This window comes from Mastacembelus armatus, chromosome 12 (assembly GCF_900324485.2).
Source record: "Mastacembelus armatus chromosome 12, fMasArm1.2, whole genome shotgun sequence".
In the NCBI taxonomy this organism is placed as follows: domain Eukaryota; kingdom Metazoa; phylum Chordata; class Actinopteri; order Synbranchiformes; family Mastacembelidae; genus Mastacembelus; species Mastacembelus armatus.
Window position 1 is genome coordinate 7,715,781 of NC_046644.1, and position 124,010 is coordinate 7,839,790.

General features: G+C 38.5%; 5 protein-coding genes across 11 annotated transcripts; 3 read left to right on the forward strand and 2 right to left on the reverse strand.

Moving 5' to 3' along the window:
* Positions 1-1,993: 1,993 nt before the first annotated feature.
* Positions 1,994-31,740, forward strand: lpar1 (lysophosphatidic acid receptor 1). 2 transcript variants are annotated; one of them, XM_026297590.1, is made up of 4 exons: positions 1,994-2,079; positions 2,307-2,784; positions 15,372-16,127; positions 27,186-27,514. In XM_026297590.1, exons 3-4 carry the CDS (start codon positions 15,389-15,391, stop codon positions 27,512-27,514), a joined length of 1,068 nt encoding a protein of 355 aa, XP_026153375.1. In that variant the 5' UTR covers positions 1,994-2,079; positions 2,307-2,784; positions 15,372-15,388. The 2 variants fall into 2 exon arrangements, with proteins under 2 accessions (XP_026153375.1, XP_026153376.1); XM_026297591.1 differs by lacking the exons at positions 1,994-2,079; positions 2,307-2,784 and having other exon boundaries at positions 15,389-16,127; positions 27,186-31,740.
* A 3,700-nt stretch (positions 31,741-35,440) lies between these two features.
* musk (muscle, skeletal, receptor tyrosine kinase) lies at positions 35,441-59,802 on the reverse strand. The gene is made up of 17 exons (XM_026297114.2): positions 59,487-59,802; positions 55,258-55,384; positions 54,877-55,028; positions 54,575-54,702; positions 54,277-54,418; positions 54,023-54,147; positions 50,815-50,974; positions 50,304-50,310; positions 48,776-49,039; positions 48,471-48,664; positions 47,942-47,965; positions 47,751-47,839; positions 42,819-42,993; positions 42,501-42,687; positions 42,224-42,415; positions 40,067-40,215; positions 35,441-37,385 (listed from the first exon to the last, which is right to left on the reverse strand). Exons 1-17 carry the CDS (start codon positions 59,554-59,556, stop codon positions 36,685-36,687), a joined length of 2,886 nt encoding a protein of 961 aa, XP_026152899.1. The 5' UTR covers positions 59,557-59,802; the 3' UTR covers positions 35,441-36,684.
* rassf6 (Ras association domain family member 6) lies at positions 58,446-68,692 on the forward strand. Of its 3 annotated transcripts, XM_026297116.1 has the most exons (12): positions 58,446-58,591; positions 59,100-59,175; positions 65,009-65,085; positions 65,532-65,610; positions 65,924-66,084; positions 66,393-66,487; positions 66,741-66,937; positions 67,071-67,172; positions 67,329-67,380; positions 67,475-67,593; positions 67,922-68,019; positions 68,303-68,692. In XM_026297116.1, exons 3-12 carry the CDS (start codon positions 65,015-65,017, stop codon positions 68,376-68,378), a joined length of 1,050 nt encoding a protein of 349 aa, XP_026152901.1. In that variant the 5' UTR covers positions 58,446-58,591; positions 59,100-59,175; positions 65,009-65,014; the 3' UTR covers positions 68,379-68,692. The 3 variants fall into 3 exon arrangements, with proteins under 3 accessions (XP_026152901.1, XP_026152900.1, XP_026152902.1); XM_026297115.1 differs by lacking the exons at positions 58,446-58,591; positions 59,100-59,175 and adding an exon at positions 61,845-62,002; XM_026297117.1 differs by lacking the exons at positions 58,446-58,591; positions 59,100-59,175 and adding an exon at positions 62,023-64,699.
* Positions 68,693-70,023: 1,331 nt separating this feature from the next.
* On the reverse strand, positions 70,024-74,155 carry LOC113124678 (cystatin-C). 2 transcript variants are annotated; one of them, XM_026297726.1, is made up of 5 exons: positions 74,024-74,155; positions 73,671-73,831; positions 70,980-71,131; positions 70,765-70,866; positions 70,024-70,544 (listed from the first exon to the last, which is right to left on the reverse strand). In XM_026297726.1, the coding sequence occupies exons 2-5, from the start codon at positions 73,777-73,779 to the stop codon at positions 70,452-70,454; spliced, it is 456 nt and encodes a 151-aa protein (XP_026153511.1). In that variant the 5' UTR covers positions 73,780-73,831; positions 74,024-74,155; the 3' UTR covers positions 70,024-70,451. The 2 variants fall into 2 exon arrangements, with proteins under 2 accessions (XP_026153511.1, XP_026153512.1); XM_026297727.1 differs by having other exon boundaries at positions 73,671-73,878; positions 74,024-74,151.
* A 6,755-nt stretch (positions 74,156-80,910) lies between these two features.
* On the forward strand, positions 80,911-121,197 carry il11ra (interleukin 11 receptor subunit alpha). Of its 3 annotated transcripts, XM_026296594.1 has the most exons (12): positions 80,911-81,042; positions 110,356-110,452; positions 114,005-114,071; positions 114,525-114,691; positions 115,348-115,462; positions 115,735-115,898; positions 116,915-117,078; positions 117,399-117,543; positions 117,967-118,059; positions 119,560-119,662; positions 119,804-119,883; positions 120,479-120,548. In XM_026296594.1, the coding sequence occupies exons 2-11, from the start codon at positions 110,356-110,358 to the stop codon at positions 119,880-119,882; spliced, it is 1,194 nt and encodes a 397-aa protein (XP_026152379.1). In that variant the 5' UTR covers positions 80,911-81,042; the 3' UTR covers position 119,883; positions 120,479-120,548. The 3 variants fall into 3 exon arrangements, with proteins under 3 accessions (XP_026152379.1, XP_026152377.1, XP_026152378.1); XM_026296592.1 differs by lacking the exon at positions 119,804-119,883 and having other exon boundaries at positions 120,479-121,197; XM_026296593.1 differs by lacking the exons at positions 80,911-81,042; positions 119,804-119,883 and adding an exon at positions 98,703-98,825 and having other exon boundaries at positions 120,479-121,197.
* Positions 121,198-124,010: the final 2,813 nt, after the last annotated feature.

Here is a 124,010-nt window from a genome sequence, read left to right on the forward strand (position 1 = left end):
GGTTTTTAGTTTTAGTTTTTGTAAAGTGCCTTGAGATGATTTGTATTGTGATTTGGCGCTATACAAATAAAATTGAATTGAATTGAATTGAATCTAAAACATCTAAAGTGCCTAAAACCTTTGCAGAGTACTGTATATACAGTATAAAATGAGCACACAGACAGCTAAGTTTAAGTCTCCTTGTACAGTAGCTGGGATTCTCCTTTGGCTGACTGGTAAATGTTTGCTTTCCACTGTGGGACACCATGGTTTTAATTTGGTCTGTTAGATTTGTGTGAACTGGCTTATATCACAACAAGAGAGTAAATGTAGCATAGAGGTCATGCAAATGTTTTGATGAATAACTCAAAGCAAACAGATGTTCCCCACGTCTACGTTCTGTGGGACTTCACAACATACCTTTCTATTTCAGATCTTGCTAAGATCATGAAAAGTACATTTGCAGTGGTCCTGCTTTTCCTCTATATTATTTTGCTGTGCTTTCTAATGTGCAAGGAAGAACCACTGGGATGAGTAGGACCCAATGCCTGAGATGAAAACCAATTTGGGTAGCAGAGCAACTCAATACAAAATACTGAGATTGTACTGAATTTTATATGTTTTATAGGATATGTGAGATTTTTAAATAAATGCTACCATCAAACTATGTGACATTTGTATTTTTACATTAGTCTGTCACTGATCATGGAGCCTTCATTTCTGCTGTGACTTTAACGAGACATGTTAGACTGTATGTTGGACAAGGGCTTTTATTCATAAAGTCTTTTTGAGACCCTTCTTACGCAAACATAAACTTGGCCATTTGTCTCAATGCCTAAAACAACCTATTCTACGTTTATGTTTTCCTTATAAGTGACTAAGTGAATTATTATGCTTGTCTGTCAGGAGCAAAAAGCGAAGTTGTGTTATGCAATAGAAGCCCTTAGAGAGTAAGACGAGGTGGTTGGGTTGTGTGTGTTCAGCCTGGGAGGCGACTGTTTGTAGCCTGTGCTCTGCCGACAGTCAGCTTACCTTTAACCATTAACATCATCTTTCTCCTGTATTTACCAGGTTGTGTGCCTGAACGTGACCAATGTTAGTTGGAATGATCTGCATGGTGTACCAAGATGACCAGCCAAGCATAGCCACTTCCAGGATCAGAAACACCAGTCACCATGGCATCACAGATATTGTCAACGGGTGAAATAAGGTAAAAAAAATCCCAACATGCTGGTCTTTGGAAGACATTTTTCATTTTCATTTGTGCAGACTCCTGCGTGTTATTTAGTTTTGTAAACCTGTTGCACACCTGCAAAGCTCAGGATTCTAACTGGTCACTTATTTGCAACTATCTTTTAATCACCTGACCTGTTCTCTCTGCCTGACACTTCAATACCTCAACACCTGAACTGGTAAACTAACCAAATAACCAAACCAAAGCTGCTGCTGCTGCAATTCATGACAAGACTGTAGGGGCACAAGCAAACAACTACATAAATGTTTCAAATTCAGTTAAATAAAAGTAGATAAAACCCCCCAGCACCATCCCAAATTTTCTTCTTTGGTCCTGATATATTTTGGAGGACGGGTATCCAGACTCATCTTCCTCTGAACTGGCTCTAAATATAATTAAGTGTAAATAAGATATTAACCTTCATGAGACAAATGAGAAAAGGTTCATATTGTAACAGTCCATTTCATCCCACAGCGGCATATTTTACTAAGAACACCTCCTTAAGTGTTCACAGATGGTGAAGCGCTGGCAGACATAACTGTCCCTACCAAATACTTTCTCACAACCTGAGAACTTCATATGAGAAGGTTGTAACTTCACTCGGACAGACGCGCCGGCAGACAGGAGGAAATATTTCCCAAAATGTGGAAGGTTAATTGGTAAACAATACAATGTGTCTTTGAGTCATTCGGTGTAGGCCTCACGTTGTCTTTTTTTTCTCTCCGCTTCACTCCACCCCTTCCTGAGTCTTTCTTAACAAGTTACTGAAAAAAAAAATGTGTTTCCAATTAGGCGCGGAGGGAAAAGGAGCAGCTCTCGACTGCGATCACTACAAGAGATGTCTTCTCTAACATGTACATCCTAATGTATGTTATCTTTTCAATGAGCTCATTGGGGAAATGTCAGACGGGGTAATTTAACGCACTTGTTGCCAGTGAAGTCTCACCTGTCTTCGGTCATATTGTTTAAAATTCCTACAGCAGTCTGGAGTTCAGCTTGTTACACAACAACGCGTAAAATAAGATGTTCATTCACTCTCGATGTCACGCTTTATTTCATTTGCTCCTTTTTTTTTTTTTTTTTTTTTTTGCAGTGTGCGTGTGTGAGAGAGTGACGTCATGTGCAGACAAAAGTCCTTTCCAGTGGAGTGTGTGTGGCAGTCGATCGGTCAGGAGGAGAGAGAGAAAGAGACGGAGCTTTGGCGGAGCCACCGCGCCAGCGCAGAGAGGAACGGAGACGCAGCCCTGCGCATCCAAGGTTCTTCATCTGGGAAAACAGAAATACAACTTTGAAAAGCAGCGACAAACTGGTGGGGGAAAAAAAATCGAGGAGGAGATGTTGATTATCTGCACGGACATAAAATGAAAGGGTTACCTGGTTGTGTCTTGGATCTGGAGTCTTATATTACGCCGCTGCGGCTTTGACAAGAGAGTTGCGCAGGCAGAGCTATAGGAGTTGTCTGCTGGAGGAATTTCAAGCAGCACGAAACTACTTGAGTCGCATATCCACAAACCAGTCAGGGAGTAAGCTAAACTACCTACCTTCTGCTCTCACTGGAAAAAGGAGACGTCGTAAGTATTTATTTATTTTTATCCTGGTTATTGAATGAACTCAACATAAATTCAGATTTGTTCCACAAAAAAAAAAGTTTGTTTTCCCCTCTTCCAACTTTAGCGCGTCCACTTATACATGTCTGATGCGTGCATCTTTGCATAATCAAAGTATACCTGCCACGTAGACGTGGCGAGAAAGCTTTCGGTTCAGATAAAGACTTTGATGGCATTAGCAGATGCCTGAATCCGCTGTGCGCACCATTATTTCAACTGGAGACGCTCAGTTGTGCGCCTACAGAGGTTGAGAACGGGGACGCGGCTGGAATGAAGGGATTGTTGCACCAGAGCTGGGATCGTTACCAAATTTTGGGATTGGAGCAATATTTGAGGAAAGGAGAGAGTTGGGAATCCAGCGGGCGTTGGGTCCTGGAGTAAAAATTTGACATCTGTCTTTATTTTTGCACGCTGATCTAAAAATTCTAGACAATTTCTTTGGGATTTTTTTCTTTTTTGATACTTGATGCTATCTACTGTCAACACGTTGTAGTGAGCCCCGTTTACAAGACCTGAAACTCAGCAATTTCATGAACTAACCCAAACTCCCCGCTGAGGTTTGTTAAAGATGTGGGTCAGGTCTGGGTGTGGTTTTATCATCCCACCAAAACGCTCAGAATTTCTATGTACACGATTCTCATTCTGGAGATTTTTGATAATATACAAGTAACCAACCAAACTACTGCATCACCAGTCATCTTATAGCTAATTAATGCTGATCAGATGCTCAAATGGTGAGCTTTGAGGGGTGGGTGTGTGTTGATGAGTGAGTGTGTTTGTGTATTCACTAGACAGCGAGAACTCTGTTTACCTCCCACCCACTGCCATGAACCTCAGGGGGTCTTTGAAGATGTAGAGTCACACAGATTAGGTCAGTGGCTTTCAAGCTGTTAATTGCGGAATCCACATTATCAAAGTATTGTGTCCTTACAGTTTAAACCGAGCAATTCACACTGAGGCACATTTATAAAGTATATGTTTTTAACTAAGTTAAGACCCATCCAGCAGCTGTGCCTGGAGGTGGAAAAGCATATGGTGTTCAGCTTTGGGCTGAAAATAAAACAACAAGCAAATAACAACAGTAATAATAATAATGGTAATGATAATAATAAGAAGATGGACATGGACATGAAGAAATACTTCTTGTTTTGAAAGTCCTCAGAAAAATGATCTCAAGCCTTTTGGTGTCCTGACATGTGGTTTATTGAATCAAGACCAGTTTTGTTGGTTATTGATATTTCTTCACATAGTCCTTCTTACTAATTTGTATGTAAGTGTCAGATGAGATTGGACTAATTCCAAATTGACCTTTTTTGAAAAAAAAAACATTACTTTTTTTTTTTACTCATATCCTAATATTGGAAAACAGTAACTGTTTTATGTCAATAACCCCCAAAACTTTCAGTTGGAATTATCTCATCCTTCAGTCTCCTTAGTGCCAAATCCTGCATCTAAATGAATATGCAATATTTTAGCACCTGTGTGCCTACTCTGAATTGTTATGAAATGAGGAGACAAACTGGAGAGCGAGAGAGTAATTGACAGGCAGACATGAAAACAGAAAAGTGTTTCCTTATGCCTGAGGTGCCTACAAAGGAATCCGTGTGAGCTCATGTTTTTAAGTGATACAGGTTGGGCTTCAGTTTGATTTAATGATTTATGATTTGATTTTCCAAAACACTTCACAGCTGATTTTCAATTCATTAGTCTTCTAAGTGCTCATGTATCTTGAGATTTATCCAGTGGATAATCATACTGTGATGAGACCAGGATAATTCTCAGGAGCACAGTGGTTTCCTCAGTAACCGAGGAAGCGGCACAGTCTATTACTCCTCAAAGTTTGACAGAAGTACCAAAAACATCCAAAAGTTATTCCACAGCTTGTGAGGTGCAGAGAAGTGAAGCAAAATTGGGGGGAAAAAATACACTGATGCTTCTGACTTTTGACCTTATTATTCAAACTAAGAGAACTCCCTCTGGTTAGACTGACCGCCTCCACTGAAGATGACTGTTTTATGTTTTCCTACATGAGTTCTGACATCCGTCAAAAGACGGAGTCCTTGAAGCGTCTGTCTTGTGATTACTCCATCCAAGAATTCTCCCCCACCTCCCTCATCTAAAGACCTGCATTCCACCCATTCTTACTCCCTACGTCCAGATTGTTTCCACATTCATGCAGGTAACAGAGTCACAGTTTTGTTCAAGGCCTTGTGAACACGGAAATGACCCAAGACTTCTACTTGTATATTAAGGACGATAAATAATTACCAAGTGTTGCATTATGGGTATTAATTTGTGGAGGTTGCCAGTATATTTATTGCCTTCTGAGAAACAGTTTTGTTTTTTTGTTTTTTGTTTTTTTTGTCAGTTGTCATTTGAGCTTCTGTGCAATTCTGTGGTTAGACCACAACTACTTCTTGAACTGCTGACCATGGTTAGGCTGGCAATCACAATGCTGCACCATGTGCCACGGTTTCGCTGCACAGCGACACTACTGTGGGGGTTTTACTATTTTTAGTTAACACATTGATCTGTCGCCTGTGTAGTAGGAAGCTAAAGTCAGTAAGCTGAAGTCGAAACCTGTAAAGGACAAATCTAAAAACCTACTGTTTTGTGACTGTCCCAATAATGCTTGGTGTATTTTTGTAGACGTCATATTCTGTTAAATCAGAAACCTTTGGGTGGTTGGTACTAACCGCAGAGAGGCTGCCCTCATTTTTGTTTTTTAAATTGGGTTTTGCACTCTTTAGATTGGATGGAGGAGGGGAGGAGGGTAATTTAAACTTTTCTACTCAGATTTGCACTTTTTGATAAAATTGCATTTAATGTGCTCACTGCTTTGCAAGACCAGAGCACACACTGATGAAAAACCTAAATGCTTGTACTGGTGAAGGGCTGTGACAGAGGTTGGTTGGTTGACTGAGTTTAATTCATGGTCAAGGCAGATGCACACATATTGTAGCATTTAGAGTTTTACATACAATAGCTTTACGTTCTGCTTAGGCAGAATCTGATCTACTTTTAGCAGAAGTTCTCTTGAACTTAGCTCAATTAATTCAGCTAATCTATAATTAAACTGTGGTTTTTACAGGAAACTGTTCTTGTGAGTTTTATGACACTGGTGCTATTAAGCCGTTAAGTGTCATAATGCAGTTTAGGATATTACATTTTTGACATTATCTTTAGAAACTGGTTGCTATACCCAGTTTGTGGGGAAATAATGCAGTCAGACTTTTTTTTTTTTAATCATATGTTCCAGTGGTTCTCTAACCTTTCTGCTCACAACATCCCCTATCACAGGATACATCTGGTGTTTTAATAATTTCCCTTTTCACGTTGCTTCACTTCATTAATCCTTCCTTGTGCAGGAAAATTGTTGTAGAGCTAGAACAACTAGTAACTACCATCTAAGTACCTAGTAGGTATGTACACTGAAAAATGTGTGACTTTAAGTAATTTTAGATTTTCATCCCCAGCCAGAACTACATCTCAAATCCAGTGGGCGGTTTTTTTCAGGTGGCTCAGAGAAATGCAGGTAGACATAAAGAAAATATAGCAATGATTAGAAAGAAATAGCGCAGAAGAGTAGCAGTCATATATAATGCTGATCATTTTGCGCATGTAAAATGAATGAACCAGAATTCACTGCAGATTGTCTTTAGTGTGACGTGAATGTGACAGTATCTTGAGAGCATGTGCTGGGACTTCTAGAGGAGGAGGAGGAGCTCCAAATTGTCACCTCCTGTAAAGGTTATAAAGCAATGCATGTTAGACAAAAAGTGCTGAGACTGACAGTCCTCAGTCACACTGTGTTTTAAGTCAATTATGATCATCTTCAGAGTGACAGTGATGTTTAAAATTTTTATGCACAAGCCACAGTGCTTGATCATAGGAAAGCCAGAAAGCAGAAGCAAAATATGCAAAAATGAGGAAATCATTTTTAAACCCAGCAAAAACCTACTGCTGAAGCTACTCATATACATCATGCAGGGCAGATTTGCAGAACGACACTTATTGCAAAATAAAGATAATAATTCCAATTTAACCACACGCTAAAACTTTAAACTAAAGCTTACTATGCCTAAATAAATGTATCAGTGTATGCAGACAATTTCAGTACTTTCTCTTTGTCAGATGCATGTCACAGCATCTGTTATCCTTTTAGACTTGCCTATGTCAAGTGTGCACTGAAGTCTGCAGGTATTCTGTGGTCCATAAGTAGGATAAAACAGTAATACAGTTAACCACTTTTCTTTTACAATGACAGTGAGATTGCATTGCTGACTCACCCATAACAGTGTTTATATCAGGGGAGCCTGCTACAGTTTGTCCAGTGTAGGCTATGGAAAGCAGGGAAATGTATGCTCTGATGCCGTGCTGTTCTCTGCTGCTGAAATTGTATCTTGTGTTGATTAAGTGCAATGATGGTTTGTTGTTGAGTTCTGTCAAATAAATATTTAATTAGTTGCTTTAGTCGCACTAAACTTCACTGGTCCTTATTTGAGCCATTTAAAAGTAGGAAAAATCCATTGACATAGAGAAACAGAGAGGTGAATAACAGGAAATTATTATTGTGGTGCAGAATGGAGAGATGATGTAAAGTGGTATGCACCTTAAAATTTCTATACTGCTGTAGTAGTAAATAGGAACACTTTTAAAAGCTTAAGACATGAGGCAACTTTTAGCTGTTATTGTTTTTTTTCACCACACGTTACCAGAGCAAAACATCAGTCTAATGAATGTGATTTAACAGTTTGCTGCCTAGTGCAGGACTATCTGTCTTAAGGAAAAACTCTTTTGCCTTAATTGTGTTACAGATATCAATCATTGTGGGCAGCATGGTGCCTGAGTGGTTAGCACCATTATCTCACAGCATGAAGGTTCCTGGTTTGAAACCCATCAGGGGCCTTTCTGTGTGGAGTTTGCATGTTCTCCCTGTGCTTGTGTGGGTTTTCTCCAGGTACTCTGGTTTCCAAAAACCACAGTTTCCTCCCACAGTCCAAAAACATGTATGTCAGGTTGATTGGTGACTCTAAATTGCCCATAGGAGTGAGTGTGAGTGTGTGAGGTTGTTTGTCTCTATGTGGCCCTGTGATGGACTGGTGACCTGTCCAGGGTGGACCCCTGCCTTTCACCCAAAGAGAGCTGGGATAGGCTCCAGCTGATCCCTGTGACTCTAAATAGGAACAAGCGGCTATAGATGATGGATGGATGGATGAATATCAGTCATTATTGGAAAGCCAAAATTGATGTGGCAAAAAAAAATGTTTTAGAAATGTTTCTGTGGATGAAGATCTTTCTTTACGTAAGTATTCAAATAGATTCTTTTCTTTGATCAAATACTCCAGTCGATTAAATCCTCAGACAGCCTTGAAGAAAACCTGCTCCAGAGTGCATACAAGCTCAGACTAGGGCAAAGGTTCACCTTTCAGCATGACAACAAGACAAGGCTTGAATGGTTTGGAGCCCGTTACTGAATGTCCTTGAATGGCTCTATCAAAGCCTGGACTTGAACCCAGGAGAATATTTGTTAAGAGACCTGAGGAGGCAATTCAGAGACCAGTCAAGCTGACAGAGGGGACCAGAAAGAGTAGGAGGAACTGTCTAAATGCAGAAAGCCTGCAGAAAGCTTTTTCTGAGACTAAAAACCGCAATTAAGGTTCTACAAAGAATTAAGTGTGGGATTTAATAGCTTTCTGAAACAATCATATATCTTTTATCACCTCTTCTTTTCTTCCTTTGAAAGGCACTTTGTAGCTGCGGTTTCTTTGTAAACGAAAAGTGTACACTTGCTTTTTGCCTTCAATCTATTCAGCAAGTGAAACATGCTCAGTTGGACGGTGGTCAGGTGACTGGGTTGGCCAGACAAGAACATTCCACTGGTTGGCCATAAAAACTCCTTGGTTGTCCTGTCTGTGTTTAAAAATATTGTCCTGCTGCATTGCTCTAAAATTGACAACTGGGGGGGACAATGCAAAGAAAAGCCAACCAGTATACTGACGCCACTGTTTGAATTTTCAAGGATTTTAGATTAGATGCAAGATGTTTTCTTCCTGCAGTTTTAAACGCCCTTGTATTGGAAGATCATAATTTTTAATGCATATTGTAACCAAAACTTGATGAATTTGGTCAGATGCATTTGTTATCAGTGGAAGCTTTCAGGATTTTGACATTAAACAGTCCACAGCCTCCAGTGATGAAATTGAAGAGTCAACCTCTGAAGACTTAGTAGACCGCACTGACGCAATCCCATGTGGCATCTAAGCTACAGTGATGTAATCTGTGGAATCTGTCTCCAATAGTGTGATTTCATTAGAGGATGAGTGAACACACCCAACAATAAACTTAAGCAAAACATATGGTAGTGGCTGTTCATCTGGATCCAGTTGTTAAATAGTTGTAGAAGTTTGGTTGTCATCATAGAACTGTGAACTGTAAAGTTAACTTTCTACTGTATCTTTCTGTGTCAGAAAAGCATCAGCATCTCCCAGTTTGTCCTCTTTGACATTACGCTCTGGTTGGGGAAGCTTGTCTTTCTAAAACAACCACATTTGAAGCAGGTACTTTTAATGTTATGATTTTCAGTTCCTGGGTTTCAGGTTTTCCCCTGCTTTATCACTTCAAGTGCAATACTGTGTATTTGTATGTTAGCCTAAGCGAGCATGCTCATGTGTGAAAGTAAAAATTAGTTCAACTGTTGTAAACAGTTGTAAATCTATCTTTATTTATTCCATGTCCAACCAACATATGAATTTCTAGACTCTGGAAATACCTTAAACTCATGTTTGATTGGCTCATGTATTCCCATGCATCGGAGCACAAAGTAGAAAAAGAAGTGAAACACCCTGTGCCACTTACTAGTTGTCAGAATTTCCACTAAATTTAAGTGTGAAACATTTGACACATACCTGTACACACTATGGGTTTGTATCATACAGCTTCTGCTGGTCTATGCTGTGAGATTTAGGAAATATTTATTGTCTGGTCAAGTCCAATATGGTCCGTATGGGAAAAAATGTTTCTTGATCTTACTCTATTCTATTCTTCAGTCTGGTCCAGTAACCATGTAGAATGAATTAATTAATTAATTTGATGTAAACATTCAACAATAAAATCATTGACAACAATTACAAATAATACTTACAGTGGTGAGGTACATGGCCTAGATGAGTTTGCTTCATAATGTGAACAAGGTTATACATTACTGACTTTCCAAGGCCACTTTGAATATGTTTCCTGTTCTGTTATAGCTGAGTTTGGAAGATGAATCACAGTTTTTTCTATTCTAGTCACCAGATTTAATGACTGAACAGGTTAGTTTGAGGCTTTTTGTGCTGAGATGGAAGTGAATAAGTGCTGAGAGGAGTATCATCCACTGATGAGCCATGAATCAGCCTGTCACGGCTGCAGTCACACATGACTCAACACCAGCCCTCAATCCAACCGTTGTCCTGACCAGCAACTGAGAGTATGTGTGAGAGGTTTGTGTGTGTGTGTGCGCAGTGATGTTAAAGAGAAAGTTAGAGAATGACAGCCTATGTGTGAGCGCTGGTGTGTATTCTGCGTTGCAGAAGTTCTGCTTCTCTGCTTTCTGGGGTGTGAGTGTGGAAACAATGGGCACATTGTGTGGAGAGCTGGCAGAGAGGAGACGGGGTAGGTCGGGGAGGCAGAGGAGCGAAGAGGAGAGGAGGTGACAGGAGAGGAAAGCTGAGGAAAATAAAAATGACAGAATGGGAGAGAAGAGAGACACTAAAGGGAAAGGGGCGGAGAGGTGAGAAAAGAATGATGGGTGGCAAAGCAAGAGAAAGACAAGGGAAGGATAGGGCTGTGTGAGAAAGAGTTAAGGAGAGAAGAAAAAGTGGTAGCAAACTGAAAAGGGTGAGCAACTTCAGAAAGAGCAGAATGTAAGAGGAGAGATCAGATAAAAAGGTAATAGTAAGAAAAGAAGGGAATGAAGAAATTGTGGAACAGCTTTTGGATGTAAATGACTGCAGGATGTAAGGAAAGACAAAAACAAATCAGGAGAAAGTGAACTAAAAGAAGACAAGAACATGGCTTGGGAAGAAAGACATGTTAAGGCATTTTCGCCTATATGAGAGCAGATGGAAGAAGAATGGAACACTGACATGGAGTGTGTATAAAGTGAGAAACAGAGGTCTCTTCCTTTAAAGTAATTAGCAAAGAAACTAATTGTGAAGTCACAAACCTGGCTGACAGAGGCAGCACGAGTGTCACTCTAATGCTGTCGTCTTCTTTTCAGAAAGACACTTTCAGATGTTTCCTCTGTAACTCATTCACATCAAACTCTTGTTTATGCAGTGCACAGTTGGAGCTCCACAGTCTGGGTGATTTATTTTGTATCCTAAAAATAGTTTTAGTCCTAAAGAATCATGATCATACCCCCAGATGTGTATAACATGATCATGCAGTATGATAATTTATGCATCTTTCAAAGCTCCAAACCACAGAGCCAAGAATTTAGTCTGAGATGCTATTCTGATGAACTCCAGGACTGTTTTTTGGATAATAAAACATTACCGATTTTTGTTTGAACTTTACTACCAAGTGAGATTTATATAATTACATTTTAACCAAAGCCAGAAGGTGTATTGTTTGATAATTTCTTGCAAAACTACAAATCACTTTAATAGCGTTCAGGTCTTTTGTTTAGCAGAGAATGGATTCATATGCAGACAATTTCACACAACTGTGTTTTGGTAAATTGGTGTGTAAACTGTGTACGATTCAGTCAAACTCATTTTTTAAACTTGTCTTTTTTTTTTTTAACTATGAATCTTTTTTTATGAATTGCTTGGGATATAAATCAGTATGGACTCCCAGATCAGAGAACAGCCAGACATACTGCTCACTAACACAGACTAAACTTTGTCTCAGTGTAGAAATAACATGTCATACCTGAAATCCTGTGGTGTCCCTCTTTAAGCTTTAATCTAATGTTATGTTTTAACAATAACAACCAGAAGGATTGATGATGAATTCAGAGACACACCTGGCTCATCGTCATCAAGACAATCACCATAACTGACCACAGTATTAATATTTTTGGGCCCTTTTTTACATCACTGTTAAAATAGATGGTACTGCAAGAAGGGGGGCTTGAATGTTTGGTTGTATTGGAGTATTAGTACCTTCCAAAAAGAAGGAGTTGTAGAAATAGCTTGTTCAGGTGTGTAATTTAATGTTTTTTCGTACTCACTTGCAAAACATTCAAAGTGTGAATATGTTTGATAGTGAGAGAGAAGGTAAAATTATTAGTGTGTGTGTTCATTTGTTGTACATTGCTCAATACGTATGCAAAATATGTGAATGTAGCTTTGGTGCTCATACTTGAGTTATGACCTCACTTGGGTGGATTCCAGGGTGGTCTTATCACGGCCTGTTAGACACTTAGACCCGCACAAAACACACTTTCTTCTCTCTCCACACAGCCAGATTTGATCACACATTACTAACAAGCATGAAGAGAGTGTGCCGACACACACTAAAGCACAGTGACCATTTTGTTCTCCATCTTTAACACCCGGCTCTCAACACATTGTACACACAGACCCCAACTTTTCTCTCTCGCTCTCACACATGCACTAAAATGCTTCAATAACGCAGTCATTCGAGCTTTCTCTTTTATAGTGTGCATATCCACACCCAGGTGCGGGACCATAGAAAGCTAAAATCCCCTTTTTCTGTGTCCTTTTTCTTGCTCAATCTTTCGCTTTAACAAGACCCACCCACCATCTGTTGCAAGCAAACAGACACACACCAGCACATACACACAAGCACACACAATGACAGGATCTCCCGCTGCAGGCTCCAAGGGTCTGATGAAAGTGTTGGGAATGTGTACTCAGAGGCCATTGACACTTCCTCCACTTTCTAGTACTGATGACTCGCCTCAGGCATATAATGCCTCTGTAACTGCTCCCTCCAGACGTTTAATGGCCACAAACCACGGATGACAGGCAGAATAGATGGACTTTCATCTGCTGTGGTACTTGTCAAACTCACTGTGGATTTGTCCTACATTGGTTTTGCTGCTGTCACTCAGCTGCTCCTTGCACTGCTTCTCTTACTGCTTTCTCTAAAGATTAAAAACCTAATAATTACATGATGGTTCAGTATTGTCCTTTCTAAAGCAATTAAAAATCCCCCAGATGGTTAAAGGAAAGAAAAAAAGATAAATAAATAACAGGAAAAGGCTGCTGTCTGTGCATCATCACAGAGTTTAACTTTGACCTCGGCCACAGACCTTTCAGGAGCCATGGTGTCTGCATGAAGATAAACTCTGTCTGTTTGCTTTTATGTATTACCTGATAACCAAAGTTCATTTCCCTAAACGTGAGGTTCACACTTCTTAAATTTTGCTTACTTGCATCCCCAAATGTGCGTGTATGTAAATTCTTGCTTGCTGGTGATTGAAGTTAATATAAGTTTACGTTAATCAGTCTTGAGTCAGGAATTAATTATTGCCAAAAACAAGAATTGTTGATTTTGTGCCCACATCTTTTACACTGAAAGTGTTATAAAGGGACCAAGCAATGGGCAGTACAAAGAGTAGGACTGCAGCAAATAAGACATGTTTCAATGTATATATGTGCCCTATCATTAGAAGACAGAAATATTGGGAACATATTAGTTTTGTCTTTAACATTAGTTTAAAAAAAAAATTCTAATCCACTGGTAACTTCATTAATTGTAAATAAACAGTAAATAATAAGTAAATAATGAAGAAATGTGTCCTTCTTATACCCATTGCTGCCCTTGGACATCTCTCAGCAAAAGCCAATGTGGAGAAATTAAGCACATACATCCGGCCCATTTGGAGCAGCACAGAATTAGCAATAATTGAATACAGCTAATAGAATGTTTCATAGCGATTTTAACGAATCTGATAACATTTTAAAGCCACTCCAAGCAAACATGGGTGCAGATGGACAGCCAATCAGCTTGCCACAGGAAATTGGAGCTGTAAGAGTCCAGAAAACCGTTTATTTAATAGATTAGGACTTCCTTTATACTGTTTTTGGCACACCGCCATGGCTAATACACAACCACTGTGGCTAAGCAATGATGGAGCACACTGCCAAAATTCTGAGCCAGTCTGCTGTAATAGGAAGAATTTGGATTAGGAGTGCAACATTCATAAACCTAAAGTTTCTAGAGACGGGATATAAATTATGGGTTAAAGCTTCCAACAGAACTCTCCCACTGTTTTGTGCAACATGTTTTGTATATGACAGTCAATATTTCCCAGTAGTATCTCTCATGTGAAGTTTTGAGAAGGGAAGTTTGTGATCATTTTTAGTAGAAGAGGGGAAAAAACATCATTTTTGAATTAGCTGCGACTTTGCTGTGTCACCGCAGAGCTACAAAAGGATTGGAGTGGTCCTATTAGCAGGTAAATCAAAAGATTTCCACAAAGACACTGGCCCAAAGTGTCTCATACATGTTCTTTCATTCTCTGTCCCTTCTTGTTTCTTAAGTTGCTCAACCCCTCTCTGTTTTTGGCTCACTTAAAAACACACACACACAGCTTCACACAAATACAGTCTACTCTACCCCTGAGGTCCTGTTTCCGGTCTGGGGTGTATGGATGAGAATTTGTGTTGTTCTGCAGCACACACACAGAGACACAAAGTGACGCACACACATTTTTCACATGTGCATCATTTTTGTTTTTTGTGTCTTGGACTCTTTATGTCATGTTGCTGTTTCATTTTCCATGTTTTTTTGTAAAGCAGGAACACTTCTGAAGCTTAACCAGATGAGAAAACAGTTTTATTAATATAGTGTTTGCTCTTATAAATCAGCTGTCTGCATGATGACTGCTTTCTGTCTGTGCATTAGTCAGGGCTACACACACACACACACAGAGAAATGACTACCAGTCAGGTCCTGTCTAAATCCAAAGGGGATTGTTGTTTCCATGTTTTCAGGAAAAGGCTTTCCTAAAGCACTGCATTCTATTGAGCATTATGAAAGTAGACTATAGGCATTTTCTGAAAAAGATTCATTCAGGCATGAAAATAAGAAATGCTCAGACATGAGCACAGAGGCCTGTCTGTTTCATATAAATGGATTTGTTTATTCTATAATGTCACTGATATCTGTACAGTTCCTAGGCAAAATTCAGTAAGCTTGATTGTTTATCTCTTGGGCTTTAGGTTTCATTTACACAATAATACAATCAAATTGAAAAATCCATGTAGTGTCTTGCAATATCTTTGATTGAACTACCTGGTTTTGTACTTTTCCATTGCTTGTTTAGTCTGAATTCTGTGATCTTGTAAACATCTCTAACCCACCGAATTCAAGAGAACTGGATGGTGTGATCTGCTGATGTAATCTAGCAGTTCCATGGTATTTTTCTATTTGTTAATATTGTTTTGAGAAGATGAGCAGTGTTTCAGATCAGTGCATATGAAAAATGCACTGCTTTTTAAGATAAAATAACTGCTCTGGTGAAAGCATCACCTTGTTTCATTAACATACTTCACATAAATAACAATTTAATGTTAAATATTTTCTCCTTTCAGGAAGCTCCACTGCCACCATGGATGAGGAACAGTGCTACTACAATGAGACTATCGCCTTCTTCTACAACCGCAGCGGGAAGTACCTGGCTACTGACTGGAACACCGTCAGCAGGCTGGTGATGGGCCTGGGCATCACCGTGTGCATCTTCATCATGCTCGCCAACCTTCTGGTGATGATCGCCATCTACGTCAACAGGAGATTCCATTTTCCCATCTACTACCTGATGGCCAACCTGGCAGCTGCTGACTTCTTTGCTGGACTGGCTTACTTCTACCTGATGTTCAACACAGGACCAAACACGAGGCGTCTGACAGTTTCGACATGGCTGCTACGCCAGGGTCTGATTGACACCAGCCTGACGGCATCTGTGGCCAATCTTCTAGCTATTGCCATCGAGCGGCACATCACCGTGTTCCGCATGCAACTACACACGCGCATGAGCAACCGACGTGTAGTGGTGGTGATTGTCATAATCTGGACCATGTCTATAGTCATGGGGGCCATTCCCAGTGTGGGATGGAACTGCATCTGTAGTATCAGGTCTTGCTCCAACATGGCGCCGCTTTACAGCAACTCCTACCTAGTCTTCTGGGCAGTGTTTAACCTGGTGACTTTTGTTGTCATGGTGACACTGTATGCCCACATCTTTATGTATGTGCGACAAAGGACCATGAGGATGTCAAGGCACAGTTCTGGACCACGGCGCAACCGAGATACCATGATGTCTCTGCTGAAAACTGTGGCAATTGTGCTGGGTAAGAAATCTATTGTCCTATCTATTCATAGCTATTAATTATTTAACCACTGCATTTACAGTGGTGTGAAAAAGTGTTGGCCCCCTTCCTTCCTTTTTTTTTTGCATGTTTGTCACACTTTGTTTCAGATCATCAAACAAATTTAAATATTAGTCAAAGATAACAAAAGTAAACACATCATGCAGTAGTTAAATGAAGGTTTTTATTATTTGCTGCTAAGGGTGGCCCAACCAGTTATTAGGTTTAGGGGGCCGACACTTTTTCACACCACTGTATATGTATCTATCTCTACCAAGCTTTAAGATGGGCAACATCATTAGTGAGATGTGCATTCACAAAGGGGGTATAAAGTAAACAGGAATGGCTGGGAGCTAGAGAGAAGATCACAGTGCAATGTTTTTGTGCCTTAAATTGCATGAATCCCTGCATCAGTGGCATCAGTCAGTGACTGAATGAATTGATGAGTGCATCATATGGTTATAGGGGACAAAACATCATTATTCAAAATCTGTTTTCAGGGATTTGTGTGGCTGATAATTAACACTTAAATTCAGTATTTGACAGTATCTGTGAATGAGGGTTTTTACACAAATAGATATATTTTCTAATAAATATATTCACCATGACTCTATGCTCCTCTTGTACAACAGTCAAACAGCTGGAATGTTGCTTACCAAATCCTTTGACACTGGTGCTGTGTGAAGGAGGCTTCTCAGCCTTTGTTCTGGGACACGTATGCTTTGTTTATTATTGTCTATAGAGCAAACTTTCTGCAGTCTACTGGCTCTTATTTGTCACTAAAATATGTATCACTCTTGCTAGCGAAAGCTGACAGAGATCTATCAAAGGTTATATATGGAAACCGAAAGTGTTTGAAATGCCAAGATGAGTGCTGCATGCACATTTTATTATAAATAGTAATTTTACTTGTGCCTCGCTTTCTAAATATGGAATATAAGCTACATATAAGCTATCTTGTTCCTATGAGCTTTCTACTCCCCTGTGCATGTATGCTTGTTTGTTAACTCGTCTGTGCAGCAGAGTGCAATATCTGAAGTCATCAGCAGCAACAGAACAATGAATCTGTTGATGGGTCACTGAGTTCAAGCACCGTGTCTGCCTGGCACTACTGCAAGCCAGTATACATGAACTCTTATAGTGCAGTGCGGTTCAGTGCAATACTAATATGTTCTGATATACTTATGAATCAAGACACCGTTGCATTTTATTTAGTTTATTTTTATTTTAATGTTAATGCTAAGAATAGAAGACGCAGAGCGATTGCTGCCATTGTGCTCTGATAGATGTAACTTTTGTGTGGGAGACCATAAAACTCCAAACCAGACTCAGACACTTCGTGTTTGGGGGAGGTTTACATTACTCTTATCAAAGCTTGTTGAATGCAATATTAAATCTGCGGAGATAAAATATTACTGCAGGTTTTCACTCTTAACAATGACCTAATATTGTAGAAAATCACCTATAAAGGAGTTTTCAAGAAATGTTTACAGGAAGGTAAGAAAGTAGTCTGCAGATTATCTTCATGACAAGCACTATACATGCTCTTTAGCCTCCCAACTACCTGCATTATTTATGATGTAAGAATTTTTACGAGCCCCAGCACACCACTTTTTATTGCCAAATCCATAAGTAATAATCCAGAATTATCCCTCAGTGTCATATTGTTGTCTTGTTTTCTTGTCAGTCCATAACTGCAGTGGCGAGGCTGTCCTCTAATGAAATGGTGCTTGCTTTCTCTTCAAGCTAAGCTGTGTGTGCTGTGTCTGACAGGTTTATGTCCACGTGTTCAGTTGTGATACATTTCACACTTTGCAAGTCTCCAGGCCTCTTCAGTGGTTTGTAATAAATAGAGGCATAGCAGTCTTTTTTTAATGCGTGGACTGACTGATTATATGAAACAGTAGCAGACTAACCTAACTCTGTGTAAAGTGCCATGTAAAGTGCCATGAAACAGGATGTGTTGGTCTTAGACAAAACATACCCAAGGATTTCCATGTTATTTATCTCCTGTGTGCTGTGTTATCTCATCCTGTTGCCTCTGTTGTCTTTACGCAACACTTAATTCACTGCAGTGGACAGCAGAAAGTCCTCTGTAGCTTGCAGAATGTATAATGAAGAAGATACATTTCCTGCTGCTTAGAGATGCTGTGTGTGTGTATTTGACTGAATGAGCAGAGCCACATAGTCTCAACGTTGTCGATTTAACTGTACTTTCATTTGGAGTTAAGAGAAAGTTTGGAAAGTCCAGTTCTGTCATTGCAGCTGTTCCTGCTTTCTTGCACTAAGTAGTCTACAGAGAAAAGTAATCCAATAACACTCGTTTCTATCGAAAATGAAAATCTATTAATAAATGCAGACATGTTCCAGATGGTGATAAGTAACTACATCCTGAAACAGCCGTGGATTCTTCAAACCAGCCTCCACGCCCCATTTCAAGAGCTTCTTAATATCAGGCTCTGCAAGTTAAGCCTTGGCTTGGGGTCAGTGATATAACAGTATGAATTTATAAACAATTTACCAAAGGAAAGTTCAATAAATTTGCATGTGTTTGCATTACATTATACTTGCTTTGTTAGGATTTGTTGCATCTAGTTACAACTAGTCTGAACTACACAGACAAGCTGATTTAAACAATTAATCAAATCAAGTTTTATTATCTATTAGAATAAAAAATTTTGGAATCTCTGAAGAAAACATCCTGGTTTCTTTTTACTGATGCCAAGCCCATACTGGGAAAGTAAGTTTTGAGCAAGGGTGTGATGTGTTTTGGTTTAGTCTGGAATCCACTGCTTTTTCTGAGTGAGGTCATTTTTAAGCACTGAGGAGGATTAATATGATACCACATATTTTTTGTTGCACCGATAGAAGGGAGGTACATGCCTGTTTTCAGTTGAAAGTACAATCACAGTACAGTACACACACGCACAGTCACTGGTTCACATCTCTTGGTTACTTCTGTCCTGTTTCATTTAGAAAAATGCCTTTTTGGCTGTTCTTGTTACTCAAAGTGTACAACAAAAAAGGTCAAAAGGCATTCAGTCTCTAGTGAGGTTAAAGTTGTCGCTGGGTTGTGTGTTTTGATTATGTTCGACTTCCTATGGGAAGGTTACGATGAGTTCAGCCTTTGCTGCTTGACCAGAAAGTAAACCCCACAGCAATTCTATGTCCAGCTTCTCCCATCTGCTGACCAGATGATAATACAGTTACTGTTCCCCTGCTGCCTGCTGCCCTCTCCACTTGCCTCTCTTAGGATGCTGTAAAACCAGCCACGGTGGTTTCTTTTCAGAAGGATGGGATAAGAGGGGGGTTGGAAAAAAAAATGACAAAGTTGGTTACACACACTTGCACACATGCATAACCACAGGAACATTTCACAGTTTTTCTCACATTCACATGAACCCTTGGCCTCAATAAAGAACAGTGGGACATAAGGTTGGCTCCACTCACATAAACTGTGACGTACTTAGTCAAACGATGGGGAAATGAATTACTTTGCCAAAGACATCTTTCTATGATTTTTAATATATCTTGTAAAGATATACACTGCTTACACTCCACTCTGCTTTTGCTGGTGCACAAATGCAGAGTCAGAATTGGTGTTGATGTCCAGGAAGCATTGACAAGTTAATTTTTCATCTTTGATATGTCCTGCTAAGTACTGTATTTTTGTTTAAGAGATCCATACCAGGTGGTATGGCTGTGGCTCAGGAATTACAGCAGGTAGAGCATGAACCAAATGGTTGGTGGTTCAATCTGTGGCTTCACTAGTCCACATGCCAAAGTATCCTTAGGCAAGACACAGCTCCGAGTTGCCCCTGGTGGCTGTTCCATTGGTGTATGAGTGTGCGAGTGATTGTGTGCATGAATGGGTGAATAGTGTAAAAGCATTTTGAGTGCACTTGAGTGTAGCAAAGCACTCTACAAGTGCAAGACCATTTGACACCATGATCTCCAGGACAGAACTGCACACAGCCTCATCCCTAAAGCATCAAGAATGGAGGATAATATTTATATTGCTTCAGACTTAAAGTGAGTGCACTATGTTTTGTTCTTAAAAGGGTGCCAAAATCTGTGAAGCTGAAACTTTATTTCATAGAATAGTCAACTGAACCTGATTTAGTGCAAAAAGCTGACACCTGAGGTCACAGACAGTTTTGCAGGCTTTCGGCTACTATGTTTCTCTGTGGGGGGGGGAATAAAACGTTTGAATGACACCAACAGAAATTCTCCTCATCACGCTTCACTGTGTGTGTGTCTGTGTGTCAGGTGGTAGCTCAAGTATGAGGTTTCTGTGAATGATTTGATTATGTTAAAGCCCACGCTGTTGCATGCGGTTGCATCGTCAGACAGTGCGGAGCGCCAAGACATACCATCGCTCAAACACATGCACATAGATGCCATTAGACTGACTTACACTTGTTTCAGAATCACAGTCTATAGCCAATTAATTTTAAACTAAAGACGCACAGATGATCATATCTAGATTTCAAAGAAAAGACAGATAATGCCAGTTATGTGCTCACACACACAAACCTCCACATTCACACACATCTGTCACTGTAACATTACAGTATATGTACGTCTTCTGGCTGAGCAGAACCAATCAGGGCTAACTATGAGCCAAACCCTCCAGTCCACTGTCAGGGTGGAAACATATCTGGTATGCATCTCACTGTCAGCTGTTTTCTTTGTGTTTAGTTGTGCATGCATGTGTGTGTGTGTATGTATAAAGGGCGTAATGCAAGAAATTACTGGTCACAGTGCAGCTTTCCTAATCACTCAATGGCAGCATCTGTCCTTATGAATCTTGTGTCAGCAGCATCAGTTGTTAATTTCTGGCAAACTCCCACCTCTCCTTAAACATATCATTGTATCACTGAATGCCTCTATGTTGTGCATCTAAAACATATTTTACTTCTCAGTGCAGCAGCTTTTCTTTCCATGTAGAAACACAGTCAGCTTGCTTTTGTAAGCCTAAAGTGGAATTAAGGGTTACCCAGTTAAACTTGCTTTTTCTGCCAAGTACCAGGAGAAACTGTGTGCAGGTCAAACCAGAGAGAACTGTTGCTGGTTTAAGGCCAAAAGGGCAGAGCTGCAAATACTGATTAGATTTAGGTTTGGTTCCCTTTACTGCACTTGAAGTTAATTGATGAATGAAAAACGATTTAATATTCAAACCATCCCCTGTGTATTTTAGTGCCTGAAACGTTTGCATGGTCCTGTATGTGACCAGGTGATTGTTTTTAGTGTATTCTGGGACAGAACTGCAAAGTGATTTCTAATCAAAATGAAGCTGAGTTCAAAATTCACAGAATCTGGTGATACCAAACAAGCAAAAGAGAAAGAAAAGCATATGCAGAAAAATTCATCAAAAGAATGGCTACAGGACAGAACTGAACTGGCAGTACAGTATCAATGCTTTTCCTGTTGTTTTTTTGTCCTTTTTATTATAATACTGAGGAAAGAAAGTTTAAAAACTAGAAATTTCAGCAGAGATGTCAGTCACTGCTTCTGCATATACTGTCAGGTTTTTGTGTGTTAATCGAGAAGAAAAAAATAGAAGACATCATCATTGCTATTTCAAAGAACTCACTGTACTTCCAGTCAGAAGGGTTATTCTCTAACCATTAGATCAGTGTGACTTCACCACCAGACTCCATCACTGTGTACACCACAAGCATCTTTATCAGTATCTGTAAACATTCAGCTACTGAATGTGAACTGATATCTAATCTCCAGTGTGTGTGTGTGTGTAAGTAAGTACTGATGTGGGAAGTAGGGAAGAAGAAATCAATCCATGTGCAGACAACTATAAAACTAGTGGGCCATTTGAGAAATGTACATAATGGCTTGTATATGTCTTTAATGGGCTGACCACAGATAATGTTTGGGTTAGGTGAGGAAGAGAGGAAGATATGTTACAGAAATGAATACGTGAGTATGGTCAGATGAAGGAAATACAGATAAACCACAAAGAAAAGACAGGAAAAATTTAAAATAGCCCATAACAGATAAAAGTATGGGGAAGGAGTGAAGGGGATGGAGGCAGGAAACTAGATAGAGTAATTAATGGGAAGAAAGGGAGTAAACCACAGCAGTAATTTAACATTGATGTTTATTCATTTTTAAGGACCCGAGAGGATCTCACATTAGTGTAAACCTAAACCAGCATGAAGACATATAAGAAATAATAGTATATGCATGGAAACCCAAGATACCCCATAGAGTTAAGTATGTTACTACATGTGGAAAGCATCAGCATGTTGTAGAGTGTCAGAGGTGTGAGACACAGCTCTGTATTGCTTCATTCACACCATAATGTCTGCAGAGGAGGAAGAACAGGAAAAAAAAACAGCCCTGACACTTGACTTGAGAGTTTCACCACATTATTTCAAAGTGGTTATCTGCTCTGTTGCTAACATTGCACCATACCAGATGCTGCATTACTGTATGTATTTGTAGCAAATTGTTTTCAAGTTAAACCAGATACAGGACAATACTGTAGATCATTTTAAATGAGTAGAATTGAATATTAGTCCCAGCAGTGGTGTGTTTATAGCTAACAGTTTGTTGCCATATCTGTAGTTCACCCTGGACAGATCACCGGTCTGTCACATCCACACACACACAGGCAGTTTCAGAGTCACCAATTAGCCTAGCCTCAACCTGCATGTGTTTGGACTGTGGGAGGAAGAAAACCCACACATGCACATGTAGATAAAGCAAACTCCACACATAAAAACTCCCAGGATCAGACGAGATTCAAACCGGAACCTTCTTGCTGTGAGGAGACAGTGCTAACCACTGCACAGCCTTCCTTAATGTTAACTAAGCACCATATCAGCATTTTCATATGTTATGGGATGAAAATCATCTTTTGGTGCAATAATTACCTGTTTTTCTATATGTGGAAGACCATTACAGCAGCATCTGAGATGAGACTAGTATGTTTTCTTTTATGCGTAACCACTAATCTAACTTTGACAATTTAAAAATGGATAATAAAATGCTCATTATCTCTCATGGGCATGTTTCAAATCTCTGCAAGTTGTTTTTCAAAGCATAGCAAAATAAGTGAAAACTGATGGCAGCGTAAAATGCAGGCAATCAAAAAAACATGCCATTTCTAGTTAAAGGGCTAAACATGCAAAACCTTTAGCTTGATCCTTTAAGCCAATCAGCCTCATATTTGTGTGATTCTTCATCATAATACTCATCGCAGAGGGCAACAGAACACATTGCTGTCGCTGAATAAGAACAGACTGTGTCATTTACAGTAAAAAGCAATGTCATAAGCATCTTAAATACGACAAATGCATGAAACACGACACCGGGCATTAGCACAAAGACTTCTTACTGAGACGAGGTTAGATTAGAAGAGAGAATCACATTTCCTAATTTGGAGGAGGAGGTGCAGAGCCAGACAAAACCTCTAAATCATTTCAACAATAATAATTGTAATGTTGGCCATAAGGTTAAGCAGGCTGGGGTTCAACTGGCACTTTTCTTAGGCGCTTTCTCCAAATGTTTCACATCGCATTTGAGTGCTCCATCTGTCTTTGTGCCATGTATAATTATGTAAGTGAGTATTTGCGTGTGTTTGTGTCTGCACATGTGAGTGTTTATCCGAGTCTACCCTCATTTTTACACAAGTGGATGTGTGTTTGTGGGACTGTGGGGTTAATTTCCACAATCTGGTCTCTATTAATTCCTTATTTTTGTTCCCAGAGCCCTCTGTTCCCATTCTTTTGGAAGCTCATTTCTGATAGGAAAAGGGGAAAAAGAATGAAAGTTAGCAATGAAAATAATGACTTTTGATAAACTGTAATATTGAGGCAGGGTCAAAATCTACATGTTTTCAGTCTAAATTTGACTTTCATAATATTTGCCATGCCAACTCATAATACTGATATATTATTCTCATGATTTTGACTTGGAAAGTCATGTTGGTTTAATCAGTTATCACCACATAGTATCCCACTATTATGACTTAGTAAATCAAAAATTTGAATCATTTAATAAAAGTATTTACTTATTTTCAACCTCACAGTAATTGCTTACTGTAAGTATTTTTACATTTTGTACTAACACCCACATATGCCTGTGGCTTCTATGTAAGTTCCACTCTACCAAGACCTGGAAAGTGGTAGTCGTAGTTTTCCATATATTTCCAAATTTTCCTGGCCTGTTTTTGAAACTGTGTTTATTTACTCTCCTCCACTGACTTTCCAGTTCTCCAGTCTCTTTTCCCTCCATGTGGCATTTTCAAGTAGTGACAAGGCCAAATGATTTACTCAAATCATCCACAAAAAATTTGTTTTTTCCATTAACAAAAACAAAAACTGGTTTACCCTCCATGAGCATCGTGTGGCAGTGATGCTGGATCTACAGTATGGGGTGGTGGCGGTAATCCAGGCAAAGTTTTGGACAATGTAAAGAGGCAATTTCGAAATGAAAGTGATAACACAAGCAGCCGCATACCCCAGGAATCATAGAGGAAATTAAAGAAGCTGAGGTGAAATCTCTGAGGTCATTGCTTGATTTAAAAAAAAAAAAAAAAAATCATTCTCATTCTGAGAGAAAATCAAGACAAAAATCCTGCAATGGTACATATTTTTGCACGCCATTTATGTAGAAAGGAATGAATCTAATGGAAGTGGCAGATCGCACCGTTTCCTCAAAATAAAAATATAGACATTTTAGTACTGAGCCTTGTCCTGTTCAGAATAAAATATTTCACTGACAGACAAATTGTTCAGATAGTTTCTCTGATGGGCTGCAAAACATTTGAGAAATCTATCTAACTTTGGAGAGTCTGCATGCATAACTGGGAAATGAGGTCACCCCCTCGATGCAGCTGCTGCCTGCAAACCCATAACAGATAACAGGCCTGCCTGTCAATTTTATCTCTGTCTCTCACCTACAGAGTGCAATGTCCTAAAGTTGTCTTTTAGTTATGACAAATGGCATCTGAGGACTAAATTCAGAACACTTGAACCTGCTAGTCATGAGAAATGAGTCAATGATCCTCCCTCCTGAGTGCTAACACAATTCATCACATCAGGAAAATGAAGAATCACTGTACGCACGCAGGTTAAAAGGTTGTAGATAGGATGATGGACTAGTAAAGATGTGGCAGAGGTCATGTCTGTTTCTGTAGATGGGAGAGATAATGGAGGATGATGGAATTTTTATGGCTTGCTAAACCTAAAGTCATATGGTGTGTTTTAAAATGAAATGAAGTGAAGTTAGGATTTGTTTGATTTTCTAGGGAAAAAAAAATGTGGTTGACAGTTACCATGGAATTTTTGTTTTATCTGAAGTTTTTTAGTAATGTTGTTTAGACTGATTTCTATAAAATGTGTCTTATTGTGAACATTTTACATTTTATTTGGTTTTTGGAGCCCCTAAAATGACAATATACTACAGAAGCTATTCAGAGTGCTTAATCTGTAGTAGATTTTATTTTGAATTGATGAAGCTGTCACTTCCCCACCAATCAATAACAAAAACTCATCACAACTAAATCAAAATCTGATATCTGTTGGTCTGGGAGGGGAACCATCAACCCAGTGGTCATTCACATGGTCAGAGATTTTTTTAAATCCTCTGCAGCGATGGATGAAATCGCTGGAAGGACATAACAACTCAGCAGCTCAGACTATGAATCGCCAGATTGAGGCCTTTTTGAGTAGAAGGAACATGACAGCCCTACTTGGAGTTTACCAAATAGCATTTAAAGGACTGAGAACATGAGGCAAAAGATTTATTTGTCTCAGAAGACAAAAATTTAAACTCTCTGGGCAGAACTCTAAGCACTACGTCAGGTCAACACAAGGCCCTGCCTATCATCTGTCTAATACCATCCCTACGGTGACACATGGTGATGGGAGCATCATGCTGTGGGAGCGCTTCTCAGCAGCCACAGTCACTGTGCCAAAATTTATAAAAATATGTTTTCACTTTGTTATTGCTGAGTATACACTGATGGACAGTTTTATCAGTTTCACATCAAATGAAAAACTGAAGTGATCTGAATACCTTCTGAACCCACAGTTTATAAATATATAAAAAATGTAATATTAGATGATGTAATTTTTTTTAATTTTTGTGTATTACAGGTAAAAGCATCACTTTCAACCATTTCTTTTGTTGCGCTTATTGTTGCTTTTAAGTTTATTTTCTGATGAAACATGCCTTTTAATGGGATTTTTGTCTTCTGGGGTTTCATAACTGGTAAGCTAATGTACCAACAATAACAAAGTACTCAAAAACACTGTACAATTAAAGTACTTTGTATCCACAACATGTCATTTATAAGTTTTACATGTGGTCATGAAGTGATGTGGCTGCTTTTGTTCTGTAGATAAATGGCAGTGTGGTTGTTAAGTGATGGAATTGTGGTTGTACAGTGATTTTTGTTTTTCAAACTAGATCCGAAACAACCAATGCTGGGTGTAACACACTAGCACTTTTATGTTATGCTCTCCTATCAGTGGTTCTACCGTATCTGGGTGCAAATCTTAAACCCATTCTGTTTTAGTACTTGTTCCTGCATTTTTGTGCGTCCAAGGAGGGAGACAAAAGACAAATATGTGCCTTATATGTGTTCAAACTGGCCAGGATCTCATATTAACAAAATTAAGAGTGGAGTCGGTCAGCTGCATTCCATTATCAAATATATTTACCAGGAATTCAGGAGTGTCACAATCACCTCACATTTTTGTGTTAGTACTGTAATGTGTAAATAGTTTAGTCAGGTTTGTGAAAAGGGCAAAAACTGTATTTTTGTATTACTTTTATTTATGTGCCTGTCAGAGTCATCTTTCATTAGCTTCAAATATTAATGTGCATTTTACTGAAAGAAACTATGATGTTAGATTAGCATCACACAATAAAAACACAGGCCACTTCTGAAGGAGTTATGTATGTAGAGCCATAATTTTACGTGCTATAAGAAGCAACAATAGTTTGTGAAGCCATCGTTTTTAAAATATTTCTTAAAATATTTTAAACTCTTCTCTATTGTCTCCTAAGGGGCGTTTATCATCTGTTGGACCCCTGGCCTGGTCATCCTTCTCCTTGACGTCTTCTGCGCCAACTGCAATGTCCTCACATATGAAAAGTTCTTCTTACTTCTTGCTGAGTTTAACTCAGCCATGAATCCCATCATCTACTCCTACCGTGACAAGGAGATGAGCGCCACGTTTAGGCAGATCCTCTGCTGTCAGCGGCAGGAGAACATCAACGGGACAACGGCGGAGGGTTCCGATCGGTCGGCGTCATCCATCAACCACACGGTGCTGAGTGGTAGCGGTATGCACCACCACCACCACCACCATCACAATGAACACTCAGTAGTATAAACAAGGGCTGGATGTTGTAGTGATTTATCTAACTGCTTGAAGGGCTTAATCTCTGTTGGAGATTTTGACTGACAAAAGGTGAATGACGGGATGGGTAGGTCAGGAAGGACTGTGAAGATGATGTGAAGTGAAGACAGTAATGTAATAAATTTGGATGAATGAAGATAGAGTGGAGTGGATTAATAAGATGGATCACAATGTAGAGGAGGATGGCAACTATGAAGAAAAATGAAGACTGTCTCTGTGTGGAGAAAGAACACGAGGAGTCTGATCTTTAAGCACTCTGATAGGCTGTTAGTGTTTTTGTTTAGGTGTTTATTTTCTATTTGTGCTAAATATGTTTTTACAGGCAACAAATGAACTATTTAAAAATAATCTGTGAAATGAAGATAATGCCAGTATAGCCTGTCCTCTTTCTCTAGTCTTCTCGATCCCTTCTTGATCTCCATCATAAAAGAGCATTTCATGTGTAACAACATATTACATACATGTTGCATACAAACAGCATGACACTACCGCTGGAGGTCAGCTCACATCCATTTATGGATGAATGATTTACCACTGGTGGTCAGCTCACATCCATTTATGGATGAATGATTTAAAACACTACTCTTTGGTTTTCATTTATTATGTCAAATCTGTGGAAAGTCAAATTAAATTTGTGTACATGACTGAATGTTAAAGGTGCAATGTGTAAAGTGTGAAACCTTTAGTGACGTCTAGTGGTGAGATTGCACATTGCGACCTTCTGAGCTCCCCTCACTCCCCAGCCCACGCATTTCCAGGAGCAGGAGAGGGTAGGTTGCCTGTCAGCTTTAAAACAAAACATGATTTCCTGTCTAGAGCCAGTGTTTAATTTGTCCTTCCTGGGCTACTGTAGAAACATGGTAGCGCAACATGGCTGCCTCTTGAAAGGAGACCCGCTCCCTATGTTGTTTTAACAGGCTCATTCTAAGATTTTTTTAAAAATGCAAGGATTGGTGTATTCTGGTGATTACACACTGACAACATATTTATGAATTCTTTATTCTATGTCAGCTAATAGATCGCTGTAAATATTACACATTGAAACTTTAATACAAGCTATCTCTACTAGATTTAACACAACTCAAGGTCAGTTTTCTTAACAGTATTTGGACCTATTTTAATGTTTTCAGACTGTAGACTCCAAAGTTACAAACTAATTATCCCACAGATGCCTATAAAAATGAGTTAATAATAAAATATGTTAATATTAGCATGTTGAGAGACTTACCTAAAGTGTTAATGGATTCAACCCTTCATGTACAGTAAGTAACCAGAGCCACTATCCATTTTTGCAGTGTATGAATCACTTATCTTAATAACTAGTGAATACGTTAATACCAGGGCTTGCTTTTGTGAATTTCTCCTTTTCATTCAACTTAAATACATGGAGACGCAAAGATCTGCAGGGAATCATAAGTTGCCTATTCCCTGTAAGGAATTAGAGACAATTCATTGCAGCAATCTGTCTAACATTAAAAAAAGAAAAGGAGGTGGATGTTGCTGTTTCAGAGCAGGTTCTGTGACACGGTTTTGTGTGGAGACAAAGTGAAGGTCATATCTGGTGAGCGTTAAAGTACTTCATATCATGCGATGTGCTGAGCTGTGTCCCTCTTGTAGTTTTACCAAGCGTGTGTGTCACGAGCGTGTGCTGAGAAAAGTGGGGGTTGGGAGAGTTGAATGTTGACTGTGAAGCAGTGACTGTATTGTTGGTCTGTACATAGGTACAGCAGTGTTTTTGAGCTGAAGGGTAGTGTGATGTATAGCATGTTCACTATCTTGGTTCAGCATGTTAGTTCACTGATATTTGCTAGTTAGCACTAAACACAAAGTACAGGTCATTTGGATGACCATACACTTTACGAGCATTTGGTCATAAAAAAAATATTGGACAAATAAAAAAAAAAAAAAAGAATGTTAAAGGTGCAATGTGTAAACTGTGAAACATTTAATGGCATCTAGTGGTGAGATTGCACATTGCAACCTTCTGAGCTCCCCTCACTCCCCAGCCCACGCATTTCCAGGAGCAGGAGAGGGTAGGTTACCTGTCAGCTTTAAAACAAAACATGATTTTCTGTCTAGAGCCAGTGTTTAATTTGTCCTTTCTGGGCTACTGTAGAAACATGGCAGTGCAACATGGCTGCCTCGTGAAAGGAGACCCGCTCCCTATGTAGTTTTAACAGGCTCATTCTAAGATTTAAAAAAAAAAAAGCAAGGATTGCTATATTTCTTGCATTTTTGATTTGAGACAGATATTGATCATTTATCATAACAACATTATGGAAAATTTACCACACCTCAACTTTAAGCATTTTTGGTAGTCTGTTTTTTCACATGTCCATGGACAGCAGTGACATTTGAAATTCTTCAGATAATACTCGAATCATTTAGGATGTTTATCTTAATGTACTCAGTGAAAGCTGTGGATATTGTATTATTTCCACAAGTGCACTTCCTCACATCTGCCAGGATTCGTTGCTGAAAGTCAGCATGTCGACTTTGTGACGTACACTGTTAATAACTGCCAGCTGGGCATTTTGAGCTGACTTGAATCAAAACACTTTTTGGCCCAAGTGTATAGACAAAGCTCCAGGCAGCTGACAGCAAAGTGAGAATCATAGTCGAATGTTTTCCAAGAAACAAGATGTTTGTCAGGGACTTAAGCTGCAGCGCTAAGCTGACGTCAACCGGCATTCACGACTGTTGACATTGCTCAAACTGTTCTTAGACAACAATGTTCAATCAAATGTTTGTTTGTTTGTTTTATTTTGCTTACCCTTTGCATTTGTCTAGCTTTGTGTTGATTTCACAAGAGGCCACACTAGAGTAGTGACAGCAGAAGTGCCGCTCATTGTTTCATTGACCAAATTTGTCATTCAACAACTCTAGTGTCAAACCACCATATTTGACATTCACCATAAGCATTTTTCAGTATTGATTCAGGTTATACAGCAAACCAACTAAACCTGTCTTTTATGTCTTTGTCCTCATTGTGTATTATTGTAAGTATAAGTGTAAAGTATGTTATGTACATAAAAAATATTATTCAAAGTTAATCACCAAAGGGAAAGTGTTTTTGTGTTTGTAAATTTAGCTGTTTCATACTCTCTCCAAATGTACTGTAAGATTTTGTTCTTGGTTTTTATGTGATGAGCTCTTTTGTATTGTGACCATAATTAATGCATTGCTTTCTACGCTATTACAGTTATTAACTTGTTGTTGACCCAGAACTAGATATCTGTGTGTGCAGTGCCTTCTTCCTTAAAGAATGACTCAACACGAGGCCGAAAAGCTGCATTTTATCATCCTCTCTGGTTTAATGTTTGATGATTGTTTCAACTGTAACCACAGCCAGCAGTGATGTCATAGCACCCTAGACTACACTGGTACATCATTACAAGAAGGTGAGAAATTCAAAAATACAACACAGTCTTCACAATGTGTTAATTTACTCTACAAGCTTGTGTGTTGCTAACATGTACTATAAATGCCTTAAAGTGGACGGGTCAGCTTTACAGTGAGGCTTCATATTGTAGAACATTGTAGGGCATGATTTTTATAAAGTGAAATGAACACAAATGCATACAACAAAGATTGTACTTCATACGTCAACATAGTTGGAGACCCTTAATATAGAGACAGAAATTCATCTTTTTCCATTTGTATAAAAGGAAATTGATTCTAAAGGGCAACACACACTGCTGGTCAAAAGATTCTCTCAGTGTTTTATGTAAATTCTGGTCGTGTGATGGTCTGCAAAAGAGAAGTTTCATCACATTCTCTTCCAGTCTGACACCTCACGTTTGCTGCAGGTGTGAACTGATCTGATGCCATGCAGCTGCTGTGTGTTACACTTTAGGTATATTACATTATACACATACCAAACATATTTCTGTGGATCCCAAAGAACATCCAAACAGTGTTTAATATTTACATGATTAGGACCGATGTTGGTGACCAGTCTTCCTAGCTGTATATCAGGCCTGAAATATTTTATTGTATTGTCAAAGAGACACATTGCTTTACACTATTTAAACTTCAACCCCAGATTTACCATACCATGTACCGTGCAGTTTGTAGAAAGTAATTGTGACATAATTGTGATTACCATATGTATACTATAGGGGCCAATATCAATGAATGTCCAGCCAGAGTCCTAGTGTTGATATCCCAGCAACAATAAAACCCAACAAAATTCTGAATTATTGCATTTGTGTGTTTTAATGTGAAAGTTGACTTTTGTTGCTATTAGAGCAGTTCAAGCAGTTTCAAAAGCACCTGATGATGATTGCACTTATTTTAAAGGCAGTAAATAGCTTCTTTTTTTTTTTTTCTTACTTACATGTTTAGCATTCGTCTGGTGGCTCCTTCTGTTATCCCACAGTGTTTTTGTTTCCATGAAACAAACAGGGGAACGCACGGTCAACCACAGATACAGACTGATACAGTATGCTTTAGTGACATGGACATTTTTTTTCTTGATAGACCTAACAATGATCTATAGACCTTGAGACTGTTCGCATTGTTCTGCTCAACATCACAAGTCTTTGTGTAAGCATGTGATTATTTCTTGTAAGAGGACCATGCAGATTTAGTTGACTTTTGTGTTATTGTGTAAATTTAGTGGTGAGAAAGTGCTCAGTAAATTAGTTGTGAAAGCCTATATGGTCTCTGTTGATGGTCTATCGCTCTCTACACAGTATCCAGAGAACATTTGTTGTATTTTTGTCCCCTTATGGAATGAAGGCCTGCTCACCCATAGAGATTTGGCTAACTGAGCATGTTATGTAAATCCCGACTGTGGTCAAAACCAATGCTTAAAGAGTTAGGGGTGGTTGCAGATCGATGTGATAATTTGCTGTAAATTCACATAGCTACAGTCCTTCTCACATTAATGCACTGTTTTCCCATTGTTATTCGAAAATGTAGATTAGGGCAGGGTTAACAAAGAAAACAAATTACAGTACCACTGGTATGTGAGTGATGAAAGATTTCCAAAGTGACACTAAATCCCACACTCTAGTGCTAGTGAAGTACACTACTATACGTGTGATATGTGGATATGTTTAATGTATCTATGATTAATGTCTAGTGTGTGACATGAATGGAGTCCTAGTAGCAGTGGCCAAATGTTTTTATAGGAAAGAATCCAATAATGTGTGTGTGTGTGTGTGTGTGTGTGTGTGTGTGTGTGTGTGTGTGTGTGTGTGTGTGTGTGTGTGTGTGTGTGTGTGTGTGTGTGTGTGTGTGTGTGTGTGTGCGTGCCTATACTCTGTTATGTTTGTTGTTCCACAGCTTTGGGGTGCTAGCCTCCAGTTGACTGATATATGTCTTCCTATTCAATGTTGCTCCTTCAGTGGGCCAATGAGAGCCAGTGTAGCCACGCAGGAAGTTGTGTGCTGTTGCTGAGTGAGGAGGGAATGTCATGTCTTCGTCATAAGTTTCTGAGGTTTCCACCACAGTTTGCTGACTGACAAATTTGTCCTCAAGGTCATATGCCCCACCTCATGTGTGGCACAGAGGTTGAAGTGAAATGTTTTTAATGGACAAAATCAGCATTTATGTTGCCAGCAGAATTTATGATACATGGAAAAGTCAACAGGACATTAAAAGCTGAGCTGCCAAGACATCCAGGACTCGCAGCACTGCTGTTGTAACATTCAGGAAATTTCAACAAATGAAACATATCCAACTTCCTCTGAAACATTATCATATTTCTGTGTGGAGAAGATGTACTGAGCCTAAGAAGATTATCATGACAAAACAGGGAGTTTTTTCTTTTTTAACAACAATGATCTCAGATTACCAAGAATTTAAAGTTGCTATTGAAAGTTGGCAGGAAGGTTATACAGTCCATTCAGATAAACATTTAGTTTGGAGATGGGATAATCTGCTAGTTCACTGTGAGGATGCGTTACTGCCCAGTATCTGCAGTTGTCTCTGCGGTACATTTTTAACTTTCCAAATGAAGTGCAAATGGAGATGAAGAAGAAACTGAATGGAGCTACAGATGAGTAAGGAAACAGTGGTGATGGAGAGTGAGGACAGAGACAATAGAAAGCAGAAAGACATGGGGACAAAAGAAAAGGAGGACTAAGTGAAGATTGTGGGATATATTTATTAACTGCAACCTTAGCAAGAGCTACTACCACAACAAGCAGAAGCAAAAGGTTACTGTACCTTTTATTGCTTCATTACTGTTGCATTCATGAGTGCATTGCTTACTGTATTAGACAAAGCAAATCATTTGATACAGAAGTTCTATATTAGCACTGATATCAGCAATTGTGGCCCAGGTTAATGTATATATATTAACCTGGGCCACAATTGCTAATATAGAACGTCTATATCTATATATATATATATATATATATATATATATCATCTCAACCCATGATATAGTCCATAGAGACATACAAAAATACAACAGAGAAAGAAAACAAAGAAAGAGAAGAGGGAGATGAAACAAGAGCAAATATGGTGCTGACAGAGAATAAGTAGGAGGTAAAAAGTGAGGAGAGGGAAGACTACAGGAGGAAGTGGGAGTGAGACAGTTTGAGACAGTTTAGAGCAAGGAGAAGAGCGACGAGTAGTCCAAGGCCAAACTCCATGCCGCCTACTGTAAACTGTTTATACTGCGCATCCCTAAAACACACTGACAGTAGACATCCTCCATAAAACTGACACACACACATTCATGCACTGGAAAGCAAACAGACACATTCAGAAACTAATAAATACCCCCACAAATAAACTGGACTCATGTATGCAAGGACACGTCACAGAAAACAAGTAATGTAAAAATGACTCATATAGGTCTGTTTGGCAGACCTCTCATTCTGCTGCTGTTCACCTCTCTGGTCCCTCTGGTGGTGAGTAACAACACTGCAGCACTATACAGTAATCGGTGAACTTCTTGGTGGCTAGGTAGGAGTTGGGGTCTGTTACAGTACATGTACTATGGGAGGTTGTGAGAAAAATGTATTTACAGTAAAACACACACTTGTTTAGGGTCTAAACTGACAACTGACTTTGTATATTTTTTTTACCAAAATTTACATATTGACACATGAGTCAACAGTTTAGAAACATGTTTTCATTCAAGTCAGTGGAGAAATGTTTCCAAACTTTTGACTGTGGTGTACTTATTTTATCATTATTATCTGCAATGACTCGTCATGTCTCTATCCATTTCTTAGTCCCACTGGCCTTCAAATTATACAAAGTAAGTTCAGTACAGTAGAGTAATATTGTTCAGTCGCATATCTCATATTGAAGATATCAAAAATGTTACTTCAGAACAGATTGTAACCCGTCTCTAACCATCTGAGGACCTTACCACTTACACATAATAATGATATCACGATAAATTATCAGTGCTGTTCATTGTGGTAAATGAACACGTCGACCTTTTGGGATGTCCAGGCATCTAATCTCAATAACCTGGCTCCATCGTGTTCGATAATCATTCAAGGTTGTTAGATAAAGGTCCAGGCTTCCTTCCTATGAGACTCATCTGAGAACATAAACAACTGATGTAATGTGAATTACCAAAAAAAGTGCTCTGTCCTACAACTCCCATAATGCAACTGAACATCCCATATTGTTACACCACCCTGTTTTCTAAATATCTGTGTTTGTTAGAACCCTCCTCCAGCACTACAGAATACATTATAAAACTCTCTTCCTGATGAGTAGAGTTAACTTTGTTTAAAATCTGTGGCGTGTCCCTGTGAACAACATCATTTCTGACCTTGGATCCACCAATTAGGAACATTTCCTGGCTCTGGTTTTCCTATTTTTCCACACTAATTTAAAACATTCTTTGTAAGCAAAGGGGGTGCATGCACACTGTGTTCACTCACTCTACAATTCTGATTGTTGACCAAATCCGAAACACAATTGTGCTTAATAATTCTGTTTATTTGCAAGCCATACAAAGAAATATCATACTTAATGAAAAATAACCGTGGCAAAAATTGTACAGTTGTTTATATAATGTAACAAATAAAACATAAAATCATGCCGCATTAAAAAAAAATTGTCATTCATCACAAAGGCAATGGCAACTGACAACATCAATATGTTCTCTCATTTGATATGAATTGATAAACTATATGAATTCATACTATATAATGCAGGAGATGCTGTTGATGCTGTACTAATATTGTGGAATAATATGACCCTAAGATAATTTAACACAGTAGAACACAGACCAGAGAACAAGGTCTGATGTCTGAGTCTCTACCTTTGCTAGAGGTGATTAAAAATTTAGTTCTCACTTAATAACATGTCTATTTTAAGGCAACGGGAATGAAACCAGTTAATGAGGTTCTCCCTAATTATAATTTTCTATCAGATGTGTGAGTGTGTTTAAATGAGAGATGGGTGCTGATGACATAAGTCAGAAAAATGAATTAAACAAAACAAATTTTTTTCTATACTGGCTGTAAATTTATCAAACTGTGTTACCAAACGACAAAACAAGGATCAATAACAACATGATGAAACATAAACAAAAATAAAATGAGAATGCCCCAAAAAGGAATAGCAACATTAATAGCAAAAAACATCATCAGCAATGATTTAAAGTGATTGTGTGCCACTGTGGAATTAGCTAGAGGTGACTATAACAAGAAATAATGTCTCTTTCTAACCACAGTGACCTGTATTTAGTAGTCCGACCATTTGTAGGTCAATTGAATAAGATTTAAAAAAAAAAAACACCAATCATGACTACATTAACTTTACAAAATAGCTCAGAATATGATTGCATGTTTAGGGAATTGAGATGCTCAAAAATTAAGATGTTTGGGTTACAGTCTGTTCACAGATGGAGTTAAGATTTTTCAAAAGTAAAGCAGCCCTGTCTGATGGGTATGTGCTGGTAAATGGTCAGGAATTAAGGTCCTGAAATAAACAAGCAAGCTCTATACAAATACTAAAACATAACAGGTGTTTGTGACAGAAATATTTGGTATAGTTGCCAGTTTGAGTTTCTTGTGAAAAAAAATGACATAAGTCACTTTATTGTCTGAGTATTCAATGTACCGTAGGCACCACTCAGTGTCAGGGTTCATTTAAAATGTGTTTTCAGTCACCAAATCTCTACATAACAGACATGTTTATGAGGAAGGTTGCCATGTTTAGCAGTCAGCTTCAGTGTCGGCATTCATGCTCAGTGTGTGTTGATGCATACGCTCCAGTATCCGATGTATACTACTGAAGCTGGGCCTATCTGATGGGTGTGTGCTCCAACAAAGCCTCATCAGATTGTATAGCTCCAGAGGACAGTTCTCAGGAGAGGAGAGGATGTGACCATCCCTGACATAGTAAATAACCTCTTCATGACCCATTCCATAATATGGCTGCATCCCATGGGTGAAAATCTCCCATAACACCACCCCATATGCCCACACATCAGATTCAGTCGTGTAGCGGTTGTAGAAAATAGACTCTGGGGGCATCCAGCGAATGGGAATTGCGTCATTCTCATTGGCTTTGTAGTAATCAGCCGAGTAGATGTTTCTGGAGAGGCCGAAGTCTGCGATCTTCACCACCATTTCCTCCCCTACCAAGCAGTTCCGGGTTGCAAGGTCTCGATGGACGAACTTTCGCTCTGATAGGTAGGCCATCCCCGCGGCGATCTGCTTTGAAATTGACAACTGCTCGGCACAGGAGAGAGGACCTGCCTCCATCTCAGAGGAGAAGCTGCGACACGATAGGCTGGCACGGCTTAGGGTACGCACTGATTGGGTCAGAGATCGACGACGCAGGAACTCATTGAGGTCACCGTGGGCCATGTACTCAAACATCAGACACATTGGTTTACCAACTGCACACACACCTGTGGAAAGACAGCACACAGACCTGTCATCTATGTCATTTATCTACAAGATACAGATCCCATAAGTGGCTTGTTCCCACCATAGAGGTTTTAAAGAACAAATCTTTACCCCCATACTAAACACATTTGTGACACCATTAAACCTGAAGTGTAGTTTGTTTGTTTTTTTTTGCTGTAGTCCTTTATACAAAGAGTTCTTCACTGTCAAAGGTAAGTAAATATTCATTTGTAATTAAGGAAACTTACAAATAACACTCAAGATTTCTGGAAACCTGAAATACTGTGTGTATTTGGCAGCCAGGGCTTAGATTTTGCTCAGACTGGCTGTCTGCTTGTTTGCTTGTGCATTCCTGTGAACTGCTTAATGGAAGGAGAGCGCACACTGTTAACACTGTGCAGAGTCTCTACGTCCCTCCATAGGCTGTAGGTGTATGATTCATTTAACCTGGCAGTCACACAGATTTCAAAATAGGAGCATTTTACAACTCTGTGGAAAAGATGATTAAAAAAATCACTATTTGCCAACAAGAGAAGAAATACCATCATGGAAGTTTCACTTTCTCTTTCTACAGGCAGTAGTTTGAGGCACTGAAACTGTGCTCTTTCCAAGTTAGTGCATGACTAGTAGGCCTACACTTCATGTGGTTAGTGCATTAAAATGCACTGAATCACAGTCATCATTTTGATTGATTGCACTTCGCTGCTTCTGCTTTTGTATGAAACATGATCAGGAAACTCACTGACCTCCCAGTAGCCTAGTCATTACAAATTCTTTCAACGTTTGTTCAAACCCACAAAACTTTAGTTTGAGTTCTAGCAGAGGTCCCAAAGCCCCTCCAAAAATACAGAATATGTCAGACTGAATTTAGGGAAAATGTGTAAAAAATGATGTAAAAGCAGTCCAAGTGTGGAACTGTGTATGTGTACTCCCACTTGATTTCCAGCTGTATTTACTGCTGCTTTGGGGGTTTAAAGGAAGTTTGTTGCGTCTTATTGGAGCAGTGTTCATGCCCTGTGTCACAGACTGGGACAGCTCCACAGAGAACTAGCTGTGGTTACTGTGTGTGTGTGTGTACGTTCACTCCACGACTTAATATGCAGACACACACAGACGCTCCATCCTGCACATGCAACAAAGTAAAGCCATATGTCATCTCTAATTTAAACCCCCATATATTTTTTGTATAAGATTTGCATTTATTAGTCCAGAGGTTAATTAGAGGTTAAGGAAATAATCTAATCAACTCTGGTTTCATTTGTACCACAAACCTCAGTGTCACACTCCTGTGTCATCAGTATTACTCAAAACTGCACCAAAAACATATTTCAAGTGTACTAGGGTTTGATAGAACTGAAAAAAAAATTAAAATCTTTTCTGCACTGCTGAGTGTTGATTTAAAAATATTTCACAAGAACTGGAACCACAAAATGGTAACAGCTGCCCAGCCAATAACCAATAACCTATTTACTAACAGTGCCAAATGGAGTGTGTTGTACTGAATCTTTGCATGTCCTCCATGAAAGTATATTTGGATGTTTGGATTAGATTGGATAGGCTGTATTAGTGTAGATAAACCTTAATAGCGAGTATTTGTATTACTCACACCAACAAAGGCACATTAGTTGTCAAGTAGCACTTTATCCCCTTAATTTTCTCATTAAAAGGGTATTACCCTTCACATATTTACATATTTAAAATCCCTGTGGTCTAATATATATGAGAAACGTGACCACTCACATTTCAAAAACAGTCAAGGTCCTAAAGCAGGGTCTGAAAAAAAGACACAGGTCCTTAAAAAGATTTTACATTTTTAAAAATGCAATCATTTTAACTTTAGGCCTTAAAGGTCCCACATTTACATAGATCTTGAGCTGCTGAGCATATTTAAGTTAAGTTGGTTATTTTAATGTTAAGTTGATGTTCCTTTCATAACCTGGCACATTTGTTTGTGCTTTTACTTGAAAAAAATTTTTTTACTTGAAAAAAAAAAATGTGAAGACGACAAAGTCCTGCCGCCCTTGGTACATTGGTTCCATGTTATAGTTCTTTCTCTCATATTTATCAACACCCTTGGGAAAACTACGAGGCCAAACCAAGTTGGAACCCAAAACATCTGCAAACTTTGCAGGCCGGTAAGAATTGCTCGGTGAACACGAAAATAGCTTGCGCGCTGTGCTACGTGGATTACGCAGCTTTGCGTCCATAGCTGCAGTGGCTGTTAGTTGATTTCTCTGATTTGGGGAATTTTAAGTTTAGTGAGTTATTGTTGAGCTTCTTGTCAAACAATGTTGTTTTGTCTTAACAACGGGAGCGTCACAGAGACAGCGCTACCCACAATGCACCAGCAACTACAGACGCACCACCGGTAAGAGACCTGTAGCATTAAAAACTGAGCTGTAGTTATAATAATAATGGGGGGAAAAACAATGTTTATGCTGTAGCAGCTCATTTTTGTTTGTTTGTTTTTTGTTTGTTTAATTTACTGGAAATTGCAGTTTGTCTTCTTTCTGCGTTGGTTTGTCGTTTCATGTTCTCTTTATATTGTTTCTTTTCTTTCTTCCTGCGCCTCTTCCTCAGGCAAACACACAGATCCAGCTGTTGTGTGATGTAAAATCCAGCTGTTTGTTCAGCCTCTTTGAAAATCTGTTTTTCCTTCCCATAAACACGCGCACACACAAACCTAGAAGCCGCACGATGTTTGGATGGTCAAACTCAGCCATGAGCGCAGCCTCTCGCTGAAAGTCGTTCTGCATGTCAGCCGAGGCTTCCTCCTTCAGCATCTTCACAGCCACCATGGTGGAAGGCTCATTTGGCAGCAAGCCTGGCGCTCTGCGAAAAAAACAAAGAAAAAACAGATACACATAGTGTAAATGTTCAAGTGCAGACAATACACATTCTGTTTTATGCAACTAAACTCACTTTATTTATTTATTTACTGGGGGGGGGGGGTTGCAAGACTTTTCTAACTTTAATCAGACACTTGGAAGAAATGTACATACACTTCCTACACTGGTTCATTACAAGGGCAAACTGGGGTCAACGGTGTTTATTTTAGCTTGCATGCACATACAGAAACACTCACTGACACACACACCCACACGCATTGGGAAACTACGGATTGAAACCTATCTGTCAGAGAAGATGATACACAGTCCTTGGGTCTATTTATGTTGCTGTATATGTTGTGTGTATGTGTGTGTTTGGTTGGTATTACTCACTGTGGGGACGGGAATGTTTACATATTCAAATTGTGGGGACTATATGAGTTTTGGGGTGACGACTTGGTTTATGCTTAGGGCTAATGGTGAAGTGTGTTTATGTATGTGCACGTGTGTAGATGTTGACAAGCATGACCAAATACTTGTGTAACCTGTGTGTTTATATGTGTATGTTTATGTGTTTGTGCTGTTGTAATTCTGAGTTGTACACGCTTGGACTGATGATGGCTTTGAAAAGGAAAGATGAGTAAAGCGCAGGTTAGATTTAGGTTTTTACATTAAGGTTGGGCTTATAGCTGTGATAGCTTATATTGCTACTATTATAGTGCATGTATTATGTTCTCAGCATGGACGGATTACTGGATAGGCTAAGGGGCCCACAGGATCAGGGGGCCCCTGAACCACAGTGGCTGTATGACGTGTATGTATTTCTTGTTGGCAGGTCACTCAAACGACTACAAAAAGACATCAAATGATTAGAAATCGACATACATTTACATTAAGGTGCAACTAAAAAGAGAAGCAATATGACTGAAGACATGAAAAATGACTAAAAGGGAAACATACAGCTATGAATAGGAATCTTTTTCAATGTGTGGGTCTTGTTTCTATGTAGGAGGGGTGGAGATCTGTGTCTCATAATCCATCCATGGTTCCCAGGGGTGTCCATACACTGCAACATTCCTGTTTTCACTAAGGGATTACCAGCAATCCAGAAGATCACCTCTCAGACCTGGTTGGCTACACAGTGTGGATGCTACTGTTAAAATGCCACAAACTATTATAGCATCCCACTGTAAGTCCTGTACCCCTGTTTATATATGGTGCTTCACATATTGGCATTGAATTCACTTCGCTGCTGTTCATGGGACTGTGGTGTTGGAGACATGTTGCTTTTGCACTATGTGACAACTTTGTTTGTGTCAGTTACAGGCCACCTGTCAGGGTCATCACAGGGGTTAGATTCCTATGACGCTTTTGTAGGAGATACATTTTAATAATGGTGATAATGTCCCGTAAGGTGAGAAAAACTTGAATTCAACTTATTTTATAATTTCGATGATTTTAAAGATGTTGGCTGGCGTTTGTTTTCTGATGTATAAAAACTGTGACACATTATAGCCGTAATTTCATCACGTCACAGCCACTGTTTTGCATGAAGAACTATATAGTTTTCAGTACTTCACCTTAAAGGCAGAAATACAGATTTAACATACGGCAGTTGATGTTTTAGAAGAAGACAACACCCATAGGGCCCTGGTGTGAGACATTTGTACCTGACTGAACAGGGTCAGTGTGCAGTGTAAACGACACCTGTACCAGCTCTTCTTGTGACTTTGTGAATGACGCCGCACTTCTCAGAATGACTCGTGGCCTTGTTTAATCCCTCCATCCCTCTCTCTCTCTCTCTGAACCCTGCCTCACCCCCTCACTCTTCCTCTGTATATCCGCATTATCAGGTTGTCCCTTGGCAGCGATTACAATGATAATATGACAGTATTAGATTATTATGGAAATATCTCCCTTTATAGCCCGGGATAGTGGGTTAGTTGTAGTCCACCTCCATCTCTTGTCTGTCCTTTCTAGTGTTTCCACTCTGCCTCGTCTTGCCCCCTCACCTGGCTTGGAAAACCCGTCCGAAGGCTCCCTCTCCAATGTCTCGAACATACTGGATATTATTGCGTGGATACTCTAGGGCCAGCAGCTTGGAGTTCAACAGCAAGGGAACCCGCTGGTACATGGGATTGGGATGGAGCCGATCAAGCAGGAGTTCTGACGGAAGAGTGCTCAGCGTTGGGGTCTCCATCACTCTGCGGACAGAACAGTAGAGGAGTGAGGATTAAAAGGTAGATAAAAATGTAGCACAAAGAACTGTGGATCTTGTGTTTCTTTTACCTCTTTCGGTTCCTCCGCTGCTTCTTCCGTCTGTGGCAGGCGAGGACGATGATGGTGAGGAAGAACGCAGCGGCAAGGGCAGTCAGGATGATGACAATGACCGACATGGAGTAAGCAGGAGACGAATTTGTAGTTGTGGGAGGGAGATCCGGAGTCTGACGAGGGCCAGGTGACTCTGGCTTCATCACTGACAAACACAGAGAGACAAATTCCAGATGTTATGCAAAGAGCATAGCTTATTCTTATGAGAGTAATAATTATGATTTTACAATTATAAGTGTAAGAGTGATATGAAGTGGAGGCAGCAGAAATGAGAACCTGACACTGTGGCTTCCTCCCCACACTGTGGCACAGAACAGTACTCCCAGCGTATGTTGGGATTTGACGTGTAACACCAGGGCTTGTCGCTGATTCCTCCAGGGTTTCTACAGTAGTTGTCCGAGTTCTTTAACTCTGGAATGACGTCCACAGACAGGCGGTGGTGGTGCGGAACCTACGGGACAAGAAAAAGTTGTGTTGAGATGAGTAGATCTGGAATTCAGTCTGTGCATCTAGACTTGTTTTTGAATAAAACATCATCAGTTCAGCTCTGCTGCTGACTCCAAATTCTGAAAGGGTTGAAGGAAAGGAAAGTTAACAAACTTAGCCTGAGAGATCAGAAAAGTATGAATGAATATCTGCCTGAATCTATTTCCTAGAATGTCTTATGATCCGTTATTTGGAGGGACAGAGTTTTTACTTTTCCAAGAAATTGACTCTCACATCAACTAAGCTGGCTCTCCTAATAATTTCAGGCATTATTCAAAACTCTGTTTAAGATCTGTGCTAAGGTTACAGTTTAATAACCGCAGAGACTGTAAAATGTTCTACAGTGATAGTGGGCTGCATGGTTGCTTATTCAGTCTAGAGTGCCAGGTCAAATACTAAACATCTGGAATCTTCATGTATCATACGCTTTAGTCATCAAAAGAGCAATCGTCCAAACTTTCCCAAGAGGTCTGAAGGCAAAGCAGAGAAGATTGAGTTCAACACACATGCTCCTGTAGCTCAATGTGTCAAGCAAGGTGCTCACGTGGTTGATATCCTACTGGTGCCAGGGATGTTAAAAAACAACATATTTTAGATATGAGCGTTACGTGTTTGTCACAGCCTTCAAAAAGGATCTACTGACTATTGGCAGGACATGGGACGTGCTGAGGTCCAACACTTTTGACGTACAACCAACCGTCCCATAGAGAGAAGATCTACAGTCTCAGTATCTGAGAGAGAAGAGCCATTATTCTAATGATGGTCGGTTGACAGAAAAAAAACAAATGTTTTAAACAAATAAATGAGAAATACTTTTCTTGGTGAAAACAAAATATTAAGCAAGACTTTAAATTTAAATTCTTTAAAATAGCACAACCTTTTTGCTACTTTGTAGAAGGTATAAAGTTAACCTGATGAGTAATATCATAACAGTGACTCAGATGGCAAATCTTGCACCTTATGAACTTCTTGGATGCAGCAGTTGTCTTGACAATATCAGTTTCAGTGCTGTTTAATTTAATAGTAAGGCGCCTGACTTACCTCTGTGTGACTGTGTCTGAATCTAACCTTGACTGCTGTTCCTCTGTGACTCAGCACCGAATGGGACACTACTCTCACTATACAGGGCGTGCAACGTGTAACTGCTACTGCATGCATATGTGGTGAGTATGTGCTGACCATAAATTTTACCATGGTGAGAGAGTTGCACTCATTTCCTACAGGACTCACATGTGCAGCATGTTTTATAGTCACATTAAGTTAAAACATCTGTGCTGTTTTTGCATAGGAATGATGACATTTAACAGTTGCTGAAAGATCTGGTGAGATTTTGACCATGCAATATATTAGGAACCGCAGGACAAGGAATGCAGGTGAAAAGCTACAGTCAGCTTTAACCTGTAAATCAAGTGGCACAGCAAATCGGTGATTTTGAATGCTATTCAAATTAGTTTCGTTTCTTCCTTTCTCTTGCACATGAGCCAACGGATAAACACATACACCTAGTCACAGTGTGGTTCCCATACATTAACATTTTCTCTGTCATGCTTACTTTTGTTTCGCATGTTTGGATTATGATTTCAGTAGCATGAAGTCATGGGTGAAAACATTTTTCATATGGAGACAAGCAGTTAAATAAAGCAAATAGGATCTTCAGTTATTTTGCAACTTAGAGTATTTCTGTGATAAAATGAGGTGAACATAGAGGATGACGTTGGTGAGGTAGATTAAAATATTAATGAAGCCTTTGCTGTTAATCTGTATGCAAAACATATATTCTCAAAAAAAGTGGGTTTTAACTTCTGGGTCTTTCTCATCCACTGACGAATGTAGACTGTAGGCATTTTGAGTTCACAGTGGTGCAATCAACATCACATTGCACTCTGAGAGAACCGTTCCAGCAGACATTATTCCAATCATGCCATCATTATACTTAAAAGAGGAAATGACTGAAAAGTTTAGATGCTGCCCAGGAACTTAAGCATATTCATCAAAATAATCTCATGACGTTTAACCCTGTGTCTTTTGATGTTTGGCCAGCACATCATATGAAATTCCATTCTTGTCCAGGAAGGGCCTGATGTCACTATATCTTCTCAGAAACTATAAATCCAGACTTAGTTTAGACAGCATGTTGGCATCATGTGTTTGTTAAGCCCTGTTCCCCTGTTGCTGCGCTTGTCACACTTTCCATTCCCGCATGGCACATATGGAGTTTACAATGGTAACTGTAGGAGGTTTACCACTCCATAATTGCGAAACAATGGATCTCTCATTTCAGACAGGAAAACAAAAGCAGTCTTCTCATTTCTATCCTGTGGCCATCAATTTTGTCTGGTGAAATGACAGCTGCTGCTAGAGTTTGTCAGTTGTAGTTAGCACCATGAATTCACTAAAAATGTTGTTTTTGACAGATGTTTAATGTTTCACGGTGACTTGTAACACAAGAATCATGATACTATTCAAAAATAGCCTGTTCTTTAGCACTGAGGGCAGCATAGTGGGAAAATACAACACAGTGGATGTGCTAGGTTTTTAGGTAAAAGCGTGGATTATGGTAATAGAATAGGAAGCATGATCTTTGCAGTTTTTATTAGAGCGAAAAACACACTTTTTAGCCTGTTTGTCATATTTCTCTCATATTTTTGGTTATGTAGGATGTTAAAAATAAACCATCACTTAAAGTCTTTATATACCAGGTATTATGCTTTGTTCCATTCACATTGCTTCAACAAACAGAGAAGTCTAAAACTTGTCAGGCAGGACAGACAGTTTTAGAAGGTCAGGGCCTGAGATAACATACAAGCCCGTTTCAAAAACACTGGAATGGTGAGTAACATGGAAGTAACAACAGAATATGATGAAAAACAGAATATGATTTGCAAATAATTTAAAAGCAATATTTTACTGTAAAGCATAGGCCAAAGACAAAATATCAAGTGTTGAAATTGATTTTTTTTTTTTATATATACAGAATAGCCTGAGGGCCTGATGGTTTTTATCCTTGTCTGTTGTGCATAGACATTTCTCTGGATCTTGTGAATCTTTCAATGATACTATAGATAATGAAAAAACTTTTTTTTTTTTGTCCCTGAGATGTCACATTTTTTGCAAGTCCAAGTGAAGTCTAAAGTCTCATGGCTGAAATGAGCTGTTATAAATGAAATCCAGCCTGCCTAGAAAACTGCAGTGATATCATCAAGGAATGCAAAGCATGTACTGCATTGTCATCACTCCTTTATCTACTAGCATGCATTATCATCATTATTTGAAAAACACACTCCCCAGATACAAAATCAGGTAAATGATGAACTTTACCTACGCACTTCATGTCATTCTATATCTGTAATATTTTCTTCATCTGCCATCTTAGCGCTAAAATGTGCATGTCCATCAGTGTGTCTGCTCGATGCATTATGTCTGTGACTCCGTGGTGTTTTACAGTCAGTTGGTAATGACTTTCAGCTCGTCAGACATTTCCTTAAACAACTAGAAATGGTGACTGTTTACAAGCCCCAAGTCTGGAGTCCAAGTCAAATCCCAGTTCTTCTGAGTCCATGTCTATAGTCAAGTTTCTACTCTAAAAATGTATGTCAGTTTTTACAGTTTACAGTTTTTTACAGTTTACACAGCATCCCAAGTTTTTTTTATTTATTTATTTATTTTTTTCTGAAAAAAGCATTTCCATATTAATTCAGGTCTGATCTCTTGCGTTACTGTTTGAGTTTCTTTATCATGCTGCTATTCCTGAATTCAAAGTACTGTAACTTTGCAGTAAAATGGCATTTACATTCTAAATTAAAATTAAACACACTCATAGGGTGGTCCTGACGATCTCCGGCCAAGGTCAACAAGGAAGAGACAGTAGCCTAAATAACATCGTGTGTTCAGATTAAAGATGATGTTTGTGGAAGGAGACACACATGGACGCTGAGCTCATCATAATTTTGTGTGGGAAAATAACTGTGGGCATATTTGTATAAAATTGTGTGCATTATCTGAGCCATTTGGGAGTGTGTGAGGGAGAAAAGGCTATTTATTTGTGGACTGAAAGTGTATGCCAACATCACACGGACAGATAAAGAGAGTAAGGAGAGGAAGAATGTGCTTTCAGGAGCAAAAATTCACAGTTTCACATACAGTGTACGTATGTGTGTGTGTGAGCAAGTGTGAAATGTTCGAGTGTGTGTTGATGATGAAGCCTGTGCAGTATATGCGTGTGAAAGCTAATTGCTTCCAGAGGCAGGATGTGACATGATGAGCCCCTCCTTCTCTGCTGACCTGGCACACACACACACACACACACACACACACACACAGAAACACAGCACAGGAGGCTAGTAACAGTTCACCCAAACAGACCCACTCACTGAGCAAAGCCATAAAAACATAAAGGGGCTTTTGGCCCACAGGGAGAGAGACTGTGTGTGTGTGTGTGTGCTTATGTATGTACTTGTAAGAACTTTTGGGTGCTTTTCTATTTCTGAGTAAAGAAATGTTTTGATATAAAAATGACCATACACACCCAAATATCAGTCACATCTACTGGAATTTGTTGGAAGCTCAGATTCTAGAGTTTGTTAATTCATATATCAACTTTCTACATCTTCTCAGCTGACTGTGAGTGACTCTGCTGCTGTTCACTTGATTTTGTAGATTTTGCACTTATGCTGCATGTTACACTGCAGCTTTTGGAACATGCAAACACATAAACCACAATACCTGTTGGCTCCACAGCTGACAAGGTATCCCAGACCTGGTTACATTCATACTGCCTTGATAGAATCGCCCTCGATTATTGTAACATGTTGCTGTTGAAACCACACAGAATCATTTTAGGGTTAATAACTTTTGACAGTTGCTGTTATATAAATGCTTTATTTATTGCCATGTGAGATAAGCGTCACACTTACTTGTAACTTGATCTTTCTTGATGTCTGAAAGGTAGAAAAGAGCAGATTTTTTTAAAAAAAAACAGATATTCAGAGTCAAATCACTGCAGCACTGATGGTCAGTTCAGTACAGTAACAATTATATTACAGAGCAAACATGAACACTACTATAGCTACTTTACAAACACACACATACACACACCTGAAACTGCATAATTTGGCTTAGTCTAGTAGACTCTCATCTGTGTCAGTGAGGTGCAGTGTAGCAGACCAGGCTTTTTTTGGACTTCAGCACCCAAGAGCACGAAGCCAACTCATACTTTTAGATATGTGCCATGTGCTCCCTGCTTTTTTAGTACAGTAGATTGCTGTGCTCAAGCTGTTTCTGCTATATAGAATTAGCAAGTCAGGATTCTAGCTAAGAGATTAAAATAAAAATGTAAGGTATATCATAGGGGTCATCTGATCTTAGCAAATACCTCTGTCTGAACGCGGTTATCGTACCAAGAAAGCAGAAAGTGTTCACTTGTGTCACTAGTGGTTGTCTTACCTACAAAAGGAACATGCGTACAGGCATCAGGGTCAGTGAGAAGACTTGGTAAGGCCTGGCAGTTAGGCAGCAGTGAGCTGGACATGTGGGACTCAGTGACAGAGCTGAAGATGCCTGGCTGGACTGCAATGCTGCCCTCTAACACCAGCCACTCCTTATGGCAATACAGCTCCTTCACTGCCAGGCAGTGTTCTCTATTTGATGAAAGGAAAGAAATAACCATACTCCTTTATTCATTTATTCATTCAGTGATTTGTTAGTTAATTTACTGTCTACAGGGAGAGCAGATACATCTTTTGCTGTACCTGCAGACAGGTTTAGGTGCTGGTCCTAACCCTGATGGGTTGCAGTCAGGGAAGGAGGAGTGGCAGAGCAGTGAGCGTATTGCAGGGCTGCATAGCACACTGAGTCCTTCTAGCTCTGCCCACCAGCTCTGAACCAAGTACTCCTGCATGTCCTCGGGGTCCGAGAGGGAGGAGTTAAAGAACACCAGCGAATCATCTCGCAGAATTGCGCGGCAGACATCTCCACGATAGGCACTGCAGTAGCCTGAGATGCCTTTGTAGAGTCTGTGGGATTTAGACACACACATTAACATTCACAATTTTATTATTATTTCTGACTTTATTAGATAGCAATTGTAGAGAGAATCTCTTTTCCCATGTGGCAATGCTTTTACTTGTAAAAATACTAAAACATGATCTAAATAGCTTCTTTACCATCATCCACAAGTTAATCATGAAACAGGTTAGAGCAGTATTCGTATACGAGTGCACCCTGTCTGCCTACATGGGCTTTCTGGCTGCCTCTAGATCAAGCAGGTCAGTCATACATACTGTAGACCAACCTGCCAGTCTGTGCACCAGACTTCCTGTGGTTCTGTCTGTTTCCTGTCTGCCTTCTTGTTTTTCAGCCTGTATGTCTATTAGTCCTCCAGTGTAGAAATGATCTGCATTTCTTTCTGTCTGACTTGCATCCATGTTCTTTCTGCCTCTGCCTGTCTGACAGTCTTCACTCCAGTGCTCTCTCTGCCGCTCTGTATCCTAGAGCAATTACAAACTCCAGATGTTGCCTCTTGGGGAGGTCGTTGCTTCAGTCGAACCATCAAACTTAAAGCAGACCTGTAAATCTATCGCACACCCCGTCCTACCATGTCATCCTACGCTTTACTTTCCTCTGGTTCTCACTCACTGACTTTCTGTTTGTACATCCAATAAATATATGGTCCACATGTGGTCAGTAGTCGGTAAATCTTGTAAGCTCTAACCAATAAACCTGGCCTTTCTTTCTGTCTTTGACCTGAAATCCACTGCTTTTTACATGTACTTCAGAAACTCCCAAGGCCAACATTTTCTTTTCCTTTTTCCTTTTTTTTCTTTCTCTTTCCCTCTCTCTGTGTGTTTGTGTCTCTGCCTTGAGCTCTCCCTCGATCTCTCTCCCTGAACTTACATAGTCCAGATGTGGTCACAGGGACTGTGCTGTGGTTTGAGCAAAGTTCAGATTCAACTCACACCATATGGGTGACAGAAAGAGTGGCTCCCTCTTGGCAATGCATGTTTATTGACAAAGCTAAAATGTGCATTGTCTTCAGCAGACCCAAAGGAAGCAACAGCACTTAGTTTCTTCAAACACAGCACAAACAAGTGGTTATAGCACCCATGAAAATATGTAGTGACAATGTGCTGCAACGTTATTTGGATTAACATTGGTTTACTTATGAACTCATGAAAAACACATTCTTCCATTGTAGATGTCACATCGAAATATGTACTGAACCAGGACACATAAGCATAGAACACTTCATAGCTGTGAAGCAGAGATCATTTCTCTTACCTCCACTCTATGGGGAAGTGGCAATATCCAGAAGACGTTGGTTGCAGGAGTAGAAGTAGGAGGAGAGGGGAGAAGATGGGAGACAGATAGATGAGAGGAGGCAGACAGATAAAAATCAGTCTTAGTTGGAAGAGAAAACCGACCATGGTGCTCCTCTCACTGAGTCATGGCTAGCTGTGAGGAGACTGAGGGACATATGCAGGAACCATATGTGTGGTCAGTGAGGATGGATTGTGTGTGCGTGTGCGTGTGTGTGTGTGTTTTTTAAAGGGGTCTGTGGTCATGGGGTCTTTGTGTTGTTTATGATTGAGCAGTATCAGCCAAATGGGGAGACAACAAACAGCTGAAGCCACACAGCACCCAGCTAACAAAACACAAGCCCACGTAGTAACAACAGCACACAAAAACACAGCAGCTACATGTAGCTATTAACTATTGGCTTTTCTCTCATGTGGCGGGCAGTGATTTTGTAATATCTTAGAGTGGAATGGAAATCAGAACATGCCTCTACCTGCAACAGTGACTTTAGCAGTCGCCTTGACAGTGTTGGCTCCAGCACTGTGTCTGTTGGAGGCCAGGCATGTGTACAGGGCCGGCTTATTGACAGTCACTTTAAGAATGGACAAAATGACCTCTCCCACCAAAGTCTCTTCGACTGATGCACCTGAGATCTGGAAAATAAAACAATAGAGATTTCTCTTTTGCTTGGATAGACATTCAGTTCAATTTCATTTGTATAGCACCAAATCAAAATTCAGTCATCTCAAGGTTCTTTACAAAAAAGAAAAAATCCCAACAAAAATCCCTTATGAGCAAGCACTTGGAATCTCCCTTTAATGGAAGAAACCTCCAGCAGAACCAGGATTAGTTGGGCAGCTACTGCATCAACTGGTTGGGGTGGGTGGATAAAAATATAGACATACTGATTATGGACATTCAACAAAAATTAAGTAATATTCGCCATCATTCTTGCTCTTTAGCTACAAAATGCTCCACTATGTCCATAAAACCAAACACTCAATACAGCAGAGATTTGCAAAATCCACTACAGCTATAATCCTGTATAGGATCAAAATTATTAATTTTATAAATTACAACCACAATAGCTAAAACATGCACTGGGAAGTATTATAAATACTAAGATTTGTTGGTAATAATTCCACTCAGAGACAGCAGAGACCAGATTTGATAATCTCATTCAGATAAACAGATGAAAACCTTAAAAGCAGCCCAGAGATGACCATTTTCCTCTGTTGACAGTTGTATTGTGTGTTTAACAGTATTCTGATTGCAGAGACTCAGTCCAATATTAACTAGGCTTTCCCTTTTCAAGTTTATCCATTTTGTAATGCAAAATTACTCTTGCAAGCCGAAGGAAGTAGTACAGATTAGAGTATTGATGCCATTATATGTCATTGTTTTGTAGCCAAATGAATAGAATTTATTATAAAAATGGGAAAATCTCTCTACCCAGACTTCCATCAGAAAATTAAGCATGAACTGTTCATGTTCACTGTTCTCACCATTTCCCTGATTATTTTTGTAGTCTAATGGGTGTTGAGCTGATAAAATTATGTGCATGCGCTACTTGTTTTAATTTTAAACACTTAAAAATTCCTTGGTATTCACACAGTGCCAATGCAGCCAGATAAAATGTGTTTGTTGTTTTTAGTTTCTGCATTTACGCTTACATAAATGATATATGTGAGTGTGTGTAATGTGTGTGTGAGCGAGTGAGTCGAGGTGCTGATATGCGGTATGTCTATATTTGAAGATGTGTCTGACACGCTGTTTTTAGGAGTGGAGTCTGGCCCTGCTGAAATTAATGACCCCAACAAGCTGCCAGAAAAGCAGCTCCCACAGTCATTTTAATCAGCACACACACACACACACAGACACACATACATACATACCATTTACAAGCATTATAGGCCTGTAATCACATTGTAGCTAGCACCCAACACCGTTATAATGCGGTAAGTATCTAATAGCTATGGCACACATAAAAAGTGTCTGCTGAAATCTTGTTCATAATGTATTCTATTATGTAATTTAACGTCCATGAAAAAGAAGCATAACTTCATAAGAGGGTTATAGAGGTGGGGTAGGGTGATGGTACAAAAACCCCAAAACAAATGAAACAAACTTAAAAGAAGGTATGATTGCATGACAAAATTTTACCACACCAGCTACAAACTAAAGAGGGGGCATTGTTCTTTCTTTGTCTAATATCTTCACTTCTCTCTTCAGCACACACTGGAGAACTGTTCAAAGACAAAAGGTCCTGTTGTTTGAATTCAGTTGCATACTTGTGCTTGCAATAAAAAGACCGCACTTGGCATTAGTCATGAATAATATCCTCTCCTGCTGTATCAAAAAAAGCATTGCATGTCATTACAACAGCAACTGTGATTAAAACCAAACCATTGCAATGACTCACATACTAGAACATAATGATCAGATTATTAGGCTTAACCCCTGTATTAAAACAGCTGGACTACTGGTGCTCTGGATCACTAAACCTGATTTAGTTATGTTGTTCATTTAGTACATTAGCAGGGAGCTTTAGTTATTGTTCTCTTTATGTTCTTACTATGCACCAGCCCTCAATGAATCTGTAACAGCTAAATATTAGAACCATATAGTTGGATCATGGAGATGGAGCCTACAAACCCTGACCTTAAAAACCTTGGTGATATGTGGTTTTCTTTTGACAGCTGCATCATACCACTCGCTTTAAAAAAAAACACACACATAATTAAAGCTGATAACACTGTGTATTAATGCCTAAATGGAAGGCAATCTCTTCAATCCTCTGTCACCATAATGAGAATTCCTATTCTTTTTATATCGCCGATTCTGCAGCCAATGAGCTTGTGAGTGACAAACGGGGAGGGTGACCACAAAAGAAATGCAAGATCATTTTTTGAATGTGTGCATTAGGATGCACTTTATGTGTGGTTTGTGTTCTTAGTGCACTGTTTCCATTACCCTTGATCATGTACATGATTGCTAAGACATTTGCTTTATGCTCGAGTTATGGTCTGGATTAAGCCACATACATGGTGCAGTCACATCATTTAAAAGAGAAGGTCTATACATGATGAGGCTGTGCAGCAGCATCAGCAGTGCAGTTATAGTATATCTATAAGAGTCTCACTGGAGAACTGCTCTGAGTTTGATGTAGCAGGTAATAACTACAGTTCTCATCTACGTCTCTACATAGTAGTTTTCTTTCAGATCTCTTGTTATGTCAGATGACGATTTCATGAAGATTTTTTAACGTGAATGTATTATCAGATGTGATACATATTGGCGTTCCTATCTATCTTGTTTGTATTTTTTCATAGCTTTCTTGTTATGTAAGGCTTTGCAGCTGACAATGTGTTACAATGTCTGCTACGTGGTAAAAATTTCTCTGATGTTGGCTGTGTAGACTGACATTTGAGCCCAACTCGACGGCTGTAAAGGAGACAAGAATATTCTTGTTGAGATCACAGAAATTTATGGGAGACCAAGGGGACAGAGCAGACAGAGAGGGACGAGAAGCTGCTACAGCCTTAAACAGTGACTGGATCTGATTGTAGAAATTTAGCTTTTAGAGCGTTTCGGTGTCCCAAAATGAATGCAAAAAAAAAACTCTAATAGATAAAGTTTAATGAGGATAGACATAATTCCCCTTGAACACACACAAAGATGCACTGAGCTTGAAAACTCACAGTATTCCCATTTTCCAGCCAGGTGATGGTAGGGATCGGATTTCCAGTTGCGTTACACTCCAGGGAAATCTGGCTACCATACGCTACCCTTTTCTCTTTTGGAACCCGCAGGATTCGAGCTGGAGCTGGACATACACAGACACACAGCAGTGTAGAAATATTAACATGCTGCAACCAGACAGTCCAATTCAAACTTCATAAAATGACCACGTATGTACATACAAGCATAAAAAGTGAAACATTAAAATACATACCCTGCACCTCTATTGTAACAGGCTTTGAAAAGGCCAAACCAAAGCTATTCCTGGCCACACAGCGATACTGCCCTGCATCTTCCTTTTGTATGTTATGGATCTTCAGTGCACCATAGTCCAGAATGGTAACACGATCACTGATCTGGGAGACAGTGACAATTTGTTTTTCTGCTTTAAAGATACAATTGAACAAAACTGCACTGAGATATCTAAGGGGTCCAAAGCATGTGCTGAAGTGTTCCTTATAAAACTGGAAAACATTCTGTTGTTCTGTATGAAAAAGTAAAGAAGTGCATACCTTGATAAGCTCATCATCTTTGAGCCAGGTGATATCTGGTTTGGGGTTGCCAAGAGTAACACAAGGCAAAACTGCTTTGGATTCTACCAGAAGGGTTACATTAGTTGGATGGCGTTTGATCTGTGGCTCTGATGAAAGGACAAGACAAAAAAATAAGACACAGCAGTTCAGCCTTATGTCCAAATGCTGCTTTGTTTGGGGTAAATGGAATTATGTTACATGCATGGTCTTTCAAACGTCTGGGCTCGAGAACAAAACTAAGTGGAGTCTAGTCGTATAATCTTGAAAGAAAGCAGACATACTCATCTTTAGCTGCAGCGCTCCACAGCTCTTGGCTGGCTCTCCAATGCCATTACTGGCGAGGCAGCAGTACTCTCCATTGTCTGTCTCTCGGACGTGAGGGAGGATTAGCATCTGTCCCTGCTCCTTGGTGATGTACCGGGGGTTGTAGTACCTGGTGGGAGAAGACGACGGGTGCAAAGCCTAATATTCAGTTAACATTATTTTTATTAACATGGAACATCTTTAAAAAATATATTTACAACATGACATGCTTGAATGGCAAAGAATGTGTAAATAGCCAATTACTATGTATAACAGTATAGTTCTTAATGAACCTGCAAGTGAAGTCTCAGAATGTATTTGACTACTGGAGCTGAAAGAAGTTTTAGCTGCAAACTTACATGATTGGTTGGTTATTCTTGGTCCATGTGACCTCAGCAGGGGGACTTGACTCCACTTCACAGATGAAGGTGGCATTGTGTTCCGGTAGCACATCCAGTGTCTCTAACAAGGTGATTATACGAGGTGCTAGGCAGGGAACAAAGAAAATAGTATAGTATAGAGTTAGTATATAGTATAGTATAGTATAGAGTTATGCTTCAAAACAAAGAACAAAATCCAGTATTTTGAACAAAATATCTTTTAAGCAGCATCACTGTCAAGTTGATATGGGACTTTTTGCTACTCTATACTGTCACACTTTTGCCATTGTATATACAAGTCATCTCCTCCAGAGCATATTCAGTATAAACAGCTGTGTCTTTTCAGACATTCTTGGCATCCTTATTTTAGGCTGATTCGTCTGTGGCAGTGTCCGGCCATGACCGCTGACTAAACGGGGCGGATCAGAGGTTCTGAGGATTTGACCTGTTGAGAGCAGTAGTGAGGGAAGAACTGAAACACTGGGAACACAGGGAGGGAAAGGATAGGTTTGCTTATTAGTGAAATTACATCATATGAGTTTTGTAACTTGAAGTAGCAGGAAAGTGAAGAGGATGAGAGATGTTGACAGAGAAGGAAAGACAAGAAAGTGTTGATTTTTAGGAGTTGAACTTTAACTCAAGTTCTCAGAATTACTAATACAGCTTTCTTTCTATATTTATTTATTAACTTGAGCAGAAGTTGAAGCATGGACATCATTTTAATTTAGAGTTCAAGGACAAGCTCCATCCTGAGTGCACACTCTGTCCTCCACTATCTTATTTCAACAGATGGTCTTTGTTAAAAAGAGAGTGGGTACATTACCAGTTCTTTGTACACTGAATATACACAACATTGAAAACATCTGTTATTTTTCAGTGATATAAACCAGCTAAATCCAGAGTAAATATGTGATCAGTATTTAGTTCATCCATGTAGTGAGCTTCCTTCATTAAAGGGAGTTGTGGGAGAAATGAGAAGAGGGATTATTTTCAGATAGGTGAGACCAGGTTAAAGGGAAATCACCTCAGTATTATTATTTTATTTTCTTCTGTGGATCTGGGTGACTATATTAAGGAGTAAATGAGAGGGGGGAGGGTTAAAACAAAAACAAGTTAAAAGGAAAGGGGGATGGAAATGGATAGTAGCAGCACACGGGTGACGGAGCAACTGTTTATATGTGGATTCAGATCAGAGACATCCGGGTTGCTTTAAACTTTGCTTGAACTAATAGAAATAGAAAACAGGAGAGAAGAAAATGAAAGGGCAGATGAGGGGACTGGAGAAAAGAAGAAAAGAGAATAGATGGATAAGGGTTTAAAGGACATTGTGCTTGTTTTGTCTTTTATGAAAATATTTCACAATAACAAGGACCATAAGGCAGCTCTCGTCCCCACACTCGACCCAAGGTCCCTGCCTCTGTTTGACTATGTTTGAATGGGTGATGGAGCAAAGCTATTGTTAATGACTGAAACCCTGATATGAGGGTTAAAACCATAGTAGGAAACAATGTCAAAGTGTGTTTAAAATATCTGGCTTGTCCCTGCTTTATTAAGGTGCTTCCTGTATCAAATCTTGTGTCTGTGCCATAACCTTACATCCTTTTACCTAGAAGCTTTATTTTTGAGTGAGTCTGCAAAATATGTATGTGTATTTTCCCCTCACAGTTTCCATTGCCAATATTATGTCTGAACAAATGGATAACATCTGAATGAAGGTTTCACTATGGCTCATGCTCTGCCCCATGATTTAGCAAAAATGAGAGCCTCTCTGGATCCGACCTTGTGAGAAGTTCGTGTTAAGGCCTTGAGAGGAGGCTGGTTACAGTGGTCACATCTGGCCTTTACACAAACCCGCTTGATGCAAACCAACTGTCTCTCATTATCACTTGTTTTCCCTATTTTTACTGTTAGTATGTGTCCATGCCAGAACATGAAAAATATGATGTTGCTGATGTGCACAGCTGAGATGTCAACCATTCCTTTTTACTTATTCACTGCACTTTACCAATGTGAGTAAACAATTTCTCTCATTGTAAAAATGTCCAAAACAACAAATAAATACTCATTGCCATGTTGTTGTTACTGTTTACTGCAGTGACCACTGAATAAATCTTCCTCACTCCAGTTTCATGCGCATTACTTCCTTGACTATCTCTGTCAACCTTTCCCAATTCTATTTCTTTCCCATGAAAGTGTTCTTCCTTGGAGCCTTTGGTTCCTTTGGTGTTTGCTTAGATTTTCGGTTTATCCTCCAGGTTTTTTCCGTACTTTGAGTCAAATTGTAAACAGTACTCTCCCTTCTCTTTGGCTTCATCATGCAGACTTTTTTTTATTATTATTAATTTATTGTGGTCAAACTAAATTGTTTTCAGTTCACAAAGACATGCTAACCAACCAACCAACCAACAACAACACCCTCTTTAACCTATTATGCTGCCTTTAAATGCAGACATGGTCTTGAGTCATCCTAATAGAGCATATTTTACAATAACCACTGGCTCACAGGACATTATTCACTTATTACATGGGTCATTATCAGAGACATCATTCATCTGAGAGGGGATTTAAATCCTAAAAACCGAGATGTACTTAATATTGTTTTGACTCACGCTGTCACCAGTTAATTAGACTGAAAGATTAAAGGCTTGAAACTTGAAAGCAGTTTCAACCGCAAGACCATGAGACTTGAGGAGGCCTTCAAGAAAGATATATAATTTTAAGGGGCGCATTAATAATGAGCATGATCAGTGTCATTTTATTTGTTTTATTTCAAATAAAAGCAGAAACAGCCAATAAAAGCCAGCTCAGCCCAGCAGAACACATAAAAGTGAGTCTTTCTGTGCCATCCGATTCAGCTTTGCTCAACTGGCCCACGCCTCAAAACCACAACAAAGACCCAGCAATAATAAAATAGTCATGCACTTTTCCAGCACTTGTCAAATGTCAGTTGCTAAATGTTAATTTACAGCTGCAGCTCGTAAAACTGTCTTCAATCAGGTCGCTGATGATTACACTTGATTTTTAAAAAAAGCCAAACCTTGCTCATGTTCAGTCACTGTGTTTACATTCGGTTCAGCCTGAACATGTTTAACCTAGTGTATAGCTAATTGCAAAAACTGGAGCAGGGGCAAACATGTAACATGGTCTACGTTTGTTTCAGCTGTAATCATTGTTTCATTATGAAAAGCTCAGGTCGTCTGCTAAGCCGAGCCCTACACCATGCCAGCCTAGCCGAGCTGACCAGCTACGATACAAAACCCAGGCAGAATGTGACAGCGTCTACACCACCTGATTCCCTGAGGATGTGCAGCATGTAATGTATATTTGAACTTCTAAAACATGTATTGTATTTCTAAGGTTTAAAACTGTGTCAGTATTTGATAAGGTACCCATCTCATATGTCCTGATCCTAAAAACACAGTCGGGTCTTTGTTGGCTTATGAGATGTCCAGTTTTCCTCATTTTTGTGCCTCTTTTTTTTTCACATCCAATGCTTTTGTATGGCAGGATCAAAATAGATGAAACACTGTATACAGCTGTTAAAGTTGTTTAAAACTTCTGAGTTCCATGAGTTGAAAAAATACAGGGATAAATGTCAGATGGTTCCCACGTTAGACTGTGAGTTCTGTTTATGCTTGTGCACAGTTCACTGTGGAAGTGTCTGTATGGAAAATCATCATATTAGGAAGGGAAATAGATGTAGAGGGAATAGTTCATCTGAACAACAGCCTGCAGAGAGGATATGCCAGAGTGTAGGAAGGATATAGATTTAGTCACATTTACACTATAAGCGGATAAACACCTTCTCCTTTTCCCTGCAGGATGGTGGAAACAGGTGATCTCTGTGCTACACATGTGGGAAATGCAACCTGCACCCTCTCCAAGTGTTTACAGAAGGTAAACTGCACCTTCCACTGGAATAAACAATGCTCTCCATGCTCGCATTTCTTTTAATATCAGTTGCTGACTGTTGATCTTTAGATCATCACTTTTACTTATTCATAGACACACACATTTAGAAGAAAGATCATGCAAAAGGCCTTTTTCTTAAAAAATTAATAACTCACTAAGCACAAGATATCTCTAGAATAAAATAATGTAATGCAATCCATACCGTTCTTATCTTTACAATACTTCAGCAACATATTTCACAACATATGCTAAAAAAAAAGACTTACTTAGTGCCCACCTATGAAAACCTCACTTACCTCTCTGTATGCCGAAACTTGAAGTGACCAGAACCAGCAGAAAAAGAATACTGAAGCCTGAAAACTTCATCCTCACTGTCCACTGTTTGTTCTGACAAATCTTTTGGACAGCTTTGCAGAATAAGCTGGTGGTTAGATTCCAATGGCAGACAGGGAGATGTTCTCGTTGCTTCACTTGATGTGTTTCTTCAGTTAGTGCGGCTGCATGTGTCAGCCATGAGCTCTGTGCACGGAACAGCTCAGTCACTGTGTCTGTGTGTGTTTTAACTTTGTGATGGACAGTGGCAGCTGCTAACTGTCCTCATGTACAGTCACTCAGGTTTTGCAGCTAAACTCTAAGCTCCAAAGGCTCCAGTGCTAGAGAGTTCTCCATAGCCGCAGTAATCAAAAACAGTATCTACCCATTGTTTATTCAGAGCTGCAAAACAAGCTGCATTTAAGTTTCAGCTCTTTAGTGAACTCTTCAGTTGGCGAAGTCACTTTTGTGTCAGTGAAACTACAGAAATGTAGAAATTAAAACAAATCTATTAGTGCTGTATATTATAATACAACTCAAATCTGCCATTTTATTAGCAAACTGCAGGTTTTTGTTGCCACACACACCTGATCCTGTTTGTTCCCAATGTACACTAACATAGGGCACAAAAAAGGACAAACAGGCATAACTGCAGCAAATAGTCACCTCCACTTATAAGTATAAAATAACTGAAATCACCAGTTAAATTTAATCAGCAGTTTACAGTGTCTATATCATGATTAATAAGTAGTTCAATACGCAACTGTGTAACACAGAACATTTAAGCATATTTTCTCTAAGCAAATGTACCCACTTAAAGGCATGTCTTACTATTACTAGTGTACATATATATATATATATATATATATTCTGTACAGTAAACACACACATAGTCAAGGAGGCAGCCTTTGTGCCCACCTGTTGCCTGCTAGCATGTATGTCCTGTGTTATTTTAGGAAAGGAATGGCATTTCAGTTCATTTGCTCCTTATCCATTCTGCTTTGGATAGAGTCAGCTATTGTACTCATTATTGTTGAGGGAAAACTTTCTTTCTGTTTTTAAATAGCTATAATCGTTGTCCTAGCAAAATGTAGGTTTTGTGGTCATTGTGTTATAGACAAAATAACACACGTATGTGCCATAACTCAAAGCAGCCCAGTGGCAGTGTGTGCTTCTAGCTTTCCTTGCAGTGATGACGTTGCACACCACTAGATGATGCTGTCATGCAGAGCAATATGTACTTCCTGTCAATATGAGCAAGCAATGATTATATTTTATGAAGGCAACTGTTAAAACATTTCAGACACGTAAAAAGGAACCAATATTAGAGGAGGTGAATAAAATAGAAATACATTACAGTGTAAAACTGCTGCTTTTGACTCAGCAGTACAGGATCACAGACAACTTTTGTGCTGATGCTCTGACTCCCTCTGCTGACAGAATCACAATAATAAACTCAGTCCTGAGTAAAATGAGTTTTGAAAACTCATTTCAAAGTGATCTTTAAAATTATTAGGTGTTTTGATGATAAAACAGATGAATAATTTGACAACTGAGTTCCCAAAATGAAAGTAGTATCAGGTGACACTGATATTGCTGCAATTATATTTCAAGACAATGACCCTGAGTGTGAATAACCCATGATAATAACTTCTGATTTACTGGAGTTTAACTGACGTCCTGATTTTACCAGACCATAACTTCTGTAAAAATAAAGCCGTTTTAAAACTTTGGCTTTAGGGCTATCAAAGTGAAGATCTGTTCAATCTGCTATTTATTCCTCGTGCAAAAGGGAGTCAAATATCTCTTTAAAACACACCTACTTGTCTAGTCATGCCCAAAGGACTAACTAACCGCAACACCTGTCCCTTTGTGCCATTAGTGACCGTATGTTTTTCATCTGCGTCAAAATGCAGTGTGTGACAGTCATGATCAGTGTGTGTGTGTGTGTGTGTGTGTGTGTGGTGCCGTTTACTCCAATTACCACTGAATGTCTGTCATCAGGAACCCTTCCTGGATTATTGTGGTTTTTATTTTACTGTAGCTGATTGAAAGGTTTCATTGAAGGGACTGAATTGTGTCTAATTAGGAGCTGCCACATATCAACATACCCCAAGCTTTTGCTGAGGAAAGACAATGAAACTTTAACATGAAGCTTTCAACGCTGTTGTGGGTAGTTCTATCATTTTCTTTCATTTTCTCTCTCTCTCTCTCTCTCTCTCTCTCTCTCTCTCTCTCTACACACACACATGCACAGACAACATGTACACACAAAAGTCAAGTCATATCTGGTGTCAGTCAGCCCCTCCTCCTCAACAGTGTCTCAACGTGTCCTGCAATAATTAACCAGCTGCCTCAGCGTGCCACACAAACACTCATCTCCTACCACATACACTGTACCTCGGACCAATGAACAAACACACACACACAAAGGTGCCAAGAGCTTAGACATGGAGTGAACCAACTTCATTTGTTCAGGAGTGAAAGACTGGCGGGTCAGGTAGGACTGAATGTATCTTCGATCATTACGTTTTATGCCTGGAGTGTGTTAAAGTATGCTGCTGAACTAGAACCGGGAGAACCGAGGAGTTTTTTCATTCACAAAATGAAAGTGTATGAATACATTAATACAAATTTCACATAGGTTCAAATGTTATTTTTCCATAAAAAAAAAAAGACGACCGTTAGATTGAATTAATATAAATATCAAGCACATTTTGCTTTTTACTGACTGTAGTTTTTAATTATATAACCCAAACATTACTATTACAACAGAATTAATGCTACTAAAGATGCACAGATCTCGAGGAGAATAAATTTGATCTTAAATGTTATGTTATAATGTACTACATTTTTTATATATAAAAACGAAAGTCTGTATGTGTATGCTGAAGAGCAAAGGTCACATGCTACGATAGCACAAAGACAGAAGAAATGTGTAGTAAGAGAAAGACTGAGAGGAGGAGTGAAATACAGGAAGGCAGTAAAGGGAGAAACTGGGTGTGTCATTGTGTGAGTTGGCTTTTTTCCCACTGGCTACGTTTTTCCGGCTCACAGCTGACAGTGAAAAAGCTTGTTTTATTCGCTGACCCCTTTTCCTATCATATAATCGGCATTCATGTAGTGCCTCTCTGAATGTTGCATTATCTATTTACCTTTATTTACCATATAATAACATTACAGTTTTAATCCACAAATTGCATCTTGCACAGCCTTTTGTTTTGATGCTCTACATTTAGGAAGATTCCTGGAAAATATCTCAAAAAGGCAAAAGTTTTCTCTGCCAAATGAACAAAAAAAAAAGAAAAAAAAAATGTTTGGTCCTATTCGTTATTGCAACCAGGGTTGCTTTGATTCATTCATGCTTTCACTTTGGAATTTGTTTTCCTGGCAGTTGTCACTGTCCTAAGAAAACCTTAAACTCATGTGGGAATACCTCAGTAGACGTGAAGTGGAACAGTATCTTGTGCTTTGTTGAATAGGGGGATGAGAACATGGAACATCAGTGTAGTCGTTTTGTAAGAAGTTGTTGCGTTTACGGACATGTTTCTTTTGAAACTGGTTAAAAATCCTTGTTATCCTCATATGAGGGACCCCTGGCTTTCAGGCTTAGCTCAGCTATGTCCTCTTTTTTAAGGCCAACTCCACTTGTTCCTGTTAACAGGACGGTGCCTGTGACTTAGGTTATCGACATTATGAACCCAATTATTGACTTTGTATTGTTGACCATGTACTAGTAGTATAATACCTTCATAGTATTATAGTAGCTTTACTTGACTTTGATTTAAAAGTTGCACACACTCACAGACACACACATACACAGGTTGGATGTATTTGCTTAAGGGGACCTTCAAAGCCCACATGTTGAAGCTTGTAAGACAGACAGTGCTGTGCTCACATCACTTTAATTCAGAAACAAGGGGTAAGACATGGATCTTTGGAACATGGTGTAGAAAAACACAAACATAATGGTTTTCTTTCATAGGTATTTCTGCAGCATGTAGACTTTTTTTAACCTTTGATGACCTTAAATTACATAAGAGTATTTACAGTATGCCCTTCTTCTTCAACCCTGCATGTGATACTATGCCTTTCTCTCCCTCAGTTAAGTAGAAAATAAACAGAAGAAAAATAATGCTGCTCTTCTTTTCATGTTAGTAACAGTTGTCTGTCTTTTTTTCTTGCCGCTTTCATGTGTTTAATGTGTGTTAATTTTGCTGAAGTATAATTTCATTGAGCTTCATCTTAGCAATATTTCCCTGCTTGCCATGTCCTAATGGTGCACACCACTGAGTTGGAGTTAAAAACAAAGTGAAATGGATCAGCCAATGGGTGCTGTTCAGTCAGAGAATTCACCTTTAATTTTCCTCACAGCAGACACAATTTGAGGGACTTTGCACCACCTGGTGGCTGAAAGGGGAACTGCCGGTTGAGTTTTAAGAGACCGGGAGAAGATTAAAAACACTAGATGAGTACCGTAACACCTCCTTCAGGGCACCGCAAATGCACTGCAGTAAAAAACACTGATACTTTGCCTTTATCTGTATACTGACTGCTATAATTTAGAGATATTTAGGCTGCTTCTACATTTTTTTGTCTTTCACCTTTAAAACCTTTGTTGTTGGTGTGAAATGTTGTGATCTTCAGCACAAGAGTGATGTGTCAGAACAGGGAGTGTTGGGGCTGACAGGTGCTGAATACCTGAGATACCAGCAAACACGCTGAGGCAGAGAGAGAAGGGAAGCATGAAAGAAAGGAATAATAGGACAGAGTGCTGCTGTCAGATTGTTCTGTGTTGTCTATAACAACATAAGAACTAAAAAAAAAAAAAAACAAAATCAGACATTTAAAAAAGAAGAAGCAGAACGGCCATTTCAGCAGTGTCTGTTCATAGGCACAGGCTTCAGTGTTTCTGACCAGAGAATAAACAAATGGTTGGGTCTACACTGTCATCACTGGTTACTGGGTGGAGTACTGTTATTAAATCTCCTGGAGGCAAGCGTAAAAAAAAGAAAGTAAAAGAGTAAAGGCACACTAGAAAGAAAGGGAGAGGGAGATAAATATAACACAAAAACTTCAGAGAGAGAGAGAGAGAGAGAGAGACTGAAAAGAGATATTTAAAGCACAGAAGGAAGAAAAGGGCACAGACAAAGATACAGAATCAAGAGGAAAGTACTGATTTCCCATGTTAGAGAAGGTAAGATTCTAATTATGTTGTGCATTTTTAGCAAGTGTGGCACCATGTTTGTTGTACAGCTGCTGTGTAATTCGGTGTGCCTTCCTTGACATAATGCTGGTTTGGTATGTGTTTACAAGTAACATACAAACGCTGAAGAACCGTTCAACAAGTCGACAGCCTTTACTGTTCAACTCCTGGCTTCACGTTTAAGATTTACCCCTGATTACTGTACTTCTGTGCCCACATGGTGTGATTACAGAAGATGTTGTTATGTCTGATTTCTTCATTTGTGTTTATTTTTTTATTTATTTATTTTTATCTCTGCAGTAGGTGATGCAACCAGAGATGAATAAATCAGCTCTGCTCCCAGTGATCCATGCAGGAGAGGGGAGGAAACTCTCCAGGTTTGTCATATGTCACATGTAGAGAATATTTATCTATAGAAATATGTTTGCTGTTGTGTGCTCGAAGGTACACCAATGCATTGAAAAGTAGAGAAGGATCGAAAGTGAAAGTCTGAGGCCACTGACAAATATAATATATTCATGGTGGAGCTAGTTGTGACTACTTTATGAGTAGTTTAGTCCAGTATTTCCCACCAGTGTAAAATACTGGATAATATTACCTCTTTGGGCCTATAAAAGTCATTTAACTGAAACCAAACAAGAAATCTGGAGGGGATAACAATATTTGATGGAGCTGCTAACAGCCCATAGATTTTTAAAATGTGACAAAGAGCTCCAACCAGATACTGATTTTTATAGAGAGTAACGATTAAGTCTTTAATAGTGTGTTGTATTTTATAAGCTTCTTGTATTTTGGTCATTCACTGCTGTTGTTTTCATTTTAGAGCAGAGTTTCTCTCACTGCTGAACACCTACAACTGCTTCCTTAAGGACCAGACTCAGCTGCACCTCAGTTACTCTCTGGTATTATTTCCTTTATTATTATTTATTTATCAAGCATTTCTTTTATTTATTATATCTATTGATAATTTCTCAACTCTGTTCTTGCATTTTTAGATATTTAAAATAACATTGCGGTGTCATAACTTATGAGAACATTATTAATTAGTAATTAATAATGCTCTCAGCTCTTTCCTCCTGCATTGTTGAAATACATGTGACATCTCATTTATTTGATTTTATACACCTACTAATGAGCTTAGGTTCAACTGGTATGGTTAGTGAGATCTCTATCTGTAATTGTATATCGGTTTCTGTGTATCTGTGTCTGTAACAGGGGGCTGATGGAGAGGTGGTAGTGGAAGGCTTCCTGAATATCTCCTGGGGGGTACGGAGACTCATCAGGCTGAAAATTCAGGACGACAAACAAATGCTTCCCTTTGTTTCCCAGACCCCACCTGACCCCACCAGTCCAGTCAGCCCTCTTGGAAACAAGAGGTTGTTTCCAGTCTAATGTTATTAAATGTCAACAGTGCAGAACAAAATGTGAAAAAGTTTGAAGCTTTTGCATTCATAATCCCAAATGTATCTGGTTTTATCATCTCCTATTCAACATCATGCTCATATTTGTTTGACCCTTAAGACTGAATATCGTAAATTTCTGCTACCAATTAGTGTAGTAAGATCACACTTCTAATAGCAATAAATGTGTTGGGAGCAGGCGTGCGAGTGAAAATTTGAACATAGATAGATTAACTAAAAATTTCTTAATTTTAATTCCCACATTTTGCTCCCTCTCTCGGCAGGGGTATGACACGATGGGGAGAATACGTTGACCTGCACCAGATAGATGAGATGTCTGAGACAGCACAGGAAGCAGAAGTCAATAATCCATTACCAGGTTGTTTTCAAGATCTTTTTCCAAAACAACTTGACAATACTGTCATTTTTGCATTGGTTTGCACTGAATTTTACAGATAGTTTCAAGAATCTAAAATCTTAAATGAAGCCAAATTAAAAGCAATTTACACACTGTGACCTAAGCTTATTGTTACTTTTCATGGATTTATTTGTCTGATAGTATGATTAGTTATTCACAATGTACTATGTAGAGCATGACACATTTTATTAACTGATTTCTGCATTCTCCAAAGGCCCAGTTGTTTATGAGACCACCACACTGCGTCCTGTGAGAAAGAAGAACCCAGAGCTGGAGGCGGAGTCCAACCTGTTTCGCTGTATGAGTGACGCCTCTTTGATCAAGAGGAGGGAAAAGGGCAAGTCGGCAGCCCAAAGAGAAAAAGAAAGACAACATCGCTTTTCTATCAATGGGCACTTCTATAATTATAAGGTGGGCTTTTGCTCAACATCCCATTATATTTTTTTTCCTCACCTCTTTTACAGTATCATTATCTCCCTGTCAAGTTGAGTTCTCCCTTTCAATATAATCCACCCTCACACTAATTTTCTACTGTTTTCTATAGACCTCTATTTTCACACCATCCTTTGGCACACCAACTAAAGTTCGTATCTCTAGCAGGATGATTACAAACCAGGTCATTAAAGAGCTGCTTAACAAGTTTAAGGTAAGTTTTGCACACATTGTTCGAGTTAATCACAGTGATGAATAAAAAGGCACAGGCTTCATGAGGCATTGCATTGTTTCATGTCTACTATAAATTGGCTTTATCCCACAACTTGATGCTCAATGTATTTAACGTGTCCTGCATGTGATCCTGCAGATAGAGAACGAGCCCCAGGAGTTTGCTCTGTACTGCGTTCACCAGAGTGGTGGTACGGTTTGCCTGCATACCCAAAGTTACATAGAAATTAAAAGGCAACGTAAGACAACAAAATGCTTCACTGATGTGCATGTGTTTTTGTCCAGAGAAGAAAAAGCTCAGTAACATAGACCGCCCCTTATGGGAGCGCATACTGCAGGGGCCCTCCGATGACATTATGAAGATCTTTCTGATGGATGTGGACGAAGAGGAAGTCAGCAATGATGTGAGTGTACTAGTGCCATCCACAAGGGGCTAAAACATAAAACAAGGCAAAAGTTATATCTAAACCAGAAGTTTAGAGGTAATGAAAACTGAGACAAAGATTTAAATGAAACAGAAAACCATATCACCCAAATGCAGATGTCCTAGTGAGGTTTACAAACATTACATTTGCAATTTTAGTGTGAAAGCACAGGTATTTTTTTTTATTGTCTGTATTTTGTATTTTGGTCAAGTTTCATGTGTTTCATAATGCCTAATACTGTTCTACAATATTAATGTTATCCTATTAACAATGAAATTGACTTTATTTTACATCTCCTACATGTCAGGTAGCGCAGTATCTAAATTTGGAACTCCCGATCCTGGAGCAGATTCTACAGAAACTTGGAGAGGAGGAGAACAGAGAGATACAGAATGTCATGAACAAGTATGTATATGAACTTATCCATTTAAATACCTACTAAAATGATGCCAGTAAGTTATCATTTTAAAGCGAGTTTTCATCTACAAACACGAAGTTATGTTAAAGTTCACTACTGTTTTTTGCACAACTTCTGTGTCCTACACAGAATTGATGTGGAAACTACTGGAACTGGATTCATTTTTGTGAAAACAATTTGTAGTGGCGTTTCCAGGCCAGATGATGGCGCCAATATTCCAAACTTCCTTTGTTTTGATGCTTGCTCACGTTGTTTGTATTTGTGTGTCAGGTACCACCACCAGCACAGACTCTTATCCCATATGCTGAACCATAAAATATCACCTCACATTGAGACCAGTGTCTGACAACGTCTGCTCCACAGACCCAGGACAGTTAGGGAGTGCAGCACCACTTAAAGGAATAAAGACAAGCTGTGAGGAGAACTTTGTAAAAAGCTGTAACTAAAGATGCAGCAGTCTGGAAGTGAAACAAAGGTCAAGTTTTTTGGAAAATTCCACACACTGATTTCAACAACAAAGAAGGAACAACAAACCATGAACTTTTTAAAGTCTTACACTTACAAACAGGGTCACTTAATATAATGTTTAGCTTTTATTTTTGATGCTGTAAATAATTGTAAATCTATGTTCTATGTTCATGAATAAATGCAAGTACATGACTACTGTGTTGTGCTTTCTGTTTGTGAAGATTGTTGTATTTATTTTGTTGTATTGTTGTAGTGTGATGTCGCCTTGACAGACACACAGTTACTGTTTACCTCAAGAACCTCGCTGAAAGTCTTGAAAAATCTTAAAAGACAACTTCACAGATTTTACACATTAATTGTGAGGAATAACCACCATTTTTTCCATAATATTTTTAATATTTTTAATAATTTAATAATTATCTCAGTGGTATAGAAGTGTAAGTGGACCATGCTGGATATTTGGAGTGGGTCTGATGTTCACAAAGAAACCCACAGAACTGGCTTAAAAACATTAAATCTGCATACAAGTGGAAAACACTGTCATCCCAATAGTCCATGCAGTGTGAAGTGAGCAGTGCTGCTTGGGCTGCTTGGTAACTTTATAATCACTTGCCAGCTCTTACGAAAGGTACACATTTCCCAGCAATGAGTCTGATTTTCTTCTGACAAAATCCATCCATCCATCCATTTTCTATGCACGCCTATTCCTTAACCACAGTCACAGGGACCTGCTGGAGCCTATCCCAGCTGTCTTTGGGTGAAAGGCAGGGGTCCACCCTGGACAGGTCACCAGTCCATCACAGGGCCACATAGAGACAAACAACCTCACACACTCACACTCACTCCTATGGGCAATTTAGAGTCACCAATCAACCTGACATACATCCCTATATCACTTAAATACATAATAGAATTAAATGTATCTTTCTCAACTGGGTTTTGTGGAAATTGTTTTTCTACATGAGAATATTTGTTTCTTTTGGCGGAATTTTTCTTAGAAAATAGACAGTAAAACTTTAATAAATTTGTTTAGACAAAACATATTCAGCAGTAATATTTAATTTCAGCTCACCACTGGAGCTTACAGATATTTTTTCTTAATATGCAAGAGGATAAGTTTTGTAATTATCTAAATGGGAAATTACAGCAAAATAACCATAAAAGATTTATGTCCATGTGCAGATATTAAAAAGAAAAAGAACCACTTCTTTAAAAAAAAAATAGTTGAAAATGTTTTTTGATAAAATGTGAAAACTAGCTATTTCATAGACAAATATACAGGACAATTTTGTACCACTGTATTATTTAATTGATTGCCCTTTAATTATTTCCTCTACTCCTGTTCATATCAGTATTTAGAATAGGCAGGATTACTCCCATTTCAGATTGCTGTTTGCCAATGAGACAGAGGAATGACATGTCCTTTAGTGATACTGTATTCTCTGGTGCAATACGTTCTACAAATGCAGTACATATGGAAATCATTAAAGACAGTTTGAACCACTGTCTGAAATGCATTTACATTGATTTTTAAGGCATATCTGCTTTATTGAATGAAACTGTGTATTTCTGGAGAAAGAAATGGAGAGTGGTTTAGAGGAAAGGTCCTTCAAACATATGTTGAGACTTTTCAGTTCAGATTAGTGATGACTGATATCTGACCATTCATTTCAGATATTTCAAAGGAAAGGTAACACAATATGACTTGAAAAGGATACTGCATGTGCTGTTTTTTCTCCAAAATAATGTGTGAAATCACATTGTAACTTAACGTCAAATCACGCAGTTAGATCATTGTTATTAATTGTTCAGCTTCTAGCAACTCACACATCCACAGCTTTAAATCAGGTGAAACATTTCTTCACAAAAAAAAACAAAAAACAAAACAACTGCGTATGCAAGACATTCAAAGCTATGGAGCTGAACTAAAAAAATGTCTCATCTCAAAAAATTAAACCTCCTCAGATTTCTTGCACTTCATGCTCTGCAGCTTATGTTTGTCGTTGTAGGGATTAAGAGTCACTTCAAAATGGCACTTGAAACGCTGTGGATGGAAAAACACCAGTAACTATTATTGTACTTTAAAGTGGGCAAAATTCTCATTTACTATAAAGGGTATACTAGAAGAAAGAAAAGAATGAATTTGTGTTGAGTGCAATTGATGGAGCTAATGCTGGAGGTGCTGCATTACAAATGATTAAAAACAGTGTGAAATACTGGCGAGGTTTACTCTGACTAGATAAACACATACACAACAGATTTACCTTTTTCTCAAGCTTGCAGCTGTTCAAGTCATGGTCTTCAGACTTGAGACACTGAGTTTTTCCCAGGACAGCATCAATCTTAAAGTTGATCTTGTTGGTCACCTAATAAGATGACATAGGACATACCATAGCTATTAAAAGTTGTAGGATGGGATATCATAGTCGTGAAATGCGGTATTGTGTTAGTTCCTTTGTTTCTGAAAGGTGGATCTAACCTGACTTTTAGCGGCAGTGATGGAGACCAGTTTGAACATCTTCTTGCTCTTAAACTTCTTGTTGAACTTTGTCACAGCTGTCTGTGCTGCCTCCTGAACATCAGCTGAGTCTGGACTCTTCTCAAACCACCCACCCAGGAGAGGAACTGTCTCTAGATGGAAATTTAACATACACACAAGATGGTTTCCATACAAATGCATGAGGGTTATGGGTGAGACAAAACTTAAGGAATATGATGATGAAGATTTAAGTTAGGTCTACTGTATACTGTAGTCTGTAATGGCAGACCACTGGAGTAGCACAGCAGTGAAATGTGCACATTCATACACATAACGACGTATATATAATGAACTTGTGCAAATAGAAGCACACCCATGGTTACACAAATGCATTTGTACACTGACCCTGATTGCTAAAAGACACACAATACACACACAAGACAAGCAGTCCGCAGCCAAGTGTTATGATTTGTGTGTTTGGTTTTGCGGTTTTCATATGCCTTAATCCTGAAAATTTACTGCATAATTTTACAACATCAGTCAGGAACTTGAAAACTCTAAGACCACCAAACCCTGTTTAACAAGCCAAACTATCTTCTCTTCTCTTCTCTTCCAACTAATCCTCATCAGGCCAAGAATATAAAGCAGATTTTCTCAAGGAAATAAAAGCAAACTTTAGGGAAAGTGTCTGTATTGTAGCTTTTGTATCTTGGGTGGCCGACCAACTGAAAGATGTTGGAGGCCAAAAAAGAAAAAAAAAAGAAATCTTTCTCTAGACAACCAGTGAATGGATTGACAAGGCCACTCATTTACATCACCCTCAGTATGAATAGTTATGAAGTTTCAAAGTTTCAGGTCAAAAAATTGATTCATGAAATGCTTTGGTGTGGTACCAAATACCTGCAAAATGTCATATATATAGGCCTATGATGCACTTTGTGTTTAGTGCTAATTAGCAAACAACAAACTGACATGTTGGCGAAAGACAGTGCTAAAGTAAGATGGTGAACATTATTTCTCATATTATTGTATGAAGATTAAGCTTGAAAAGTATCACCATGTTAACACTGTCATTGTTAGCACCTCCATGCTGAGGTACAGCCTCACATACCCCTTTTTTGACCAAAAACTGTTAGACCCAGTTGAGAGCTGGTTCAACTTATGAACCTTCTAAGAACTGATTTGCTTTTCCACAGGACCCTTAGTGCTTTTCCACAGGGTCCCTAGTGATTTTGCACAAAGCCCCTAGTGTAGTTGAAGGGTTGTTAACATGTGAAAACATGGAAAGGTCAACTCTATTCAAACTGTTCATTAACATGAGGCTTGTTGTGTTCTTTCTCAGATGAATAAGTGGCTTTAACGCTGCCCTTCAAAGGCATTTTAGATCAGCAGGCTTGACTTGAGACAGTTCATTAACTGCACCAAAAAACATTTAGGCAAACCAAACCAAACATTGGTGAACTTCATGATTGCTGTTGTAGCTCCTTGTCGCACTTTTTAATAAAATAACCGCAAAGCTATATTCTTTATTCCAGTGAACATTAACAGTATATATGCTATGTCTAGATCCAGATCACCTAGAATGTTTCTCTACTCAGCAAATCCATTTCACTAACAGAAGCCACTGTTGTTAATCATATTTTACGAATGAGTACTGAACAACCCTGATGGATTATTTTTCCTTCCCACCACACTCCCAATCTAATTCCACTGTGCCAAAAGAAACTTTCTCTGACTGCTGGCTAAACCAAACGCTCTGACTCACTGTACCCAACCACACTCAGGCATCGAGTCATCGTCTGCAGCCTTAGTACATAAACACTCAACTTATTTTGCCATTACATCACACAGGCACACCCTTTCAGAAAGAAATTTAAATTTCCTCACCCTACATTTTTATTGTTTAAAATAATTTAACACTGAATTACTTTCCCAATGACCAAGGTATTCTGTTTAATATGAGTTCAGTTACTACTACAGGTCTTTCAACATTAAATATACTTAAGCATTTTGCCAGCTGATGGAAACTAGACTTTCTTGTCCTTCTTGTTTTTTCTTGGCCTTACCTTGATCTGTTGCCAACTGTTGACAAATTATATAGTTTTGCCTTTTCAAATAGTCTGTGTCTGTACTATTTATTTTATATTTCATAGGCAAAGTCACAGTATGTTATGTTGTAATATGATATAGTATTTTCTGAGTGTACTATTGTAACTGTGCAAAATCCTGGCTCACAATGAAACATGGTATAATAAATATTTTAAAATATTTCTGAAAAAACCTTTTTGCTTTTTGTACTTGGCTTGACTTAAAAATGCAAGTTTCTTTTTTCACTGTCACCCTTTACTAAGGCATATGAGAATCCAGGAGACAAATAGGTAACCAATTTTCAAGATGATAAGGTTAGGTGCAAGTAAAAAAGTGTCAAAAGTGTACCTTCTTGTTTTTTTTATCCTTAAAAATATAAGACAAGTAGTTGGACCTAGTAGTTACAGTGTTCAGGATTAGTTTATAGGTGTTTAATTATGTAATACATTTTGTGAGCCCATGTATATTATTACTATAATTGTAGCTTTTGTATTGATTCCTGTTGTTTTATGTACAGACAAAAAGGCATATATAAGTTTTCTGCCTTATGCTTCTCCAAATGTGTAAATAATATGATTCATATTTCTTTCCATCACTACTTACTGACTTGAATGATTTCCTGTATAGGCAGAGCAGTTTCCTCCACAGGCTCATCTCCCATGCACAGCTGAAGAGCTGACAGACAAAACAACACTACAAACCGAGGAGACATCTTGACTTGTTGATCACCACCAAACTGTGCTCTGCTCTTCCCAAGGGAAAGGCTGGTGGAAGAAGAATATCCAGAGAAAGATGTCAGGTAAACGGGACACTTTAGTTGTGGTGAGCCAGTTGCCAATCAATGTACAGCAGAAAAAAAAGAGAGAAGACAGTTGTTGAAAACTTAAAATACTGCACTAGTGTCACAATGTGAAAAATGACAGCCATAGAAAGAGAGAAAAAACATTATAACTTACCTTGATGTTGAAACAACAGGACTTCAACTATGAAGTGAATGCTGGAGCAATAGTGAGCACAACAGAGAGTACTAAAAGGAGTGATGAAGTGAAAAGGAGGGAGGGAGGGACAGGGTGTTGTTAGTAAATGGCATTGCAGCTCTGGTATGTTTAACAAGCCATCGGAGACCACACCTACAAACTCAGTGGCAATGACGCCATGTAGGGATCTAACAACCATCAGCAGTTTTGGTTAGTCTGTGTGCCTGAGAGAAACAGACAGAGAGCAGAGCTTGGTAGGTGGGACTGCCAGTATAGATGGGTGTCAGATGTCTGCTATAGTCTGTGTGCACACACCAGTGTTTTGTGTGTTTTTATTATGTGTGTAATATATAAGCATGCCTGTCTGTGTGCATATGTGTATATACTCTTCATGTTTTCAGTTTCTTCATGAGTGAACAAGGCACTTATAGGGAGTTCTGGTGATGTGTCGACAGGCAGTGAGTCATATTACACACAGCAGAACCACAATACCAATTATCAGCACATATGCGTCCTGTCCAAAAAATTTGTCATCATGATGTAAAGGCTTTCAGATATTCTGATAGCAATGAATACATACAGGGCAGCAAGAAGGGCCTGCTTCCAGAACATGTTAACTCCACACAGAAAGGTCCCTGATGTGTTAGAAACCCTTCTTGCTGTGAGGCAACAGTGCTAACCACTCATCCACTGTGCTGTCCATTTTCATACATATATACATATAAAATCTGCATACATGGCAATCTGCCCTTAATTGTTTATAAAGGTATGTTTGTACAGTGTGTGTTATACAGCTCTGGGCGCAGGTTGATGATGATGTGGGTAGGTTGTTTGCCCAAGTATATGAGGTACTCTATATTGTAAATCCTGGGGCCATATTCACAAAGATCCTACAAATCCTCTCAGAGAACTCTTAATTGAACTAAAAAAAACTTTTAGCTAGGAGTCTTAAATTAAAGACTAATTTTAGAGCAACTCCAAGCAAGAAAAAGACAAAAACTTATCTGAGTGAGAATGCAGGGCTGACCCTATTGCCTGCTATGACCATATATGCCTTTTTGTGACCCTGCGAGGTTTGAATGTCCAGTGGAAATGAAATGAACTGTGAAAGGATATGAGGTTCTGTACTGTTTACATAGCCACAGTGCTGATGGAAGATGGTAACATGCAAGTCATCACTTCTGCATTGTTGCATTTTCCCTGTTGTGATGACTGATTTCTGCCACTGTGACATGTTACACCTAGGTGGAAAATAAAATAAGATGAGCTTAACTTTATTACACATCAGCAGACATAAATAAAAATAGAAATAGAATACCTTATTGTATACCTTATTATTGCATGGCAGTAAAACTAAACTGAATTTGTAACATCCTGGACAAGAATAGAAACAAAAAACTATATTAAATAAATAAGTAATGTCACAGTTTTAAATCATATGTGAAATACTCTCTATATACATTTCAGACATATGTTGCATTTCATAGGCAGCACGGTGGATGAGTGGTTAGCACTGTTGCCTCACAGCAAGAAGGTCCTGGGTTTGCAACCTGTGTGGGTTTTTGCCAGGTACTCTGGTTTCCTACCACAGTCCAAAAACATGTATGTCAGGTTGGTTGGTGACTCTAAATACATATAAAATCTGCATACACAGCAATTAGAAGCCACAGCAGTATTGCTTGTAAACTACATTATAGACTTACAGAAATTATGATTCATAGATTGCAGCTTGTATTGTTTGTACTGTAGATCATATTGTTGGGTTAGTTAATATTGCACAAAACATTTATTCCATACAGATGAACTATTTAAGAATTTGAAGGTTTTGGTCCTCATAGACCTGTAGCATCTCCACAGGGGGGCAGGTGAAACCTGGAAGTTGATGGCTCAGTTCTTTGATATTTGTATTGTAGTTTTATTGGTGTTTGTGCGGTGCTTCGGAACAAAGTCATATAGATATAGAAGAAGTAGTTCAGCACACAGCCTTCTGTGTCAGGGTAGGTGAGTGACGGTGCCCTAATCAAACTGCCTGGGGGTGGTTCGCTAAAACATGCCTTATCCACATATACTGTATGTGGGCTGATTGTTATCCACGTTGGGAAATTTGGTGACCATTCTGCCAATGCCACATCCCTCCACATGTCATGCCTGGTTCTATGTTGAGGGCTGTGGCCATTGGAATTGTCACTTGACCTGTTGGCCTTACAGATACATAGATGTTGAGCAAGAATGGATTTAATATGCCTTAGCACTAGTCTTTCAACCCACATGAGTGTTAGAATTAATGCCAGTAGTATTAACAATGGCTGGCTGTTGGTGGTTGGCAGTGGTGTTGTCCTCATCCATCTTGAAGCAAGAAAACAAGTGGCTGAGCTCCACTGCTAGTGAGTCATTGCTGTGGGTGTATACTTTCCTTTGTAGTTACTGATGTACTGGACGCCTTTCTATACACATTGGAGGTTAGTTCTTGTGAAGTGGGCCTCTATGTTCTGCTACTCAGCCACCTTGGCCTCTTTTATGATTCTCTTCATGTGGACCAGCTCTTTGATGCCAGAGCTGAAGGCTACATTACAGTCTCTGAGAAGAAATTAGACTTGCCTATTGGGGACATGTTCAATGCTGATCTAATTTACAAAAGATGGTGTGCAAATTAGTGTGATTAAAATCTATCATCGTTGGCTATGATTTAAAAAAACCCATCAGGATAAGCAAACTGTTAGCATAGAGATTAATGCTACTTTAGTGTTTGTATCTAGTGAAATTCTTTCTTTCTAAATTGGACAAATTCCCATTACTGTACCCGTTTTTTCTTTGCTCTCATCTGTTTAGGATGGTATGTTTGTACAGTGTGTGTGATACAGCTCTGGGCGCAGGTTGATGTTGATGTGGGTAGGTTGTTTGCCCAAGCATATGAGGTACTCTAAATAGCAAATCCTGGGGCTCTATTCATAAAGATTTTACAAATCCTCTCTGAGAGCTTTTTAAATTTTCTTTCAGCTGCTCCAGTTAGGGGTTGCAACAAAGAATCAACTGATCCGCATGATTGATTTGGCACAAGTTTTACACCAGATGCCCTCTCAAACAGCTCTTAACTTAACTTAAAAATTTGATCTAATCTACCGTAAAGAGTGGTTTAGAACTCTTTAAAAAAAATAAATGCCTCTTTGGGAGCCTGCAAGTTGTCAATGTTCAATGCAGACAAAAGAAAAAACCTGTGACACAATATGACGTTCTGAGAAAGTAATAGTTTGCTTGATCACTCTGAGAACAATTATGCGAAAGTAATAATTAGTAGATAGTAAAAGTACTCATACAGTACAGATATCAGGGTATCTGTAATAAGACCAATCACAAACATTATTCCTGCACAATCTAATATGTAATGTTTGATTAACTGACTGTCATTCTGTTTCTCTGTTTCTGTTTTGTCTCCCTCTTCATCCATCTGCCATTTTCTCCTCTGCTAAAGAAACTCCTAAGCCTTTTAAAAGCCCCTCTCTCTACTCCTACTCCTAAGACCTTTCCACCTTCAGAGATCTTTTAAATTTTAAAGTAAATTGTTGGGAAATGCCCACAGTTTTAAGAATTTTCTCAGAATTTCAGTACAAGGAATGTTTATGAATGTGGCCTCTGTTTTTATGCCAACGTGTAATGAGCCTAGACACCCAGCAGAGGGAAGCAACACCCTGATGCATAATGCAACAGGTGGTTTATTAGTCTGAAAATGGCTTTTTATAGTCAGGAACATATTAACTATTCATTTTAACCACAGGGAAGCTCAAATGCAGTACAGTATGCACTATGATGGGCCAAATGTTTGGTTTTTAAGCAGTGTCACTATACACTCAAAAACTCAAATAAGAGAAAAATAATGTTTATATGTTGTACAATAAACAAGAATATATATTTTTTATATTCACATTATTCACACACATTTCTATCCTGAAGCATGTCCTTTGGATGATTTTTGAGTGTACAAACTAGTTGGTTTAGACAAAATAAGATCAAAATACAGTATGTTATAAATAGATGTATTAAATTACAAGCAGGCATCACAAAATGTTGCTATAATAGTAGTAATAAATGTTAAAGAGAAAGATGATTTACATCCTCCATATAATTTTACAATATGCATGCCAGAAATAGAACCATGGAAACAGGAAACCTATAATCATGCACAAAAAATCCTAAAGTGCTGTGATGAAGGAAGTTAAAAAGATAGGTCATTAAGTTGTTTAAAATAAAAGCAGCATAAATATACAACATACCTACAAAAACAAATTGCCTAACACAACAACTCTGATTGAGGAAGGACAGATAGAGAGATGATCTAAACAATGGGCAGATGGGACAGGTATGTTGGCTCATACAGTATTAATGCAGATGGACATGCAGATAAACAGTGCCAGAGCAAAAAAACACAGCCTGAAAGAAACAAACCATGCAGATAGAAAAACAGTTAGAAAACAAGGGGCAGATGCAGTCTATTCCAAACAGACCATAACAACAACTTCAAAATCTGCAAAAGATTTCAATTAACAGCACTTGACACAACTTCAACACATGTCTTAATGCTTTGAGCTTCATAAAAGAAGTAATTATACAGCTTGGGTATACCTGGATAAATAGTTGCCCTAAATAAACAATCATGCAAGAAAATAGATGAAAGTCCACCACTCTTTGTATTTCAAATGCCTGGTTGATGTTGTCTTCTCTACTGTTCCTAATGAGACATACTGTAACTCTACCAAGCTGCAACTGACAATGTCTGGGTCAGTTAGGAGATGGCAGGACCTGTTCAAAATGAAAATCCCCTCTTTGAATGGACTAATTAATGTCAGGCTTGTTTGCCTGATGAGTGGCATGGGCACCACCTGCCAATTTTCACTGGTCTTGTCCAGTCTGTTCATCATAACATATAACAACACCCATCTGGAAGCTCTTCCTCTACACAACTGTACCAGAGTCAATGTCTTTGTGTGTCCAATATCCTTGATCAATAAACTGATTCTGATAAAACTGAATAGGAAATTAAATAATTAGCTGTTTTTGTGTTTGAAAAGATCCAAATCAAAGGTCAAAGGCATTTCACAAGAAATTGTCTCAACCTATTGTTAGTGAAATTGTTTTTTAAAGTTACTAATGAATAAAAAAATGATACATATTGTTAATCTAATTTGAAGAAATTCATGTATTACATTTTTCTAATGTTGTTATGGTATTGTAAAATATTATGGTATTTTAAAAGTGGAAATAATGAGTATAGCAAAAAGTAAGTAGTATAGGTATGTGTTGATGAAACTATAACAAATAGCCATGACGTGACATGATAAAAACCTTTCATCTTAGACTGACTCACCAGTTTATTGCTTTTTCATTGGCAGAATGTAGTTTAGTATGATACCTTTGTTTCTGCTGAAACTGAATCAGGCAGGTGTGGATTCTACCCTACGGTAATTTTGAGCCTGTATTGTTGTATTGTTGTTATATTGATAGATGTGTTTTCCCACCTCCATTTACATACTCAAGGGAGGATAAAAGGTCCCTGCTTTCAGTAATGAGATGTTACTGTTATCCTGTTTATAGAGCACTAGAACATTTTAATTTGTTTATGTCCTCATCTCGTAACAGCTAAGCTAAATAAACAAATTAATGAATTAATAAACCAGGATCCTGTCTAACGAAGCTGGACCAGCAACCGGTAGGATCACTGACTCTAATCTTGAAAAAAATTTCTTCTATCCATGTTTACATGTACAGTAAAAGGCTTAGGGTTTTACAATACATCTAGATTAATAGATGATTTTTATTAGATAATGGATGGATAGCTAGAGTGGTTGCTGTAGGTAAACAACTGCATGTTATTTTGGTCATTTTTTGAATCATAAAGTAAACCTGTGATTCAATTAATGAATTCAAATTAAAAGAAAAAGTTTGCATACAGTTTGCAGCTTGCAAAACTACCACACTACATTGCAATGTCTACATGCCTTAAAATCTCACATTAAAAGTGATGAGAAAATCAAAGCCATTATAATTCAGTGATCCTAAGAGCTCAACACACCCGGAAAAATACATCCAAATGTAGAAAACTTTTTCACCAATTTGACAACATGTGCGGCACATTTAGGAAAAATGTTGCAAAGTGAAAAACACACTGAAACAAGCCACTACAAATGCAGAAAACACAGAGGGGTTTATAGCCGATATCTCAAATTCAATCTGAATCATGTGAGTGTTATTAAATACATGGGGAAAATCCAAAACTGATGGTTGGCCAATTTTCAAAAACAATGTTTCCTAGATGTGTTTATTTTTAGTATGTGGCTAAAGGTCAGAAGTAACTTGATAAGGTCATGGTGAAGGTTAAGATTAAATTCAGATTAAGGCATGTGCGTGGGAAAACAGAAGTTCATTTCCCCCCTAATCTTGTGATGTTATCCCTTTTTAAGAAAGATTTCTGATGTGTGTTACTTTTCTGTGTTTGATTTTTGGCTTTGTGTTTGGTTAGTTTGTTTCCACTAGTCTTTCTCCTTCTCTCTTCTTCTTTAGGAGAAAATTAGTAAAGATGTCTTTTTTTAAAAACTTTTTTTTACATGTGCTTTAACAGATTGGATCGCTTAGATACCATGTGTATTCAAATCAATCAGCTCTTTTCATGTATTTAGTTGAAACTGTCACATGTCACATGTTTCTCCATACCGCATTCCCTAGCCTCAGACCTGGGATCAGTGCTGATAGCTCGGCCTCGAAAATCCCTTTACTGTTAGGACCCGCCCACTCAACTATGATGATTGACAGCCGGCTCCTCCAACGAGGCTGCGGCCGACCCGTCTGGCCTTCTTCCGCTCCACCTCCTTCTCCTAGTCCGACTTTGTTGCTTCCCCTCCGCGCTAGTACGTCTACGCTCTCCGGGGAGCCGAAGAACAGCTCGACGGTCACAACCATGGAAGGCGACAATATAATAATGCCTGTTTGACTCGAGGAGATTTTCCAAGGTAGGTTTTTGGTTATTTAATCTATTTTAAAGCGAGGAGAGGGGGATTAGCGGCTGGGACGCGGTGTGTATGGGGAGGGCGAAAAGTTTATCCGCCTCAATTCACGGGGCAGGAGGGAGCAGAGGGGAATTAACTCCAGTGTTTTTCACGGTGGGGTTGTGTCATGTTTGCTAGTTTGGATGTTGGTCCCTCTTTAGCTTGTTTAGCACTTGTTATTAAACACGTGTGTCAAGAATGTGCTTCACATTTATGTGTCTCACAGTTTCTTAAAAGTTAATGTTGTCATTTATTCTATTTCTCTCTTATATGTGATAAATATGAGAAACTGACCATGGGTTGTGTTCACTGCGGATGAAACCTGTTGCTTTAACTGTGTTTTCATTTAGAAGTTAGTTTTAATTGAGACTTTTTCATGGTAACAGTAATTAAAAGAAAGCAGCAGCAAACAAGTTATGTCTCAAATATTACTGAAGACATTAAGCTTGACTAAAAATGTGTTATTTAATTATTGTCTGATTAATGAATGTGGTTTGTGAGATGTGTGCGAGACTGTATATTTGTGTTTAAATCATAATAGAGAGGTTTCTTTTATTTGTTTGGATTGCAGCTCTCAAACCCAGGCACAGAAACACACTTGGCACTGTGTAAATGAAGACTTAAAAACATGAGTCATTTGTTCATCTGATAAGCATTAGTCTTCATCCTGTTTTATTTTCTGTAGTTATATGCACAATCATAATTTCAGAGCATCGGGGAAAGGTTAATGCACTGCAAAAAGAAACAAATACTGTACGCATAAGCTGACAAAGACAGCGGGACAGGGTCCCACTACAGATGTGAATTCCTTCAGCCACTGGAGCGATCAAGCCTTTAAATAGAGCTCAGCAGGAATGCAAACAGGCCAAGCAGAAAGATGAAGCCTGGGGGACTGGGAGAGGGAAGGTAGGTGGTAGAAAGGGACAGACAGACAAGCCTGCAAGGTCTGTTGCTTAAACTTAGCTCAATTTGTTGCTCCTTCTCAAAGGTCTTGCCAGTAAAAGAAAATATATAGGCCACAGTTCATGCTATAATATCACTCTATATGTTATAGTCATTAGGAAAGGTTAAGTCTCTGCTCTTGCATCCTGATGTAACACTGCGCATTGCATATCAGTGGCAGAATTTGAACTTTACCCATGAATCCTGTCATGTGACGTCAACGTACGCTTGTGTTTATCAGAGGTGCTGGCCTGTGATCCTTCAAAGGTTGATACAATGAAAAGCAGTATTAAAATCAGTTTTATTGGCCAGGTTTGTTTGCGTAAGGAATTTGCGTCCAGTTTCTGGAATTTCAAACAGTCGGTATAAAGAAAAAAATAATACAATAATCAAATATGTAATACTGGACAGAACATTTTTGGGACATCGAAGGAGATTTTTTCAAATTCTTGTATTTTACTTTTGAGTCATGTTTTTTCTTAATTGGAAGAAAATGACAAATCTGATGTAAATCAGGGTGGATGCGTGTGATGCCTCTATTGCTGCTGATTATGTGTTTTTTGTTATTTGAGTTTTTTGAGTTGAATAAGTACAACTTTTACACACTTAAGTGAAAGTCAAGCTGAGGTAATGGAATCCCAGTGTTACCCTGTGTATCCAGCTGCTTCTATTTATGTCAAGCTCATCATTAAGATTAAATGTGAAAGCTCTTAGCAAATCATACTTAAAATGTCTGTCAGGGAACTGTGGTTCTTGCCATCTTGACTTCTGGTTACTTCAATTGTTGTCAAAGGAGGAACTTTAGGCATCAGTTAATGATGGCCAATTGTTGTATTCAAACTCATAATTTGTTCATGGTGATGGTTTATTTGGTCCATGGTGCCTTCTTTAAGTTGTCTTCATCAGTTGTCCTTGTTTGTTAGATTGGAATCGGCCCAATCACAAGTGACTGTATTGACTTTTTTTTACTTTTCGTTGTTGGCGGAGGCTTGTCACAGTTGCTTGCTTGAGAGCTGGAAGGAAAGTGTTTACCTTTATATGCTGTGGTTGTTGACCAAATTGAGTCCATTTATCCTACTGCACTCCCATGTAGCACTAGAGAAAAACCATAAAATAGTTTCAGCCAGTCTTGTGATGTTAGTTGCTCAGGTCTTTAGTGACTCTTACTTTGATTATTGTTTATTTCTTTGCTTTAACATCTGCTCAAATAACTTCATAAATTATGTCTATAGGAGGGATTCACTAATTGTTGTTTCATCCTAGCTAGAGTCACTATGGGCTCTACATAGAGAGGTGCCAAACTCCTGGCCACTCCCTGCAGTATTTTTGTTAATTACAACAGTGTTTACAGCTTGTGGTTTACATTTCAGCCTTGGTGGTCTGATCTGGAGAATGTTTCTAAGTTCTATTCTCTAGTTTGTCAGGTTTATAATAGATTAAATAATTAGTGTATCATCAGCTATTCCACTCTCTAGACCACTCACCACTGTAAGTAGACCACTAAATACAGTACACATAGAGAAAGAAAGACTACAGTAGTGACACATCGTGCACCTTGCTGTTTACCTCTGTGAAGTTACCCTATCCTTGGAATAAAGTCTCTATAAAAGGAAGACTGGAGTGTATTTTTGTTGTACAAACATTGACCTAAAGGAAGAAAATAATGTAGAAATACACTTGCACAAACAAACATGCTGTTTGAACTCAGGTATACCCAAAAAGAAAGGGAAATCCAAAGTGCTAACCATTCACAGAATTGTGAAGGGCTTAATCTAAGCTGACATCTATATATTTTGGTGGGGTCTTTTCTCTTACCCTAAGATAGAATACACAGAATATTTGTGTAATTCAGTTGTAGTTATGTAGTCTTCTGTGTATACACTGAGACAATTTTTAGGTACTTTTAGTTTAGGTTGGTTTTGTATACTAATTTTAACTGTAGACACAGTGAAGACAAGCTATCCTGAACATAAGTTCTTTGCTATAGCCTAGACTGTACAGTCTAACTTCTTCTTACTTTGTTCATTTTATTTAGCTCAGTTTAGCTAAACTCACCTTCTTCTAGTTTGAGAAAGGCACTGTTATTCAGCTTGCCTCTTGCTTTGCCTGAGTCCCTGCAGACAGCTCTACTGGCAGTCCAATCTCTGCACTGGCTCTGGCCAAAAACCACACGTACACACGCACACACACACGCACACACACACACACACGTCTACACGTCCACACGTCCACACGAGTAGACACAGGCTCCACTGAGACCTCGATACAGACCCATGCATGCACATATACATACACAAACTCAGATGATCCAATACATTTGTGCACACACATAACCACATGCACTCAGAGTTAAACTCAATCCAAACCTCCATACTCTCCTCTCCACACACATATTTCACTAGACACACACACAAGGCCCACGGCAATCAACTTTTAATTAGAGAGAAAGCTCCTCCAAGAACTTGTGCACTGCTTGCCAGGGCTGAGGCCATACTGTTCTTGGTGTGTGAGAGACAGAAAGAGCCAGCTCTTGATATTACACCAACTTTGAGGGGCCTAGTTTGGGGTATTTTTCCTCTTTTTGTGCTGCTGTTAATGCACTTTATCCCCACTCATACTCACCAAAAGCTGTGTTCATTTGTTCTGTGCATTTCAGGAATTATTTTGTGGCAACTTGTTTAGTTGAGATGTATTTACTTACATCTTGGCTTCATTTTCATTTCTACTTACACTGGGATTATCTATGTTTGCTATAGTTCCCACACACTGTCAAGCTGTGAGAGTGGGCCTTGACCTTGTGGCTTGGAGATGTGCTGTGCTGTGCTTTTGTTTCACTCAGTTGATCATTAAGGACAACGATAGTGAAAGTGTAACATTTACTTGCCAATATGTTTTTTTACATTGAAGAAAAAATATAGTATAATACTTCTACAGCTAAGGCTGCTATCACCACTGTCTCTCTTCTTTTATGGTTGAAAAAAACCCTACTAATATTTTGATATCTGGGGCATGAAGCCAAATGTCTGTTTACTGTATCTGTTTTAGATAGAAAATCTTGTTTTTTGCCAGGAGAGTAATTTTATGGACTGGACATATCTTAACATCACAACAAATGGTTTTCATTTTACCTGTTATCATATATAAGATTATAATGGGTAGCAGTATAACACTATTAAAGAACAGAGATGTGTTTAATAGAAAGTCAGAATAATTCAAGATGATTTCAAGATTTTAAATGTGAATTTCAGTCAACAAAAAGAACCAGTAATGTCACATACTGGAAACCAAAATGTAACAGAGGATAATTATTGATTGATTATGTTTACTATTGATTAGATGTTGACCGTTTACACAGCTTGAAAGTTTGGTATTGATTTTAGAAGGTGTGTGATCTTAGATATAAATGATACATATAACAACAATGAAGTGATAACATTTATTTGTGCTGTTTCTTTGCATATGTTTGGCACTTGTGGTTTAGAAATTCAAAATATTAATACAGTCATTTCATATATTGCTTATATTAGCGGTAGAATAATTATGTGGAAAATGTTTGTAAATCCAAATGCATTTAGAAATTATTTATCATTGTCATTGTCATGTTGGAAGGTGAACGTTCGGTGGGATCTGAGGTGGGAGACATGTTTTCATTCAGGATATCTCTGTACTTTGCTCCACTTAGCTTACCCTCCATCCTGACCAGTCTCCCAGTCCCTCCTGCTGAAAAACATCCCCACAGCCTGATGCTGCCACCACCATGTTTCACTGTTGGGATGGTATTGGAAACTGATGAGAAGTGCCTGGTTTCCTCCAGACATAATGTTTAGAATTGAAGCCAAACAGTCCAATCTTGGCATCATCAGACCAGAGAATCTTGTTCCTCACAGTCTGACAGTCCTTCAGGTGCTTTTATGCAAACTCTAAGCAGATTTCATGTGTTTTGCACTGAGGAGAGGCTTCTGTCTAACCACTCTGCCATAAAGCCCACATTGGTTAAATGCTGCAGTGATGATTGTCCTTCTGGAACTTTATCCCATCTCCACACAGGATCTCTGGTCTTAGTAGGAGTGACAATCAGGTTCTTGGTCACCTCCGTGGCCCTTCTCCCATGATCACTCAGTTTGGCAGCAGGACCAGCTCTTGGAAGAGTCCTAGTTGTGCCAATCTTTGATTTGAGTATTATGAAGGCCACTATGCTCCTGAGAAAATTCTGAATTTTTTTTGTAGCCTTCCCCAGCTCTGTGCCTAACAATACTGTCTCTGAGCTCTGCAAAATGTTTCTTGGACCTCATGGATTAGTTTTTGGTGTGATATGCTTTGCCAGCTGAGAGGCCTTCTATAGAGAGCTGTGTGCCTTTCGAAATCATGTCCAATCCATTTAATTTACCACAGGTGGACTCCTATTGAGGTGTAGAAACATCTCAGAAACGATCAAGAGATATGGGAGACACCTGAGCTAATTTTCACGTTGTTGCAAAGGCTCTGAATACTTATGTAAATGTGATATTTCAGGTTTTTCTTTTTAATAAATTTACAGACATTTCTAAAATTCTGTTTTTACTTTCTCACTATGCGGTACTGAGTGTAGAGTAATGAGAAAAAATCATGAATTTAAGAAATTGTAATATCAGGCTGCAACATAACAAAATTGAAAAAAGTGAAGGTGGTCTGAATATTTTCTGAATGCACTGTAGTTGCGAACAATATTACATTTGTATGTGTGTTGATGAGAAGCGGTGTCTGTAGAGCTGAGTGTGTCTGTCATAATCTGTTCCCATTTTGAGTCATTAATGGTTTTAAAGGGTTATTTTTTGGGTTATTTTTTTCTTATTACATACATAGCCTGTTCTTTAAAGAAACATCCATGTGATCATGGAAAGAGAACATCACTCGCTTACTCATTAACTTCTACATTAACCAAACAGTAGAGGACTGGTTGAAGTTCACAGCTCTTGTTTTTGCCTATCACTTTTTTGGATGATTGACAATAAAGCTTGAAAGCTTGACAGTCCAGGAAAACAGCATGCATACTCAAAACACTCCTAGGAAAGATAAATGTTAAGGATATGCTTCCTTCCCATGCAAACGTGCGTTACAATTCTCTGGACCTCTACAGGCTTTCAGTACTGGAAACATTTTTAAGTTAGTGGTCACAGATACAGACCATCCCAAAATTCACTTTTACCATTTTGAGGTTTTGTGTAAGGTTTTTATGTGTATTTGATTGTGACCAACATACCAGTATCACAGAAACTAATGACCATATGTGTAAAAAAATTGCTGACATCTTGCTGCAGCCTTGCCAGTAAAAGCAACATTTATTAGCCATGCATACTGTAACTACTCTGTCCTGAGCAGTGTTGACTGTGAAAATATAGCTAACTGGGGAGATTATTAGACCTTGGCAGAATATTGGTCTGTGCTAGAGAAAAACCTCTATTGATTGCTTTGGTGTAAAATTCTAGCTCTCAATCATAAGTACCTACTTGCCAAACCATCATGAAGAATACTGTGGATTGATTTACAAGCAGCTGTGGCAAAAATAATACCAGCAGTGTGGCTACTTGGTGTTGACTCCTACTCTGCAGGTGTTCATATTTACCGTTATGATCATCCAGAAAATGTTTTTCTGTTTTTGAACCTGATGCCTGACATGAAACTAAAGTTATTCTTCCACTGACCACATAGATCCACCATCTTGTTATGTGTAAAGGCTTATGAATGCAGACTCACAGTGCTGCCTTAGTGGGCTTTATTTTATTGAAGATATCTGGCAACTAAAGGGAAAGTAGAGAAATTAAGTTCTTATATTTGCCTTTATTTGGTGTATTTTTTTTTTTTTTTTGGCTGTATAAGTTTTTGGTGTGTTTACCCACTTTGCACTTTTCCAAATGCTGTGTTGTCAAATTGGTGAAAATGTTGTGTAATTTCCTTGTTTCATCTATCTACATGTGTTAAGTTCCAGTGTGTTAGACTTACTAAATGTGACTTGCCATGGAACTCTGCTTTCTGTGTCCGATGTCCATATTACTAGTGAAACAATTGCCCAACAATTTGGTTTTGTTAAATTTTTCTTTGATGTATGGATTTCGTGAAGTGCACCTCTTGAACCATAGCAAGTATTTCCACAATACTGAAGACAGTGTTTTGGAAACAGCAATCTGTAATCCTTTAAGTATGGCTTGTATGCAGCTTTTGCCAGTTTTGGACTACAGCAACGCTTCCCTTGAGCTGTGAGATTACAGCATGATTAAACCTTAATATTGATCATTATGTCAGTGAGTTATGAGATTAAGAAACGTTAAAGTATGGAGATCTTTGCTGTAAGGACATTGGCTGATTTGCCAAACACTGGTGAGATACAGTGTCATCGACTTTTGGTGAAGTTCAAGGGCAGCTCTCCAGCTGTGGCTGTTGAAAAGGGACACATTGTGTTTGCTCACATTGAAGGTGTGTGTGTGTGTGTGAGTGAGTGTATGTAGGTAATTTGCATGATTAAGTAAATTTTAAAAAGCCTTTGTCATTACTGGGCAGTAGGAGACAAATGGGTTTTGAATGTGCAGGCCTTCGCAGACCATATTATTTATTTATTTGGTATTATTTGCATGAGATGGAAATTGTAGTGGCGCCTGACTTTGTAGAGCGCAGCTTACCTCTAGAATAGAGCTGAAACAATTAATCCATTAGTTGATTAACAGGAAAATGCAACTTCAAATATTTTGATATTTTTTTCCAAGCAAAACTTACCAATTGTAACTGGTTCCATTTTGATGGTTTTGTTTGTTCTTTTTGGCTTTACACTATTTGCCCAGTAAAATTTTGGGGAAATTCTAATGGGCATTTTTGGCTTTTCTCTGGTATTTTATTTACAATGATTAATGTTACTTTAGCAAATGGTTGACAGATTAATTGATAATGAAAATAAATGTTTAATAATTGTAAAATAGATTTTTAGAATTATGGCATATCAACTCTTGCTAAAATGTGCGAAGTGATTTTGCAGTGTATGGCAAATTTCAAGTCCTCCTTGACTCAAATATGTGTTTAGCTTACTTGACTTGGACATTTGAACTTTCCTGTGCAGAATAATGTTTGCCCAGAATGTGTTTATATAGTCATTTGCTGAAGGAGGAAAGTTATTCTGTGCTCACCATACAATGAAGTTCAGTTTAACACCTGGACAGCATGTGGCATAGACTTTGTCACTTCACAGTTATTTTGATGCCAGTCATGGATTACAGTTTGTCTTACACTGTGAACTTGAGTGTTTCACATAAACTATAATCACAGATACAGAAAAGTGGAGACATTTTCAGTTTTGTATGGATCTCTTTATTTCTGTGGATGGCAAATGAATGCTTACTGTGATGGATTTAGTAATTTTCTATTCTGTTGAGCTTGTTTTTTTTTTTTTTTTTTTTTTTTTTAAATCCTTTACATGAATGGCTTGGAAATGATGTAGCCTAAAGAGACCCTGTGATGACTGAATGCACACACTAACTGGTTGGTACTTATTAACTCTTTCAGCTCTGGCCAAGAGCTGCAGCTAGCTGACTAAAATGTAACAGTGGGAGGTCTTGGTTTTAGAGACCAAACATTTTTTGAAGATGTCACCACTGCTTTAGCATCACCTGAATACTTTGAAGTGTGAGACAGAGAAGTCGACCTCACTGTATTTATGTTGCCTCTGCAACAAGACTAGCTAAAACTAACAAATTTTTAATGGACTGGTCATATTTAATTAATAGCCTTGTCTGTTTTCATTATGTGACTGCTAGGATGTGGCAAAATCTCTCTGGTGTAGCAAAAGTTTATGCCTGTGTGTCTGCATAACAAAATGTGAAATTATATAATTCTAATGAAGTGGCTATGGAACATTACTATGAACCAACCTGCTGCTTTTCCCTCTGCTTCGCTTCTTTGTTTTGTTTCTCCTTGGCTCACTCGTCACCTTTCTTTCCTTGTCTGTCCTTCTTTACCACCTCCTTTTTAATGTTTTATTTGCTTTCTGTCTGTCTATATCCTCCCCTTGTTCTTCCCTCCCTCCCTGCGTCTCTTGTGTTTGTTGTTTTCATGGAGTGTTAGCAGTCTTAAAGGAGGATAAATGGGTGTTATCGAGCATGCTGATCATATCTGATTTGGCAGGCAGGTGATGGAGACAAATGAGAATGAAGCCAAGACTACACTAGCAAGATTTCTGCAGCCAAAAGTGTCCCATTTGTTATTTTTTGCAAGTGATGATGTCCGTTTAGTTTTTTCTTTGTTGCAGTTGAGGCAGTAGGTGAAACCAAACTGGCCTTCAATACAAACATGCCTAATAGTGGGATATTTATATGTGTGATCATTTAGTTTTGAGGAATTGTTGTATTCTGTTTTCACGTGATAACTGACTCACTTTTGAAGTGGTTGCGCTGTTTGGCATGACGAGTAGGAACACACCTTGTCCTTTGGCCTGCCAACGTGTACTTTGAACATACGTGAAAGCCTGGAAGTCTCTGATAGTGGATGTCAGCTCTCTTTTTATTAAATGTAAACAGGGTCTGCGATTGGTGTGAATGTACCAGCTAGTTATTTTGGTTAGCGAGTGTGTGTACTGTAGCTGTATAGTCTAATTTGTTTATAGAGTTATTGGTCTATTTCATGTAATTCCTCTTGAAAGATTATGTTGTTTGGGTGCATTCATAGGTAAGTCGTTATTTTTGTACATTTATGTACATGTCACGGTCATTGTTAGTTGTTGGATTTCCTTTGATGTTTGAATCGTTTTTAATAAATTAAAAATAATGTCATAATGACTGTATATGAGCAGAGGAATTGCTTGAAAGTTTTACAGCTGGTCTGAATCACACTGTAATCCGGAGCTCATGTTGATCACGTATACATTGAATAAAACGGTTGATCGGAGTTGGGTAAATATGGCACTGTCTGCTGCCTTGCTGGAATTTTTCTGCTGAACTGAATCTACTTTTGAAGACAGTTTTATAGCCGGTTTTAAGGTTGGTTGCAATGAGTCAAGTAGGCAGTGTTGACATCAGTGAATTTTAAAAACACAGCTTAGTGCTTAGAAAAAGTCGAAATAAAATCAAATCCCTTCAGTCTAGAATAGATCGATATGACAGCGGTCCTTAGCTTTTGTTTTCTTTTCCCACGTGTGATGTTAAAACATCACACTGAGATTGTAGATGATAGTCAAGAATGGACTGGAGTTGTACATTAGTGGCCTACTATACAAGGAGATTGATGCTGGTTGTTAAATCACAAATTAAAAGTCCAAAGAATTATTCACATGCCTATTCTCAACAAATAAATGTGACAAAGTGAGGAAATGCTTGAGGAGAAATATCCTTCTGTATCCTATGTTTTTTTATTTTTTATTTTAATTTGATAACCATGCCAATCCTGTTTAATTAATTCATGATTTTTAAAAGTTTTAAAGCTGTCCATTGCTTTATGAGAATTATAACATGCATATTCTACTATAATGTCATTTCGTAGACGTTGTCAGTCAGAGTTAACCTAATGCCTTAAACTAGTGAGATAATGTAGGGCTTGTTCTGGTTTGACAGATTTTAACTCTGAAAGTGTCCCTCCCTCTGGGACCCCCTTTGATCTAAAACAGGCTTTTTTTTTAGCATGACTCCTGGACCTCTGACGAGGCACACACATACATGAGACACGTACACACAAAAACAGTGCCTCAAAATCAACAAACTTTGAAGCCAAATTATGGCGGTGCTCTGTAAATCAACCTCATATCTGCCCTCCCATCTCAAGCACACTGATTGGATAGTCGGCTGTTTGTGAGCCAGGTCTGTGCAGCAGTACCAGACAGTCTGATGAGGGCTTTCTCTTTGTCACTCATTTTTATCTCAACAAAGCTGTGTTACAGTTTTTGTTGCAACCTGCTTCCAAACAATTCAGACTGTAAGGTTGTTTATTTATTTTTTTCTCGTAGAGGTCTTTCTCTTAATCAAAATCTGACCCACTTAGTCTGCTGTACTACTTCACATTGACTATGTTTGCTCTGCTGTCTGGTTTTGTCTTGTAATCAAATGTCTGAAGTAAACAGTGCAGGTGAGACTATTGAGCAGATGTATAGGGTCTTTGACTGAAAAGATCCCTACACAGTGTGTAAGTAAAATGTGTGACCCAGTTAGAAAAAAGCGGAGTCATTCAGCTTTTAATTAAAGTAATCCAGTTGTGACCTAACTGGTCTAATGTATGTGTATGCCTTAGTCCATTTTCTAGAAAGCATATCTTTCCTTTTATTCTTGTCAAAAAGGTTTTGGGGCAGGTCTCCTTATCGACATTTTTATGAACCGTCTGTCCAAATTTAAGAAGACTGTTTTTTTTATGGTGGTCTGTAGATCATATCAGTTTTTCATTGTGGATTTTACTGTTTCTTCACATGCTTTGTGTGTCTCTATTCTTTCTTTGTGTCCTGCCACTTTTCCCTTTCTCTCATTTCCTTCTTGATCCCTCTTTCCTTGTTCTCCTCTTTTCCAAATTCCAAACTCATTGCTGAATCTGCAGTGAATTAAACATAAGCTGTCTCAAGAGAATATGATTTAGAAAAGACAAATCACTTGCTTCGAAACGCTCTCTGTGGTCAAAGTAAGAAAGTTCCTTGTGCTTCTAAAGTATTGCATTTACACACTTAAAAAATTAAAACCTATGACATATCTAACTCTAAACATATATCACAGCACAAGACATACTACACAGGGTAATCCACAGCATTTTTTTGTTATAATTATTTTTTTGTTTCAGTTTTTCCATTTGGTTTTTATTTGACGCCAAGTGCTCATTAGTTTGGATTGTGTTTATTTCTTTTGTCTCTTAGTGGTGTGAAAGCTCATTTTTGCGGTGTTTTCCCAGCATACTTACCACTAAGTGATGGTAGTGTTTCCTTTGTGCGGTGGATAGGGCTGCCTATTCAACCTCAGTATCTTTTCTAAAACTGTACCAATTAAAATGTGTATCTGCCTTTGTATAGAAAACTGTCAAGTACTGATCAGATTCAGAATTGGAACTTATTCTAGGTTAAGTTAAATTTAAGTCAAAATGTTGTTAATGTTAGTTTAATTTAGAAAATAGTTCCTACAGCCTCTTGCATTTAGACAGAATGTATTATTTCTGGACTTTTGCTTCTTTTAAAAGAAAAAATGGAAATGGTATTAATGCACAATATCGTAAATTAAGGTATTTTTGTTCTTTCACGAAATGTTCAGTATGTATTACAAACACATTGGCAGTGTAAAATGTGTTACTTCCTGTTTGCCATTACATTTGTTCCATTAAAGCCCAACCCGACTTTGTGTTTAGTTTTAGTTAACATCCTGGGTCAAATGCTTTAATGAACTGTATATGCATTCAATCAGTGCTGTGTTTATGTAAGTTTGTGACAGGCAGCACAACAAGCATGTACTTTGAAATTACATTGAGATTATTCTGTATCTTTGGGGGTTTTTTTTCTTTTGTGTCTTTTCCAGCTGCATTTTTGTGCAGACAGTCAGACAGTAGTAATCAAGAAAGCATGGCCTTTTCATTTTTATGTTCTCATAAGACTGTTTTTTGTCTGGAGTGTGCTGTGACTAGAAGTTAAACTTAGCATTTCACTGTGCCCTTGTATAGACTTCATTGGCCATTAAGGTCAATGAAACACAGGAAAGTTCACTCTGTTCTCTCTCTCACCATTTCATTCACTTTTAGTTAATCTCCTCTTTCTCTCATCCCCTTTTCTCTGCCTGTCTGTCTCAGTTTTTCTTCTCTTTTACCCCTTTCAGTCATCTCCATTCTGTTGCTTACAAAACTCTCTACCTCACTTTTCAGCATGTTAGGACAGTCAGTCAGTCTGTAGTAATAGGGAAAGCATGGAGTTCCCAGCAGAGTGACTCATCGCTGTAGCAAACAGGGGTCGCGTGTGTGTGCGTAGGATGGTTAAAGTGTACCTGTGTGGGTGGCAGGGGGTGCTTTTTTTTCCTATGTTGTATTGGTGTGCATGTGTGTGCCATAACATGTTTGTGTACTCATTGAGTTTGTTTCCCATGTTTTTTTCCTTCCTGCTGAACACATGGAAAAAGTGCTTTGCAGACTCTGTTAAAGGTCAGACACACATGTAAGTACACAGACACTTACAATCAGAATAGTGCTATGAGAAAAAAACATTTAAGTCCTTCACATTTCTCTTTTTTTTGACCTTGTGGACTTATTTTACTTGCTTTTCCCTCCCTTTATTTAAAAGTCACTACATGCCTTTGAATGACTTGTATGTTTGCCAAATGATATTTTCAGAATTAGGCCTCTCAACATTGCCATCATTTTACACATTTGTCATGTGAGGGATACTGTACATGCTCAAGGACAGTTTTATGACAAAAAGAGTTTTGCAGAACTTCCTCTGTTTATTGTGTGGTAGTATTCAAATAATTTTAAATTTATGAATAGATAGAGTTGTTAGAGATAGGCTTGTGTGAAAATAAATTGTACAGTAAATAATTTTTACTTTAATTGTTTCAATTAAAGTTTAAAGGGTAAATAGTGGTTTTTTTTTGTTGTTTTTTTTTTATAAAATAGTTTTAGTCAAATATGTCCATTCTCAACTTCAGGCTACAAAGATGCAGTTAAATGTTGTAATATTTAGCAGTTAAATAAAAACTTGTTTTCAGCTCATTAATAAAAATGTACTAAAATTAGCATAATAAGCACTATTGCTATGTAAACATACCTCTGCACTGGTTTAGAGTTCAAAAAAGGACTTCAGTGACTTGACCACTTTAAAGTGACCAAGATGTAACATTTCTGCAAGTTTATGTTTCTGCTATTGATAAATTGCTTATACCGTCTCCATTACTTGCACATTTTATTGCATGTATGGCTAATGAGCATTGTGGTCGACTCGAGTAAAATATAACCTCCTCTCTGCTCTGCTCTGCTCCACCCTGTGTTTCTTTGAGGAGCTCACCCCTCCTATTCTTGCTTTCAATGTAGTAGTGCAGGAATGGGAGGGGCACTCCAGAGAGAGAGAAGTCAAGACCCTCAGGTTAAGAACTGTGACAATAGTAAAAAGGAAAGAAGGATCTGCATTTGATCAGATTTATTTCAGCTGGTACTAATCGTTTAAAGTATGCTTATCTTGGGCCAGATAATAATCTGCACAACTAACTCAGGGCATCTCCAAAAGTCCCCGATAAGTGGTTAGAGTGTGACAGGTGGTTTTTTGACAGGTATCTATGCCTCCAAGAGCTTTAGTGTTTAAATTAATTTGTCCTATTGTAATGACATGGTTTCAGTGTGGACAAATGACAAAATTGGCAATCCAATGCATAACATAATGGTGTATATTTATGAACATGTATTTCTAAGCACTGGATTTGCAAGCTATCTGCTTCATGTCTTTATAATTGCTCCCAGCAGTAGCATGGCGCCAGTCAAATGTACGTGGGTACAAACACACACACACACACACACACAGAAATGCACAAATGCTCAGTTCACACAGCAGATCATCAGAGGAGTGTGGCAAAGCAGAACTGGGCAGAGGTTGTTGGCGAGCCAACCTGCTGGCTTATTGACTTGGACCATTTTCGGCACAGCTATCATAAGCAGCATATGTGTGCGAGCACTGGTGTGTGTCCATGCATTTGATATAATTTTTTTCAGGTTTTGACAATGAGCCATGAGATGACACATGGCCTATCTATTTACTGTGGTTTGAATTAAGCTGTTTGATTAGCATAGAAAGCAAGAGCAGCTGTTTTAGTAATGTAGTCACAGTTCCACATTATTACCATTAAAAAATAACAAAATGTAATTTTATTTTAGAATTACTAAAAGAAAGGATTCTTTGTCCTTCCTTTCCATGTTTTGGTCTTTGGCTGCCTCTGTCTATGTTGGATTTTTTTTTTTTTTTGTTCTGTTTCTGATGATGGTTTGGCTGTGCAGGCCTGGTAATTGATTGCACAGCAAAGATTTGTGTATGTGTGTATGCGCCTGTGGTTGTGTCTGCCTGTGTGTAAGGCCTTGTTGGATAACAGAGAGCAGATGTGGGTGGGAGGGGGTGTATGTTTAAAGAGCTGGTCACTGGCTCAGTCAGTGCAGCTGTTTGTTGGAACATCATCTTCCTCTGGCTACTAGCAGCCTTGACTGTTCTGCTATATTTCAGGTACTGAAGCAAAAAGCATAGCTTAGAATACAAAAATATCCTTGCCCTTGCTTACAGTGTATGCAATCATAATCGTCTGTTGTGTGATTTGTCCACGCACAGTGTTAGATCCATTGACAGATATTGAGGTCAGTACAGATGACTGGGAGTCCTAACGAGGACACTATCACCATGAAATGTTCCACACCACAGTTATAAAGTGCTGTGGTTTACAGTATAATTCCACAACTGGCAGCTGACTCTATCTAAACATAGTCCAAGCAGTTAACACCTGTTGACTCTTTAAAATAAAAAACAGAGCTTGTGAACTAATGTCACCAAATTTTGCTTTTCTGTGTTTGTTTTAGTTAATGTTCTAATTTCAGATTAAATGCACCTCAGTTTTTTTTGGGGAAAAAAAAAAGTGAGGTGCCATTGTTTACTGCCAACCAAACCGCGCTTGTCTAATTAGTCCCACAAGCTCAGCAATGTTATTCTGGTAGATTAATGAGAGACCAGAGCTGGAAGCATCTTACATATCTTTTATATCTATTTTCTGGAAGCATTACAGTGTCCTAAAAAATGATAGCAATACTGGGAGCAGCTATATCATATGAAGATAATGTGCACACTTTCTGACAGTTTCCAGTCAGCTGTGTACATTAAAGTGTCATAAATTATTGTGTAACAAATGGAAAAATGAGCCAGAGGAAGGAAGTTGTCTTCAAAAAGTGAAGGTCCCTTTTCACCTCTGGACAGCTGGCCTGTCATGACGTCAGAGTGGTGTGGGGTTGGGGTTTCTCACAGTATTCAACCACATGATACGCACCCCTGATAAAGTATACTGGCACCCCAAGTTTCTGGAAATAGCTACATAATTGTATAGCTCCAGGAATTCAGGATTAGTAGGCTGGCTCTACACACTTTTGCATTTGTTGCGCTTTTGTTGTGAAAGGTCAAGGGTACAAGTCATTCATCTCAGTGTTCAAACACTGTCACTTATACAGTTAGACCTTACCTTACCTTATACCTTATCTTCAGGCTAAAGAGAATGGCATCAGTTATGGAGCTGAAGCTTTATTTTGTAATCTGTAAAACGAGATACAGCCAAAATTCACATATTGTTGTTAATGTTGGTAGAGTTTTATTGCCACTCTGATGATTTACAGTTCAAAACTTTGCTATTTTGGATGTGAGGTTGGTGTATTTGTTAGATGTCATTTATAAGTAGGTTTCTTTGGAAAGAGACTTATCTTGTGTTTCAGTTAGAAGTTTGCTAACTGTGCTTTCTGTGGTTCACTTGTACAGTAATAATGTGACCGATGTTTTGTCCGAAACAACAGGAATTGTTTGATTGTGTGCTTCTTTAAGTGAACATTTTGCTGTTTGCTTAGGAGATTTAACTACTATCCTGTGGTTAGTAGTGGGACTGAGAGTGACTGCATAAAGGAGACAGAAGAGTCAGATTGACTGTGGTTTACACTAGCACATGGTGATGTTTACTGTGGCACTGTGTGCCAATAGTGTTTTCTTTTTCAAACATCCCTCCTAAGTTGTGTAATATAAACAACTACAAAGGTTGTCTTTTTCTGGTTGAGGTTCTGCAGTTGTCATCTAGTATACCTCACACTTCTACAACTCTTCCTCTTCCATCACAAATCTTCCTGTTAGGGATAAGTCTTTATTGCTGCAGAATTTAATAAGTCCCGAGATGTCTGCACATTTCCTGTAGAAAAAAGAGGAACCTCCATAGAAATTCAGCTGAATGCCAGGCTAACGGCCTTGGCTGGGAATATCCAATATCCGCTGTACTTTTATTTATCACTGGTTATTAATCATTAATTGGATTTGCATACTTGTTTCCTTGCCAGAAGAGTACCTTGGTAGACAGATATCGATATTAAGTTCATTCTCAGCAACATTATTTCTCAGACAACTGGAACTAGTTTTTGATTAAAGGTTGGATTTTTAAGGGTATAATTTTCTATGCTATAAAATATCAAAAAGTGCTCCATCTATACCTGATGGTTTTTTACCACCCAAGGTTATTTCAGTGTTTTTATATATCATGTAATATATTTATACAACCCTAACAGAAAGAGCAAATCTTCAAATTTGTCAGAGTTGCCCTTATTCCTTGATATATGAACTGTTATCAGAATCAACAGTGAATCCAAAGTGTTTTGCCTCATTACCATTTTAGTGACAAACTGTATTATTAAAATGGTCTGTTGTGCATAAACAAATCAAAGAATCATGCACACAGAAAGCCAAAGCATCACATGCTTGATGGACACCTCATTATTCATCCAGTTCCTTCAAAAGAAGACACTGGCCAAGCAAGTAGGAAAAGAAAGTTTGCTTGGGTTAACACATAATTTAAGTTGATCAGCATATGCAGATGTAGCTTGTGAATATAGTAATGTTAGTGTTTCATTGAAAATGAGAGCTTTTGTGAACCCACATTTATTACACAACCATCATGGATCAAATCTGAGATTCACTTGCTGGTTAACTTTGCTCTTTCCTCAGGTGTACATCCACATGTGGTGTGACTCAAACTGTGGGGACCAAAACCTTTACACATTCACATTGTGCGGACTTGCTTCTCTTGAGGGGACCAAATATTTGTCCCCACCATGAAGTTAGTGATAGGGTAAAGGTGAGTAGTGATTATGGTTAATTTGTTGGTTAAATCTCCAGCATATGAAAGTCAGCATAAAGTCCCCATGAAGGACAAAAACAAATCTGTGCACATGTGTAGGTGGGTTAATTCATGTTTTGTGTAGTGTCTCTTTTTTTATTACAGTGTTGATGAGCAATGTACCCATGTCATGTCAGGGATATTTGTGTGCAAATGTGCTGGTGTGTTTTTAGTTCAGCTTTCACCCCATTATGAATATCATTGTGTGTTTGTTTATATGTGAAGTTGACTTCACTACGCTACATTACAAACCTGTGTGCTAGATGGGATTGTGGGTTTCATTCAAGTGTGTGTGTGTGTTTTTGATGTGTGTGAATAGCTGGCATATGGTAGCCATCTTGCCCTGGCAGCAGAGCTGGAGGAAATTCCAACGTTGTAGAGCTGAGGCCAAGATAATGTGGCTACACACACATTTTTTTGCTATACTTGTGAGGGCACTTGTTGACAAAATGCATCCCCTAGCACCTTAACCTAATATTAAGCATCACAACATAATGCTTGACCCCTAGCCCGAATCTAAACTTTCTAACATTACTCCTAAATTTAAATCTTAACCCTCAAAAACATGTAGGTCTGCATTTTTACTGGCCAAAATGTCCTCACAACAATAGTATTGAACAAAAGTTTGTCCATCATCGAGCAACATGCATATTTGCATACCTGTACAGTACAGGTGTGTGATACTGTTGACACAATAGTTGTAATATTACTTAAGACATTATCCCACACCTCTGTGTGTTTGTATATGTAATCAATACTCATATGCGCACATATGTGTGTGGTAAAATTCTACTCTCACACATACTCTAGGCATGGTCAGTGGCTGCCATGTGTATATCTCTGAACACACATGGCAGCCATTATTCCCCGTGTATTTAGGCAAAAATTGAAAATAAGCCCAGCAGCTTCACTGCTAGATAGTTGAAGGTTTAGATTTTATAGGATCCATTTCTCTGTTTTCAGTGTTTAGTATGGCTTAAAGCATGTGTAGGTTAATCTGTTGTGCATTTATTTTTTTGTATACGGTTGGAGCTATTGCAGAAGACTGACTTTATATATTTATCCTGTATTAGCAATGTAGTGTTCTACCTTCCTGTAGCTTGTATCCACCTTAGCTCACCAAATATTTCTAGTGCAACATTGGCTTCCTTGTTAACAGATTTCCTATGCTTATCACTTGTTCTTATCCCTCTAAGGAACACAGCTCATTTTTCCACTTCAATTGTTTACTTATCTCATGTGCTCAAAGGGTCTGTCCACATTCAGTGATTTTGATTTCAAAAGCCTTATCAACCCTTTGTCTGCCTTTTTCTCAACAATGCTCGATACTAATAACATTCATCTTTCTCTCTGCGTCTCGTTTTATCTCTGTCTTCTGTGGTTTTCTTCCTTTTTGTTTTAAACTCTCATTCTCTCGGATTAGTCTGCTCTCAGAGAGACTCAGAGCACCATTTATTGTAGACTGACCAACAATTAGGGCAAAGTGTTTCCCCCTTAGGTTGACAGTTGATCAGATTATCCTGCAGAGTGAACCAGCTCAGTACTGAACACATTGACCCTTCTGACAACCTGTGTAACACTGGAGCTTGACAAGATTTTCTTTTATAATTCTTCTTCTGAAATTGTCATCAGTCACTGCGAAAAACAAATGTTGTTTTTATCTCCAAAATATGCTTGAAATAAGTTTTTTTTCTTTTTTCTAGTAAATCTATTATTGAGCAATGTACTATTGAGCAAATTTGGTCTTTGCTCTTGTGCTTGACAGTGTTATCCCCTGGACTAATGGACAAATGGAATTGTAGGGTTTGAACAAAATCAAATATTGTGTGAACTCTTGTCTCTTATGTGTTGACACCTTTCTGATGAGACAATAAGACCTGACTACATGAGTCATAGCAGACACTAATACTTTATTACTGCAATAAGGCAGAAAGAGAGAAGGAGCAGACAGAATAGAATAGCAGCTGAAATAGGTAAATGTAATTGGTAACAGACCAGAGATGTTCATGATTTGCAAAATGCAAGTATGAGAGTGTTCTCACATTAGACATGGTTGCCTTGTACCATGCCTGAGCACAATTGCTCCCCTGCCTGACTCTTCGCTGGCCTGCACTCACACTGCACTTCAAATGATCCGGGCCATAGCACGCTTAGGCCACAGCGATGTAGCTAAAGAGAAGCGCTCTGGCATAGCACAGTGTTGTTAGAGATCACACTGTGCGTACCAGCTGAACTGTACCCAGACCTGCATCTTCATTTGGGCCAGGGCACAGTTCGGAGCACTCATACTAGTCTAGTGAACTGGACTTTGGGGTTCAAACGTGCTCAGGCACAGTGCAAACTGACACATCCTGAGTCAAGTCCAAAGTCTGAATTGGGGTGCAATCCTAGTCTTTGAGGTTGGAGTCCAAGTCATGTATCAAGTCTTAAATTTCCATCTTAACACATATATGTTTACTAGCCAACATAACTGATGTTATAAACACAATGATATTAACAGAAAAATGACACTAACACATGGTTAACTGGTAATTGCGTGCCTTTTGTCTTTTTTCCCACATTTTTTATGTTTACAGTTTTCAGCCTTTACAAATTTTCATAAATAAAAATAAAGAAGATTACTTGAAAATCATCAACTGTTTATGTTCTCACACTTCAAGTTAAAGGAAGTGAAAAAACACAAGAAAAATAAATATTGTCTATATAGTTATGGTAACATCTATTAAGGCCTTTTTAAAATTTATCAGTTTCAAATGATGACAGGATGAGGGTCTTACCCTCATTTCTGAATCCTTCAAAATCTTGACTAACTAATAAACTAACTTGAAAGAAATCAGTGTCACAGTTTTACCCGTGTAAATCATTTTTAGATCCCGATGTTACTGCACCTACAGTTATTTTGACACAGGAATGCATTTAAAAAAACCTGAAAAACAAATAAGGTAGAATAAATAAAAACAGCAAAAGCAAGCAAACCATTTTTTTGTGCATCTGTCTCGGTATTCCCAAAGAATAACCCTTCAGATGAGACCAGGATTGTGGCAGAAAATTGAAAGGGTTCAAGAGAAGTAACCATGGCCAACAGAGGGAACAAGTGATATCTACATATTTAAAAGTGGTTTCACCATAAAATACAGACAGGCATAGGTAGCAATACATGTATGCCCAAATATACTACAATCAAGGCTTTCACTGAGCTTCACATATGGAAATGCAGAGGACACACACGCACACACACACACACACACACGTCAGTCAGCAGTGTTGTTATCGCCTGGAAAGGTCAGACGGACTGTGTGCAGTGGTTGCCATAGTGACCTGAGTAAACACCAGTGCCATTGTAGTCCACCCACACCATCTTGCCTGGACCTCTCCATGGTGTTGGTTTAGTGCTTATACACAAACGCACACACACGCACACACACACACACACAGAGTAGACACTGGTCATACTGTGCTGTCTTACACTTACATGCACATTTGTACCACTTAGCTTGTTAGCTAATTCCTCAACTTGTCATCATTTCCGAAGTCTTAAGCACAGGTACACACAATGGGAACACACAATGGGAACACACAAATAGACACACGTATAGACACAGATGATCAAGTTTTGTAGACTTAATTAGACATCAGTCTTCGTTAATCTTTAATTTATGACATAACTGCTAATGACTTGTGCTCATGAACAGGACATCCTGTAGTAATTTATGTCACAGGGAGCGTAGAACAGTGTATGTGTGGATGTGAGTGTGTGTCGGTGTGTGCTTACAGACAATGATGTTAGAAACCAGTTTGACTAAATAAACTTTAATCTGACTAGAGATGATTGCACATATTCTTATTAGCCTGTTTTTGAGCATCTTTAAGTCTTAATGTACATTTCTGAGAAGTTTAGCCAGTATTTAAGTTCTTAATTTTTTCTCTTCCCCCCTCCCTGTTTTTTATTTTCTTCCTTCTCACTGTCTAACTTTTCTCTTGTAAAGCTGACTGAATGTGCAGTGGCATGCCAGAGTGTCAGTGACTCACCATGTGGGATTGTGCTGCCACAGAGAGGACCAGCTAAAAGAGTGTGCTTTTGGATCGAATTACTCACCATCAGTGTGCTCACACTTCATTTTACTATGAAGCCCTTTTTGTCATCAACTCTGGAATGTCTCTTGGCAAAAAATAAGTCACTTCTACTTTTGCCTTTCCTACGCACTGCTGTTTCTGATTATTGTGAATATCTTCTGTTTTTACAATTTTTAATCACTCTGGTTGTGGTTCTAGTGTAGATTTGTATCCAAAAGGAGAAGCAGTCTTATTTACAAGAGCAAACTTTGTTTGGGGCGTTTGGGCTGTGCCTCTTTTGTCTCCATGTGGGAATATTTGCATTTTTGGTGCATCCCTAGTGACAATATTCATTCCCCTGTCTGTTCTGGGCCTCGCTGGAAGAGTTACAGTACAAAGGTGACGAGTTGGGATGAGTCACAAAATAGGCTTGTGAGAAGACGCACACACCTGCACTCTCACACAGCCCTTGGGAAGACAGTGTTGAAACTGGAGAAGCTCACAGAGGTCTTTGGTGTCGTTGGTGCAATATTGGCAGTTATAATGCATAACATGGTGACTATTAAGCAGTGGCCATTGTTTTTCCAGTAACTGGTGAAATGAGTGAGGATAAGAATTTGGATCCTTAACACTGTGCAGGTACCTTAGCACCATGGGTATGTTTACACTGAATGAGAAGTGTGGTTTTTCACATTTAGCTTCAAAAAGACCACCTCCAGCTGCCGAGGGAACGTGGTTTGTGGTATTATCAGGCTTGTAGAGATCCCAGTACTGGTGTGGCTTCCAGAGGGAGTTTTGGTATTACTTTGATACGGTGTGTGCAGCTGTGCCTTCACTGGCTCTTCTGAACTGTCATTGCTTTACTACTTTGTTTCTTCCGCATCAGAGGAAAACCATCTAATGTGTGTGGGTTTGACTTTCTCTGAATCGAGAACTGAATCGAGCACTTTAAAAACTCTGTTTGAGTTGACATTTAATTTGAGTGTAGAACTAAAAATATCTGACACTAGAATTTAACCTGAGAAAATGAGTTGGGTTCCATTTGAGGGATATGATATGCTGCTCTTTTTTTTTTTTTTTTTTCCCCTTTTTGTGATTTTAACTAAAACAATGAGAAACCTTGGACAGTAGTGCTTTAAAACTTTCTTCCCAGAAATCAGATAACACTTACACAGCAGAGATGAAAGAGGACTTTCTCTTTTTTTTATTTTTCTTTCTTTTCCTCTTAGTCATATCTCAGAACTTTCAACTGTTTCTGTCCAGTACATCACACCAAAACAACCTACCGCACTAAAATTCAAAACTTGTTTGTATACTTGAAAATGGCAAATTTTCCCCACACAAAAAATAACAAGGGGAAATGAACACCACATTCTTTAGTTTACTGTAACTAACCCAGGATCCCCAGTTTTGTCTTTTCTTTGGCCTGTAGGAACATGGTTGGAGATCAAATATGCTGATTTGGTGATCCTCAAGTGTGGCCACCTGCCAGTAATAGCTCTAATTTTGGGGTGGAACCTGAGATAGTCAGTCTATACATGCTGCATTTTCTAAATGTGTGCACACTAAGAACAAACCCACAATGCAAAGACAGCTGGGTTACTTGAAAACAAAAAACACATGCATCAGATCAACTGACACTCAAGTATGAGCAGGAACATGCTGCTCAGGGGCAAGCGGACAGATTAGCACATTGCTCTCAGTGGACAGCATTGTTCCAAGTGTTAGTGAAGGATAATTAGCGAACTTTGTGTAAATATGTTTACTGAACCTTGTACTGTTTGGCATTAGTGATGGAAAATAAAGCATGCCTGTGCAAAAAAACAGGCAGGGAGGGATAAAAAAAAGCCCTCTTAGTATGTTAGGAGGAGGCAGAGATATAAGAAAATGGGAAATGATGGAATAAAAAAAATTACACAGGAGTGAAGAAAGTGTGGGGAGGCAGATGGAGACGGAGCCTGCATTTTTTGATCTCTAGTTACTCTAGAGGGAAGCAGAAGGGGGAGAGGATAAACCATTATAAAGTATGACATAAATATGTTTACTGAACCTTGAACATTTTAGCATTAGTGGGATGGAAAATGTAGTCAGGGACGGACTGCAGAGTAGAGTGGAAAAACATGTGTGTCAAGGTCTAAAAAAGTAAGAGACACAAGCTTAAAGTGGTGCTTGTGAAAACAGTGTCCTTGGTATTTACCATCAGGCTAGACTTTGCAGACCGGCATTTACCCATTGAAGCCATTCAACAAATATTTACTGCTTTTTCAAGAATTTCTGGAGGCAGAAAGTACTTCTTTTTTTATTGCACGGAATATAAAAGTCCCAGCAATGAGAATTTCAGAGGTCATAGCAGTGACATTCTAGTTGAACACACAGGAGCAAATTAACATCTGCTCTCTATTTTTCTGTATCAAAACTTCACCTTTGGGCTTAAAATGTGGCCCAAAACAGTTTGCTGTAGTGTGCTTGGGTTCATGACAATGAAATCATAGCAAACGTGTATCAAAGCATCTTAAGAAATCTCAGAACACTAATGCAGAATATTCCACTTTCTCACTGACTCATATGTTCCAAACACCTCTCCACAATAAAGCTAAAATTCTAAGTTATTAATAGCTAATGATTTATTGGTAGATGGATTTGGAGTGGTGCATTATGCTTCACAAACTGTTTGGTAAGTTTTCATACACACTTTGATGCTCTTTGATTCATTATCCAATTTTTTTTTTTTTTTTTTTTTACCCTCTAGTGTGACTATTTAAGACTGAAAACCCAGATGACACTTTGTGCACAGTCCTGTGAACACTGTAGTTACCCGTGTGCTAGCTGGGATGCAGGTACAGACTGTACTGAAAGCTATGAGGCTTAAGAAAACATGACAGAGATGAGGAATGTAAGCAAGTGAAGGAGACAGGAGTCAGTGAGATTCTAAATTGCTGAGTGCGCAGTGTGAAGTTGCAGTGCTGTAGTGGTGAATGTAACATTACCATGCAACATCATAAGAGACCGGTGGAAATGGTGTTTTCCTTTGCTACCTTAATTTTTCAGTATGTTTGTGTAGATTTTTTTTGGGGGGGGGGGGGTAAGCCACTGTAGGTGTTTTTTGGCAGATACATATGAATCACTTCACTGGAAACGGTGGTGAACCTTTGTGTAATTTAGTAATGTGGTACATGTGTGTGTATTTTTTAAATTGCTAAAATATGTTCTGAAAGCTGGGGAAAAGTGAATTAGACAGACCATTAGATTGACCAATGCTGTGATGATGAATGGACCATGTTTTTTTTTCTCACAGCAGTTAAGTTGTTGGTGTTTATTTAGTGAGGTCAAACTTGTTAACTGTCAGCTGAGCTAGTGTCAGAACGGACTGAACAAATTAAGTTAAGACATGGAAAAATTCAATGGAATTGGGAGTACAGTACTTAACTTAATTCCCTTACTAGTCCCACACTGGGGAAATTCTATTACCACCCAGAGTGCACACACACAGTAGTGAACACACAAACACACCATGCACACACACCGGGGGCAGTGGGCAGCCAGTGCTGTGGCGCCCGGGGAGCAGTTGGGGGTCCGGTGCCTTGCTCAAGGGTCTCACCTCAGTCATGGTATTGAGGGTGGACAGGGCGCTGGCTGTTCACTCTGCCCGCAACTTTCGGGTTACAAGTCCAATTCCCTATCCATTAGGCCACGACTGCCCCCATTGTGTACTAATGTGTAGTACTTAATTATGTAATGGGATAGAAAGCAAGATTTCCTAAATTGACCACTGGTGTGGATTTAAACAGGTGACATATGTCACATGGTTTGATGGCCGTCATATACTGCAGGTGTGTTTTGGCCTGTACTGTGTTTGGACCACTTAGTGACATATTACAATTTTTTTTTTTTTTTTTTTTTAAAGTCCTTCTTAGTTTTCCTGACTCTCTTTTGTCTCAGAGCATCCCATCTGCTGAAGCCAAATGTCACGAGCCTGTCTCAAATTCACCAAGCACATTGTCACTACTGTTTAGATGGCAGCCTCACAGCACTTGAGCCACATGAGCCAAACATTACACCGTGTTCCCCTGTCGAAGTGATTAATGTATTTATTTTATGGTGATGATCTGATGGTAGGGACACCTCGTGCTTACAGAGCTGCCAAGAACCAGAGGTTATTGGTTTAATGTCAAGGTGGATATTTTAAAGTGGCTCCTATCAAATCATCATGTATATGAGTAGCCCAGAATCACACAGCGACCTGTATTATAGTTCTGTCAAAACCTGCATTTGGTAGGCAGGGTAATGCAGGTTTGGCTGCAAGTATTTAGTAGGTTAAAAGAAGTTAAACAGGTGTGTCATCTTTGAGTGTGACTTTGTGTTTTGACGAACGTAACATCACTATTTGGTATTATCCGATGATTTGTGGTACACACCCTTGTTTCGATCTTCTATTTCTAGCTGTCTATATGAGGTCCAGTTCCAGTTCTAGGATAATAAGCATATTAGAGTAAAGCTGGCAAAAAAGTTCAGTATAAATACATGTAAATTTTGTGTACAAATCTTACTTTATTTGTAAGAAGTCAGTATGAAACAACATGGAGTAGAACTAAAGGGTCTTTTGGGCTTTGTATGGAAAGGCATAAAAGCTCAAATAAGACAGACTGTCAATGAAAGAGTTGATGGCTGGTTGGAGTCTAAAAGGAATTGAGTCAGTGAGAGCAGCTTTTGTTGGCTTCTTGTGGGATTCCCCATTGAATATGTTGAGTATGTTGTACTAGGCTGTATCTAAAAACAATAAAAACCATCCCTGCACCACAGTTGTAGGCAATGAATTCAACCCTCAATTTATTTGCCTACTGTCCTTTCTGTATGTAATACGTATTCATGTTTTATGTGCTTTAAGAGTCCAGACCAGTCACTTATCTTCAGCCTCCTCAGCTCGTCACTCATCCTCCAGTTTGCTCTTTGTGAAGCAGAACTCTTTAACACTGAAAGAAATCCAGCTTCTGTACAAATAAAAGAAGTGGGCTTCTGCTGCTGTGTGCTGACTATTAGTCAGCCCACAGAAAATGTCTGGCTCTGTAGAAACACAGATTTGAACAATTCAAGCAGTGTACTAAGATGATCTGTAGTGTCAGAGAAAAATGCAATTTTTAAAGCACTATAAAACACTGTTTTCTGCGACAGTAGCATGCTGCTACTGCTTGTGGATTACACATGGATTTAATCTGTGAAAACATATTTGTGCAGTAAAGTGCAAACGTTTTAGGCACTATAAAATTTCTCCTGGTACTTTGCAGCACCGACTTTGCAGACTGTCCCAGTGTTTCTGTATCTTCATATGATCCCAGACTGACTCCTGCAGAGATCAGGGCTCTCTGGGAATCAGACCATCTGCTGTAGGACTCCTGGTTCTTCTTACCTCTGAAAATGGTTCTTTATTAATTGTAGTGGATTCTTTATGAGCTTATTGTCCTGCACAATGAACCTGGGATCAATCGGACACGTGATGGTGTTGTGTGATAAGAATCTAAAACATCTAAAATGCCTAAAACTTCTCCAGAGTACTTATACTTTTGTAAAACTTTGTGTTTGTGCAGTATTTTCTCATATCATATTTCACTACACTAATGTATGCAGAGTCCTTTAATCTCTCTCCTGATCACGAAACCTGATGAATCATGCACAAAACTAATTTCTCACTCTTACGTGCAGAAAAAGTTTAAATACATATTGATATATTTTAAGTTGTTTTAAAGCAGGATTTTTATGTCCATGCTGTTTTCATATTTTTTTATTTTTGTGGTTGACAGCACTTGATTAAGTTAGTGCCTAGGATTGTTAATTCGGCTGATTACCTGGATCAGGTGAGTTCAGCCAATCAGAAGCTGCAAGGGCAGGGATAGTTGGAAAAGAAGCACAACAGTGAAGCAGATCCACTGTGAGTTTTGACTCCAGCTTAGTAACACAGTTTGAACAGGAAATACATGGCTCTAAAGATGTAACCACCCCATTTTTATTAGCCTTTCATCTCCCTTTAGAGAGAGTCCATTTAGAGCTGTAATTCAATAAGTGTTGACATTTTTCTCCTGAGGATATCTCACATGCAGCTCTATAAAGAAAAGTGGCACCAGAGATAAATGTGTTTGGCATTAGGTGTGTGACTCTGAGCTAAATATTTCACAAACACACCCCATGTGTTCATTTGCTCTTCTTCACATTCATACACTCATTTTAGTCTCTCTCTCTCACTTATGTTTATATGTTTTGAGCTTTAATCAGAGCTGCCCTATTCATAGATAATGGAATAAGTAAATAGTGTTTGCATGTGTGACAGTGAGTGGAAAAAGGCGAAACACATGCATACATACAGTGTTGCAGGTTGTCAGTTATGAATTCTCTGTTGTAAACGTCCCCTGAGGATAAAAATGTCAGCAGCATCAAATCACACACTCATAACTCCATGACACTATTAACAATAGTGTAGTTGTTTATTTCTATATACTGTAATATACAGAATATTCACTCTTACCGTTATAACTGAAGGTTTGGTAATGTAAAAACTGATCATCAATCATCACAATATGCCCACTGAATGAAACTGTGTACAATGCATGGCTTATGTCCTGTTCACACTATTTTTCAAAAATGTTCCATAAACATAAATCAGTCTCAGCTGTGCTTTTGGGTTTAGTGTTGAATAAATCTTAGTTTGCTTATACACAAACCTGGTGTATCACTTAATGTTAGTGTGATGTTAGAGTTTACATCTTATTGCCACTGTGCTTAAACAGATGTGCTGGTCTGCCGGTTTTGCTGTAGACCCCTAGTCATGTTTTTGCTCTAAATGCCATGCATAGACGTCTTCATTTTTTTACCCTGACTTGTAAAGAGGGAAATGGATGACGTACACTTTTGTATCTACTTTATTGACCTCTACCTTTAATGCACTTCTTGGTTAGATAAGATAGGAACTCTGTTAAAGTTATTTACAGCACAAGTGGCTCCAAATCTTTACTTTAGCCAGGGTTTCTGGGCAAAATTTAAGCTAGTGGAAACATTTCCCTTGTATTTTTATATGGGAAATGTGTTTTTAATTTTGAGAAAGGCTCTTGCTAACATTTCCACAGGTGAGAGATTGTCATGGATTGTTGACTTTATGTGAAGTTTTCAGTACTAAGGAAATGCAGGTACAGATGCATCATGCAATTTTATATTTGTATGAAGTTGCTACTGACAGGAAATTGACCAAAGAATTGAGCAATTTGGGCTGTTCTCTGAAACATTTTTTCTTCGTATCTAGTTAGTTCCATAAAATGGACTCAAAATGATGATGCTGCTGCTGCTGTTGGTGTTGCTAATAATGCTTACGGCCTTTTAGGTTTTAAAATAACTCCTAATCATTATACCTCCTCCTTTCCCAAATCTCTCTCTCCCCTCTCTCTCTGTGTAGATGCCAGGCCTTTTGTCCAGTCCTCTGTGTCTGACAGTCGTCTGGTTTTTATCTTGGTCACTGCGTCCCAGTTGTGCTCAGATTTGGACTGATGAAGGTAATGTGCACATATGCATGCACACCACACAGAAATTCACATTTTTATATGTTGTATTTAAAGGAAACACACAAAATTGAATGGGCATACTCTTATTTATACAAGTACACACACACACACACACACACACACACACACGTACCAAACACATTCTGTTAAAGATCAGACATGGATTCCTTTGAACTATTTTGGGCATTCGTGATTTATCTTAAGTCAAAGTACTTATGGTATCTTAAACTGCTGCAGAAGAAAGGAAAAGGGACACATCCAAAATTTACAGAACCTTGATAAGAGACCTCATTTTGCAACTTTTGTTTTAATAGTTAATACTTGTTTGTTTGTTTAATTGAGGGAATTTTATTTTCTACAATTCTATTGTCAAAGGTTCCCACATCACTTCATAGATCTGCATCATAAGAAATCTTTTTCTCCTTTCTCTTTTTTTGACATCTTTTTTTACTTTGTTTGAATTTTTCTGTTCTTTCTTTCTGAAATTTAACAAATGAGTCACTTCAATAATAAGAAGACCCATCATTAGGCATTCAGGTGAAACTGTCAAAAAATTTCCCTTCCCATTAATTTTATTGTACAGGAACTCTACAGTCTTCATTGTTTGTAATGTACTGAGTTTCATCCAGCTTGCAATTTCTGTCTACCCTGCCATCATATTTCAATGTCAGGAGAAACTTTAAGCCTTCCTTTACACATTAGTGTCTGAGAGTGTGGTTAAATGTGTATGGTTTTATGTGTGTATATGTGTGTTCACATCTGGGCCCTCTTGCCAGAGGTAGAATCAGATATGAGTGGAATGCTGCGGGTTTCGGGAATAATGTACTTCACTGCCAATAAAACATGAATACACACATTCAGACCAGCCAACACTTTGCACTACACCAAGGCCCCAGGTAACATACACACAGAAACAGAGGTAGGGCATTTTGTGTGTGTGTGTGTGTGTGTGTGTGTGTGTGTGTGTGTGTGTGTGTGTGTGTGTGTGTGTGTGTGTGTGTGTGTGTGTGTGTGTGTGTGTGTGTGTGCGCGCGCGCGTGTGTGTGTGTGTGTGTGTGTGTGTGTGTGTGTGTATGTATTTGGTGGCTAAAGGGAAAAGAAAATCTGGTTAAACTGGCAAGAGAAGGATTGACTAAAACTGTGATAGTGGGAAAGATTGACATGGTGAAATGAAGAGACAGATTTAATGGATTTACCGTTTTCTTTAAGTTAAGGAAACTTTGATTTTTGAGGAATTTCACTCACTGTAGTTGCCTGCTTGTATGGTTGCTTTTCTCTGCAGTAAGATTGGACTGATTAATCAATTGTGGATTTATCACAATTGCAGTTTGAATGTGCAGACTTGTTGAGTATAAATATCAGACATCTGGTAGAGGGAATTTCAAGATGTTCCAGATAACATTTCACAAAAAGCAAGTTTTTATCTTGTCACCTAAAAATTAGCATAATCTTATAGGTATATTTTACATTCCTGTAGTTTTATTTATAGAAAATGATCACAACTGCAATATTGGTAAGAAAAATTTTAATTGGATATTTTTTTTCTTCAAACTGCTCAATCCTACTGTGAGGGAGTATAACTGGAATTGGTGGTGTGCTCATATTAGTTTCACTTCTCATTAAGCAGTTTACATAATTAAGCTCAGCTGGAGTTTTGTTTGCATATCTGTCTCTTTGTATTCATCTATTTAGATGCTACCATGTTTCCAGATCTGAGCCACTAAGATTATACAATTATTTAAATAGTCATACTTTTCAAATAAAAAAAAAGTCATACTTTGTAGCAACACAGAACAACACAGTTTGTGTCTTTATGTCGTCACGCAACTTAGCTCATAGTCACATACATAACAGCTGTCTTATTAGGTCAAGTTTAGAAATAGTGTCTTGTATGATGAACATTCTTGAAATGTCTCAAATCCTCTACCTGCATGATTCCTTACCTAAGCATTGATATTTTCTTGACAAAAAACATTTGAGTTATCTTTGTGATGCCACTTTATATACACACACTATAATATAATTACCCTGGGGTCAGCAGAGAGTGCATACCTGAGGGATTGTGGTTTACAATTAAGTAAGGTGTGTACGTGGCTGAATGACAGCCAAAGTGAAGCTTTTCCACACAGTTCTGCTGTAAATGCCAGCCTTCATGTTATGGGGCCAAGCTAAACATGCACACATATACGCTCACATACAAGTAGAATATCAGCTTTGCACATTACTACAGCCACCACAAATATTTGCTCAAATATACCCTGTATTTATTATTCCTTAAAATTTACACTCCTATCAGGGCTCTCTGGGAATCCTTCCACTCCTAGTCCAATTTTGTGTGATAGCAAATGGACATGCAGCTTTTATCTTTTCCTCTAAGTTACTGATACAGTTGGCTTTTCTGCTCATTAACACCAGTCCAAACTCAGCTTTTTTCCTTCATTTTTAGCAATGCTGATATTCATGAATATGCATGCTTTCCAATTGAAAATGCAAACTGCAGGGTATGTATGTTTGATGAGAAATCATGATATTGTTCTTGTTGAGTTTTCAAATGTGGTAATGATATGAGCATAAACAAAATTCCATTTGTCTTCATTGTATAAGGGTGGAGACAGAAATCTGAGAGTTTGCATTGGTAGATATACAATTTGTATCAGAAATTATTAAAAATAAACAAAAGTCTCAAAACATGCTGTGTTCACCTTTAAAGGCCATCGTCTTTCAAATCTACAGCATACACACTACTTACAATAACCACAGTGGATTTACTACTGTGAAGTGAAAACATCTAAATGAGGTGAATCCAATCCATTTTAAAAGTTTCCCCATATGTGATTGAGAAATGTGCCTCACTTCTCCCTGAATGTGAATATTTTGGAAGACTAAGGACTGAACAAGGTACACTGTTTGTCTTGGTGTATTATGTTCAATTCCAGTGTTCATAGCACTCCAGTCACTTGTTTAGTTTGGGCCTTTCTGAAGTTAGGGCAGGGAGCCCTAACTTTACAACATGGTGTCCAATGTTCCATTGTCAGTGAAAACGTCTTACAGGAAATTAAGACAGTAAATAAGAAACAGGCCAAGGCTGTGCAAATTAGCAGATTTTGGATTTGTTTCACAGTGGGATCAGTACACTATCTAGCCAGTGTTAATATGAAACATATTTCTAGTATAGTTTGGATATATGTCCTGTTGCTATCTTCTTAAAATGCTTAACTGCTTCTCTTTTTGGAGGTCTCAAAGAGGATGTAATCATACACAATAATTGTATTTTAATTGCAGTAATAATAAACATTAAGGAAAAATCAAACACACTGAAGTAGCTGTATACTGTGTGCCAAATTCTCCTCTGCCTAATGTCTGGTGGATCCCTAACCTTGTATGGTTATGTTATTGTGATACTGTTGAGTCTACTCTAAATGGTGGCTCTTAAATCACATTAATATAGGCAATGTGGACACACAGTATATCAGAATGTGCAATGAGCAGATTTTGTAAGCCAGACATGTGCTGTAATATTTTAAGTGGTGTCTTTGTTTGCAGTGTCAGATGTGCAGTATGGGCGTTTGGAGTCAAATGTGACACTGGCATGTGGGCAGTCAAAAATTGGGTAAGGAAAGAAATTATTTAAATACATTTTTTTTTTTTTTTACGTACGTTTTTTTATAACGGCAAACAGTGAACATCAGCTAAACCATTGCTGAAAGAAGATAAGTCAGTAAACTATAAATACATGAAGCACAAAAAAATCAAAGCATTGATCATACTATATGCTTTGGCTATGTAGTCAATGCCTGACATAGTTTATTCCCTTGAGCGCCACTATCCTGTTAGTTGTGGTTTGTTCAAGGGATTTGCTGATGGTGAATAACATAGAATAATGCTAATTAGACGCTTATGAAATGAACGTTGTAATATACATATTTTAGTATTTGATGCAGATGATAGTGTCCTTAAAAACCTATGTTTTAGTTTGGTCATTGGTTTGAGCACAGGATTTATAGTTTTCGTGAGCAAAGTCCTCAAAAGCATAAAAACTAAATTCTGAAATGTTCTCGACCAGGGTGCCTGTGGTGTGGTATCTCAACCACAGCTTAGCGCTGCCATGGCACAAATTGATGTTGGATGGGGCCTTGGTCTTGCTGCATGTCGACCACTCGGCACAGGGCAACTACAGCTGCTATGACAATGAGGGGCTTCTCCTGCACTCTGTCAAGCTCAGGCTGGGACGTAAGTCGTTGAGGCTCATGCTGCCTAAATTTGTTACTGAATTATTACATTTTACCAGCTCTGTTGTACATTTGTTGTTTTCCCATTCAAATGGAGCTTAAAAAATTACTCTGCAGCCTGTGTCTCCTGTGCTTTTGCTCCTACATTAGAAGACCTTATCCCAGTTCCTCACAGTTTAGTCCCTTATTTAGATAAAACATTATAAATCCATAAAAGAGATTCCCACTCAGACATTCTCATCTCCCTCTTGACTGTCGTTGCTGTCATTTCATTCTCTCCAGCTTTTTATGGATGGGGTTCTACTTTCCGTGTTTAATTTCCACTGATCCTCTGTCTATAAGACATCTTATAAGTAACAATAATCAGAACAGTGTCACTGGTCCTCAGAGGAAACGGGTCTTATCGGCCGTCACATAGACAAAGCCCACTATTTCCTGTTACTGTCTCAAACAGGAAGCAGCTCCCTAAGTGAGCTTCCTTTTTAGGGACAGGGAGTTTTTCATGATACAGGCCAAGCCTCTCCTGAAATAATTTAGCTTCAACGTAGAGATCAGCACTGTGTTAGACAAGACAGACATCTTACAAGTGCTTTGTAAAAAAGATCTTAACTCCCCGTGTTCCCTGATAATGAGCATTTTCTGACTCCCGTTTCCCAGGTTCCCCTGGGCTACTGAGCATTTCCTGTCAAGTGCCCAATCACACGTACGTTCGCTGCTCTTGGGTGGAATCTGTCAAGACCTTCCTACCAGCAAAGTACAATGCCTCCTTCAGGTAAGAGCCAGTTACTGCAACTTGAAGAGCAACACCCTAGGCCAAATTCAGAATGGGATATGAAGAGACTAAAAATAGTGTGTTTGCCACATAGTTACATTCTGAATGTGCTAAGTATAGTGAGTCTGGCTTTCTCTGGCTCCTTTCTTCACTCTGCCTTTCTCTAACATGACAGAAAGCACTTCGTGGAAACTTTTTGTCTTCTTCAGCACAAACATCACTTGTCTGTTACCCAACCAAACAAATGCAACATATTTTTTCTTGTTTTCAAGGGGGAATGGTCACGAGTGGAGGCCGTGTGTCTTGGACGTCATCCGCAAGCAGTGTGACATCGATCACCCCGCGTTCTGGCAGACTATGCATACCCTTAGAATCACAGAAACCAATTCCCTTGGGTCTGAAACAACATTTGCCCAATTTAAGTTACATGAGCTATGTAAGTTCATGTGAAATACACACACACATGGGAATCGGGGGATTAGGTTTTTGTTTATTTTTTTTGTTGCATCTAATTAATAGGACTATGGGGTGTCTATAAAGCATACTGGGGATTTTCCTGAAAAAAATTTACTTTTTATACATTTGTCTTGTTTTCACACCTCTACATCCAGGTCTATTGAAATACTCTGCTGTAGTATTATTCTAAAATACTACTGCTTTGATTGGCTGAAAATATTTCTACCCCTGTCCACTCTCATATTTTTCAGTTACAACATTACACTCATTTGAAATGGCTTGTTTTCAAGTTAGTGAAGTTGTGAAGGTGGATAAATGTAGGGCTTATTGTGAGTACTTTGTGTACTGCTGAGTACCTTAATCCATAATAATACTTCATATACTGAGTACGTCAAAGGTTTTTTTGCTTACAAGAAGTAGTGGAGTAGTAGTGTAATAAGTGCAATATATTAATAAATCTGTTTTGTTATTTTGCACAACTGAATGCAGTACAACGTATTACAATGTCTAATGCTGCACATAGTTTTTCCCAGCTACTATTATAAATGTACCGCTTTGGTGCTTATATAATGACCTCAGTCATGATGTTTTGCTGCTTATCTGTCTGTACGACATTCTTGCCGTTCTTCAGCAGAGCCTGGTGACTGGTGTGCCACACTGTTTTTCTCAGCCTCTGCATTCTTTTCAATACAGTGGTATACATATGTTTAAAACAAAGACAGACCTAAGAGTCTGAGGAACAAAACTAATGGCATTGAAAATTTAAGGATACTACTTGTACTATGAGGTGAATTGAGAAATAGTTTTTCAGATAGAATTTAAAGAATCATTTTCTGAATCAGTGTTTTAACTGGTGTTTCTTTGTTCCTTCTCATTTTGATATATTTTTTTAAGTGTATCTTATTACTTTTCAATACTTTACAACATGCCAGTCACAGTAAAATTAACTGTGGTTAAATCCAGTTTTATTTCTTTCTATTTGTCTTATTTTTTCAGTGAAACCAGACCCTCCAGAGTCCGTTTTGGTGAAGGAAATAGAAGGCTATCCTAAGAGGTTGACTGTGTCATGGAACTTTCCCTCATCATGGCCGCTGCATGATGCTTTCCCCCTAGTGTTTCAGATCAGATACAGGCCACGGGGCTCTATATACTGGTCAGAGGTTAGTAAACAAGGCCAAAGGTCACATTTCAGAGTTGATGGGGGCACCATCTGGGTCATATTGGAGCAACATGTTAAACTGACAAATTGTATATGGGCTGTATTAACTAAATTACAACGGTAGTTTCCCACATTTTACTAGAAATTGAAACTAATAGCCCCACACAACATACACACTAAGGTCAGGAACAATAAGAAATTTGTTGACCAAGCAGTTTCTTTTTGCTAGTTCATGTGAAGCCACCATTGCATCATCAGCTTTCCTTCCTGTTTACTGCTTTTATCATTTATGATCTTCACATCTGTTTCTCGTTCAATTAGATCTACTCTGAGGAGAATTCAGTCATAATATTTGATGCCCTGGCTGGCCACCTCCACCAGGTGCAGGTTCGAGCCCGGGATGAAGTGAACTCCGAAAGCCAGTGGAGTGAATGGAGTCCACTGCTTCTAGCTCAGCCCTGGAAAGGTTAGAAAGAAAATTCAGAAAATGTACATTTCTAACTTGTTAGTCTGATCGGGGTTAATAAACACATTAATTCATTCTTACAAGTATAATCTCATAAATGAACATGAAAGTTAGTACTTTAAAAAATTGTTGACACCCTCAAGGAGTCTTGTTGCTACACTGTGGACAAAATGCACTTTCCGCTAAGGTCTTCATAACCTTAAATGACAGGAATAATCTTAATTTTGCAATGAAACAAAGGTGAAAAAACGTAGCAACATAGTTGCTTTGTTTGTGAATTCTCTGCTAGCAAGTATAATCTAGTACTGTCACCTCGTATTGGCAGTAGATTCTCACCCTTTCAAAACAAACTTCTGTATGTTATACATATTTATTGCATATTATGTAAAGCACACTTTAATTGTATGTATTTTTGTCATACAGTTTACCCAACCCCTGACCCTGCAGTCACAGATGATGGAGACTATTTCTTTCCTTTTAACACAAAGCCTGAAACCTCTACAGCAAAATCACACAGTAAGACTTGTCACATTTGATGATAACTGAATTGTTGGCTTATTTGTCCCATATTAGTACATGTTCGTTTAGTAGCTCAACATTAATACTTTTACTAACATTACAACATCCTGCTGTTATTTACAGTCTTCTTAGTACAGCTGCTGTTCTTGTTAAAATTACTAAAGCTGCTACTATTTCTGTAGTTATTACCCATTATTTTAGTTATTACTTATGTTATTGCAGTTAATTACATCTACTGCATTGCTACTCCTGTTACTACTACTTTTTCTGCTGCTACTGTTAACAAAAAAGACTCTGAAAACAAAGTTACTCAATTTAACTAGTGGTATTGTATTTAGCTCTGAAACACCCATTATATAATTTTGTGGTGAAATGATTAATACACTTAAGCTGATTAAAGGTTGGAGCTTGTTTAAAGCTAGCTAGAATATCTTCTCTTTGTCTTTGAATCATGAGTGATCAATCAAAACTAAGTATTTTTAGGTTATATTTTGGCAGCAACAAGAAGCTGTGTATGTCATTAATGCAGCAAAAATTTCTAGGAAGGCAGTATTGACAGTCTGGATAGTACCTTGTGCCTGCCTTCATCACCAAATTACATATAATTACAGTAAATTGCACCTGCACGGTATTATGTTTTCTACCGTATGTGCTGTGGCCGGCAAGTTGAGTACATAGCAGATGACATATACAGTACATGGACTTAATACAGGAAAAAGCATCTTGCAGTTGCAAGCAGGACTGTTTTAAAAAGTCGGATACACACAAGTACGCACCTGTAGACAACACGCAACCAGATACAGTATATGCAAAATGACTGATGCAGACAAACAAATGCACAGTTTTGGCAGTGGAGTGCAAGTCTGAAATTCATGTCTGCTCTTAACCAGATATCATTTTGTGTGTGTCAACTGTCAGTTCCACAAGTTCTTTGTTGTTCTGACTATGTACTTTTGCTCATTTTTGTGCCTGTGCTTTGATTCACAGCTCAAAATGTTTTCTCTAGTTTGTGTGTGAACGAGTTGTTTACTCCTCTCAGTAAATAATGCATGTTTGTGTGAAAGCTATAATGACAGATTTAAAATTAGCTTGTCACCACAGTGATGAAATCCAAGAACACACATGCTTTTTCTGTTTTTTCCTCTCACACAAACGCAGAAACACTGAAAATGGACTTTGTGTAAAAAGTGAACTGCATATTTTCACAGGTTTTGCTTTTTGAGCTTCACTATTGACAGCAAGTGAAATATGTTAACCTCATTTTTATTCTTACCTCCTTACCTGCAACTCTTTTTGATTCTTCTTTAATGTCACCAAATTGTTAAAATCTCTTCTATCATGCCTTTGTTACACTTTCCTTCTTAGTCTTACTCTAACCTCCCACCTTTGTCTAATCTCTCCTCTGTGTAGCTTTATGTTTCTGTGTAATTTCCATCCTGATTGTTTTGCTGACATCCTGTTTTTTTTTTTGTTTTTTTTTCTTTGTCTTCTACTCAGATCCTGTACCTGACGCTGAAGGTAATTTGGGTTTGGTGATTCTGCTGGTTGTGTTCTCCATGGTCATCCTTGCCACTGTCCTTTCCCTTATCTTTGTCATGTGGTAAGACACACACACACACACATCCCATATCTACAGGACACCGACTGTGTGGTTGGTGTCTCTTAAACTTTGAGTCACAGCATTTCTATGTGCAGCCAGGTGTTTTTTAAATAATATGCTGGTATTGTTTTATAATTCCAGGTTGAGAAAGAGACGGCGCAATCATGTGACCAAACAGGAACTCACCTCTATGGTTAAGATGAAGTCCATGCCAATCTAATGTGAGACACATGTATTAAGCATTTGTGTCATATTTAATATTCCTTTCGCATTCAGACACTTTTGTTATAATTGATAGCAACATGGCAGTGTCATTGTTTGTTCCTAGTTCTGCTTATTTGGCAGATCCTTTTAGATTCCTGGATTGCGAACAGTTTGTGCAGTGAAACGATTTAATATCCTAATTAAGTGTTGCTTCTTTCAGATTTCTATGACTACCTCAAAATGCCCTCAAATTGGAGCCTAGCCACTGAGAAGAGCATAGCAAAGCGCTGCTTTAGTAAAAACTAAAATGGTTCAAAGCATTGCTATAAACATCATTTAGACAACCCTTCAGATAGCCAGCCAACTTATGATTAGAAGTCTAGCATACATGTGTGCGCATACAGATTATAACCCTGTAAGTATGCCTGCATATGTCTTAACCAGCACTATTATTTAAATCTGTACTTTCAAGTCGGTGCTTAATTACATTATGATTTATAAATGTTTTGTAAAGTTGCATTTTCTCTTCCACTTTCCTCCACTTCACTGTCATGTCTTCTCTCTAACCTGTCTTCCTTCATTTTTTTTAACCAACTTCTTCTCTTCTCTCAGGTTGATTTCAAACATCTCCTCTTCAGCCCGTTCTAGGGCTTTGCCAACAGGTCATCATTCAACTACAATAACCACAATGCATTAGTCAAGAGTCCGTCCAGGAACCGGACAAACCCACATAAGGAACTCTGCAGAGTATGGTAAAGTTACCCAGTATTGAAAAGCTCACTCAAGGGTAACGTTTCAACTTACTCAGTGGTCACATCAAACGGCACTTCCCACAATGCATCAGCTGACTCCACCTGCTGTCCACCTACTGAAAATAGACATTACTCTGTTTCTTTAAGTTCACTTCAACAACTTTACTGCAGGTTATTCCTCAGCAGACTGTGGGAATGAGACTGCAACAGGACATTTGAATTCACTCACAACCAATGCTGCTTTAGGTGGATTGACTCCTTAACCCATTTTAGAGAGGGATGACATTGTTTTTACTTTGGAACGTTGAAGCAACAAGTATGGACAGGATGTGCAGCTGCTACACAGGAGAAAGTAGGCTTTTTTTTGTGGGAAAACTTTTTTTTTTTTTTTGGAGAGTCATTGTGAGTCCTTTATTACATTGACTGACTGACTGACTCAGTGCTGTGAAGGAAGCATACTTTCTGCCAGTCTGTCTGTGCTCGTCGGATGCCAAAGCAGCAACTACGGGCATTAGGGTCTCAGCTGAGGGACAGGAACAACCTGTTACTGCCTCCTGAGCTAGGGGATGGACATGGGCAATAAGGTCCAGGGTGGGTGGGTGGGATCATATGGACTTTATTTTCATTTATAGTATGTCAAATGATTTTTATGTTGCATGATATGTTTGTACAGGTGTTCTTTGTTTCTTTTGTTATACCTCTTTCTGTCCATCCATCCACAGTTCCTGAATGTGTGTGAAGAAAGACACACACAGAAAAAAGAGAAAGAGAGAGAGAGATAAGACAAGAGATCCTGGCCTTTCACAAACCACCAGCATTATAACCTAATATTAGATACTTAGAGAGTATGAAACTGCTTCAAACACTAGGATTTAGAAACCCTCTAATAAGATCTTTCCCAGTTTCAATAGTGTCTGTCCATTCAGGGATAAATGTCAAACCAGTCAAATTTAATAAAATGAATTAATTGGTATTATTTTCCTGTTCATGGATTGATCTTGTGGTTTAAAAATGTCAAAAGTGAATTTTAAAATGAAAATGTATTGAAATTGTCAATCTGCTAATGAATTGAATAGCTAGTCATTGAGATTGGCAAAACAAGGTAAGGCCAAATCAGCATCTGGGGTGCAGATAAACCATTTTAACAAAAGTTCATAAAAGCTTACCTATGTTAAAAACTTGTTTTAGGCTGTATATTGACATTTTAAATCAGTTACACGAGATAAATTGTTATAGATTTACAGGTAGAAATGCTTTACTAGGTTTGCCCTGCAGCACTAATACAGGTTTAGTTCTACATTAAAAAAAAAAAAAAAACATTTGTTATGGAAATGTTCAGTAGTATGTGCCATTGGGTTTACTGCAGTAAATTAGATTGAATGTTTAATAGGAGTTTTGGTATGGTGATACTTCCTGAGGGAAACAGCAAAGTTTAGGAGGATAGAAACAGTGGGGCATTGCAGCGGTAGCCATGGACAGTTGGTATTGGTTTAGCTGAACATAGTGATTGTACTCGTCTTTTTTTTTTTTTTTTTTTTTTTTAAACATGGGAAGAACATCTCCATCTCCATGACTGACAAATGAGTTTTACAAGTCGGGCCTTCACCAACAATTATCCCGTGATAGCTGGGTTTATGTAGCTGAATGGGAGCACATTAGTTGGTGGGCGTGTATGAGAGGAGCACAAGCATGACGACTTGACATGAGCAACTTCAGCTCACTGTACATGGAAAATGAATGATTTGTGGGTAGCTGGTGCTTACTGAATGAAAAGCCTCTAATACCTCTAGTGAAGTATAGAGTGTCTGAGTTAGTTCTGCTTCTGGCACCTGCTCCCTCCAGCTCTTGTGTCCTGGCTTACTTTCTGCCACAGATGAAAGTGAGAAGCTTTACGCTGGAGAGGGCAGCTTGCATTAAACCATTTCTTGCTTTCTGTTCATCTGGTGGTTTTATTCTGTTGATCCAAAGCTGTGTAGTTATCATCCAGTTAATGGACCTATCGATTGACTGTGTAGTTTGTCTCAAAACACGAGGTGCGTCTAAGTCGAACTTGTTCCAGTTTGATGACTGTATGTTCTCTCAAGCTAGCTCAACATATTATGCATGGATCCAGTTGAAGCTTTTTTGTATGTTGTATAACACACTTTTAAAAAATACATATGTATGTTCTAAGTGATGTTTATATGTAAGAGAAAAAAAAAAAGAAACGTATTCTTTGGGATAGTTTAATAGACATGGATTAACTCAGTGTTGTGTTAACTTTTAATGATTAAATTAGTTGTTTTACAGATGGTTAATAGACAAAATGTATATATACATGCTCCAAATTAAAGGCTGTAGACTGAAGACTGAAAGCCATCAGACATAATGGGAGATAATTCATGTAACTAGAGGAAATTGACATATATGTTCGGTCAGGCCTCCAGTTACATTTCATTTGAGGTTTTTGTAGAGTTAAGTTTGGATAAATCTGTCTCAATTTTCAATAAATCCTCAAGTGACTGAGGTTAATCCATGTCAGGAGATCCATCCCAGCATTGCATTTGTGTCTTTGCTCCCCAGTTATATGAAGCTGTGTTACTGTACAATTACTGTATGGACAGTGTGTTTACTGAATTACTCTTGATCTAATTCGCTTTTCTTTTCGTTTTTCTTTTAGTATTCTAATGTTTATTTCAATCATTTCTTTCAGCTGTTCTTGAATTCCTGTGGCAACATTCACAAAGAAAGAAAAACTCTTTTAGATTTGAGAAAGCTGATGTTACTTTGGAGGATAATGCATTTGGAAATTTGTAGCTACACAGATGGGTGTGAGCTAGAAAAAGACCAAATGTGAATATTCTAAATTACACGTATTCATTATTATATCAACTATATTTGAAAGATTTAACTGGCGATGGATGTGCCAATAATGAATGAATGTATGTATGTTTTTCTTTTTTTTAATATTATAATACCTCCAAATATTAATATTAACATGCCCTATCACAAGGTCTACTTGACGTTGATGCACTCACAAATAGGAAATATTAGAGTTCTATGTGACTGAAATGAGAAAAAAAAAGTATTTTATATCTATGATACATTTTTATGATACAGATTTTCAGAGAAACCATCCATCGGATTGAATTTTATGTGGGGAATGTGCAGTATCAGGAAAGCTTTTTTTTTTTTTCCTGACCCATCCCATTATGGAAGCTCCAAGTTATCTTTTTTTTTCTTCTTTTTCTTTGATTGCCACTTTCTCTCTTTCACTCTAGTGGTGTTTTCTCCGTTTTTGTGGGCACACTTGTGGTATTCTCAGTCCTTCTATGTTCCTCTGCAGTATGTGATAGCAGATGGAGCCTGATTTGAATTCTTATAACTCAAAATAACTCAGGCATCCATTCTCA

What these genes read in the sequence shown, in the direction of transcription:
- lpar1 (XM_026297590.1), top strand. Translation starts at nt 15,389, where the DNA reads ATGGATGAGGAACAGTGCTACTACAATGAGACTATCGCCTTCTTCTAC. An exon ending in AACTGTGGCAATTGTGCTGG is followed by an intron (nt 16,128 to 27,185) that starts GTAAGAAATCTA and finishes TTGTCTCCTAAG; the next exon opens with GGGCGTTTATCATCTGTTGG.
- musk (XM_026297114.2), bottom strand. Translation starts at nt 59,556, where the DNA reads ATGAAGTTTTCAGGCTTCAGTATTCTTTTTCTGCTGGTTCTGGTCACT. An exon ending in AGCGCTGCAGCTAAAGATGA is followed by an intron (nt 54,703 to 54,876) that starts GTATGTCTGCTT and finishes TCCTTTCATCAG; the next exon opens with AGCCACAGATCAAACGCCAT. An exon ending in AAGATGATGAGCTTATCAAG is followed by an intron (nt 54,419 to 54,574) that starts GTATGCACTTCT and finishes ACTGTCTCCCAG; the next exon opens with ATCAGTGATCGTGTTACCAT.
- rassf6 (XM_026297116.1), top strand. Translation starts at nt 65,015, where the DNA reads ATGCAACCAGAGATGAATAAATCAGCTCTGCTCCCAGTGATCCATGCA. An exon ending in CTGCGTTCACCAGAGTGGTG is followed by an intron (nt 67,381 to 67,474) that starts GTACGGTTTGCC and finishes GTTTTTGTCCAG; the next exon opens with AGAAGAAAAAGCTCAGTAAC. An exon ending in AAGAGGAAGTCAGCAATGAT is followed by an intron (nt 67,594 to 67,921) that starts GTGAGTGTACTA and finishes CCTACATGTCAG; the next exon opens with GTAGCGCAGTATCTAAATTT.
- LOC113124678 (XM_026297726.1), bottom strand. Translation starts at nt 73,779, where the DNA reads ATGTCTCCTCGGTTTGTAGTGTTGTTTTGTCTGTCAGCTCTTCAGCTG. An exon ending in TCACTGCCGCTAAAAGTCAG is followed by an intron (nt 70,867 to 70,979) that starts GTTAGATCCACC and finishes TCATCTTATTAG; the next exon opens with GTGACCAACAAGATCAACTT. An exon ending in GCTGCAAGCTTGAGAAAAAG is followed by an intron (nt 70,545 to 70,764) that starts GTAAATCTGTTG and finishes TTCCATCCACAG; the next exon opens with CGTTTCAAGTGCCATTTTGA.
- il11ra (XM_026296592.1), top strand. Translation starts at nt 110,356, where the DNA reads ATGCCAGGCCTTTTGTCCAGTCCTCTGTGTCTGACAGTCGTCTGGTTT. An exon ending in TGTGGGCAGTCAAAAATTGG is followed by an intron (nt 114,072 to 114,524) that starts GTAAGGAAAGAA and finishes GTTCTCGACCAG; the next exon opens with GGTGCCTGTGGTGTGGTATC. An exon ending in CTCTACAGCAAAATCACACA is followed by an intron (nt 118,060 to 119,559) that starts GTAAGACTTGTC and finishes TCTTCTACTCAG; the next exon opens with ATCCTGTACCTGACGCTGAA.